Below are 144,179 nucleotides of genomic sequence, written 5' to 3'. Positions count from 1 at the left end.
ACACATGCAATGGGTTATTTAAACCCCCTTTTAAAGATTGTGAAGACTTAGGGTTAGGTATGGATCTATGATCCATATTAAAAATTAGCTTCCTACTCATTCCTTGAATTTTTCTTATTGGTTACATGCCTTCTCCATTTTTCTAATTGGCTACATGCTAATCATATAGGGAATGTAAAAGATTCATCCTTATCCTTTTTTCCCTTCAAAAATCTTCTATGTCAACTCCAAAAATAGTTTACATTTGAATTTGTGAGTGTACAACCTCATATGTTGATTCTGTGTTAATTGGTACATATTAGACTATTGGTGCTCAACACTTATATTATCCTAGCTTGCTCGACACCTATTACACTCTATCTTGCTTGGCATATGAAGCACTCTAATTTTCTCAGCACATGTATAGTTTTGGATTGCTTGATATTAGTTGTGAATCAATACCTATATGTCACTTGGCACTTATATACTGCTCAACACCTAAAGTCACTTGGCACCTATTGAAAATTTGACTTGGCACACATTGTGGCTCGGCATACATAGTGTAGTCAGCTTCAATTTTGTAGCGCCTGCCCTCGTTTACCTTCTTTCTGGACACATTGTTGTTATTATTATCAGGCTATGTTAGAGTAGTTTTATGTTGATGGATTAGTAGTATTTTTTTGAGACTATCAGACATTATGTTATGGATTCAGTGGATATATGATGAGATCATTTAGACTTTACATTTCATGTATGCATGATGATCATTATATTGCTTTCAATTATTAATGATGATTATTAGTTAGATGGTTTATTGTCTCATGTGTTTTATTATGGATACTTACCCCATACTTGCATGTGTATGGTGTGCGTGTTTTCTCTTATTGTATGGTGTTTCTAATATGGTTAAGGAAGGGAGTCGTAGTCACCTCTAGTCGGGATCTACACAATGCACCACTTCCTGCCATTGCCTGTTTAGCTTAGCATTGTATATGTTTTATGTACATGCATGGTTTTTTATGCAGGTTGCAAGTACCAGGTATCAACTTCCTTGAATTTCCAGGATGAGCATACCCTATTACACTATCTCAATGATAAGAGAAGGGAGATAAATTCTCAAGTCCAAATCCCAAACCCTTAAACCATTTTTCCTAGTGAGGTAGGACAAGTATTTGGATATTTTACCCACCGAATGTGTCGAATGACATATTTCATGATTTTTAACCCTTTAGACTAATTTTGTGTGCATTGTTCTATGATGGGTTTTCATATTTTATCTTGGAGGTCTATGGTGAATTTTCTATTAATAAATTAATTATTTGGAGAAAATTAAAATAATATCATGATCCTTGATATTTTGACTATAATTAATTAAATGAGAATTAATTGAGGAAAAAAATTAAATTAAAGGAAATTAGAAATTAAAATTAATAATAATTATAAAATAATAATAAAGTAATAAATAAATAATAATAATAAAAGTAATAAATTTTTTTAATGAAAGTTATAAAAAAAATTAACTTAGAGTTATAAGCTTGCCTAGGAGTTAACCTACCTTTTTCATTTCTCATATGTGAACAACATGGGGGTTAGTGCACCAATTAAGCACATGGTGTCTACAACCTTATGACTCATCTAGAAGGTTGGAAAAGACACATGCTTAGTTCGTGACACCTTCTAGTTGTTTCTAGGGACATTCTAGGTGCTTCCTGAGAACTCTTAATATTCAGGCATTCCTAGAAGCTTAGACACAGCGTTTGGAGAGAATTTTGGAGCATTGGAGGAGTCGGGGACTCTGGAGAAGGGAGGATCTTTCTCTGCGGGTTTTCTGAGGAAGAGCGAATTAGCATCAGAATTTGGGTAGATTCTTGTGATTTTACTTATGCTATTTCCGCATCTTGCACTTCTTGTCTTCATCGTGTCTTCCATATGTTTTCTGAGGATTGCCATATTTTGGTTGTATGCATTTTCAATATGGATAGTTAAAAACTATTTGAAAAAGCCTTATATGCATAGATCTAAAAAAAAACACAGGGCTAGGGTTTAATTTGTAGCCAAATCCATTAAAAAATTAATTGGGTTAATTTGGAGAACAAATGTTTAATAGATTGGAAGCCCTTTAACTATATATATATATGTCTTATATTAAAAATATACTTTTGTGTTTAAATCTGCATACTCGTAAGTAAATAAATAAATATATATATATACATAATTATATATATATACATACATATACTTATATATATGTATTCATTTAAAAATGTCATTGTCATATCACAGTAACATATTGTTTAATGAAATTTGAGATTTAACTATGGGCCGAATGTTTAATTAAAACATTTTAGACAAGTGGGAAAACTCGTACCCACTATCCTTGCGGGCTGGTGGAGTACCTGTCGTCACAGGTACTGCGAGGACAGGGGTATTCTGTACTCACTGTCACCATAGTACTCTGTGACAGCAGAGGATAGAGTGCTCATGGCTCTGCAACGAAGGGAGTAGGCGTATTTGCCTTTTAATAAAAATGGTGCCAAATGTTATTACGAGCATATAATATGTGTCGCGATGTGATTTACAAATCGTAAACAATGTTATGTGATGGAAAATTCAGGTTCATTGGTAATGTTATAACATATGACGTTATCAACGGTAACGTTATATGTTATAATATTATCATATGAATTCAAAGGCATATGTTTCAATAGTTATGAGATAAATTTTTTTATGATATCAATCGAAATTGTTATAATTTGATTTTGTTTTGTCAAAATGTAATATTATTAATTATTTATGTATTTTTATATGTATGTATATATATGTATATAAATATATAAATGTATATATGTGAGTATGTAAATATGTTATTAATAAATTTAAATTATTATATAATTGATAATGATTTGTATTAAAGGTTCTTCTTTTATAATAATAGAATTTAATTATTAAGATTTAATTTATTTATTTAAATTATAAAATAAAGTATATGAAATTTAATTGGTAGTTTGGTGGGAGACGTTTTCAAACAAATATTATAATTGAAAGATGAATTTTAGACTTATAAAGGAAAACTTTATCCATCCAAAACAATACATGTGTTAGGAATAATGTACAAAATGATCCTCCATTCGTTCTCCAAACTTGGAAACGAAAACTGAGATCTCTATATTTAATTCAATGATGTAATTTTTAGCAAAACAAAAACATGTGCTTGCATTATGTATTCTTTATGCTATTGTTTTGGGTTTTGGGTTGACTAGTGTTGACCAGTTATAGGACGTCTACTAGAGGCTTGAGTGTTATGATTGTGATGTCATGATGATGTCTTATTTTCGATCTTCATAAACCCAACCATGGTTATGTAATGGAATTCTCTATGTAATGTTTGTAATTACTAGTTTTTGTAGTTGAGATTCTTATGCATGAGACACTTAACCAATTTTGAGTCATCGATCAGTTATCCTTGTGATATTTTCTAGTCGCCATGAAGGGACTTAAATGTGATTTATGATGTCATGTTGTGACATGTTTTCACTCAACCATTTTGGAGTCTTTGATCAGTATGACTTGAGATATATTTTGGTTATTGAGAACCAATGGATACTTTTGATTATCAATGATACTTCAGTTGCCAATAAAGAGCTATTGTGGTCATGATTTTCTATGGATGCTTGCTCATGGAGATTTGATGCTTTTATGCATATTTGATGTTCTTATTATGGATTATCTTTTATGATTTTGAGATTTATAATTCCATGAGCTTAGGGTAGGTTATCTTCTTGTAGTGTTGGGAAGTGGCTTGCAATGGGGGCCCGGGCCCTAAGAGGCTGCTAGGGTAACTTATTGTAAGTTGGTTAATAAGTGAAAACATTCACACCTAATACTAACTAAATGAACTTAAATAGATAACTATTTTGTTCTCACCCATGCCTCAAGTGCTTTACAGACTAGGATGGGAGTAGAGAGAACACATGGTAGTGACCTTGCATTCCATAGTATGCCTCATCAATATGAGAGGATACTAGTGGCCACATGAGGATCAGTATGGACCCACAGAGTTTAGCTAATTGCTAGGGTAACTTGTACATGATATATGCGATGACACTTTCTTGCTTGCATAGTAGGTTCCTACATGTCTTTGTGTGCCTTTGGGAATTAGATGTCAGTTTTGTGATGGAACCTTTGAGTTAGTATACTTTTAGGATTCTTTGACTTATAGAGATTTATGCTATGTGATTTTGATAGCCTATTTGGGACTTAAGATTATCTCCTCAGCACGGTGGGAGTGGACAACTTAGGTACCACGTAGTTGGGTGGTAGTGTTTTTCCACTCTTATCATTTGAGATCCATTAAAACATCATGGCTGATGCATCATTTGTGATGGTGGATATGTATCCTTTCACTAATGACTAGTATATGTTAGATGATGTTATCTTATGCTTATATTTTCATGTTTGATTACTTTCTACATATGATGTAGTATATGTTAGGAGTGACATTCCTACTATGTTAATACTGATGATCTCTTCAGTTATTTGGAATGTTATGCACGGAGGGATGGCTAGGATCCACAATGGTCTAATGATGCTATTAACGGTTGGGAGGAACCATGCACTTAGTTTATTAGGGTTGATCTTTATGATGGATGTATATATCTTCTATGATGATGTACCATGTGTATCATGTGATTATCTTTACTTTTATGTATCATGGAATACAATAGGATGATGTACTTTATTTCTCATATGTGTATTCTTTTAAGATTTTCATACGCTGTGACATGTACAGTGGATGATTGAGCATTTAGAAATGTAATGTATAAACATTGGACTTATCACTATTATTTCATGTGGATGTTTTACTAGATGGATTCAAGTATGTTAGTTGATTTAGATGTAATTCAACGTTAAGGGATCCTTAAAGAATGTAATTTGTAATGTATGTTATGTTTACTTTTAGATGGACATTGCTATTGCTTCCGTTATGGTGCTTAAGTTATATGTGGTATTTACTTTCATATTTAAAATAAAAAATTAAAAAATGCTACCAAACTTAGTGAAATTCTAGGTTAGTTCTTTGGATCCCTTGGTGGGGCATTACATTTGGTATCAGAGCCCGAGTTTCTACATTGGGAGCTCTGGGTATTTTGGAACAACTAGAACTTTGAACTCTTAAGTGTATCTCGTCAACTTGAAAAATAGGTGAACTGAAATAGAACTTGAACTATTACTTGTATATTTTTCATACTTCAACACTTAGTTTTCAAAACTGAAAATATTACTTAAATTGAACTTAGTCTATTGCAACATGTGTTTGTTGTAGGATGGTATCTGGGACTAGGTCTTCTATTAGAGGCCGTGGTAGAGGCCATGGTCATGGCAGAGCTATCAGTGTCCATGAGTCTACCCATGAGGGATCTGCTCATGAAGAGAGTACAGGAGAGCACGCTAGTAGGCAACAGGAAGATAGCCGTAGAGAGGACCAAGTTGAGCCTAAAGAGGTTGATTTGAGACAGATGATGCAGACTATTCTTCAACATCTACCTCCTATTCAAGATTAGCTCAAAGCACATCAAATAGAACAAAAGCATAGACCCAAATCTAGGAGTCCTCAAAAGGATCATCAGAGGTCCATTGTGTCCACTCAGATGAAGGATCTTTCGAGATCCAAGGTCAAGCCTTTCAATGGGCAAGGTTTTGGTTATGTGGCCGAACAATGGCTTATTTCCCTCGAAAAGATTTTTTCCATGCAAGATTTTGATAGCAACGTTAAGGAAAGATTTGCGATCACCAATTTGAAGAATTTTGGGGCCACTTGGTGGACGATTGAGGAGAAGAAGCTGGGAATTGATATGAGCAATGTCACATGGGAACTATTCTTAGAGATTTTTCGTGAATGATTCCTACCAGAGGAATGGAAACAACAAAGGGCAGATGAGTTTCATAATCTCAGGCAGTACACTATGTCAGTGATCGAGTATGAGCATAAGTTTTATGAGCACATGTCTTTTTCAAGATTCAGTGAAAATTTAGCTCAGTTGATGCAACACTTTATTAGGGGTTTGAACAACTATATAATTGGTGGTGTCAAGGTATTTGAGCCAAAAACCCTTAAGGATGTGGTACGTCGAGCTATCCTTGTTGAGAAAAGTGTCAACCTTGGTCAAGGAGGTTTTGTAGGAGCACCAACAACATCAAGATCTAAAGGCAACTACTATTCAGGTGGTAACAAGAAGTCTTCTTTTTCTAAGGGGAAATAATATCAGCAACAGTCTTAACAGACGTAGCAACAGAAGGGATCAAATTCTCAGGCTCAAGGTGGTGGCAAGGGTTATAATTCCAAGAACAACCGTAATGCTCAATTCAATAAACAAAATTAGCCCAATTAGCCAGCTTAGAGCAGTCAGTCTTTTGTTGGCAGGAACAATCATCAGCAATCAAATGTACCACCTATGGGTAAAGGATCGAAAAAAAATATAGAATGTTTTTCATGTGGTCAAATTGGACATTATGCAGCTCAGTGTCCATAGTGAGCACCTCAGTTTTTAGGACCTAGGCCTACAGCTTCAAAGCCTATAGTTGGTGATGCAGGTAGAGCTCATAGAGTATTTGCAATAGTAGATCACCGTCAGGAAGATTATCAGGGAATAGTGGTTGAGACCACAGGTACTATTTGAGGTATAGCTCTTTTAGTATTATTTGATTCAAGAGCTATAGATTCATTTATTTCACCATCTATAATTTCTAAGTGTAAGCTGGATGTGGTGAAGCAAGATCATGGTTGGAAAGTGGAACTAGCCTCAGGCATTAAGGTCTCCAAAGATTTTGTAGTTCATAAGTGTGGGCTTAGCTTAGGAGGATTTGATACTACAAAGGATCTCCCAATCATACCCCTTGGTTCCTATGATGTGGTTTTGGGTATGGACTGGCTTGGATCTCATAGAGCTAGTATAGATTGTAGGAAGAAGATTATTATGTGCCAAGATGACCAAGGGAATGATGTGAAGATAGATGGGATACCAAGGCCTATATCTCTATAATTGATTTCTGTTATGCAATTGAAGGAGATTTTCTATAAGGGATGTTAGATATTTTTGATTATGGTAAATGATCTTGATGAGGAAGATCCCATGAGGAAGACTTTAGATCACCCAATTTTATAGGAGTACATAGATGTCTTTCCAAGTGAGATTTCAGGCATACCTCCGAAGAGGGACATCAATTTTAGCATTGATTTGATTCCTTGAGCGGAGCCTATCTCTAAAGCTCCTTATCATATGACTACATAGCAATTGGGTGAGTTACGTCTTCAGCTAGAGGAACTTCTAGCCAAAGGGAGCATTCGACCTAGTGTATCACCATGGGGAGCTCCAGTGCTCTTTGTGAAGAAGAAAGATGGTTCTTTGCGCCTTTGTATTGATTATTGATAGTTGAATAAGGTGACTATTAAGAACAGGTATCCTCTACCTAGGATTGATGACTTATTTGATTAGATCAAGGGAGCTACAGTATTCTCCAAGATTGACCTTAAGTTAGGATACCACCAGCTTCGCATTAAGGAAGTCGACATTCAAAAGACCTCTTTTCAAGCTTGCTATGGGCATTATGAGTTCACAGTGGTACCTTTTGGGTTAATGCTCTATCAGTTTTCATGAGTTTGATGAATGGAGTGTTTCGATCTTATCTTGCAAGGTTTTTACTTGTGTTTCTTGATGATATATTGATATATTCTAAGACACAAAAGGAGCATCAGGAACACTTGCGGTTGGTATTGCAGTGTTTAAAAGATAATCAACTTTATGTCAATGCAGCTAAGTGTGAATTCTTCAAATCGAAGATTTAGCATTTAGGGCATGTCATTTTAGGTGATGGTATTTTAGTGGATCTTGCGAAAATTCAGGCAATAATAGATTGGCCTACACTGACTAATGTGTCAGGGATTCATAGTTTCATGGGCCTAGCTGGTTATTATCACAAATTTGTTCAAAACTTCTCTAGGATAGCACATCCTATCACTTCTCTTTACAGGAAAGGAAAGAAGTTTGTGTGGATGGAGAAATATGAGGAAGCCTTTTAGAAGCTCAAGGAGCTTTTGACCAGTGCACTGATCTTAGCAATACTCGATTCAAAAGGTGATTTCATGGTATGTATAGATGCTTCTCTAGAAGGGATTGGGGTAGTGTTGATGCAGAATGGATAGGTGATCGCGTATGAATCACGCAAGCTCAAGGATCATGAGCTAAACTATCCTACGCGTGTTCTTGAGTTAGCAGTAGTAGTTCATGCTTTGACAAGGTGGAGACATTTCTTATTGGGACATAGAGTTGAGCTACACAGTGATCATCACAGTCTTTACTACATTTTCACTCAGCCTAATTTGAATGCTTGCCCAAGGTGATGGATGGAATTTCTATGTGAGTATGATTTTGAGGTAAAGTACATTTAGGGAAAGGAGAATGTGGTGGTAGATGCTTTGAGTCACATGAGACATGTTATATCATCTATGACTCTTAGTTTGGATTTGAGGAGTTAGATTCTTCAGGCACTTTTTATAGATTCGTGGTATTAGGAAGTGTGCAGAGAGATAGATTCAACAATACCTTTGGAAGGTAGGTTTATAGGTTAAGTTTGAGAGTCAGATGGTCTTTTGAGACATTTGGGGAGGATTTATGTGCCATTATCGAATGAGCTTCGCACCTTGATTTTAGCAGAGGCCCATATGCAGACTATCACATGGGAGTTGTTCCTCGCACACTTCCATGAACAATTTTTATCAGAGCAGTGGCAACTTCAAAGGGCAGATGAGTTCCATGACTTGAGACAAGGTACTAAGACTATGGTGGAGTATGAGTGTAAGTTCTTTGAGCTCGTACACCTTACTCGACACATTGAGGTGTCAAGAAGATGCATGCTGATTTGAGATGTTTATTCTTTTGGTCTGGGATGAAGCGAGACATTGCTGATTTTGTGGCTAGGTGTCTTGAGTTTCAGAGAGTCAAGGTAGAACACCAGCATGCGTGACATTGAGAGATTACATGGCATTCCTAGAAAGATCATTTCTGACAGGGATCCTATATTCACATCCGCATCCTGGACATCATTGCAGCATGAGCTTGGAGCTCAAATAAATTTCAGTTCAACATATCATCCAGAGACAGATGGTCAGACAGAGAGGGTGAATCAAGTTTTGGAGGATATGTTACGAATGTACATGATGAATAGGTAGACACATTGGGAGGACTATCTCTACCTATTGGAGTTTTCTTACAACAACGGGTATCACAGTTCTATTGGCATGGCATCATTTCAGGCATTATATGGACGTCCTTGTCATACACCATTGAGTTGGGACAGCCTTGAGGATCGTATCCTGTTGGATCCTGAGATGCTTCATGATATGGAGCAATAGGTAGTGCGTATCCATGAGCACTTGACTACGGCACAAGATAGGAAGAAGAAGTATGCTAATGCTCATAGGACAAATATGTAGTTTGCTATGGGAGATAAAGTTTTCTTGAGAGTGCATCTACGAAAGAGTCTGATCCGATATAGAAAGGGTTCTAAGCTAGCACCTCGTTTTGTGGGACCATTCGAGATTCTAGAGAGGATTGGCCTGGTTGCTTACTGCCTTGCTCTACTGCCTAACCTAGCTCACATTCACGATGTTTTCCATGTTTCAGTACTTAGATAGTATATTCTTGATGTTGTACATGTTCTTGACTAGAATGCATTGTAGGTAGAGGATGGGCAGCTGGCTTTGGAGCCAGTTCATATTCTAGAGCAGTGGGATTTGACCCTCAGGGGTCGAACCATCGAGCAGGTAAGGGTTCAATGGGACCCTACTAATGATTCTTTAGCTACTTGGGAGAATGTAGCTAGATTACGAGAGTTATATCCCTACCTATTTGTAGGGTTCCAGGAGTAAGCCTAATCCAAGAGAGGGTGGATGTAGTGCCTACCCTTGTTTACCTTCTTTCTGGACACATTTTTGTTATTATTATCAGACTATGTTAGACTAGTTTTATGTTGATGGATTAGTAGTATTGTTTTGAGACTATCAGACATTATGTTATGGATTCAGTGGATATATGATGAGATCATTTAGACTTTACATTTCATGTATGCATGATGATCATTATATTGCTTTCAGTTATTAATGATGATGATTAGTTAGATGGTTTATTATCTCATGTGTTTTATTATGGATACTTACCCCATACTTGCATGTGTATGCTGTGCATGTTTGGTCTTATTGTATGGCATTTTTGATATGGTTAAGGAAGGTAGTCGTAGTCACCTGCTAGTCAGGATCTACATGATGCACCACTTCTTGCCATTACCTATTTAGCTTAGCATTATATATGTTTAATGTCCATGCATGGTTTTTTATGCAAGTTGCAAGTACCGGGTATCGACTTCCTTGAATTGCTAGGATGAGTGTACCCTATTACACTATCTCAATGATAAGAGAAGAGAGATAAATTCTCCAGTCCAAATCCCAAACCCTTAAACCATTTTTCCTAGTGAGGTAGGACAAGTATCTAGATATTTTACCCACTGAATGTGTCGGATGACATATTTCGTGATTTTTAACCCTTTAGACTGATTTTGTGTGCATTGTTCTATGATGGGTTTTCATATTTTATCTTGGAGGTCTATGGTGAATTTTCTATTAATTATGTCTTAATAAATAGATTTAATTAATAAATTAATTATTTGGAGAGAATTAATATAATATCATGATCTTTGATATTTTGACTATAATTAATTAAATGAGAATTAATTAAGGAAAAAAATTAAATAAAAGGAAATTAGAAATTAAAATTAATAATAATTATAAAATAATAATAAAGTAATAAATAAATAATAATAATAAAATTTATAAATTTTTTTAATGAAAGTTATAAAAAAATTAACTTAGAGTTATAAGCTTACCTAGGAGTTAATGCACCTTTTTCATTTCTCATATGTGAACAACACGAGGGTTAGTGCACCAACTAAACACATGGTGTCTACAACGTTATGATTCATCTAGAAGGTTGGAAAAGACACATGCTTAGTTGGTGACACCTTCTAGTTGTTTCTAGGGACATTCTAGGTACTTCTTGAGAACTCTTTATATTTAGGCATTCCTAAAAGCTTAGACACAGTGTTTGGAGAGCATTTTGGAGCATTTTTGATCTTTATAAACCCAACCGTGGTTATGTGATGGAATTCTCTATGTAATTTTTGAAATTACTGATTATTATAGTTGAGATTCTTATGTATGAGACACTTGACTTAACTAATTTTGAGTCATCGATCAGTTATCCTTGGGATATTTTCTAGTCGCCATTAAGGGATTGAAATGTGATTTATGATGTCATGTTGTGACATGTTTTGACTCAACCATTTTGGAGTCTTTGATCAGTATGATTTGAGATATATTTTGGTTATTGAGAACCAATGGATACTTTTTATTATCAGTGATACTTCAGTTGCCAATAGAGAGCTATTGTGGTCATGATTTTCTATGAATGCTTGGTCATGGAGATTTGATACTTTTATACATATTTGATGTTCTTATTATGGATAATCTTTTATGATTTTGAGATTTATGATTCCATGAGCTTAGGGTAGGTTATCTACTTATAGTGTCAGGAAGTGGCTTGCAATGGGGGCCGGGGCCCTAAGAGGCTACCAAGGTAACTCATTGTAAGTTGGTTAATAAGTGAAAACATTCACACCTAATACTAACTAAATGAACTTAAAAAGATTATTTTTTTGTTCTTGCCCATGCCTCGAGTGCTTGTATAGACTAGGATGGGAGTAGAGAGAACGCATGGTTGCGACCTTGCATTCCATAGTATACCTCGTCAGTATGAGAGGATACTAGTGGCCTCATGAGGATCAGTATGGACCCGTGGAGTTTAGCTAACTACCAAGGTAACTTGTACATGATATATGTGATGACACTTTCTTGCTTGCATAGTAGGTTCCTACATGTCTTTGTGTGCCCTAGGAATTAGATGTCATTTTTGTGATGGAAGCTTTCAGTTAGTATACCTTTAGGATTCTTGGACTTATAGACATTTATGCTATGTGATTTTGATAGCCTATTTTGAACTTGAGATTATCTCCTCAGCACGGTGGGAGTGGACCACTTAGGTACCATGTAGTCAAGTGGTAGTGTTTTTCCACTCTTATCATTTGAGATCCATTGAGACATCATGGCTGATGCGTTGTTCGTGATGGTGGATATGTATCCTTTCACTGATGACTAGCATATGTTAGATGATGTTATCTTATGCTTATATTTGCATGTTAGATTACTTTCTACATATGATGTAGTATATGTTAGGAGTGACATTTCTACTATGTTAATACCGATGATCTCTTTGATTATTTGGAATTTTATGCACAGAGGGATGGCTAGGATCCACGATGGTCTAATGATGCTATTAACGGTTAGGAGGAACTATGCACTTAGTTTATTATGTTTGATCTTTATGATGGATGTATATATCTTGTAGGATGATGTACCATGTGTGTCATGTGATTATCTTTACTTTGATGTATCATGGAATACAATAGGATGATTACTTTATTTCTCATATTTATATTCTTTTAAGCTTTTCATACCCCGTGATATGTATAGTGGATGATTGAGCATTTAGAAATGTAATGTATAAAAATTGGACTTATCACTATTATTTCATGTGGATGTTTTACTAGATGGATTCAAGTATGTTAGTTGATTTAGATGTAATTCAATGTTAAGGGATCCTTAAAGAATGTAATCTGTAATGTATGTTATGTTTACTTTTAGATAGACATTGCTATTGCTTCCATTATGGTGCTTAATTTATATGTGGTATTTACTTTCATATTGAAAAAAAAATGCTACCAAACTTAGTGAAATTCTAGGTTAATTATTTGGATCCCTTGGTGGGGCATTACAAATGTAGAAAGTGGTTAAGTGTATTTTCACTCAAATATAAAATCCATCTAGGACCAACAACCATCATGGTAGCAATTCCACAATTGATAGACTAGAAAATATGGGGAGGAGTCTTGGACATCAACAAATGCAAATCATATAATACAATTTAGATGCTTTCTATAGAATTTAATATAATCAAACTAATTAAATTAACACGAAACAAATGTACCTCTATGAATCTCTTATATCATGCCTAGGCTCAAAGTCCCTTGTGAATGTTGATAGTCTAGTGGAGAACTAAAGCACATGGATGACCTTTTTTTGCCAATCCTTCATATGATTACTTAATAAATATATGTATTAATTAAAATGATTAAATTTATACATAACTATCAACTCGTCAACATGATGTAAAATAAGGTTGGGGAATCTGTACTAGGGCCATCAACACTATCACCCTAAGTTTTGAATAATGTCAAGTCATGCTAATTAATTAGTTATTCACTATACATACAAAATGTTATCAAATTAGTTTATTACAATTATAATTTACCTTTGTGTCAATGTCAAATGTGTCATTGAGGAACTAATTAGTGACTGGCCCATCATTCATAATATCTCTAACATAACTATCAAACATGCATAAGGATCTACATTAAATGGAAATGTGATTGCGATGCAAAGAAGGCTCCTCCTTAACTAAATGATTAATACAATGAATGAGGGTCTATATCAAAGCATTGATAGTCCCTAGAGTACTGGTCTCTACATGTTCCTTCACAACTAAAGGAATAATTGCATGCTTACATTGTGACTTGAAAATAAGTGCCCTAACTAAATTACGTCCATGACATGCCCCTAACCTCTCAAATGAAGACCCCCCACTTCTACCCTAAGAATCTGACATATCAAAATAATTGGAGATCAACCCAAGGAAAAATTCACAATACAATTTCTATAAGAAATATATTCGGATGCATTAAAGACCATTCACCATCTACTCCAAAAGTTATTTCTAATATCATCATGTATGCACTAATGGATGGAGAACCTTTTAGTTGTATGTTTTACAATTTCTTGTTCTCTAGGCTTTTTAAATAATGCACATATGCTACCTTTCACTATGTCCTTTTTTATTTTCATAATATTTTCTTTGTTTTTCTCTCTTAACATGCTAGATATCTAACTAAATACTAACAAAAGATACATGGGTCATAATGGACTGAAGGGAGGATGCCAATTGTGTTCTTATAGGATTAGTATTCTTGCTAGCTTTCAATCTACCAATTATTTCTTCTAATTTATTTTTTCCTCTATCTATTTCATTCATTATATTGTGTTGGGAGCTAGGAGGAGTTATTTCAATTATTGAAAGTTGTGAAAGTTCTTGCTCTTCTTGCGGAGGGTTTTCATTTTAATTTACTTGATTAGGATTGAGATTTGGTGGTTGATTATTCACATTTCTTGATAAGAAACTAATTTTATTTTAAATAAATAACTAAAATTGAAGCAAAACTAAATAACATACAAAAATATGCCAAAACAAGAATAGAAAACAAACTTGATGATCGTGATCTTGATCTTTGGTGATGAGGAGGCATTTTGAGGAGGAAAATGAGAAAATTCCTCAACTTCTACAAACAGCGTGTGCATTGTTAAGGGGAAAGAATACAACAACAAAAAGAAAGAAGAGAAAATGGAATAAGTCATGGGTTTGCAGTCCATATATAATTTTTTTTAAAAGAACACATGCACTTAGTCTTGGGCTTCACAAGCCCACAAGCCTAAGGCTTGTGGAGTCCAAGCCCAAGTGCATGTGCAATTTTAGAATTTTGATAAATTTAGGTGTGTCACCTTTTGGCACCACAACTTGGTCCATTCACCCTATGTATGTATATTTATATGCATGTATATATGTATCTATATTCATGTATGTATATATATTTATGTATGTATATATGTATGTATGTATATATGTATGTGTATATATATGTCGAGAGTTGTGCACAAAACATGACATTAATCATTCCAATTTGATTGATTTTGAAGCAAAATACAGTGTTGTATCAACCATTACCTATACTAGAGAAGCCATGGGAGGATGTCAACATGGAATTTGTTCTTGGATTACTGAGGACACAATCGGGCATGATTGCATTTTTGTGTTGGTTGATAGATTTTGAAAGATGGTACATTTTGTTCCTTGCAAGAAGGCTAGTTATGATGTTCATGTGGCAGATTTGTTTTCTAGAGAAGTGGTGAGACTATATGGTCTACCAAAGTGTATAGTTTCATATCAAGATACCAAATTTGTTAGGTATTTCTAGAATACATTGTGGAAGAAGTTGAAGACATATTTGAAGTTCAATTTGTCACATCATCCATAGATTGATGGAAAAATAGAAGTGGTGAATAGGAGTTTGGGTAATTTGATGAGATGTTTAGTTGGAAACAAGCCAAAAGGATGGGATATGATTTTACCATAGGCATAATTTACTTATAATAAATTTTTCAATAGGAGTACTGCTAAATCAACATTGTAGATTTTATATGGGAATAGTCCTACAAATGCTTCTATAATGCAGTAGTTAGGTAAATGGGAGATAAGTAGTGCCCAAGAAGAAGAATTTGGTGTACATTTGAAGAACATCCATGAAGAGCCGAGGAAGCACATTATAAAGATGAATACATAGTACAAAGATACAACTGATTTGAAAAGAAGGTATAATGAATTTTGGATTGGAGATAAAGTCATGGTTCATTTGAAGAAGGATCATTTTCAAGTGGGTATATGTAATAAGCTCAAAATGAAAAAATTTGTACCATGCAAGATGGTGAAAAGGTAATATTCTAGAAATGTCTATGAAGTAGAGTTGCCTAATAGATTGAATATTTCAACAATATTTAACATTTTAGATTTGACAGATTTTTATGAAGGAGGTGATAGAGATGCACTTGTAGAAGAATAATGGAGTATGCTAGCAACTACTTTAGATACAAAAGAGATTAAGGAGATATGGATAATCGTACTTATAGAAGTATAAGAAACAAACCCTATGAAGAGTACCTAGTCAAATGGAAAGTGTGACCAATTGAGGATTCATCTTGGCTAGCAAGGGAGGTGTAATGTCCCATTTTCTTTTATTTATTGTTTTTGGGAGGAATTAATTATAAAGTTATCAATTTAAAAAAATATATTGTAAGGTAACTTTATAAATTAAATATAAAAAAAAGCTTCTAGAGGTTGCTGGAAGAAGTGGAGAAACATTAAAAAGGGAGGCTGACCTATCAAGGAAAAAAGAATAAATAGGCATTGAGAGCTCATTGTCTATCATTGAGATTTATTATTGATTTTTGCTTATGTGCATTGTGGAGCCTAGGGTTTTTGCAAATAGTCACAATTGGCCATTGAGATTGAAAACTCTCAATTGGTATGCAATTTTGAGGGTGTGAGAGATCACATGAATTATTACAGCTAGGGGAAGGATATTTCAGTCCTTTCATTTGTGCTTAATTGCTGATTTGGAGTTTCCAATGGAGTTGCACTTTCACCATATCATCTACAACATTCAGTCTCCAGCATTTGATCAATCCAGGTTCTTTATTTCAATCTATAGTTGCAACAAGTTCTCAATTGTATACAGCCAGTTAGGGTTTCTTTGTAATGTGCTATGTCATAATGTTTTGGTGCTGAAATTTTCTATATCATTTGTAGAAACATTTGATTTTCATTGAATGAATACATTGGTACTGCTATTTCTTTTATTTCAGCAATATATTTTAGTAGTGTATTAAATTTAGGGTTTGTTTAGTGGCCTACTAGTACGGGTCATTACAGTGGTATCATAGCGATTTCGTGCCAGCCTAATAGGGTTACCCATCTACCATTTAATTTAGTTTACAAAAGAACTAGCATAACTAAGAATATGGATGAGAGACATTCTCCAAGCCCATCCAGAAGTGTGCGAGATGATGAGACTTTACGGCAACAGGAGAGGCTTCTATAGTCAATAGAGGCAAGTACACAGGCAATGATGGTTATGATGAAACATTTGATTGGGGAAAATAGGAGAAATAATCATGATCAGGATGATAGAAGTATAGCAGGATCACAACATAGGACACGGTCTGGAACAACTGATAGACCCACACGTCCTACATTTAAAGAAGAAACTCCAACACACACAGCTGATGCTATGGTAACAAATATTGTAGATGAACTTTGACAAGCAAGGAATGAGTGGGATTCATTACCAGAATATGTATAGGATGGATGGACATTTGACAGGTACCTGAACTATAGAGCTGCCAAGTAGAAGCAAGTAGACAAACACAGTGAGTTGCAATAGGTCACCAACAAGTTGGTATTACCCACATTTGATGGTAGTGGAAAAATGACTACTCGTGCTTGGATTCATAAGGTGGATACTTTCCTATCTCTGAAAACTATGACAAAAATTGAAGCACTCAAGTATGCCACTTTACACTTAGATGGGGCAGCACATGATTGGTGGACACATGGCATGATCACATTGCAACATAATCAGGTAACCACTTATCAAGATTTTGTGGATAGATTGATAGAAAGGTTTGATAAAAAAAAATCTTGAATTTTATTTCTAAGAGTTAGCCCAATTGAGATAGTCAGGAGGCTTAGAACAATTTATCAATGACTTCCAGAAGGTTGCAGTGATGGTGCTTGACATTTTAGAAAGGAGGCTAGTCATTTTATTCACAGAGGGATTAATTGAACCACTCAAGGGGTGGGTAAAGGCCTTTGATCCTCCTACATTATAGGAAGCCATGAAGAAATCCTGCAGTAAGGAACTTGTAGCTCCAGCAAATCGATTTAGTTCAAAGAGTCCTTCACCATTTAGAGATAACAAAGGGGAATTCAGCAAGGGTAAAGAGAAGGTTAATGACTCAAAAGACAAGCTAACTAAACCTTGGGATAAGGAAACACTTAATGACCTACATAGGAAGAAGCTATGCTTCTTTTGCAAAGATCCCTATGAGTTTGGTCATGATTGTCCTATGAAGCCTAAGGGGAAGGCTAACTGGGTGAAGTGGGCTTATTATGAAGGTTCAGATTCAGACATCTTAGAGCACCCTGATGAGGATCCTAATGAGGTAGAGGGTGGACAAGAGGTAGATAGTGCTGAGAAAAAAGAGGCTCCAAAGATACATTTACAAGAGGCACATCTATCTAGTATTCAAAGAGAGGGATCTTTCAGATTTCGAGGAGTCTTGGTAGGACAAAAGATTATTACTCTGTTAGATATAGGTGCCACACATAATTTCATTGATACACGATTTTTGGAGAGGCATGGACTCATTACTGAAGAGTTCAAGGCACTAAGAGTTAAGGTAGCTGATGGACATACTCTTCATTGTGATAGGATGGTGCAAGATCTACCTTTGCACCTAAACAACTATGAGTTTAAGGTGGACTATCATGTGGTCAACATGGGTGACATGGACATAGTACTTGGGATGCAATGGTTACATTCTTTGAAGGAGGTTACCCTAAGATTGGAGGATATGGAGATACGATTCGTGGTTGATGGAAGGACTCATGTACTGAAGGCTATCTGTAATGGTGATGTTAGGACTATCTCATTTAGGCAGTTGGAGAGATTAGCCAGGCATAATAATATAGAGTGGGCAGCAATATATGCCTTGACACCTACCCAAGGGGAGTAACATAAGACTAAATATCATCCAGATATTCAAAAATTGAGAATCAAGTATGGGAAGTTATTCAGTGAGATTCCACTAGGCAGGCCACCAGACAGAGGTATCGAGCACATTATCGAGTTGGAGGAAGGTGCTAAGCCTGTCATGATCACACCATACCGGCACCCAAAATGACTCAAAGATGAGATCATGAGGACCATCAACAAGTTGGTAGCAATGGGACACATCAGACCAAGTAAATCACCTTTTGCATCTTCTGTTGTTTTGGTAAGAAAGAAGGATGGAACTCTACCAATGTGTATTGGAATAGAAACTTGAAATGTATACACATAATACATCAAAAATAATGTAACTTAGTTTGAAAATAATTAAGACTATTAAAAATTTTAAAATAATTAATTTTTTTGTCAAATAATGAAAATGTTTTTCAACTAATGAAATTCATTTCTTCACACAAAAGACTAGAGATTAAATTATGTTAGAGTAACTATTTATTTACGCTTATTAATTAAAACATGTTGATTTAATTAATTAAGCAATTTATTACTCTAGTCTACTTAAGCTTACTCTTAGGTGCATATAATTAATATTTTATATTATTTTTAATGCACAAACTTAGTTTTCTTTCCCTTTAGGGTTTCATTCACCTATAAGGATGAAATTTTGTAAAAAAATTTTTCATAACTTGGAATACAATTTCTCTCTGACACTGTTGAGATTTTCCAAGCTCTAATTTTTCTTTTTCTAGTTTCTCTTTAGTACAGGTTATTTGCATGCAAGTGTTCTTGGCAATCTTTGAAGTTGGTTTTCACAACTTCTACATGGTATCACAATGTCCCTATTGCTTCTTGGTTTAGAAGACTTTTGAAGCCGTTAGTAGGAGTCAAAAAACCTAGCTTTTTCAAGGTTTTTATCCTTCAATCAAGAGGAGGGCATTTTCTTGGCTCACTTTGGGCCAAAATAGATGCTGCCATTACACTCAAAAGGCCTGTTACAAGCAAAATTCATATAAAATTTTCAAATTTTTCTTATTGTAGGGTCAAGCAAAATTTTTTGGCCTCCCAGAGGGTCGTATGGATGATTTTTGAAAGAAATATAAAAAATAATAAAAAATAGCTATAGCGACTGCTCAGCCTAGCAACCGTTGCTCTACCACCGTGGCACTACCACAACACCTCCCACGCTTGGCCCGAGCTCAGCTTCCACAAGTACTACAAGCAAAACACAACCTCCACCCCAGTGTGATGTCACAAATCTAGGTGCCTACATCAGCTTTCTGATAGTATAGTCATCTTTCTGCAGAACATGTCAATCTTTGGCAGTTTTTTCTAGCCCATGCTAACGTTATTTTCCAATAAGGTGGCATCATTTCCTTGTCACGTACATCAGCATTCTAACAACTAGATTTTTTTCTGGTGAAGGACAGTTAATGGCTATACAACCATCAATTTTTTTGCAGTGACTGTATTTTTCTAGTGAGCATGTCTTTTGGAGTAGCAGTTTGATTTTTGGCCATAACTTGATCATATTGAGGTCTTTTCTCAATCTAAAAGAAGCATCAAAAAATTGGTTTTGAGATAGAGACAATGACGCTAGTTTCATTTCATTCTAAGTCTATTTTGAGCTCTTATTTTTTGTGTTAAAGTTGAGGCTTCTATTTCCTCCTTCCCTGTAGTTGGTGTTGAGGTTTTCTTCTCATTTTTTGTGCTTTCATTAGTTTCTTCTTTTGTTTTTGAGGGATATATTTATACATTATTGGGGGAAGCATTTTCTTTTATGTAATTTGTGTCAAAATTGACCCTTCCACTTCTGTCTTCTTCTCGCAATGGTAGACTCTCATGTCACATGCCTTACACCTCACAACTACCATACTTGGAAAGGGAAGTGAATTAGTTTAGTTATTAAATTAGTGTTCTAAGTTTATATGTTTCAAATTTCTATTTTTATTAGTTCAACTATTAAATTCAATGTTCTAGTCAATATCACTTATAAAAATGTCACATCAACTTATTTTAAATTTTTACTTCAATTTTCATCAAAAATAAATATTAAATAAATAAAGTTCAAATAATACTTGTATGAAAATTTTATAATATAAAAATGCTCTAAAAATCATTTAAAATACTTTAGTAAAAAATAAATATTTCCAAATAACTAACAAAATGGAGATATTTTTGAAACATGCACAAACATTATAATAATATTTCTCTCTCTAATTTAGAAGTATTTTTCTAGTTCTATTTAATTTTTATTATTAAATACAAAATTGATTGAAAGTTGTCATTTATCTAATAATATATTAATTACATAAAAAATATTACTTAGTAAATGTTCCATTTATGTATTTTTTGAATTATACATAGATTGATCTAAAAGAAGAAGCACAAAAGTAGGATTGGGAAAGTGGAGCCTCAACCCACCAAGTTCACAATGAAATAACTAATACAAAGTAGGACAGATCATTACAGTAGAGAAGAGTTGTTGAGAATATAAATACCCAACAGGAGCCAATAACAGTCAGAGTGGAGCATCAGTATAATCTTTAATCCAGGAAGGTCCATCCTTGAGCACCGTCCATCCAAACAACTTTCTTCCTTTCCAAGGTATGAGAAAATAATTCAAGTTTATCAAAATAGGGCCCTCTAGTATTCCTGATTTCCTTAAGCATCTTTTTAACAACATCATCAAAGGCAACCTGATTGTTCGCAATGTCAGCCCATTCAAAGCCATTTTTCATTTCATAGATAAACATAGTGGCATGGCCATCATGGGGAAATCTTTGTAGCTTCTTCTTCTCTAGCCGTATCACACAAAAAACCTGCGAAATAACTTTAAATCATATGAGTTTTCTAAGAAACCTAGTAAGAGCTCTACCATTACCTTGAAAATTTTCCTCATTTCTAAATTTCCAAATAAACTAAAGGATGTAAGAAGAAAGGATATCCTAGAAAAGGCTAGCATCATTTTTGAGACCAAGAATAGATCCATAGATGATATCAAAAGTATAATCATGTTCAGTTAAGGAAATTCCAAATAGCATCCAAACTTCTCTGGCAAAAGAACAATCAATGAAAATATGCCTCATACTCTCAGGCATTTTACAAAAAAGACAAGTATCAGAGCTACTTTGTTGAGTTCTAATAGGAAGTCTATCTAGTATGAGCTAGCATTTGAAGCATTTAATCTTGTGGGGAATCGGGGACTTTCAAAGTTTTTATAAAGTTTTCTGCTAGTTGGAAGGGTGATGACAGGGGGTTGGTGTGTCAATAGAAGCATACCATATGAAATTAAGGTGATCTAGGATCAAGGAGTCATCATTAAGAACCTTATAAATGTCTTTAGCTTTAACTTTAGGGAGGAGTGATCCATTATCCCAATGGAAGGTGAGGTATCCGTGGGAGTCCACATCAATGCTATGGAGAAGATTAAGAGGAGCACAAGAATTCTTAACAATGTTGAATGTTCTTTTGTGAGAGGTAGGGAGATCAAAATTACTACTAAGCATTCGCCATCTTATAAGGTTATCATTATCCAAGATGTCTATAAAACACTTAATCCCTTTACTATGCCATTATCTAGCAGAGCAACCTTGGGTTAAGTCAAGAGGCCTACCATTGTGGTGGAGGTTCCACCAAATTGAACACTCACCATGCAGAGAATTGTTGTTATCAAAACTAGAGTTATAAATGTAGCCACAAACATGTTTCCAAGCCCTCCAAATAGATTTGAAGACCCAAGTACCCTAGATAGAGACAAGAAGGGGTGCAACAACAAGATCACTAAAGGGGAGATTTTTCCAAGTTTTGGCCTATTTGCGGACACCAAATTGAATATTAGTTCTAACTAACACCTTCCAAGGTTCCTAATCATCAAGGGCCTAGAAGATCCATTTAGTAGGAAGGGAGATCCCTTGCGACCTGAGATCCTTTAGTCCCAACCCTCCAAGTTTCTTGTCAACATGGCACTAGCTCCATTTGATAGCATGTGATTTTCTTTTTGCTTTCTCATCAAACCATAAGAATCTTCTGACAACCCTTTAAATTTTCATAAACCTGGTAATTACTAAACATCCAATCGGAGGAGTAATATGTGTTATATGAAGAAAGGATCTTTTGATAGACTTGGATCCTTTTGGCAAGGGAAAGCACTCTATTATCCCATTTATTATGTTTCTTACTAATTTTTTCCTTAATCCAAAGGCACATATCCTTAAGGGAGGAGGAGATGGAGAAGGGAACACCTAAGTATCTAACAATTTTTTGAGGGCCACCCTAGGAGAATCCAGTTTGATGAAGCCAACCTGGGGGTTCCTCATCCTGCCCAAGAAGGATGGATTTAGAGTTGGAGATGCAAGCACCTAAAGCTTTCTCAAAGATATCAAGCTTTTGAGTAAGGTTATGAATATTATGATTAGAGAGCTCAAGAAAGAGTGAAGTGTCATCAACACAATAGATATTAAGAAGGTTAGAATCATCAGGAAGAACAATGCCCTGGACTTTAGGAGATAGAGTCTCATCAATGAGAAGGTAAAACAAGCATCCGAGGCAATCACAAAGAGGGTAGGGGCAAGAGGACATCCTTTCCTAATGGAGTGATTAAGGTAGATAGGTTGAGAGAGATTCCCATTAGCTTCAATAAGGGGAAAGGTGTCTTTAAGGAGGACTTTCACATATCTCCAAAATTCATTAGGGAAGCCAAAAGCATTGAGCATGGTGAGGATAAAATCCCACTCAAATCTGTTGTAAGATTTTTCAAAATCAAGAAGAAACATGGCAGCGTGCTGGTTGGAGGAATTAACCCATTCCATAGCTTCCCAGCTAGTAATGAGGTTTTCCATGATATATCTCCACTTGACAAAGCCAGTTTGTGTTGAGCAGATAAACTTGGGGAGGATATTCATAAGGTGGGAAGCAAGGACTTTAGCAAGAATCTTATATGAGACATTAAGGAGAGTGATAGGGCATAATTTTTTAATGAGGGCTTTATCCCCATCTGTTGGGACAAGTTTAACAATTACCATATTGATGGAATTCTCAAGCATATCTGAGTCAAAGGCTTTAGAGTATAGGTCATAAAGATCTTTAGCAATCCAATCAATATTAGCCTTATAGAATTCAATAGGGCTAGGGGCTTTATTATAATTAAGCACAGTAATGGAATTAGTAATTTCTTGGAGGAAGACCCTAGATTTGAGCAACAAGGCATCCTCATCAGATGCCCCAGAATTATTCCTGTGCATTGTCCCTAATCACTCTAGAGGCATCATTATCATCTGAAATAAACAGAGTTTTATAAAACTTTTTAAAAGCAACAGTAATATCATTAATGCTGAGAAGTTCCTTATCTTTATCTTCAATAACAATCCTATCAATCCTTTCCCTACTCTATTTTTGCTTCAAGAATTTGAAGAAAAGTTTGGATCCTTTATCATCATATTGAAGCCAATGTTTACGAGCTCTAATGCAGGCACCCCTAACTTTGACTTGTTGATGCTTCCTTAGAGAATCCCTGGCTTGAGAATCTTGTTCAATAAGAACAGGGAGGTGGGATTTAATTGGACTTCCCACTCAGCAATGTGAAGCCGATCATTAAGGAGGTTCTCCTGAGCTCTATAATCCTTAGCCTTCTTCTGGCCTAAGGTTTGAAGAACTTTTTGCCAGGAGGTAACATTCATATTCCAGTGAGCAGTATGAGAGAGGAATTGAGTAAACAAGTTGAAAGATCTGACAATTTTGATGGCGGTGAGAGCATCCTGATCCTTCAACAGTGAAGAGTTGAGGATAAACTTTTTTATTACAGGGATTGCAAAATTCAATGAAGTTCCTAAGATTAATATTAAACACGATGGGAAGGTGATTGGAGAGGGTAGAGTGGGTAGCAGAGACAGGAGAGTTTAGATGATTAGGGGAGAAGGAGAAATGATTAGAGTTAACATAAAATTGGTCAAGTCTCGAGTAAATCCACTTATGCCCTTGCTGGAAATTACACCAGGTAAACCAGAGATCAGAAGTCCCAGATTTAAGGCCTTCAAGGGGATAAAAAATATTCATATATATGTTTCATTTATTAATTTCATATATACCTGTATAAATGTATGCATTAAATAGACCCTAATTTAATCTAATTGACTTTCGAGGCATTTTTAACATACGTGTTACACGGCTGCTGTGCAATTACAAGTTTAAATTAAAGAATAAAACTATAAAAAGAAATAAATAGCTAGATGATCTATTTTCTCACCTAAATATTAAGCTGAATCTGCCAACTACGGCACTCCCCAAATACACTTTATATACATAATGGAGAGCAACATATGTGTTTTTAGCAGTGGCAGCCTCGACTGTTCTTCACCTCTTTAACTTACGGTGTTCAATGAGGTGGCTGGGTCTCACTCGTCAACAACACTACTTGCTTGGAAATTGCTATTTTCTTGTACAACTTTCTTCCTCTTATTTCGTCTTTTTCGTGGAGTTATCATATATTTTGTAATTGTTAGTCAACGGAATGTTAAATTCGGTCTTTTTCCTAGGGAGATTGTGGGACACTGGATGACAGATTCAATTTTAACTTTAGTGGAGGCGAAAGGAAAGAGCACTGAAATATTGTGTACTAAGAACAACACTCTTTCGACCACATGCAGTTGGAATATAGTCGTGTGAAACTGAACTAATAATGTGATGAACACTATTATATTTTATATTCTTTAAATTTTAATCAATTATATATTTTGTATATGTGAGTGCGTATGTAGAATCAAACTTGTATGTTTTGACTTGTTTGTATTGTTTATAGCACAACGGGGTTTTTGCATAATCTTGAAGTAAAGTCACTTGCAAATGTTAAGTGGAGTTCTATTTTTAAAATTCTCTATGTTTTTATTATCCTTTTTTAATTCATTCTAAAATTGATGTGATAATTGTGAGAAGATCCACTAATGGTGTAAATATGTATTTATGCAAAGAAAGATATATTTTTCTTCTAGATATACTACAGTTGTGGCTTATCATCAATATTGTTGTGTTACTACTAATTTGAAGGTGATTTTGGGTAGTGGCCTACAAACATTATAAGCTTGATGCTTTTGATAGAGAAGGCAGGGAAGGATCTTGAACCCATAAAACATTTTACAAACAACAAGCAATGCCATGGGCATCGCACTAAAGCAATGAGCTAGAACATCACTGGTTAAAATAGCCAAATGTCAAACCCTCAAACTAAATTATCAAAACAACAATGTTCTTAACAGGTACCACCTAAACTATAAACCACAATAATATAAAGATAACTACTCAAGAAGTTGATGAAATAACTGAAACTAAAACAACAAAATGCATTCATGTCACAAGAATCTAAACCCATAAAATTTAACATAACATTTTTAAACTTAAAAAACTGAAAATAATCAAGTATCTAAAACAATAAAAAAGAGAGAGACTCCCATAGAGCCAAGCCATTGAAATTAGATATTCTTGATGGCTTGTCAGTCCTTGACAAGCTTATTGAGGTCTTCAATTTAGTCAGTGAGATTTTCCAAACCATGTCCCTCACCTTGGTTATCCATGTTCGCCTTCCCATCTTTCTTTAGCTTGTTCTTGCTAGAAAAGACCCCAAAGACAATCTTTTCATAATTTCTCGTTGGATTCTACAAATGCTAGACACCATGAGGAAAAATTTAATGTTGGTTATAACCTCTCCACACATATTATTCAAAGAACTTATTTTTCTTTGAAAGTTGTTTATGTGATTCATATTTAAAGTTATTTTCGATCTCTTTTACCTTAGCATCCACTTGGTTGAGAGTAGATTTCTACACCTCTTTGTCCTCATTTTTGCTAGTGAATATACTATTTTTTTGTTCCCCCAACTGCAAATCGACCTCAATGTGAGTCTCTTGTTCTTCCTCCTAAGCCTCATACATTTTATTGTTTGTATTCTGCATGTCTTTCTCTTTGTAGTTTTCATCCTCACGGTCAAACATCTATAGGCTTCCTTCAGACACTTGCTTTTCCATTTCATAAATCAATTCCTCCTCTTTGGTTTCCTAGGCATCAGACTTGTTATCCTCCATGTAACTAGTTTATTTCTTCTTTCTCAGCTTCTTTACTAACTTTTCCCTAGAACTGGAGTGAAGAGTCTTATCTTTTATCTATCATATTGAGGCTTAACTCTTCATTCCCGTGATTAGAATCCAACACCTAATTTTTAAGATCAATAATTTCCCTTTCTAATTTACTATGCTTGGGGGGAAGAAATAGGGTTTTTTTTTTTGGAATTCACAGTATTTCTTATAGAGAAACTTTTTTTTAGAGAAGGGTTTCTTCCATGGAAATAAACTCTTTTCGTTCACCTTAGGATTTTTAGATTTCATCTCATGTTTCACCAAGGTGAGGATATTTCCAATAAATGTCCCTTAAAATTATGATTTGCTATCTGCTGAAGATTTCCATTATGGGGCCTGACATATCACATAAAATTTTAGATTATGGACTTGAAGAAAAAATAATAAATTTTTTAACTAAAGATGGTATTTGTTGCATATTTATTGGTGTATTTACTTGTGTACATGGGGCTGACCTTATACTTGATGATTGTTTCATCTGACAACTTGATTGAGATTGAATAACTATTAGAGGAGTCACACTTGAAGGAGTGCTTGTTGATACAAAATTTTCATTTCTTTTCTTGCAGGCTTCTATTTTAGTTGTCCTATCCAAAGTTCTGTCACATTATTCAACTTTTGTGAATTGCACATATCTAATGATTATAACTTTCTTGGTTATTAGATTGCATAGTTTGCATGCATTTTATCATTTACTTTAACAAAAAAGCATACAATTTGCATATAGTTTTCTTCTTTGTTGTGTAATTTTTGTCTCAAACCATATGCAACACATCCAATACTTTCATATGATCAACACTATTTTTCTTTTGGTCTATTCTTCTTTGAGAGTCATATCCTTCACACTCGTATTTGGGCATCTATTTATTATATAGTCTTCACATGGCACAAATTCAAACCAAAACATATTTGGAAAACATTTGGCTTTTGACATACTTCTATCCATTTCTACAATTGTTCTATTCTATCTTTCAACTACCCAATTTTATTAAGGTTTGCATCTAGTTATGAATTGCTTGTGATTCCCATAGTCTTTCCAAAAATTCAGAAATTCCTTTGAGATGTATTCACCACCTTTATCCATTCTCAATTCTTTGATATAGTACCCATTAAGCTTCTCAACAAGAACCTTGAATTCATGGAAACATCAAATGCTTCATCCTTATGTTTCAGAAAGTTGATTTATGTTTTCCTCGAAAACTCATTAATAAAATTCATAAAGTAGTAGCTTGCACCAATTGAGAGTGTTTTCATAGATCCACAAAAATATGAATGTGGACTACAATGAAATGAGATATTCATGGAGCTCATTAATCAAAAAATATGAGAGATTATTTGTCTCTTCTAGTCCCAGTACAATAGTGTCAAGTCTTGGAGGACAACATATTAAAATATTTTTGACCACTCTCTCCTTTTTAACTGTCTCAATATGAGATCTAATTTAATTTAATAACTCAATGAGTTGAATGAATAATGAAGCTATTTTTTCTATTTACTTCATGTGAATGGTCTCAAAATCTCTTGTTAGTATTTTTACTTCGGTTACCTTCAACTTTGTGATTCCTTGGAATGCAATTTTAAAAATATCCCACAATTGGTTTGATATATTTTTGCTGGAATTCTTGGAAATGTTCTCTCATGTACTTCTTCAAATATTGAAAACAAAGGTTTTGAATCCTTATTTCTATTTTTTTTCAATAAATCATTAGCTTCTTGAGACAATCCATTATACAATGTTGTATTTGCTGATTTGGATATCCACTTTCAACAAGATCCTATAAGTCTTGTCAGGAAAATAATGCCTTTATTGTGACTATTAAATAATCCTAAATTTTCCCATTAATGCATGGGATATGTGGGTTTGTCACATTCCTACTTGGAGCTTCCATGGTTGACTTTGAAAAACCCTTCAACTCTTTGAAAGATTTTCGAAACAAACTTTGACCAATAACCATTGTCTTTGATATAGAGAGAGACAGGGGATAAGATGAAAACAAAATAATGCAAATCGAGAAAAAAAGAAAATTAGTCCAATGAGAGCTGATTTTAATTTCATATAAATATTTTTAGATGATGCAAACATTAATTTTGAGGATAGTACATCGAACAACTAGTTCTTTATTGTATTCAAAATAAAAACAAAATAGACGTACCTAGTTATGCTAGCACTTGTGTTGCTATTTCTACCAAAAAATATTTCTACCGAAAAATTTAGGTCTTTCTTTTCCATAGATTCATACAAGGGAAAACCTTTACATATAACTTGTTATTATCATATTGTTTCACCAATACCATTTGCAAGATTCTTCTAGGAAAACCTAGAAAACAACATAGTCCATCAAAATCTTATGCACATAGTAAGTACAAATGCATGTATATTTACAAAGTATAATTGCATTTAAAAATTATCCTATATACATTGATTAGAGCTCGTGAAAAAAAAAAGAGAGATGGAAATTAAGAAAATATGAGACAAGACATATTGGGAGCAAGAGAACAAATGTATAGGAATGTGAAATAAATATTGTCCTTAAATTCAACAATAGGAACTTTTCACTAAGCTACTATAAAATGTAAAAATATTTACAACTCCTTATCTTCTCTCCTAATAGATTATCAAAGGAAAAATGTAATGTCCCCATATTTTTAGCAACTAAGTGGAGTTCTTAGCCTTCATGTTCTCCAAAGGCTAAGTGGAGCATAAGAGGAAATTAAATTAATTTCCTATAAAGTCATTAAATAAATTAAAAATTAAAAGGTGACTTTATATTTAATTAATTGTTTTATTACAAGGGAGAAGCTTCTAGAGTGTGTATTAATTATTGGAAAGTGGGAAGCCTCTAGTAATTTAATTTTCTAGAAGCACAATTAATTATTATATTGCAAGGAAGGAGTTTCTAGAGCATGCATTAATTATTGGAAGGGGGAAGCTTCTAGCATTTGCAATTAATTAGTATTTGATTTCCTTCTAGAAGGGTGTAGGGAAAGTATAAATAGAGGTGGGAGCTTCATTGTTTAGCATCGGATGATGGTGAATTGCATTTGATAGGAACTTGGATGTACAATTTTTTTTCGCATTAGAGGATGTTCATCCTCTCTTGAGAGATTCTAGACGTCATTCCCCTGGGGTTTGGCCTTTGGAATCCATTGCTATGTATTTGATTTTATCATTTTAAGAGCTAATATTATTTCAGCAGTGGTTCAATCTTCAATTTACATAAATTCCTTCTTGCTCATGTTATGTGGATTGAATCTATGCAAAGACATTAAAATCACTTTCAATAGTGGGTTTAGTTTTTGGGCATTTCCAAGGTGCCAATTATAGTAGTATCATAGCTATTAGTCCTACCATCCTATGAAGATCTTAAGCATTTATGTTTGAGCATATGACAAGGGGTTTATAATTTTTGTAATACCAAAGCAAGACAAAGTAGGTGTTCAGGCTTGGAGAATGAACATGGTAGTTCATCTATACAGAGGGACATACAATCCATTCATACAGACATAGAGGAGATAATATTTGAACAAGATGGTAGTATGGGTGACTGAGATGATAGGAATACTAGTCTAGATCAAGAAAATGTAGTGTTTAGGTTACTAGGTACATTACAGGAGGGGCAGTGGATGCAAGAGGAGCAAAATAGGTGAATGGATATGATGCAATAGGAGAAGAATAGGTGAATGGATATGATGTTGTAGCTAATGGCTAGATAGATGCACATCAATATTAATCTAGGCGATGTCAACAATGGAAACAAAAATAATATGGAGAATGATAATGGAGGTTGAGACGACATTAATGGTAATAATGGACATGATAACAATGGGAATGAGGATGGCAAATTTAGACATGTTGCACGCCCAGATCAAACAGCTAGCTCGAGATCTCTTCTACCTACCTTCCTACCTAGAGATCCAGTTCAGTTGATTAATGAACCATAGGTTACAAGATTAGTTTAGGAGGGATTGGGAGGCTAGTGGACCAGAGTTTCAAGCGAACATTTCTCTTAGAGATTACTTAGATTTGAGGATGAGACACATGCCCAGATTAGGAGGAAGAAGTCAAAACCTTGAGCTAAGAAAGAAATTTGGAAAACTTTCTCTACCTTAGTGTGATGCTTTAGGGAAGATGATTGCATGATCTTGGGTGCAGAACATGGATACATACTTGCAGCTAAATCATATCCCTAAAGAGGAGGCTATAAAGTATGTGGCTATTCACTTGGATGGACTAGCACATGAGTGGTGGCACCATGGCATGGTATCCTTGGAACATAATTAGATCACATCTTATGAGGATTTTACTAAGAAGCTCATAGAGAGATTTGATACCAGGGATCTCGAATTATAGTTTAAGGAGTTGGCACAACTCAAGTAGTGGGGATTAGTTGAGATGTATATTAGTGAGTTTCAAAGGTTAGCTATATTGGTCATAGATATTTCATAGAGGAGGTTAGTAGTGTTGTTTATGGATGGACTCTAAGAACCCTTGTGATGTTGGGTCAAGGAGCATGACCTAGCTACATTGCAAGAGACCACTAAAAAGGCTCATGGCTTAACACCTTCTTCATTTAGGAGCATATTTCAACATAGGAATTCTTATATAAAAAGGACAAGGAGAAGGACAAAAAGAAATTTAACAATGATGCTTGGCCAAAAAGAGATCAGCTGGATAATGACACCTTGAATGATTTAAGAAAGAAGAAGTTATGCTTTCATTGTAGAAAGCCTTGGGATTTAACTCATAAGTGTCCTCTAAAGGCTAAAGAAAATCAAATGGAGTATTTTTGAGTAGAGGAGTCATAGTTAGAGAGGGAGGATCAACACTCTAATTTAGATGAGGATATCACTATAGAGGAGAGAAAAATTCCTAAGGATGAGAAGTCATTAGTAAAATTAATGGGGGCTTAGAAGGCAATCACATTTAAGGTCAGAGGTACTATCCAAGTGGAGAAAGTGATCTCACTCATTGACACTAGGGCTACACATAATTTTATAGATGCACAACTGGTAGCCAAGAGAGGTCTATAGATCAAGGGTCACGTCAGGTTTAGAGTCATGGTAGCTAATGGTGATAAACTATTATGCACTCAGAAGATATCTAATCTTTACATCAGGTTTGGAGATGGCTATGAGTTGAAAGATAAGTTTTATAGGGTAGACATGGGAGACTATGATGTCATCCTTGGCATGACATGGATGTCCTTGTTAGTAGAGTTCACACTTATCCTAGCAAAATTGAAGATGAGGTTTCAGCATGAGAGAAGAACTATTGTACTTAGAGGAGTTTCAGATGGGAGGTACAGAGTAGTTTCCCTAAGGAGAATGTAGAGACCTTTTTGGCATAATAACATAGAGTGGGCAGAAAAATGTTTCACTATGCCAACTTCACAAGAGTCATAGGTAAAGAGTCATCCACTAGATATCCAAGAGATATTTGACAGGTACACTAAGGTATTTGGCAAGATTTTACATGGGGTTCCTCCTGATAGAGGGATAAAGCATGTTATTGAGTTTGAGGAGGGAGCCAAACCAGTTATGATTACTCCTTATCATCATTCTAAGAAACAAAAGGATGAGATAGAGAGGGAAATTAAGGAGTTGTTGGAGATGAAGCATATCAGTCCTAGTAAGAGCTTCTTTGCTTCAGTAGTAGTGTTGGTAAAGAAGAAGGATGAGATGATGTGCATGTGCATGTTGGCTATTATGCATGGATTGGCTAAGTTTTGGCACTACCTAGTTTGGGGAAAGTTTTTTTTTATCAAAACTAATCACAATAGCATCAAATACTTCATGATCCAAAGTGACCTAAATGATAGATAATAGAAGTAGATTACAAAGTTATAGGCTTGTGATTTTGACATTGAGTTTATCAAAGGTAAGAAGAATATAGTGGTAGATGCTTTATCTAGGAGACCTCATATTTGTGCCCTAGCTAAGATTATAGGGGATTGGAGAAATAAGATCATAGAAGAGTATGCGAGGGACACTTGGGCTTCTAGAGTAATTGCAGGCACCATACATGATGATCATTATGTGGTGATGGATAGATTGATTATGTTCTAGGGTAGGATATATTTGATTCCTTCATCATAGTTTAGGGAAGTAATACTAAAGGAATTTCATGATGCACCTATAGCTAGACATCCAAGGGTCTTTAAGACCTACAGGAGAATCTATGAATGGTTCACATGGAAAGGGCTCAAGGATGATGTTCAAAAGCATGTCAGGGAGTGTGTAGTTTGTTAGTAGAATAAGGGAGAACACACATATCCTGTAGGGTTGTTACCACCTTTGCCCATTCTGGATAGGAAATGGGAAAGCATTTCTATGGACTTCATCACTGGGTTACCAAAAGTATAGGGGAAAGATTGCATCTGTGTGATTGTTGACCGACTGATGAAGTATGCTCACTTCTTTGCTATTCCATCCACTTACACTGCAGCATAGGTGGCCGATCTTTTCTTCAGAGATATATTCAAGTTACATTGACTACCTAGTTTTATTGTCAGTGATCGAGATAGTAAATTTATGAGTGCTTTTTGGCAGGAATTGTTTAGGTTGTATGGTACAGATCTTATACCTAGCACTAGTTATCATCCACAGATAGATGGGTAGGTAGAGATTGTGAATAAATGGGTGGAAGGATATCTAAGGAACTATGTGACTGCACAACAGAGAGCTTGGGTCAAATGGCTACATATGGGAGAGTATTGTTATAACACCACTTATCATATGTCCATCAAAATTACTCTATTCATGGAACTGTAAGCTTATGAAGCACACAGTTTCATGGATTTTGTTTTAGGTGATAGTAGAGTGCCCAAAGAAAAGTACTTCTTGCAGGATAGTCAAGCTATTTTGAGGGTGCTCAAAGAGAATATATAACAATCCAAAAATAAATAAAAATTGTATGCTAACCAGCACCAGATAGAGCGTAACTTCGAGGTTGGGTATATGGTTTACCTGAGGCTACAACCATATAGATAGTCATCACTCGAGAAGAGTGGAGCAGAGAAGTTGAAGCCTAGGTTTTATGGCCCCTACAAAGTGATTTGCAAGGTGGGAAAGGTTGCTTATGAGATTGAGCTTCCAGAGGGTAGTTGGGTGCATAATATGTTTCATGTGTCAAGGCTTAAGAAAGCCATCAGTTAAAGAGTTGTGCCTTCAACAGAATTGACACCACCATTAGATGAGGAAGGAAAGCTCGTATTGATTCCTGAGGCTATTCTAGATATTAGGGAAAGGACTTTTCAAAATAGGTTGATTAAAGAATATTTAGTCAAATAGAGATATCTGCTAGAGGAAGATGCTACTTGGGAGAGTGAGCAGGTGCTATAGAAAATATGACTAAGATTGCTTGAAGACAAGCAATTTCAAAGAGGGCAAATTGTAATGTCCCCATCTTTTTAGCAACTAAGTGGAGTTCTCAGCCTTCATGTTCTCCACAAGCTAAGTGGATCATAAGAGGAAATTAAATAAATTTCCTATAAAGTCATTAAGTAAATTAAAAATTAAATGGTGACTTTATATTTAATCAATTTAATTAATTATTGTACTAAACAAGGAAGAAGCTTCTAGACTGTGTATTAATTATTGGAAAGAGGGAAGCCTCTAGTAATTTAATTTTCTAGAAGCACAATTAATTATTGTATTGCAATGGAGGAGTTTTTAGAGAGTGCATTAATTATTGGAAGGGGGAAGCTTCTAGTACTTGCAATTAATTAATATTTGATTTCCTTCTATAAGGGTGTAGGGAAAGTATAAATAGAGGTGAGAGCCTCATTGTTTAGCATCAAATGATGGTGAATTGCATTTGATAGGAACTTGGATGTATAGTTTGTTCTTGGCATTAGAGGATGTTCATCCTCTCTTGTGACATTCTAGATGTCATTCCCTTGGGGTTTGGCCTTTGGAATCCATTTCTATGAATTTGACTTTATCATTTTGAGAACTAATATTATTTCAGTACCGGTTCAATCTTCAATTTGCATAAATTCCTTCTTGTTCATGTTATGTGGATTGAAATCTATGCAAAGACATTAAAATCACTTTCAATAGTTGGTTTAGTTTTTGGGCATTTCTAGGGTGCCCATTACAACAACAAAAAAAAAGAAACTATATTATCATTTTAAAAATAATAAATATTGTAATATAATATCTTCGAAGTATTGGTTGGCCACTAAAGTCATTTCCCTCCTCTCATTTCTTTTGTATACATTCAAAGCAATTTCATTGAATATCCTATCTCAGTTCATATTTTTTATTTTAATTATTTTCTTCACCTTTTAGCAAAATAATAATATTAATAATAATAATTAATATATAAATATAAAATCATTTAAAAAAAAAAAAATTAAAATAATTTAAAAAATAATAAATAATAATAAATATTGAAATATAATATCTTCAAAGTACTAGTAGGCCTATAAAGTCATTTCCCTCATCTCATTACTTTTGTATACATTCGAAGCAATTTGATTGAATATCATATTTTAGTTCCTTTTTTTTTAAAAATATATATATAAATGATTTTCTTCACCTTTTAGCAATTCTATAAATTACAAAAAGAGACGACGAGTCATTTGATTGGGCTCTGCTAAGGTTTCTTCCTTCATGAGAACTTGCAATTTTCTTGTGTATGACTCTTTGTTTGAGCTTTCCTTCTATAGTCTCCACTTGTCACACCACATTTACTACAGGAGCTTTCAGGCTAGGATTTAATGGCCCTAGCCAATGGTGAACCAGTTGTTTGTAGTGTTCACATTGTTGTTTCGGATTGCTATGGCACTGCCATAGAAAAAATGCCCTCGCAAGTTTGTCCTGAAGGTCTTTCACAAGGTAATCTTGATATTATCCTTCCTTTACAAGATTTTGATGTTGTATGTGACTAGTTAGAATAGCATACTTTGATAGGATATTTTGTGGATAGGACTCCTCCTGAAGCTATGCTTCAAAAATGGGTTAACAAGTGTTGGAATCCTCATGGAGTTCACCTTGACACTATGCAAGACCTTATGAAAGGTTTTTTTTTATTTCATTTCACTAACCCATCATAGGTAGATGCAGTCTTTAACAACGAACCTTGGTCTATGTGTCCATCCCTGTTTGTTTTTCAAAAATGGTCGCAAGACTTTATAGTCTCTAACGATAAAAAGCTTAGGGTTCCTGTGTGGGTAGAGTTCCCAGGTTTACCCTTGCCATGCTGGCCTTTTATTGAGTCCATTGCTAAAACCCTTGGCAAAATTGTCACAAAGGAGTTTGAGAAATTTTTTAATGCTTTCCCATAGAGACGTGTTTGCATTGAGGTTGATCTTTCCAAGGATCTTAAGGATTTTGTGGAAATCCAGATTGGGGCTCAAACCTTCTCTCAGAAGGTGCTCTATTTGAACCTCCCCAACACCTGTTATATGTGCTAGTCTGCAAAACGCAAGATCAGGGATTGCCCTTTGGCTACACCTAGGTTTAAGCCCACACCTAAAGAAGCACCTACCAAGCCAATCGAAGGCAAAAGAAGAAGGAAAAAATGAAGAATGCGTTATTGTTGGGTGCAAGGGCAAGGCTTACTTGAATCCCTTGCCCCCTAAATAGTCCTATGTGGTGGTCGTCATGACTCATTCTCTCCCCACAAGAGCTTCAATTCCTTCCAACGTAGGGATGCAAGTGGTTTCCATAGCACCCATTTTAGGGGTTTTGTAGCTTACAAACCCTATTGGTACGCAAGGGATCAAGGCAATCACTAGGGCTTCTACCTAGGCTATGGTTCGTACCATTCTTGTTACTTCTTCCATATCACCACAAGCGATATAGCATTTTCATAGTCCTCCTGGATGTGCAAAGATACCAGAGGTGAAGTGGTAGGCTATAAGTACAGAAAATTTTCCTGTAATGTCCCCATTTTAGCAGTTGACCATGTGTGTGTGCGTTAGCCTTGTTCTACACGGTCCCGAGGGCTAACGAAGGGTTTAATGGGATCCTCGAGTGTTTTGGCCTAGTCATTTCCAGTTTGGGCCAAAACGAAGTTGATTTACTCAGTTTTAGGCATACTTACTATTTTTAGTAAGTCGGCAGGACACAGTGCAAGTCAATTTTGGTGATTGGATTCGATACTCCTTAGTGAGAGCTTTCCAATGAGCTATCACTCGCATTATTCAGAGTCCGATTGCTAATACATTTTAATGCCTGAAGTTTTATTAAAGTAACATCTAATTTAATTGTAAAATATTAAAGTGTTACTTTAATATTTATTTTATGGTGATGTGTACCCAAGGGAGACATAAGGGGTATTTTAATATATTTTTTATATATTACACATATTTTATCCCACATTGCCCATATGAGTTGAGCGGACCCTTGGAAATAGAATAAAAGGAAGCATTTGTGGCTTCATTAGGCAGGTTGAATATGAGAAGAAATTGGTGTGTGATTTGCAGCTCCGTTCTTGGCATTTGAGGATGTCTATCCTCTCTTGTAACATTCTAGACGTCATTCCCTCGGAGTTTGGCCTTTGGAATTCTTTGTTATTGGCTTCATTATCAAACAACTTAGTTGCATTTCTGGCTACAGGCAGATTTGGTATTTTTCTCATATCTTCTTCACTACTTGTCTGACATTGATGCCACTTTGAGGGAATGGTATTATGAAGGTAGTGGACTGATTGAAGGACAAAGTATTGTAGCAGCAAGTTCGAAAGCATGGGCTGGAGTATTATGTCAATACTGCAGAAGTAATTAGTGAGTTGATAAATCTGCCATGTATTTCGTTTTATGAATTCTGAAAATAATATTTTATTAGCAGTAGTTCATTTCCACTTTGCATATCATTGTAGTTTCTTTCTTGCTTATTTTGTATGATACCAATTCCATGCATGAAACACAACAAAAAAATAAACGTTTGATTTCCGAAGTTATAAGGGATTTAAAACATTAAACGGAGAAATAAGAAGTTGAATGCAAACTATTTGACATAATTCCTTTCAGCAATTTGTTTTAGTTTTTGGGACATCTAAGGGTGCCCATTACAGTGGTATCAGAGCTATAAGTCCTGCCATCCTGTGGAGGTCTTATAAGAAATTTGGAATAACCGGATAGAGGGAAAAAGTGTTTGATGAAATGTCAAAACACTAAAATTAGAAATAAGTAAAAAACAAAGGCTAAGCATTTAGGTTTGAGCATGCGACAGGGGTCTTATAATTTTTGCGATACCAGAGCAAGACAAAATAGGATTTCAGACTGGCAAAGAAAACAATCTAGTACATCCGTGCAGGTGGACATTGAATCCAATCATACGAACACAGAGGAGATATTCTTTGATCAGGACAATAATATGGGTGATCTAGATGATAGGAATACAGGATTAGGCGGAGGCGAAAATGCTGGTCCACATCAGGGGGAGGTACTATTTAGACAGTTACTGGATACATTAGAGTAGGGGCAGCATATGCAGCAGGAGCAGAATAGGCGAACGGACATGATGTTGCAGCTCATAGCTAGACAGATGGGTGTCAATATTAATCCAGGTGATGCCAACAACAGAAACAATAACAACGGGGGAAACAATAACCATGGAGGCCAAGGCAAAAACAATGGTCCTAAGAATAACTTCAATTGTAATAATGGCCACGAAAACAATGGGAATGAGGCTGATAACTTTAGACACGTTGCACGCCTAGCACAGACCGTGAGCTTGAGACCTCTTCTACCCACTCTCCCACCCAGAGATCCGGTTCAACCAATAAATGAACCGCAGATTACTGAGCTACAAGATCAGTTTACAAGGGACTAGGAGGCTAGTGGACCGGAGTTTCAAGCGGATGAGACACATGCCTAAAGCAGGAGGGAGGAATCAAAACTTTGAGCTAAGGAAGAAAGTTGGAAAACTTTCTTTACCTTATTATGATGCTTCAGGAAAGATGACTACATGAGCTTGGGTGCAGAAGGTAGATACATAGTTGCACCTAAATCCTATGCCTGAGGAGGAGGTTATCAAGTATGCGGCTATACACTTGGATGGCGTTGCCCATGAATGGTGGCATCATGGCATGGTGACTTTGTGGCATAATCAGATTACATCCTATGACGAATTCATCAAAACATTGATTGAGAGATTTGACACTAAGGATCTGGAGTTACATTTCAAGGAGCTAGCACAGTTAAAATAGTCAGGTTCTGTGGATGCTTACATTGCCGAGTTTCAGCGCTTGTCTGTACTTGTTACTGATATCTCTCCTAGGAGATTGGTGGTGTTATTTTGTGATGGTCTTGCTGATCCATTACGAGGTTGGGTGAAGGGACATGATCCACTCACCTTAGCTGAAGCAACTAAAAAGGCACGAGATTTAGCCCCTTCGGTATACAAAGGAAAAAACCATTCAATAGATTCTTCCTATCGCAAGGATAAAGACAAAAAACCATTTTAGAAAGAGTGTAGAAAACCCAAAGAAGGACCAAAAGGATTAGACAATGAAACCTTGAATGAAAGTTGAAAGAATAAGCTATGCTTCCATTATAGAGAGCCTTGGGACTTATATCATAAATGTTCTCTCAAGGCTAAGGCAAATCAAATGGAGTATTTTTCAGCAGAAGAGTCAGAGTCAGAAGGGGAGGATCAGTACTCTGATTCAGATGAGGGTAACACTATAGAGGAGAGCAACATTGCTAAGGATGATAGATCGTTGGCATGCTTGACAGGGGCCCAAAAGGCAATCACATTTAAGGTCAGGGGTACTATCCAGGGGCAAAGAGTGATATCTCTTATTGACACTGGGGCTACACATAACCTCATAGATGCACAGTTGGTAGCCAGGAGAGGGTTACAAACAGAGGAACATGATGGGTTTAGAGTCATGGTGGCTAACGGTGATAAGTTATTATGCACTCGAAAGATATCTAATCTTAGAATCAGGTTTGGAGATGGCTACGAGTTGGATGATGAGTTCTATGTTGTGGACATGGGAGATTATGATGTCATCCTTGGCATGACATGGATGGCTTTACTAGTTGAGTTCACACTCAATCTAGTGAAATTGGAAATGAGATTTCAGCATGAAGGCAGAACTGTGGTACTTAGAGGACTTTCAGATGGAGGTTGGAGAGTAGTTTCCTTGAGGAGAATGCAGAGATTTTTTCATCATGATGACATAGAGTGGGCGACAGAGTGCTACATTATGCCAACTTCACCAGAGCCACAAGAAAAGAGTCATCCACCAGATATCCAGAAGATACTTGATAGACACGTTAAAGAATTTAGCGATATTCCTCATGGGGTTCCTCCTGATAGAGGGATGGAACATGTTATTGAGCTCGAGGAGGGAGCCAAACTAGTTATGATTACTCCTTATCGTCATCCTAAGAAACACAAGGATGAGATAGAGAAGATGATTAAGGATTTTTTGGAGATGGGGCATATCAGGCCCAGTAAGAGCCCCTTTGCTTCAACAGTAGTATTGGTAAAGAAGAAGGATTGGACGATGCACATGTGCATCGATTACAGGGCACTGAATAAGAAAACAATTAAAAAAAGGTATCCCATTCCTAGGATTGATGAGCTGATTGATGAGTTGCATGGGGCATGCTTCTTTACCAAAATTGATTTGCGATCCGGATACCATCAGATCAGGATGAGAGCAAAGGACATTGAGAAAACAGCCTTCCGATGTCACTATGGCCACTTTGAGTTCATGGTTATGCCATTTGGTCTAACCAATGCACCTGCTACATTTCAAAGTTGTATGAACCAGGTATTTAAGAAGCAGCTGAGGAGATTTGTCTTGATCTTCTTTGATGACATCTTGGTCTTCAATAAGACCTGGGAGGAGCACTTACATCATCTGGAGGAGGTGTTATCTATTCTAGAGAGAGAGTCATTGTATGCCAAGGAATCTTAATGTGAGTTTGGCATGACTGAGCTCCTTTACCTTGGGCATATCATTAGTGCAGATGGTGTTCTGGTTGATCTTGAAAAGATTAGAGCTATTGTAGAGTGGCCTACTCCCACAAAGCTTACAAAGCTTAAGGGATTCTTTGGTTTATGTGGTTTTTATAGGAGGTTTGTTAAGGGATTCTCACAGATTGCTACATCCTTGACAGATCTTACCAGGAAAGGATCCTTCGTGTGGACAGGGGCAACACAGAGGTGTTTTGAGCATTTCGAGTAGGTAATGTCTTCATGTCCAGTTCTAGCCCCACTAGATTTCACGAAGCCTTTTTGAGCTTCATTGTGGTGCATCAGGTGATGGGATTGGAGCAATATTGATGCAGGAGAAGCATCCCATTGCATTCGAGAGTAGGAAGCTCCGGGGAGTTGAGAAAATTTATTTTGTCTATGACCAGGAGATGTTGGCCATAATGCATGCATTGGCCAAATTTCAATCATATTTGGTAGGTGGACGTTTTGTGATCAAGACTGATCACAACAGTATTAAATACTTCATGAGCCAGCGCGATCTTAATGACTGAAAACAAAAATGGGTGACTAAATTGTAGGCTTATGACTTTGACATAGAGTTTGTCAAAGGTAAGAAAAATGTGGTGGCTAATGCCTTATCTCGGAGACCTCACTTATGTGCTCTGGCAGAGATTTCAAGAGAGTGGAGAGATCGGATTATAGTAGAGTATGTCAGAGATGCTTGGGCTTCTGGATTGATTTCAGGTACCATGCAGGATGATCGCTATGAGGTGATAGATGGATTGATCAGAGTTCAGGATAGGGTTTATTTGATTCCGTCATCACATTTGAGAGAGGCGATACTGAAGGCATTTCATGATGCACCCACAGCTGGACATCTGGGGGTCTTCAAGACCTATAGGCAGATTCGAGAGTAGTTTTCATGGCAATGGCTCAAGCATGATGTTCATAGGTATGTCAGGGAGTGTGTGGTTTGTCAACAGAATAAGGGAGAGCACACATTTCCTGTAGGTTTATTACAGCCCTTGCCCATTCCTGATAGGAAATGGGAAAGTATTTTGATGGACTTCATCAATGGTTTGCCACGAGTGCAAGGAAGGGATTGCATCTATGTGGTGGTGGACCGCTTGATGAAGTTTGCTCACTTGTTTGCTATTCCGTCCACCTACACAGCAGTACAGGTGGCAGATCTTTTCTTTAGAGAGATATTCAGGTTACATGGGCTGCCCAAATTCATTGTCAGCGACCGGGATAGTAAGTTTATGAGTGTTTTTTGGCAAGAGTTGTTTAGGTTGTGTGGTACAGATCTTACACCTAGCACTAGCTATCATCCGCAAACAGATGGGAAAACAATGATTGTGAATAAATGGGTGGAAGGATATTTCAGGAACTATGTAACTACACAACAAAAGGCTTGGATCAGAAGGTTGCATATGGGAGAGTATTATTATAACACCACTTATCATATGTCCATCAAGATGACTCCTTTCATGGCACTTTATGGTTATGAAGCACCTAGCTTCATGGATTTAGTTTTGGGGGATAGTAGAGTGCCCAAAGCCAAAAACTTATTACAGGATAGTCAGGACATCCTGAAAGTGCTCAAAGAGAATATGCAATAGGCCCAAAATCAACAAAAATTGTATGCTGATCAGCACCGAATAGAGCATAGCTTTGAGGTAGGGGATATGGTTTACTTGAGGCTACAACCATATAGACAGTCATTGCTCAAGAAGAGCGGAGCTGAAAAGTTGAAACCTAGATTTTATGGTCCCTACAAGGTGATTTGCAAAGTGGGCAAAGTCACCTATGAGCTTGAGCTTCCAGAGGCCAATCAAGTGCACAATGTGTTTCATGTGTCTAGGCTTAAGAAAGCCATTGGTCAGAGTGTAGTGCCTTCTGCAGATTTACCCCCTTTGGATGAGGAGGGGAAGCTTGTGTTAGTACCCGAGGCTATTCTAGACACCAGAGAGAGGAAGCTTAGAAAAAGGATAGTGAAGGAGTATTTGGTTAGATGGAAAGACCTGCCGGAGGAAGATTCTACATGGGAGAGTGAGAAGGTTATTCAGCAGGCTGGACTAAGATTGCTTGAGGACAAGCAATTTCAAGGGGGGCAGACTGTAATGTCCCCATTTTAGTAGTTGACCAAGTGTGTATGCATTAGCCTTGTTCTACATGGTCCCGAGGGCTAACAAAGGGTTTAATGGGATCCTCGAGTGTTTTGGCCTAGTCATTTCTAGTTTGGGCCAAAATGAAGTTGATTTACTCAGTTTTAGGCATACTTACTATTTTTAGTAAGTCGACAGGACACATTGTAGGTCAATTTTGGTCATTGGATTCGATACTCCTCAGTGAGAGCTTTCCAATGAGCTATCACTCGCATTATTCAGAGTCCTATTGCTAATACATTTTAATGCCTGAAGTTTTATTAAAGTAACATCTAATTTAATTGTAAAATATTAAAGTGTTACTTTAATATTTATTTTATGGTGATGTGTACCCAAGGGAGACATAAGGGGTATTTTAATAAATGTTTTATATATTACACATCTTTTATCCCACATTGCCCATATGAGTTGAGCGGACCCTTGGAAATAGAATAAAAGGAAGCATTTGTGGCTTCATTAGGCAGGTTGAATATGAGAAGAAATTGGTGAGTGAGTTGCAGCTCCATTCTTGGAATTTGAGGATGTCTATCCTCTCTTGTAACATTCTAGATGTCACTCCCTTGGGGTTTGGCCTTTGGAATTCTTTGTTATTGGCTTCATTATCAAGCAGTTTAGTTGCATTTCCTGTTACAGGCAGATTTGGTATTTTGCTCATATCTTCTTCACTACTTGTCCAACGCTTATGCCGCTTTGAGGGAATGGTATTATGAAGGTAGTGGACTGATTGAAGGAAAAAGTATTGTAGCAGCAAGTTCGAAAGCATGGGCTGGAGTATTATGTCAATACTGCTGAAGTAATTAGTGAGTTGATAAATCTGCCATGTATTTGGTTTTATGAATTCTGAAAATAACATTTTATTAGCAGTAGTTCATTTCCACTTTGCATATTATTGTAGTTTCTTTCTTGCTTATGTTGTATGATACCAATTCCATGCATGAAACACAACAAAAAAATAAATGTTTGATTTTCGGAGTTATAAGGGGTTTAAAACATTAAACGGAGAAATAAGAAGTTGAATGCAAACTGTTTGACATAATTCCTTTTAGCAATTTGGTTTAGTTTTTGGGACATCCAAGGGTGCCCATTACATTTCCTTTTGACTTCCATCCGATTTCTACCATCTTCCAGAATAGATACTTCTCTCTTGAGAACAAGGATGATATGGAAGAATTTTCATGAATTGTTTATCATGGAATGTTAGAGGTCTCACAGACCTCACTAGAAAGTACTATGTTTGGGAAACCCATCATAGACTTGGTAACTTACATTTTTTCTATTTGCAAGAAGTTAAGATTTCTATTTTCATGGTCTCTTTTGCATGTCATGTCATTTGGTAGGATGGAGTTATGTTTTCCTCTCAACATGAAGTTGGCTGAGGTTATGTAGTTACTCTCTTCTCACCTTGTCTTCATTATGCTATTATTTTGCATGGTTTTGACTCCATGCATAGAATTAGTTGGCTTTTGCTTTCCATTAACAATCATTCTTTGAAATTCATTAATATTTATGTGTCTAATGATGCTATGGAAAGATCATAGAGGTAGGTAGGCTAACAACTTGCCTCTAGCAACTTGGGTTATGTGTGGTAACTTCAATATGGTTGAGGTGGCCTATGACAAAGATGTAATTCTACCCTTTCACTAGACAATTGAGGAAATGGAAGCCTGGTACTACATGCGCAACAAATTGGGCCTTTTTGATCCCAATATTAACCATCGCTAGGATAGTGGGGTTTCACACACTTGGTTCAACTTTTGAGCTAGCTTTGACTACATATTAAGGTGTCTCGATTGTGCCATGATTACTACACAATCTTCTTTCTCCTTTTTTGAGGATCAAGATTTACCTATCATTTCTCTACCAGATGTGACATTATCTGACCACTATCCCATTTATTTGTCATTTCATGGCAAATAGCTGTCCCAAAAGTTGCCAAGTCTTAGTTCTTCCTCAACATGTCTATGTTGATGCATGCCTCCTCCATCACACATATCCTACATGTCTGGAATGTGGAGCCATGTTTGCATTCTTAGATAGGTTGGATTCAATGGTGGAATGATGTCATTACTAGAACTGCTCAATTTCTATGCATCTATGGGCGCCAATTGCTAGTTTTTAGAAAATGATCATATGAAGCCAACACTTCTACAGTCAAAAAGCTTCTGAGGCTCTCACCCTTAATCTATTTGATGTGGATTTGCAAATTCAGTCGGCCAAACATTGCCATGACAAACAAGTTGCTGATAACTATGCTTCTTGAGGAGCCCAAATCAAAGCCCGTCTCCACTGGCTAGAGGTCGGCGATAAAGCCTCAAAGGAGTTCTTCTAGGCTCTTCATGCCCGTCATACCAATGTTGGGATTAAAAAGATCAAACAAAGAATTGTTGTTCTTTCTAGTCTCCCTGACATCCTACAAGAATTTGTTCATCACTATGAGAATGTTTTTTACTTTGCAAAGAAATTTGGTTGCTTAGGAAGAAGCTCTCAGAACCTATATCTTTGTTACTCCAAAATGCCTAGCAGTTGAGCAATGTGCTTTCTGTAAGCAACTTCTTTCCCTCTGAGACCTTAAATAGGCAGGCCACTCCATGGCTAATGAAAAATCGCCTAGGCATGATGGGTTTCCTTGTGAATTGTACAAACACCTCTGGGAGTATAGAGGTCCTAATTTGCAAAAAGTTTATCTTGAAGCATATCATTTTAAAAGCTTAGGAGCAATTATAAATCAAAGAAATATCAAATTTATACCTAAAGCCAATGATCTAGAGGATATTTGGAATTGGAGGCGCATTACCCTTTTGAATATGTCTTATAAGATTATTTCCAAGGCACTCTCTCTTAAAATCCAACACATGTTGCCTTTAATTGTGTGCCTGGAGAAAACTAGATTTATTAAGTCTAGATACATTCTTGACAACATTATTGTTGTCTGGAAAGGCATGGAATGGGCTACCAGGTCCAACTAGAAGGCCATCATTCTAAAGATTGATTTTGCTAAAGCATATGATCTCATTGAATGGCCCTTTATTTTGGCTATGCTCCAGGCTTTGGGTTTCAGTCCCAAGTTTTTATAGTCTATGGAGATGCTCTTTGGCAATGCTAATGCTTGCATTATCATCAATAATTCACAATCAGAGGCTTTTGGTATTTTTCATTCAATTAGGCAAGGTTTCCCTTTGGATCTAGTGCTGTATGTCCTTGCTACTACAGGTTTTGGCTATTTGCTAGCACATTCTATGTCTTTTAGACTGGTTCATGGCATTTCTTTGCCTGAATCATCTTCTTAGTTAGCCAATGGCCACTTTGCGAATGATTCCTTTGTCACTCTTCTTGAGGATAAAGAAAACATCCACAATGTTTTAAGTTGCTTGGACACCTTTTGTCAAGGCTCTGGATCTTCTATTCCATGGCATAAAACACTCTTCTTTCACCAGTCATTCTAGCTAGCTCCACCTTGGCTCAGCTAGTTTGTATGGAAATGGGTTATGCATGGGGAGATTTTCCACTTTCTAGGTATTCTTTTTGCTTTCCAGACTTCACCTATTGAACTTTGGAATGTTGTGCTTGCCAAGATCAGCAAGAAGCTTGATTATTGGATTATGAAATTGCTTTCCCTGGCTAGCAAATTCTAGATTTTCTCAAAGGTTCTTGTAGCTAATCATGTTTATTATTGATCTTGCTAGGCTCCCTCCAAAGGTTCTTATCAAAAATTGGAAAGATTGCTCAAGGATTTTCTCTAGGCTTCTGGTTTGGATCACCATGGGTTTCATAGAGTTGCCTGGGATTTTGGTTGTCTCCCAAAAAAATCTGGTGGTCTTGGCTTGCTTTCCACTCAAAGACAAGGCCTTAAAATTTGTGCTAAATGGATTATTCATGCAATCACTGGAGATGAAGCCTGGAAGATTTTGGTTTGACATTGCATATCTTCCAACTTTCCTATCAACGGATCTTCTTGGAAGGGAATTGGTTTTCACACCCTTATCATCATGCATGAGCCAGTGACCATACAGGGCTCATTTGTCATCAAGAGCATATGAAAAGCTTGGGAGGCTATTAGGCCTTCGCTTCGATGGGTTGGTGATGAGTTTCGCAATGGCCTCTCCTTGAATTAGTAGAACATTTGGTGGTCTCCCCTATTTTCCATTCAAGGTACTCCCCTTGCCAAGACTCAAGGTGTTAGTGTTCTGCGTTTATCCAAATGGGGCATCAGAACTCCCAAGGACCTCTTCTCAAGGGTTTCCATGAGTTTCAGGTCCTAGGAAGATATGCAAGAATAGTACCGCCTTCTCTGTTCAGATCAACAAACTTTTTACCTATTGCTCTCTTCAATTCCAATCCACTTAATTCATAAAGTGGATATTGAGTTTGTTCAACCTTGGTGGCATGATTGGAAGTGGTATACTACCACTGCACTTTCTAGTTATAAGCAAAGTCTAGGATATTGATGGCTTTCGCCCCATCTTTTGATGGCGGAGACACTCAACCATAGATGGCTTTTGCAATCTTCTCCTTATCAATGGAGAAAATTCTTTGATACCATTTGGAGTGCTATAACAGAATCCAAGATTGTACATTTTGCTTGGTGCCTTGCCTTCCAAGGTCTTCCCCTAGGGTCTTGGCTTAAACATATTAGGGTTCTAGATCCCAGATGCACTTTTTGTGGACAACCAGAGTGTTTCTTGCATATCTTCTAGATTTACAGGCATGCCCAAAATTACTGGCATTGGATTCATGATGTTTTCAAACCATTTAGGCTTGAATCTTTTTCTTGGCACATGATTTTGCTGAGTGATTCTCCCAGAATCCCTTAGAAATTCACCCAGATTTGGTATACTTTCAAGATGAAAATTTTGTTTACTCTATGGAAAGATAGGAATGTTGTTCTTTTCACACACAGCTTTTTGTATATTAATATTGCAATATACACTAAGGCATGCATTTGTAATAATGTAATTATGTAGATTCAAGTGCAAGCTAACAAAGTTGCCCTTGAGGTAGCTCACCTGCAAGAGCTGCTAAACCACTGGGGCAATGCCCCTTGCACTATTGCTAGAGTTCCTCTTGATGCCTTGGTAAAAACGTTGATGCCTCATGCCCGTTGCTCGCGGCATAATTCCTTAGGTCACCACTTGCTCACCCCACGCTCCCAAGTATCCTATCACCGCTCTCCCAGCAGTGGCAATGGTGGATGGAGGTGCCGCTTGGCTTCCTTGCCCCATGATGATTTTGGTTGGTCCCTGACTCCTTCTCCTGGTGCTCGTTGGGCATTTTATGGCCTCTCCTGGATTTGGAAATTTCTCCTCTATGGCTAGAGCTCAAAGATGTAGAGGCTACCATTCATTCTCTTGTTGGTGCTATTGAAGACAGCTGGATTGTTCTTATCCCACCTCACAATCCCAAAGATGATTGGGGCTTTCATGACAAAGATGAACCACCACCCTCGGCTAGCATTGCTTGTCCACCTGAGGTTGCCTTTGATGAATAGTGTATAATTCCAACTACGGCTGTGTGTTTTTGCTTTGGCTAGAACTGTGTGAACTCATTCACAGGGTGATCATGTATCCCCTAACCTCTTTTTGTGAATTGTATTCTTAGTTTATTTTTTAATAGAAAAGAACTATTCATCAAAAAAAAAATTCTATAAATTACTTCCCAACGCATTACTTTTCCACACTCCTCTATTTTCAATCATAATGTACTCCTCATTAAAGCAATGAGTCTATATTTGTTGACCCACTGTTGACCCAAACCTGCAATTCCATCTCCAACACTGTTCTTAGGGAGATTCCAACTCGACATTCACAACTTCAATTGTAGTACAACAAATTCGCTCATAATAGATTTAAATTATTTAATTAATAAAAAATACTTCATTAGTGGAAGGAAAAATAGTAATATATCTCTCTTCATTTTTTGACTTCCTATTTTCGCGTTCTTTCTTCACTCACTATTTCTCCTTCCTTGCTTCATACGACTGCATTTGGTCAAGTGAGACTGTATTTCTGTACTGTTCCTTCCTTCCTTGACTCACTATTTCTGCCTGCCTCCCTTTTCTTCTTCTACAAATCTCAGACCAGGAGATCTGAGATTCATAACTTGCTTTTGCAGCAGAAGTATTCGTATTACTTACTTTTCATGGGTTTCTCATGTAATCTCTTCCGCGTTCTTCTTATATGCTCTGCTGCGTTGTTCCCTCATCATGTCTTCGCATATCCTTCGTATCAGAAATGTTCTCCTTATTCATGCAATCATTCCCTCATCAAATACCCATTCAACGCTTGCGGCTCTGCTGCAGTTGAGTGCAGAAGGAATCAAAGCACTGTATTATATGTTTTTCCTTCTTCGCTGTTATGTCCAGGACATGGGTATAGGGTAGTTGGAGATATCACTTAGTCAAGTTATACAAACAAAACCATTTGGATTTCATGTGACAGCTTTTCCGATTATTGCTACGCCCCAACCAGACAGTACCCAAATTATGGTTATGTTGAGGACAATTACGACTGGTCAGATTTGGAGTTTTCTCTTTCTGATAAATATAAAGCGGGAAGCGTTCTTATTTGTGAGAAGGAACCTTCGTACAGTAACATTCTCCAACACGTCAAGTGTTTGGAATGCAAAAGCAGAGACACTTTGTGCTACTTCTTCCTTATCAATTGTCCCCCTCAACAAGTGATGAGAGTTGCATAGATCGATATGGTGTTGTTATTCCGAACAACAAGAGTTACAACATCAGTGATAAGAAGAATCTGAGTGAGCTACTCCGCACAGGATTCGATGTCAAATGGAATAAGAGCGCAGAGTGCTCATCCTGCGAAGCCTCTGGCGGGAATTGTTATGATCACCGCGGCTACTCTGAATACTACATAACATGCATTTGTTCCGATGGTCCCCACGAACAGAACTGCTCCGGCGGTAAGTTTCATACTTCTGAGTTTAATAATTAATAGTTAAGGCATCATGAAAAGGTTTTGGCTATACATGGACCAAAATGCACCTGCATAACTAATTTGTTTCTTGATAAGTAGGAGATGATTTCCACAGCTAGTCAAATTGTGATGTGAATATCAAGATTTAACTGTGTGATTTTGAGTCAAACTTGATGACCCATGTTTCATGAGTAGTGATTCAACATGAATCCATCTCTCATGAGAATAAATGGAACACTTAGCACTCATTGGATCTAGGTGATGCTCACAGGGGTGAAGCACCGGGACTTCTCGAGAGGTCACCCATCCCAGTACTACTCCAGCCTGAGCGCGCTTAACTACGGAGTTTCCTCCATAGTTAAACACAAAGCTTGCAACCCCATTTGCAAAACCTTCACCAAGTGTTGTGCCTTATGAACCATTCATTAGAAAGCCCCTTAAGCTCATCAATTGATAAGTAGGAGATGATTTCCACAGCTAGTCAAATTGTGATGTGAATATCAGGATTTAACTGTGTGATTTTGAGTCAAACTCGATGACCCATGTTTCATGAGTAGTGATTCAACATGAATCCATCTGTCATGAGAATAAATGGAACACTTAGCACTCATTGGATCTAGGTGATGCTCACAGGGGTGAAGCACCGGGACTTCCCGGGGGGTCACCCATCCCAGTACTACTCCAGCCTGAGCGCGCTTAATTTGTTTCTATTTTTTAATAAATTAACATTCATATAAAAATTTATAGTTAATTAATATAAGGCCAAATTTTATAATAAGAAAATAAAGAAAAACTCAGGAAAACAGTAGAACATTATCATGGAAATAAAATTGGCTTAGGACATTGAATTTGGAAGGGAAATTACAAAATAGAGAAAGAAGTATTATTTAGTTTTTAACTGCTTCTACTTTTTGTTGTAGAAAAAAATAGTCTACCCGATCCAAAAACAGTCATGGTGGACTAGAACATGGATAGGTAAATTACTTTAGATTGGCGGCTTTTTACATTCAAAATTAATTGTCTATTTTAAAATTTCCATAAAAGGATAAAATTCCCATAGAAGGATAATGGGGTCATGGCTTGTTCATTAGAGTTTGCCATGTATTTCATTTCAGTTGTATGTGCTATATTGGTGTCATCATTATATCCATCATCATCTTCATTTAGGGAAGAATTAGTAGAAAGAAAAGAGAGCAGCAAGAGGAGAAAGACATCAGAGGATATATGAATCCCCCTGATTTCGCACCTCCCTCAGTTGAGAACTTCTGACAAGCAGGAATTCCAACAAGATATTCTTATCGTTAGATTAAAAGATACACCAAGAATTTTGTAATTAAACTTGTTCAAGGAGGTTTCGGAATAGTACTGAAAGGTGAGCTTCCCAATGGATGTATGATAGCTGTTGAAACACTTGATAAATCGAAATGTAGTCAAATGCAATTTTTGAATGAAGTGGCTACCATTGGAAGGATCCACCACTTACATCTTGTCCGACTCCAAGGGTAGTGCTTCGAAGGGTCTAAAAAAAATTGATTTATGAGTTCATGATCAATGGTTCTATTGAAAAATATATCCATGGAGATGATCAAAATGTATTGAACTAGAAACAGCTGTAGTCCATTGCAATGGGTACAGCTCGTGGAATTGCATATCTACATGATGAATGTCGAAATAGGATATTGCACTGCGACATAAAACCTCATAATGTGTTGTTGGATGTCAATTTCTCTCCAAAGGTTGCAGATTTTGGTCTAGCAAATTGAACAGATAAAGAAGAAAGCCATGTTTCTCTGACAGGTGCTAGAGGAACCCCTGGCTACGTGGCTCCAGAGGTGTGGTCCAGAAGCAATGAACCTGTGACTGATAGATCAGATGTCTATAGTTATGGCATGTTGCTGATGGAAATGGTGGGTGGAAGAAAGAACTTTGATATGAGAGGAAGCATATCCAACAAATTTTACTATCTAGAATGGGCATTCAAACAGGTGGAAATGAGAGAATTTGTTGGCGGTATTAATTTCTTGCAATTGTCCACCGTCAGCAGCCCACACTCTAGCCGACTACAATAATTGTTCACCTGCCACTCTCAGTCGGTAGCAAACAATGAGCCGTCTCAGCCGTTCCAGCCGCAACATAGCCAATTATATGCAATATTATAATATATTATAACATGTGTAATAAGTTTGGTTTGTATTCTAGAGAGTTCTCAGACCTCTATAAATAGAGGCTTATGTAATGTATTTTAGCAAGGCAATAAGGCAATGAAATCAATTTTATTTCTATATATTTGTCTCTCTTTGCCTACAAATTGGTATTAAAATATGAAGCACTGGGCTAGGAAAAGGAGAAATATTTGTATATATGTATAGCTGTTGTAGCAGTCAATGAAGCTTCTAACATTTTCTTTATTATAGATCATAAGCTTTTAAAGTTGACGATTAGTGGCTGTGAAGATCTAGAGAAGAAAAGACGTCAGTTTAATTTTTGAGAAAAGGTATGAGCTGATTTCATAGAGTGAAGTTGAGCAAAAAAAACTATTAAAAGGGAAAAATAAATATTATGTTGTTTGTTTAAGCTATGTGACATTGGCTTAGACTTGTTTGGTGGATTTTCTCTATAAAGCAAAGTTTAAAAATTGTCAATTGCAGTTGTAACTATGAGTATTAATATGGCTTCAGGAAGTAGTATCACTCAACCACAAATTCTAATATTTTTTGGTAAAAATTATGAATTTTGGGCTATAAAAATGAAAATATTATTTTGTTCTCAAGTCATATGGGACCTTATTGAAAAGGGTTTTATTGAACTACAAGATAAGTCTACATTATCACAAGATTAAAAAGATAAATTACAAGATAATAGGAAAAAGGATACTAAAGTGTTGTTTCTAATTTAACAATCTTTAGATGAATCAATTTTGCCTAAGGTTTTTGCAATTAAAAAGTCTAAAATTGCATGAGATATTTTAGAAATAGCATATCAATGGACATCAAAAGTTAAGATTGCTAAATTCAAACTTTAAGGCATGATTTTGAAAATTTGTGTATGAAGGATTCAGACTTAGTTGATCAATTTTTAAATCAAGTAATTAATATGGTTAATCAGATTAGATGATATGATGATGATTTGACAGATCAAAAAGTTGTTGAAAAGATACTTCATTGTTTGCCTAGAAAATTTGATGCCATTGTTGTTGCCATTGAACAATCTAAGGATTTGACAATACTCTCTATTGATGAGTTAATGGGTTTACTTTTATCTCATGAATCAAGAATGAACAAAAATAACCATGTGAATGGGAATAAAGATTTGTTTGTTAGCTTGGATGATTCTATAAAATATAAAGTAAAGCTAGGAAATGACAGTAAAGTCTCTATAATGGGAAAAGGTGTTATAAATGTCTTGAAAAAAAATGGAGGAAAAAGATATATTCTTGATGTGTATTTTGTGCTTGGATTAAAACACAATCTCATGAGTGTTGGTCAACTAGTACAAAAAGGTTACAAAGTTTCATTTGATAATGATTTTTGCACAATCTTGGTGGCAGGTTAATTGCAAGGGTCAACATGACACAAAATGGAATGTTCTCCCTCCAGATTCATTGCATTCAAGAAGGAAAAGAAGTTAGTTTCAAGACATCATTCTCAAATCAGTCATGGCTATGGCATTTGGGGTATGGTCATCTTCATTTTGATGCTTTGAGCCTATTACAAAAGAAAAATATGTTGAAAGGATTGCCTCAAATAGTGCAACCACCAAGTTCATGTGAAAGTTGTATATTGGAAAAAAAACATAGAGAAAGGTTCCCAGTAGGAGGTTCATATAGAGCAAGAGGACCATTGGAATTAGTTCTCACTAATATATGTGGACCTATGCAAACTCCATCTTTAGGAGGAAGTATATATTTCCTAACATTTATTGGTGATTTTCACAGGAAGCCTTGGATATACTTTCTCAAATAAAAGAGTGAAGCTTTTGAAAAGATCAAAGAGTTTAAAACTTTGGTTGAAAAATAAAGTGGTCTCTATATCAAGGTATTGCTATCTAATAGACGTGGTGAATTTAGTTCTAATAAGTTTCTAGAATTTTGCAGATTTCATGGAATTAAGAAGGAATTTACCACAAGGTACACACCACAACAAAATGGTGTAGTGGAGAGGAAGAACATAACCACAATGGAAATGGAAAAAAGTATGTTGAAGGCCAAAAATCTATCCAATGAGTTTTGGGCAGAAGTAGTAGCATGTGATGTATACATCTTGAACAAGAGTCCTACAAAGAGTTCTAAGAATACAATTCCACAAGAAGCATGGAATGGTAAGAAATATAATGTATACCATTTTAGAGTTTTTGGATGTGTTGCTTATTCACTAGTGCCATCTAAATTGAGAAAGAAATTAGATGATAAAAGTGAAAAATGTATCTTTATTGGTTATAGTGAAGAATCAAAGACTTATAGTTTGTATAACCTTATTTAAAAGAAATTGATCATTAATAGGAATGTTAAATTTAAAGAAGAAGATTCATGGCATGGAAGTGATAACAAACATGTAACAAGAGGAGAACCACTATTACAAAATAATAATGAATTGAAGGAACAAGGGGCTCAATCACCACCCAATACTTCACCAAGGAACTTTGTGCAAGGAGTCTCACCTCTAAGGTCAAATGTAAGTGATAAATTGGATTCTACATTCTCAAGACCAAGTTACAAATGTAAGAAGACAAGAAGCTTAAAAGAGATATATGATCAAGAAGAAGAGAATGTAGACATTTACTCAAATTTTGTTTTATATTCTTGTGATCCATTGTATTTTGATGAAGCAATTAAAGAAGATAAATGGATCAAGGTAATGGATGAACAAATTGATTCTATTGAAAGAAATAAAACATGAGAATTAATGGATTTACCTAAAGGAAAATAATGTATAGGAGTCAAATGGGTCTACAAAACTAAATTTGATACAAAAGGTGAAATTGTTAAGCCTAAGGCAAGACTAGTTGCTAAAAGTTTTTCACAACAATATGGAGTTGATTATAATGAAACATTTCCTCTTATTGCTAGACTTGACATAGTTCGAACTATTTTAGCAATAGCTACACAAAATGATTGGAAAGTGTATCAAATGAATGTAAAATCAGCTTTTTTGAATGGTTCTCTTGAGGAAGAGGTATATGTTAAGCAACCACTTGGTTATGAGGTTTGTGGGCATGAAAACAAGGTATATAAACTAAACAAGGCACTTTATGGTTTGGAACAAGCTCCTAGGGCTTGGTATAAGTGGATTAATTCATACATGATAAGTAATCAATTAAATAGAAGTAACAATGAGCCCATGTTGTATGTCAAGATTAATAAGCAAGGTCAGATTTTGATTGTATGTTTGTATGTTGATGACTTGATATTCACTGGAAATCTATCAATAGATATGTTTAAGTTAGAAATGATGAAAAAATTTGAAATGACAAATTTGAGGTTGATAAGATAATCTTAGGTATTGAAGTTATTCAATGTGACAAAGGTATCTTCATTTGTCAATCCAAGTTTATAAAGGATGTTTTGAAGAGATTTAAAATGATGAATTGAAATCCAACATTAACTCCAGTTGAAACAGGAAAAAAACTTAGCAAGGAAGAGAAGAAATCAAATGTTGATCCAACTATGTTTAAAAGACTTGTTGGAAGTTTAATGTATATGACAGCTAGAAGGCCAGATACCATGTATAGTGTTAGTTTTATCTCAAGGTTCATGGAGTCACCACAAAATTCTCACTGACAAGTTGGAAAAAGGACCAAAAACAAAGAAAAACAAGATAATGCTTTTGAGTTCTGTCATTATTATAATATACAAAATTGTTGTCTTCTTTTGGATGAAGACATGAAAACCACTGAGGGTAAGCGTATGCATTTAGTTCTGAAGATTCTTGCATACTATTCATTTTATGTTTTAGTTTCCTACTTCTATAATGCCATTGTTTTCTTTTCTTTTATGTTTTAGAGTTTCATGGAAATACACCTCTTAATATAGATGTACCCTTCTTTCCATTTTTTATGGAAATGAATGATAGGCAATTTAGGGGGAAAAGTCAGTTTTAAAACAACAATAACAAGTACCTTGTTATCTAAATTCTATACCTAAATTTAATGTTAACACTATTTTTATTTCATTTATGTTGTACTCTTTCACTACATTTGCAAGATAACTATATGATGAATAAAGTGCTTTCTATAAAATCTGTCAGATGAATGTGAAAAAATATCATATATTATATTTATTTATATTACTATAAGGAATCATTCTTATAGAATGTATTAAAAATTTAGTTTCATTACTTTTATTTTTAATTAAATAAAGTGCATATATATTTTTCATGTGAAAAATTATTTTCTATTTAAAATGATTAATCATATATTTATATTTATTAATCATCCAATTTAGAAAGCTACACGTGTAAATTATATTGTTGATTCAATATTTTAAGATGAAGAATATTCCTATTCTAGTAGATACATTGGAGTGTTAAAAAATTGGGAAGATTTGAAATTCTTAAAACTTCACAAATCCTAAGAAACAAAATAAGAAAAGAAAGCTCTAACAACTTTGGACAATTAAAAACAAGGATTGAAGAATTATAGACATTTAATTTTTTTAATATAATTTTTGAGATGATTTTATAAAAATCAAAATTTAAAGAACCATATCCTATGAATAAGACAATAAAAAAGGATTGTGTTTCAAGAAAAATATCTATTAGTTCTTAGTAGCTTAATTAGAAAAAACTAAAACATCCACTAATGATATGAATGGAGAAAAGAAAATTTAATAACTTTGAACACATGACAATAAAGGAAAGATAACCATATACTAAACATCAAACAACAATATACTAAGACTAATAGATAGTCATTTGAACATTTTATATATTTTCTATCAAGAAAATGATGAGTTTAGATTAGTCAAACTTAAGAAAGAAAATTCATAAATAAGTTGAACAAAGAACGGAATTAAGAAGGAAGATGCTAACTTAGAACCCAACAATTATGATAGGATAATTATTCCCAGTTTAAACATCATTCTAATAGCTGATTTATATACTTAAAGTATTAAATTGTCTAATTAAGCTGATAAACTTTTTTATTAAGCCAATAGGCTCTTTTATGGTGGTACACAATGGCCTGAGAATTCTCTAGCATTTGAAAATTGTCAGATGTTGGCTGCGTAAAAGCAATAAAATAATAACGTTTGATGAATAGCCAATTAAATTCTTACGCATGTCAAATTTCTATCGCCATGCTGGCATCCAAGGCTCCCTGAAAGATAATTGCGTTGACTAGGAATGTTTGCACTAAATAACTATCACACTTGTGAGTGATGTATAGAGTCCAATTTTAGCGAGTATTCTGGAGGCAAATAGAACTTAGCAAGGTTTCGTAGGAAAATAGCTCGCATATCTCTGAGTTGTGTAATAATGGTTCCATAAAAAGTGTAAGAACAGTTCCATCCACCTCCTCCTAGAATGCGAATGTGTAGGGATGAACTAGAATGCATGCAAGTGGTTTCTTTGTTCTTGTTGAATGGACAAACTAATTCTGGGCAATCTTCTAATTTAGCCTTTTGCCTCTCTCAAAATTATTTACATATCTATGTTAAGCATTTTCTTAACAAACTTCTGCCCAATGATTTCAATTTATATTCTCCACATATTTGTTCCTTCCTCACAACACACTGAGGTATTTCATATTTTCCAATAAAGATTTCATAAACAATTTATCTGGTCTTTTTGAATCATTATTTTTATTAGTCATTGTTTTCCTTACCTATGTGAATTTGTGATAGAGAACATTTTTCTTCGTAAAGAATTTGAAAGACCCTTCATGATTGCACCAACTTCTCAAATTTGAAGTTATTTGCATAGAGGGAAGCCACACACAAGAGTACTCTGCAATACCATCTTCCAAATCAGGTTTTTTTTAAGCTATTGAAATTACCTTCTAAACAAGCCATCTATTTTATTTATTTTGATTCTACTTCTCCTTCTACTCTTTTGATTTGTAACATTTTCTCTACCTTTTCTTTTTCATTTGTTGCTACTCTTATTCTTGTAGCTAATATAAAACATGAAAATGAATGATCACAAACTCGAAACAATATTTACGTAGCTAGATAAACAAAAACAAACTATGAACAAAGTCGAGGATAAAAAATATTTTGTCTTCTGCTAAATGTATAATTTTATTTGGATTTGTATTTCAAATAGGGAGCTTGGTGCTATGGAAAAAAAAAAAAATCTTACTGAGCCATGCTCTTCTCCTTCGCTTAGCCCTACAATGGAGTTGTACTATTGTATCATATATGATAGAAATAGTTATCTTCTATTGTTGTAACTTGTTTATTAGTGCATTAGTTTCAATACACAATTTTGTGGAATTGGCATTATGTCCATAAATATATTCAAAGAAATTTGGGCATTTGCTGAAGGAGCATAAAAAACTAAAGGGTGATTCATCATAGAGTTTGAAGAGGTTGATGTCTATGCCAGCATCAAAACAATTTTTTTAAATAAACTTAAATTCAAGACACAGTTTTAAAATGATTTTTAATTTAATTTTTAATATTAGCAAATTGTCGATTTGATGCCGGCATAGACATTGGCTTTGAAGAGTGTGTCTATTTAAGAAAAATTTTGAGGTAGTAAAGTAAAGTAAAGATAAGTTAAAATAATAAAACTAGGGATAAAAGGTAATAAATTGAACTTTTTATTAAGGAAATTTTTGAGGTAGTAAATTAAAGATAAGTTTAAAAAATAAAACTAGGGATAAAAGGTAATAAATTGAACTTTTTATTATTACTAGTGTGGAACAACATGGCTATATGCTTACTGGCAATATAGTTCAATGCTTTTTTTTTAGAGAGATTTATTTTGACTACTAGGGCTGGTTTTCATCGGTATGTTTAGTTTAGTGCTTGGTATTGATCAATTAAGAGGCTATGAGTATGGTTAAGGAAATGCCTTCGGTGTGATTGATAATTTTCAATTTCAAACACAAAATTTAGTTTTAATTAAAGAAGCAACCTAGGAAACATACCTATTAAAATTCATAACTGATTGAGAACTGAAAAGAAACTATTTTCTTGACATCCTTTATTAGAGCCTGTAAAGATCAAAGATGAAATACCCTAACTCCAATGTGCTTATCTATAAATTCCCTTGCTTCTTATTCTTAACTTTTTAAATATTGTGTAATATTTTTCTAATATTCTACACAATTGTATTTTTAAAATTTTGTAATATTTTTCTAATATATTGTAATTTTTTTCTAATGTATATTTTTAAAATATTTTCTAGACTAATGTTTTTAAAAATATTTTCTAATGTTTTTCTAATAAAACTAATATTTTTCTAAATTTGTTTCCTAATGTTATACTAATATTTTTCTGATATTCTAGAGCAACAGTTTTATAATATTCTATACTATTGTTTTTCTAATCATTTCTAATATTTATCTAAATTAACACTAATTTTTTACTAAATTTATTTCCTAATGCTAAATTAATATTTTTCTATTATTCTATACTAATGTTTTTGAATTATTTCTATTGTATTTTCTAATAACACTCATATATAACTAATAAATACAAAAAAATAATAAACGATAAATTAATAGAATTAACTAACATAGATAAACAATAAAAATATTAAATTAACATGAAAATATTCTTTAAAAGAAAGAAAAAAAAACATTAAAAAATTCCAAGAATAACATATAAACATACCTGGAATAGCGCAATGACCAAAATCTAGAGGAGAGTGATGCAAAGTGATGCAGATCGCTTACCAATCTGATATGTTCGCTCCAACATCTACATCAAATTCACTTGCTGTAAAAATGAATAGGAAAAATGGAAAAATGAGGGTTTTAATCTCGAAATTTCCATAATGATATGTTTGTGTAGACATATTGATTAGGTATGTTCACACAAACATACCCTATTTAAACCAAATATGTTCATGCGAACATGCAATAACTTTATGTTTGCACAAACATATTTATTATGTTCATGCAAACATACGTAAAATGGAATTTGGAAAATTTCCATCATTTCATGATTTTCTTCATGCCATAAAAGTCGTACTCAGCATTGTAGGTTCACCCTTTTCTATTGATCTATTCTTCTTTGAGAGTCACATTTCTCACACTCATAGTTAAACATTTATTTATTATATATTTATTACATAGGTTGCACATGATACAACTTCAACCCAATATTCATTTGGAAAATATTTGGGTTTCAACATATTGTTAGCCATTTCTATAATTGCTCTATTCTTTCTTTCTAATACCCAATTTTGTTGCTTAGTTTTTATCCAATTGTGAATTTCTTATGATTCCCAAGGTCTTTAGAAGAGTTCAGAAAGTTATTTGAGATGTATTCACTACATCTACCCACTATGAATGCTTTGATATAGTGCCCATTATGCTTCTCAACAAGAGACTTGAATTAAACAAAAAAATCAAATTCTTCATCCTTATTCATAAGAAAGTTGATATGTATTTTCCTTGACTAGTTATCAATAAAAGTCATAAAGTAGTAACTTGCACCAATTGATGGTCTTTGCATAGGTCAACACAAATATGAATGCTCACTCCAATGAAATGATATATGTAATTGAAAACTATGAGAGATTCTTTGTCTCTTTTATGACTATTGGAATACTGCCAAATCTTGGACAAAAACATATTCAAATATTTTCAATCACTCTCTTTTCCTCAAGCATCACAATATGATATCTAATTTAATTTAATAACCACATGAGTTGAATGAAGAATGAATCTATTGTATCTGATTTGTTCATGTAAATTATCTCTAAATTTCTTCTTAGTATTTGTAGTTTAGTCATCTTGGCCTTTCCCATTCTTTGGTAGGCAGTTTAAAAAATATCCAATGCTTTGTTGGACTTGATTTTTGTTGAAATATTTGGAAATATGCTCTCATGAACCTCTGGTAAGATATAAGACAAAGCTCTTTAATCTTTCTTTTTACTATCTAGCAAAAAATCTCTATATTCTTGAGACTATTCATTATGTGATGTTGCATTTATTGATTTAGGTTATCCATTTTCAACAAGACCCTATAAGTCTTGTCAAGAAAATAATGTCTTTATTGTGACTATCCACTAATCTTATTTGTTCCCATTGAAGTGTGGAATTTGTGGTATTTTCAAGCTCATGACTCAAGCTTCCATGGTTGATTGTGAAAAATACTTCAACTCTTTGGAATATTTTCTAAAAATACAATTTCACCTAATAAAATTTGGCTATGATATAGAGAGAGATAGAGAAAAAATGAAATTAAAACAATACAAATCAAGACAAAGATAAAAATAGTGCAATAAAAAATGATTTTTATTTTATATAACTATTTTGAGTCAATACAAATATTCATTTGAAGGACAATATCTAAAACATCCACTTCTTCATTACATTCAAAAATAGAATAGAGTAGAGGTGACCATTTAAACTAGTGTGACACTATCTATATATATATATATATATATATATATATATATTCCATTGTCTTTCTTCTTCAAAAATTCATAGTAGGAAAAAATAGCCCATTCAATTTGCTATTATCATATTGTTTCAGCAATACCAATTCTAGACTCTTCTACACTAACCTAGAAAACATATCAATGAATCCCAATCTTATGTATGTGGTAAGGACAAAGATATGTAGAGTTAGAAAGCATATTTAAATTTAAGAATTGTCTTATACATCTTGAATGGAGATAGAGACAAAATGAAGCAAGATTGAAAATTTGTCTTCAAGCTGCCATTTAATTTTTTATAAGGATTAGTTGTGGCATATTGGGAATAGTATCAAAAGGTTTCCTCTTAAAATACTCTATAAATAGCTTATTCCTGCAATAAATCTTTCAAGTTGGCTTAATCTTGTTTGGAGTTGTAACTTGCATAAATCTATTTGGAACAAGATTAGTGTACAAATTTGGAAGGGTAAGGATAACTTGCAATCCCAACAAACTGCTTTGAGTTGTAACTTTGTAGATATTTTTGGAACAAGCTTAGCTTGCAAATTTAGAAGGGTGGGACTAACTTGTAATCCCAACAAACTAGTTAGGGTTTCTCCATGCAAGACTCCCTATGGGATCTTGTCTTAAATTCTTGATGATGCCTCCTTTTAGCAATTTTTGTTGTAAGATTGGGATGTTCCAACATTGCTTCTAGTTTCGTCCCCATAGTATTTTTTTTTATGGAAAGGACTTTTTTCTACTATTCACACTCTTTTGCATTTCTCTAGGACATGAAATGATGCTCTTCTAGGGACCTTAGAATGCCATATCATGTTGTCTATCTCTTGTAGGCTTACTATAATAAAAAACATTTGGAGAATCTGGTGTTAGGTTGCCTTGTCTCTCTCTATCACACCACTTGAGATTGAAAATTATACTATATGTTATTGTTTGTATGTACAAGTGTTGGACATTTCTTCTTTTGCTATTGATAATCCTACCTCTAATGATGTTTACTAAGACATGTTTCTCTTGAAATCTCATCCTCAAGCTAAAATCATACCCATTGCTTGAACAAACAACATGAGATATACTTGCTTTGCTCTATAATAGGTGATGTGCCTTCCACTTTGCAAGGGAGGTATCCTTCAAATGATGATTTTGAAGGTCTCCAGTGTAAGGATAATAATATTTTCTACCATGGTTGAGGTTTGGGATTTTGATGATAATAGGTTTTGTACGGATAATATGTCCATTTGGTAAAGTGTATTTTGTACTTGGAAAATTATCTTTGTTGTTGCTTAAATGTTGCTAGTTGAATGATCAGTTTAAAGAGACATCAATTTGGTATTCTTCTTATTATTCCGTTGTTATGTTCTAAATTTTATTTCTCATTTATTTTTCTTAATCTATTAAAAAAATAGAAGTCATACTTGAAATGGTAGACATAATATTTTTGTAGAAAGATTACAAAAGTAAAGTGAGGAGAAATAAATATAATTAAATTCATCAAGAAGAACTTGCCAAATTTCTCCTAATATACTATTTTGAAAGCAAACATATAAAAATAAAAATATTAAAATATAATATCTTTGATGAAATGGTTGGCCTTTAAAGTCATTTCCTTCCTATCATTTCTTTCATGTATTGACCATACATTTGCAGCTATTTCATGAAATGTTCCATCTCACTTCCTACTTTATAATTTTAGTCTATCTTGGCCTCTCAGCAATTCTATAAATTACTTCCTAACACTTTACTTTTCCCCACTCCTCTATTCACAATGATAATTTATTCCTCAATAAAGTAGCAAGTCTCCATTTCATTCACTCATTGTTGACCCGAACCTACAACTACATCTGCAACACTACTCCAAAGCTCCTTCGTAGCCATATTCCAACTTGACACTTCAATTGTAGTACATAAAATTTGGTAAAAATTGATTTGAATAATTTAATTAACAAGTGTTGCACGAGCAGCTCTAATCCCTGCCATTGGTGGTTTAGGGGGGAGGGAAGTGTGGATGGGGAAATGATAGTGGTCGTAGTTCTAGAATGTAGGAGGAGGAAGATTTTAGTGTTTGTTTCTTTTTATAGAGTGTTTTTCAGCAACAATCTGTTGATAATGATATTCAATGCTACAAAAGAAAATCCCATCACTAGAAAAGGCAACAAAAGTAGAAATCGTTTATTAAGAGGTCAATGTGCTTCTAAAAAGTGCAAGATAACAGAAAGAAGTGGTATTTCCTCAATCCATAAAGCAGGTCTAATATAAAATAGCATCAGAATAATAGTTTTCTCAAGGGAGACAAATGTAGAAGTGAAAATGAAGATCTTAGAAAATTTGCATTTAAACAATTTGTATATGATCATTCATATCAATGTTTCTAACTATAATAGAATTGTAGGCATCAAGAAAGAAACAATGGACAATATAAATTTTTAATCTAGTATCATATGGCCATGTGGATTTAATATTGATAGGTGTGCATGTTCTACCAATCTAAGGTAGTGGCTAAATGGTAACCTAAAATGTAACATATTCAAAAGAAGTTTGAAAAAGTTTGGAAAAAAAACAAAGTGTCCTTCTTGATAAGATACACATATTAATTTACTATTTAAATGTTGCTGCAATATAATGGTTTGAAAAAAGGAGAATGTAGTGTTCATATTTTACACATCAGAGTATGTGTAGGATCATGGTGTGCCAAAAAGTGGTGATATGAAAAATTTATAATTTTGAAATATCTCAAACCATTTCAAAATCTATTCCAACATTTTCCCCACCCACCCTAATACTAAATGAAAATAATTAATATCTTTATAAGGTCTACTATATTTTTTGATACCAAACCTATATGGTCAACTTTAAAAACATCCTAAAAATAAGCTTTTGGCCTGTTTTTATGTGATTTTTACTTCAAACATGTAGCTGATGACTTTGTTTTCACCAAAATTTGATAAAATGAAAATGGTTTCTTAAGAATGTTCTTATTTTTCCATAAATGTAAGGTTTGTCAAATTATGAGTTTAGTAAGTAATTATTACTTATTTTCTAATGGATTTACATATAAATTGCTGACTGACACACTACTTGAAAAACAACTATAACTTTCAATTGGTACAACATTTTTTAAATCCAAAAGATGCATCACATTCTATGTTTCTTCTACTATAAGGGAAAAAAATAAAAATAAAAAATTTTACAGAGTTTTGAATTAATTAAGGTGGTTAGACATGAGATTTTTTTTATTCCAAAAATACTAAAGTCAAAAATTAATTTTTAATTATTTATTTAGAATAAAAATACCCAAAAATATGTGTCACATCTAGGCACAAGTCTACTACTTATATCTAGAATATTATTAAAAAATATTATCATTTGATTTTGATTAAGGTGGTCAGACATACATCTAGTTCTTATTTTTGTTCTGAATTTTTTGTAATACTCCATTAAAATTCAAAATTTTGACCAATCAATTTTTATTGTTTTGAGATAAGTCCTAGTAGTTTAGAAACTAGATTCAATTTCCTAGAGATTATTTTCTCTCAACTTTTTGCTATGAAGTTAATAACAAGTAGAAAATTGCATGTCAAGTTGACATAAACTTGATTTTCTAATTGTTTATTGCCACTTAAGTACATAGTTTGGTTGACCATGATCTTGCACATACCCATCACTATAAGCATAAATGCCTTCAATTGCAAAGAGCTATGTTGAGATTAAAGGACATGTACAAACTCTATGGATGCTTTATTCCTTTACTGAAACAATCATATGTAAAGACCATATGAACATTCATTTCTAATCTTTCATAGAGGAAATATGACAGACAAAGAGATCTAAGAGAAAAAAAGCTCAATATATTAGAGTCTTCATTGGACAATTGAGAAGAGATTCATGGCTGCTGCCATATAATCAGTTGAACAGTTTGGGGAGAACATATAGATTTGCATAACGACTCATAGCCAACACTTCATTTGTGAGAAATATAAATTAAAATCAAACTTAAACTCACAACCCTAAACCTAAAATTTTACTCCGCACTTAAAAAATGCTCGGCACATAAAGGTGCCGAGTGCCAGTTTTGCTCGGCACTTGCTGAACACATAAAGGTGTCGAGTGCCAGTTTTGCTCAGCACACAAAGGAGAAAGCTCAACACCAATGGATTCTGAGTGAGCTCGGCTCACAAAGGAAATGCTCGGCACTTGAAGATCTCGGCACACAAAAAATGCAATAGGTGCTGAGTGTTTTATTTCAATTGAAATATTATAACTTAGAGAAAATCAACATGAATGCTTTCACCATTAAAACCAGAAAGCCAAAGCTCTAACCTTTCAAAAAAACTTGTCAAATGCAATGAATAGAAGAGGAAGATAGATTCAAGTATGCTTTCTTGGTTTCTATTCAATCTTTCATTAAACTATTACAAAATCTAGGAGCATTCGGCTTCAACCAAAATTTTTTAAAATAACCCTAAACTAGTAAAACCTCAAATAACTTTAATACCTCAAAACTTTAAACTTGCAACTCTAATGGCTGCATACAATGGTGCTTGAAGAAATCACTGATTTAACAGGAAAAGTTCAACAATAATTAACTTATAGAGAGAATAGGGGAAACACATGCAACTGCAGGCACAAACTTCTTTTCTTCTTCCTTCTTATGCTCTGCTCTGCAACCACTGATCTGCTGAATATGCTTGAACTTTCTGAATAATTTGACTAAATGAATGAATGAATAAACATTCCTTTTGTCACATTCCATTTTCTCCCTCTTTTTTGATTTGAAAGTCTCACCTACCTATATTAATGTTTCTATCTATTCTGGACGTCAAGGGGGTAGGTAAGTGTTTGGCTCCAGGGAGAAAACATATGCTGCATTTGAATATTCCAACACTCCCCCTTTGTCTCGAGCCAAACAAACAAGGATCAGTGCTGATCCAAATCAATTACACCAAGACAATCTCTTAGATGTACAAAAGGTCTAATGCCTAAAGGCTTAGTAAAGATGTCTGCTAGCTACTGCTTAGACTTGCAAAAATCCATCTTGATATCCCCATTCTCCGCCAGCTCTCTGATGAAGTGATATCTGATCTCTATGTGTTTGCTTCTCCCATGGAAGACTGGATTCTTAAACAATGCAATTCATGAGATATTGTCACAATAAATTTTCGTTCCATCCTCTTGTCTTTCATTCAAATCATTCAAGATCCTTCTTAACCAAATAGCTTGACATGTTGTTGCATTTGCTGCTATGTATTCAACCTCTTTTGTAGATTGAGCAGCAATAGATTGCTTCTTGGATGCCCATAAAATTGCACCCGATCCCATATGAAACATGTATTAGAAAGTGCTCTTCCTATCATCTATACTTCCAACCCAATCACTATCTGTGTATCCCACCAACTTGAAATCATCATTTGCAATATACAAAATTCTAAATCCCTTGGTTCCTTTCACATACCTTAGGATCCTCTTTACCACTTGCCAATGGGAATCCTTTGGTGTTTCCATAAATTTGAAAATTAGACTTACTGCATGCATTAGGTCTGGTCGAGTTGTAGTCAAATACATTAAACTTCCAACCATACTCTTGTATAATGTTGGATCTACTCTTTTCCTGATGTCTTCATTGCTCAACTTTAGACCTACTGCTGTTGATGTGGGGGCTTCTTTACTATTCTGCATTTTAAATCTCTCCAAGATCTGCCCTGCATATTTTTCTTGAGAGATGAAAATGCCATCATGCATTTGTTTTACTTCTATGGCTAGAAAGTACTTGAAGAGACCTAGGTCTATCATTTCAAATTCACTTTTCATGGCCTCTTTGAACTCACCAATTAGAGCCTTGTCATTTTTAGTAAAAATCAAATCATCTACATACAAAACAACAATCAACACATTACTATTTGTTGCCTTGATGTACAGAGTAGGCTCACCATTTCTTTTGCTAAAGCCATTTCTTATTAAATATGAGTCAATCCTACTGTACCATGCCCTTGGAGCTTGCTTGAGCCCTAAAAGAGCTCTCTTCAATCTATATACTTTCTTCTCTTCACCTGTAACTTCATAACCAGGTGGCTGCTCCACATACAGTTCTTCTTTCAATACACCATTTAGGAAGGCGTACTTCACATCCATTTGATATACCTTCCATTTGTGCTAGGCTGCAATTGCTATGACAACACACACAGTTTCCATTCTTGCAACAAGGGCATAGGTCTCATCATAGTCTCTTCCATACTCTTGTTTGTAGCCCTTAACTACCAAACTTGCCTTATGCCTATCAATCTTGCCTTCAGCATTGCATTTGGTCTTATAGACCCATTTCACTCCAATCACTTGCTTCTTTGGAGGCAATTCAGTTAGCTCCCATGTCTCATTCCTTTCTATAGCATTTATTTCTTCATCCATGGCATTACACCATTTCTTCTCCTTAATAGCTTCCTCAAAATACACTGATCACTATGAGAAACTAATGCAAAATTAATACTCTCATCATAATCTTCATACATTTCATCTTGGTATAACTCCCTACGACTCTTAGTCTTTCTTGGTAATAGGGAAGAGAGTGTGGGATAAGAGTCTTCACTGCTGCTGCATTACTGACTAGCTCGGTCTTCACCGATACTCGACACTGACACTCGATCATGCCTAGAGGAGCTCAGTAGTGACTGAACCTACTTTCCTTTTCTTCTATTTGCTCATTCTTCTTGTTGTTCATCAGCATCTTCTTCACTCATAATTGGCACTTTACTTGATGTGCTCGATGACTCATTAGTTGAACCATACCAAGACTGATTTTCAAGAAATTCCACATCTCTTGAAAGAGTCATCTTGTTGTTCAATGGGTCATACAATCTGTATGCCTTTGATTTTGAGTTGTACTCTATGAAGATGCACTTCACACCTTTGTCATCCAATTTTTTTATTTTCTCTTTAGGCACATGTGCATATGCAACACATCCAAACACCCTTAGGTGTTCAACTGTCCATCTTCCTCATGACCATGCTTCCATTGGAATTTTGTCATGAACTGCCTTTGTAGGACACCTATTAATTAGATAAACTTCTATTGCCATAGCCTCTCACCAAAATTTAGTTAGGAGACCTTTCTTTTTCATCATTCTCCTTGCCATTTCAACAATGGTCGTGTTCTTTCTTTTAACCACTCGATTCTGCTGTGGTGTGTAGCTGGCTGTGACCTCTTTCTTTATGCCATGTTTCCTACAAAAATTTACAAAAGAATTGGAGGTATACTCACCTCCTCTATTTGATCTGAGGACCTTGATATAGTGTCCACATTCTCTTTCAGCCTAGGCTTTAAATTCGACAAATTTATCAAATGCTTCTGATTTATTCTTTAAAAAATACACCCATGTCCTATGACTGAAATCATCAATAAATGTCATGAAATAAGTACTCCCCCAAATGGAAGTAACTTGCATAGGACCGACTAGATTAGTATGCACTAACTCTAATAGATATCTAGCGCTCCTAGAATTTCTAGAATTAAAGGGAAGCCTATGTTACTTACCCAAAATACAAGCCCAACACTTGTCACATGAATTTCCTACACATGGAAAACCATCTACCATTCTTTTATTTGATAATAAATTTAAACCAGCATAGCCAAGATGACCATACCTGAGGTGCCATAGCCATGAGGGATCTTCAATCACACTCTTTAGAGCTGATTGTGTGTGAGGTGCAACACAAACTTGAGATGAGAAACATGTCTCTATCCTCAAGGGAAACATTCTATTCTTTTTCATTTGAACTGCTGCAAGTAAGTTCTTGCTCCCATCCTTTTCATGAATGACACATGTGTCATTCTCTATCAACACTTTGTATCCATTTTGAATGAGCTGACCAATGCTCATCAAATTATGCTTCATACTAGGGGCAAAATACATATTTTGTATTTCTCTTTTCTCACCTTTCTTGGTGCAGACCATAATAGATCCTTTGCCCAGAACTGGTAGGGTTCCATTGTTACCCATCTTAATTTCTAATTTGAAACTCTTGTCAATGAATGAAAACAAGATTTCATTACCACTCATGTGGTTGCTATATCCACTGTCGAGGTACCAAACCTCAGGGCTTCCTTGTTCACCAAAACTACACATGATGAAGGCAGCAACATTGGGTCCACTTCCCATGTTCACATCAGCCACATTTGCTTGTCCTGACTGATCATTCTGCTTCTTCCAGCATTCATTTGCATAATGCCCATATTTATGACAGTAGTAGCATTCTACATTACTCTTATTTGAGCTTAAGTTTTTCTTACCTCCTCTTGAAGTATTTTGTGAGCTACTTGCTCCATCTGCTCTTCCTGAGCTTTCTGCTACAACATTTTTTTGTCCTCCATTTCCTCAGCCTCTACCTCTGGAGTTTCTGCCTGAGCCATTTCTTCCTCTCCCCCTTCCTCTTGGATTTGACTGAGCCTTGAATGCTTGCTCTTGGGAAGTAGAAGATGTAGATCTATTGATCCTATGCTCATGGGTTTGAAGAGAACCCATCAACTCATCCATTGTCAAAAAAGTGAGGTATTTTTCCTCTTCTATGGTCATGACCAAATTGTCATATTTATGAGGTAAACTCTTCAATATCTTCTTCACTATCCTCTGCTCTTGATAGTCTTCTCCATTTGACTTCAATCGATTAATTACATTGGAGGTCCTTGAACTGAAGTTTGCAACTGATTCATTTTCCTTCATCTGAAGGTTCTCAAATTCCCTCCTTATATTCTTTAGCTTTACTGTATGGACTTTATTAGTCCCCCTGAAGTTCGTCTCAAGGATATCCCATGCTTCCTTTGCATAGTTTGCTGCTGCAATCTTTGGAAAAATTGTCTCTGTCATTGCTGCTTCAATAAGACTTAATGCCTTTGAATCTTTCCTCCTTGAGTCTTTCAAATGAGTCTTTTGTGCGTTTGTGAGGGCAACATAGTGAGTTGGATCAGTCACATCATTGAATCCATTAACTACAAACTCTCACAAATTATTTACAACCATTATGGTCTTCATCTTCTTTGCCCATATATCACAATTTTGCCCATTAAAGGATGGTGGCTGCTGCCATATCTTTCTTGCATCTCCTGCCATGTCAAATAACCCAAGAAAATAAATGCCCTGACTCACTGTGGATGTGGGGCATCAAATCTCTGATACCATGTGAGAAATATAAATTAAAATCAAACTTAAACTCACAACCCTAAACCTAAAATTTTACTCGGCACTTAAAAATTGCTCAGCACATAAAGATGCCGAGTGCCAGTTTTGCTCGGCACTTGAAGGTACTGAGTCACAGGTTGCTTGACACTTGATGGTGCCCAGTGATAGGTAACAAGTGCCGAGTAAGCTCGGCACACAAAGGAGAAAGCTCAACACCAATGGATGCCGAGTGAGCTCGGCTCACAAAGGAAATGCTCGACACTTGAAGAGCTCGGCACACAAAAAATGTAGTAGGTGCCAAGTGTTCTATTTCAACTGAAATATTATAATTTAGAGAAAATCAACGTGAATGCTTTCACCATTAAAACCAAAAAGCCAAAGTTTTAACTTTTCAAACAAACTTGTCAAATGCAATGAATAGAAGAGGAAGATAGATTCAAGTATGCTTTTTTTCTTTCTATTCAATCTTTCATTAAACTATAACAAAATTTGGGAGCATTCGGCTTCAACCAGAAAACCCTAAAATAACTCTAAACTGGTAAAACTTCAAACAACTTTAATACCTCAAAACTTTAAATCTGCAACTCTAATAGCTACATGCAATGGTGCTTGGAGCAATCACTACTTCAACAGGACAAGTTCAACAATAATGAACTTACAGAGAGAACAGGGGAAACACGTGTAGCTGCAGGCACAAACTTCTTTTCTTCTTCCTTCTTCTACTCTGCTCTGCAACTACTGATCTGCTGAATATGCTTGAACTTTCTGAATAATCTGACTAAATGAATGAATGAATAAACATTCTTTTTGTCACATTCCATTTTCCCCCTCTTTTCTGATTTGAAAATCTCACCTACCTGTATTAATGTTTCTATCTGTTCTAGATGTTAGGAGGTAGGTGAGCATTTGGCTCTAGGGAGAAAACGTACGCTGCATTTGAATATTCCAACATCATTTGCCATGTCCAACTGATAAGCTAAATGAAAGGGAAGATAGAAGGTGCTTTAGTTAAGCATGTAGAAGAGAAATCCAAATCCACCATTTTCCTACCATGGTCAAATGGAGGCAATGCAATTTAACTACTAAATAAAACGAAATGAAAAGGAATCTCTACCTATAATAGAGATTTTAGTGGAAAGTTATTTTATATTTAAATAAATAACTATTCAAATATTTAATAGGATGGATCTATCTTTATATGAGCATGTGAAGAAATTTGTAATGGCATAAAAAAAATACTAGTGTTGTTTATGATATGAATGTAGCAGTCTGACAGACACAATACGAGTTGGCTCTAATCAAATCTCAGCACCTCAGCCGTATAAGGAAAGTCATTATTTGGGGCTTTTGGGACCATCTATTATAGAAATGTTCAGGCATATTCTAGAACAAGTAATTAATGACCCCAAATCAGATACATTCTAGGGTGTTGGCAACCCCAAAACAAAATAATAGAAATTAATCTGACTACTTATTAAAAGGACTGTGGGAGAAGCCAGATGAAATTTATGGAAATATATAAAACATTTTAACACAAAAAGATCTACATTGAATTGTACAAGTGTAATAAACAAAAAAACACCCGACAGGTAATCTATTCGCTAACTGAACCTGCTCTGTAGAAGACGAATATAAGGCAACCTAAATTGAAATCAAGCTAACTGCAAGATCTTCACTTAATAAATTATAAAAATAGTTGGAAAAAAACAAATTAACAAATTTACTCACCTGAACTATACAAAAGCACCAACTCTAGTAGAATGAAAATTCTGCTACAACCCTTAAATTGTGTCTTGTGAGCATAAGCACATAAAGAAATGATACACATGATAAATATTGCTGCACTTTGGAAGAAAAAATATGTTAAAATGACATATTGGAATAAATGATGACAAGAACGCCGATCCATAACAAGGATTACCGGCAAATGGAGGTGAGAATACAGACGTCTGTCTACAAGTAGCAGCCAACAATAACTCTGCTTTGAATGGAAGCCATTGATGTAAAACTGTAGAGATCTGAGTAAATTTATAACTAATTGCAAGGTCAAAAGATAAAATAAATAATTTTAGCGCAGTTTTTTTTGGCATTTTAGTATGGGATTTCACTGTCCAATGTAAGTGCTGAAAATAAATTGCATTGGAAAGAATAGAACGGTTATTCAAAAAGCCTTCTCTTTATTAAGATTAATGAAACCTCTCAGTAATTTAAGATTTCATCAAATTCTCAACCTAAAATAAATGAAAGCACCCTACAATAAACTAATTGTATTTTGCATAGTTCACCAAAATTCCATTCTCATGTGTAAATTGTTGCAAAAATCATTAGAAAGAAGTTAAGCATGTAGTGCCTCATTGATAAATATTTATAAGCACTCAAAACAAAAGCATAGATAACAAGGAGTCTACATTGGTTGGAACATTATGCTCTGAGCATGTTCAGCCAAACCTATCCCACTTTATCTATACAAAATTTAATCTATTCACAACTTAAATGCCATAGACAAACATGGCTGAAACCAATAAGGGATTGTACAAATATAAATAAATATTCTCCATTAATTAAAATTGATAACATCTCTATGACTACGATCTTAGCCGAAAAAATTAAACAGAGTTCCCTATTTAATGTTGGAATGAATTTCATTTTCTAACATCTTCAAGCAAAATATCAGTATTGTATGTGCAGCGACCAAGGCAAGTTCTAGGTCATAGCTTTATCCAATATAGGTCGCCTCCAGGGCATATAGAGGCCTTAAACAAGCATGGGTATAAATTCAGAGATACCGTAAAGCAAAATATGGATCCAAAATCCCATTTTATAGATAGAATTATTGGAATCTCTAGATAACCAAATAGATGACTATGCACTAAATAATATTAAACTGGACACTAAAATGGTTGGAATTATATTTTCGACAACATTATTATGTAACACGCTATATAGAAAACAAAAAAACCCAGCTATGAATTTAACGAAAATATGAAAACTCCTCTGCATTGAAATAAATTTATTAAAATTAGTCCAATCACAATCTGGACAATAGATTAATGAGATCAGGCTCTCAGCTAGAACAACTTGAATGGTGTCTAGCGCAATTCCATTCAATAATTTTTCCTTTTTTTATCGACATCTCTCTAGTAAATTGTTAAATGTTTGTTTTAAAAATGCCAATGAATCCCATGGAGATCTGTACATTCATATATAAGTGAGTTTAATAGAGATTCATCTAGAGCCTAACACTTAAGCCCAATGTCATCCACCAAATATCAAAAGGCAATTGACGTTTGTGTGCTGTCAGAGGTTGAAATTTTTTGAGATCTAAGAAAATATGAAGTATGAGATAGCAATGCAAAAATTAATCTTGCATTGAGGGGCTGCAAGATACATTGCCGAAAGCTACAGAGGCACGCCAAGTCATTCATTTCACTGATTACAAGCTACATAGCCACACAAAAATATCAAATCCGTGTACATTACCTTCTGAAAAATATTAAATTAAATAAATGAAACCTTAACTCATAGAAACCTAATTGAAAACGATCTAAAACAAAAATCTGTTAAACAAAAAGATCATATGTAGTGTAATTAGAAGGAATACGTGGTAGCTCGAGGGACCAATAATACATCTTTCAGTAACTCTGCTTTGACTAGAAGTCATTGATTGTAGTCTGACAAATCATGGCACTCTTAAAGTTGAAAACCCCATGAAATTTTGCTATGTATACCTGCAAAATACAACATAGCATTAGAGAATCTCTTTAGCAAGACACAAATCTTTAGCAAGACACAAAAAAAAATGACTTTACATAAAAAGGGAATTGAACAATCTCCAAAGCACATTCAGCTGGACAGAGATTTTCTTCTTTAAGATGCAACAATTTGAGAAACTATAAACACACAATGAAATTCATTGCAGGATCCAACCTCCCTTTCCTAGGAGAGAATTTGAAAGCAAACTCAAAAGCAAACAAATATAGATATGCATTCAAAATGTGGAAGCATTAACATGGCACGTGAATCCCTGCATGTATGAAATGTAGAGGCAAAGATCTTTCACGTGAATTGTTTTCATAACAACATTTGATACGACATGCAATTTTCAGGAAAAATTATTGATTCATTTAAAAAGACCACGGGCTAAAATAGCTCCAACCAATTAGAAAATAGAAATAATACAATGAAAATTAGCTAATATAATTGAACCAAGAAAACCTTAGATAAAATGTTTGTTAGGGACAATTTTTGAAATAGATTAATAGAAAAGAAGCACCTGATAACTTTTTTATTTTAATTTTATAAATAGTCCTTTTTACCTGATAACTTTAGTCTCCTGCCTTACGGCAGGGACTAATAAAAACTATTTCATTATTGGAAGGACAAATAGTAATATATCTGTTCATTTTTTGACTCACCGTTTTCCGCGTTCTTTCTTAACTTGCTATTTCTCATTCCTTGCTTCATGAATCACAATGCCACATTGCCAGTCTTTGCTTTTCTTCAATACTATAATTAAACGTCTTTCCTTGTGCCAAAAAATATCGTCATGATCAGTGAAATTGTGCGATCCCCGATAAATAGAAATATGATGGGTGTCTCTACTCCGATAAATAGATATATGCTCGAAAGTGGTAGCAATTAGCAGAACAGATTTTGCAGGCGTAATTAGTTCATCCAAATTTCATTTTGTTTTGACTTCTTGAATTTAGTTTAATTTTTGTACGAACTAACTCAATATTCTTGAAATTAATTTGAACTATTTGTTGGGTGATGCGACGCGCTTCCCTGCCCACAGGTGGTTAATTATGTGGTGTTCCATGTTCATGGAACACCACATAATTAATCACCTGTGGACAAGGGAGCGCATCGCATCACCCAACACTATTATTATATAACGAACATTTCCACGTGAAAGTCAACCAAGTTAAATATCTATTGGGAGTTATAGCCTCTTTGGCGGCTTGCCGCAAAATTAAACCATGTTTTTGTATAGTACTTAATAGATAGTTTCTGCAGCTACGTTCATGCTTTACAGTACCATTTGAGTAAGATGAAGCAAAGATTGTAAAGCAGAATATAGTGTCTTGACTAATTTGTTTTTAGATTAGCAATATTTTGGCAAAAAAATTGTTATTTTGTAAACACTTAAAATTTTGCTGATTGTAATTTTCTGTTATTTGTAATTTAATTATTTTATAGTTATTTACATAATGGTTTTATTTCATTATATTTATTTTGTTTGATTTATTTTATATTTTTTCAAAGATACGATGAAAATTTTAAAATTAATAGTCATAATTTCTAGTGTTCACAAAATTGCTTTTAAAAAATACTGTGATATTTTTTTTTTGTTAGTTTTTGAATTGTTCTTTTAGCATCATTTTCTTTCTTGGGAATGAAACAAGATGAAAAAATCATCTCATAAACTATAGTGTCTATGAAATTAAGAATAAAATATATTTAAAAGATATAGAGATTCATCTTTTATTATTAGCTATTGTCATTTTTCCTAACAGTTTTTTCCATTTCGTGTGAAACGTTTCAGGAAAATAAAGACTAGAAATGATGGTGTGGTAGTTTACAGAGGCAATAAAGTGTCATTCACAAAAGACTAGTAATGTTAGTCATAGGAGTGTTCTTTAATGACTGCTCAACGCAACTTTCTGGCCCTCTATGCATGCAAATCAAAATCACCCACACAGCAAGAAGGAAACCTTAGGCCCCAGTGATGAATCAAGAATATCAAGCAAAAGAGAAAATGGGCACTCAATTGTATCAGAGTACCGTCCATTGAAATATTTTGTATATTTGTTCTTTTCCAAATGTTTGGAGTGGATCAAATCTATATTCTGTAGGGTTGTAGATTGATCGTACAAAATAACTCTTGTCAACTAACATTCTATATCTATTTTAAATTTGCTTCAATTTAGCAAGATGTTTTAGCACTAGGAGTGAGCATATTGGCAGCATGGTCACCTGTACCAATAATGACAATCGTGCTTAATCACTAGATATCAACATAATATTTGGCATGATAACATAAGCTTCACTGCTTTGGAATGATACGGAAAGTGTTCATTATTGGGCCCTTAAAAGAAAATCCTCTTTATACATTTTGTTACTCACTATTAATTTAATTATAATGTTTCTCTTGTTGTTGCTGTGCATTGAGCTATAAAACAACATGAACCATTTCTTAGAAAAATTAGATTCCTTTTTATCTTTCACATTTCTTTTGTTCAGTTATACTTGAAGCCTCATTTTTTTCTACTTGTTTATCTTAGTTATATGAATGATTCGTCTTGTTATCTCAGTCCCATGAATGATCTGTCTTCTTCCGAAACATAACAGAGAGAGGTTTACTTATAGGCATTTCTTTTTAAAATTGGGACTTTTAAATATAATTGTTGGTAGGGTTGGAATTTAGAAACTAAATTTGATTGTCTGAAGCCTCCATCTGATTCTATTCTTGAGCATCTCATTTACTTCCTATTAGCTTGAAGGAGCTTGAGCAGGTGAACAATGTCAATAGCTCAAAAATAATCGACGCTAAAAAATCTTATTCTTTGTTCCTCCATAACTTAGCAATTAAGTTTTTGAAGTGGCTCTATCAATTACTTAGTGGTAAAGTTTCTTGACTTATAAATAAGGGAGAAGCCAACGTTTGAGCAGAAGAGCAGATGAGCAGAGAAGCATAAAGAAGATAGCATACAACAGAGAGAAAACAAAGTAGCCTTCTTCTATTTCTCATTGAGTGTTTACAACAACACTATAGCTTAATGTTTTTTCTATGCCTATAGAGTAGTGGTTGCTCTAGACTATTGTAAAGCTCATAGAAGCTTTTTTGAACTTAGTATGCAAGCATTGAGTGCTGAAGATTTTGTTTTTGCTAATAGTAGTAGTTATTTTTTGTAGAAGTTTATTTCTAGATTACTAGTTGTAATCTATTTTGAGTATACATGCAAGCAAGAAATTGCACATCTCCTCTCATGATTTGATTGTCTCCATTTGAATCCTTATTCCACTATGCATTTCTTTGTTGGAAAAGATAGAGCAAAAATCTTTGTTCTTGTATTGTGAATTATTTTTGTAGTTTACATGGTGGGTTAACACAACTAGATTGTCGTGTTAACATTTACTTGATGTTAACTATTATGTTTTTTTTTTTTCCGAGTAACTCAGCTTCCTATTTTGTCGAGTAAGCTTAATTCCTTCTATTGCTGAGTATCTTGGTTATGCTTTGAGAAAGTTAACCCCTTATCCTTTCATATATTATTCTTCACATGGTATCAAAGCTATTAAGCCCTTCATCCTAGTGAGTTTGGATATTTGTGTTCTTTGGACATTTGAAGCTATTGTGCAGGAGACATGGCTAGAGATGATAGAAAAGTTTGGTAGCTATCACCATCCTTTAATGGATAGAACTATCATATTTGCATGAGGAAAATGAAGACCATCATGACAACTAATGATTTGTAGGATCTTTTGATAAGTGTTTTGACAGATACCACAAACCTTGTTTAGCTTATGGCCCCCACAAACAATTAGAAGACTCAGTTGAGAGAGATGATAAGGAAAGATGCAAAGGCAATGAGCATGATTGAAGTAGCCTTGACAGAGGCCTTATTTTTGAGAATAGCAACAACTAGTTATTCCAAAGAAGCTTGGAATATTGTTGAGACTACATTTAAAGGAGTTGATCAAGTTCATGTTGTGAAGTTGCAGATGCTTTGAGGAGAGCTTGAGTCTCTTCTTATGAAAAAGAATGAATTTCTTTCAAAGTTTAGCACTAGAAGCTCCACTTTGATAAACTACTTGAAAGTTAATGAAGAAGAGATTGGATAACAAAGAGTAGTGTAGAAAAATCTTGAGGAGATTATCTCAAAGTTTTGATATGCTTATGATTATAATTAAAGAGTCAAGAGACTTGTCTAAGTTGATAGTTGTTGAGTTGATGGGATCTTTCCATACTCATAAGCACCATATTAATAGATCAAAAAATTCTTCTCAAGAGCTCATTTTCAGAGCCCAAGCCAATACAAGAGGCAAGAGGAGAGGAAGAAACAACTCTAGACACGTGGTTCTAAAGTAAGAGGATGTGGTAACTCTAGACAAAGAAATATTGGAGGAGAAAGCTTGTCAAGTAGCTCTCAAAATAGCCTCCAAGGAGAAAGAAGAAATAACAACTCTAATAAGAGCAATGTTGAATGCTATTATTCCCACAAGTTTGGGCATTACGAAAATGAATGCTAGAAGACATAAAATGACCAGCAATAATAACATGTTAATGTTGCTAATGAAAACATTAGAGAAAGAAAAACCAATAAAATCTTCATTGTTAGTTTGTTGTGACTAATCGAGATTTTGGGCCAACATGTAATTATTAATTATAACCCTAAAGTGGTAAAATACTTGTATAAAAGGGCTTAGGGTTAGGGATTGTTTTATAAGGTGATGCAAAAATTGGTTCTTGCAGCGATATTAAGCTGTAAGGGATTACGGATTGTAATTAGGTTGTTATCACTAGATTGTAATAATATTGGACTTGTTGTTTGGTTGCCATAGCCCAGGGATTAGGTAAACCACGTTAAATCTTAGTGTCTTGTTTATTTTTCTGTGTGATCTATTATTTTCTGATATTAGTTATATTTGGATGTAATTGTTATTTCTATCTAGGATTTATTCCTAACATTCATCATGTGCAATATTGGTGAAGAAGGCAACCCTGAAGTTTGGTATTTGGATAGTGATTATGGTAACCACATGAGTGGTAATGAAAGTATGTTTTCTTTCATTGATAAAAATTATAAGTCTAAAATTAAGATGGGGAACAATGGAACTATTCTAGTGGTAGGTAAAGGATTACGATCTGCACCAAGAAAGAAATTTAGAATGTTTACTTTGCCCCTAGTATAAAGCATAATCTAATGTCTAGTTGACAACTCATTCAAAAAGGTTACATTGTTTTGTTATAAAATGACTAGTGTGGCATTCATGAGAAATATGGGAGCAAGAAAGTTGTTGCAGAAATATAAATGGCAAAGAACCAAATGTTTTTGTTGAATATTGAGACATGTTTCAGCTCTCAATCTTCTATTGCACCTCTCAAGCAAGTATGTACAATAGTGCAAAAACAATCAACTTTTAGAATTATGATTGAAGACCCTTCCAAGTTATGGCATCTAAGGTATGGACATCTTGGCTATGTTATTTTGAATGTGTTATCCAAGAAAGGAATGGTGGATGGTTTTCCAAGTGTTGGAGAGTCTAGTAGAAACTATGAAGCTTACATTTTGAGTAAGAAACATAGGTTGTCCTTTTTTTTTGGTAATTCCACAAGGGATAGAGCACCATTAGAGTTGGTGCATACTTATTTGGTAGGCCATGTGAAAGTTACTTCCATAGGAGGGAGTACTTATTTTATGATCTTTATTGATGATTTCAGTAGTAGAACATGGGTGTATTTGCTAAAAAATAAATCTGAAGCTTTTGATAAGTATTAAGAGTTCAAGGTCCAAGCCAAAAAGGAAGAGGACATTGCATTAAAGTCCTATGGTCGGATAGAGGAGGAGAGTATACCTCCAATTTTTTTTTGAAATTTTCTAGGAAAAATGGTAAAAGGAAAGAGCTAACATCTAGTTATACTCCACAACAAAATGAAGTGGCTGAAAGAAAGAATAAAACTATTATTGAGATAGAAAGAAGTATGTTGAAAGAAAAAGGTCTTCCAACTGAATATTAGGGAGAGGGTATAGAAATAGTAATTTAATTGATTAATAGAAGTCCTACAAAATTAGCTCATAATAAGATACCTCCCGAGACATGGGCAAGGCATAGATGGATAGTTGAACACTGGAGACTATTTGGGTATGTGGCATACACACACATACCAAAGAAGAAAAGATAAAAGTTTGATGATAAAAGTGAGAAGTGTATTTTTATGGGTTATAGTTCAGAATCTAAGGCATATAGATTGCATTTAACCCTCTTACCAAGAAGATCATCATTAAAAGAGATGTCGAGTTATTAGAGAATGAGTCATGGGATGACCTAGTGGATACATCATCTAGCACTTAAAAGTAAAGTGCCCAACAATAATAAAGATGATGAGGTAGATGATTAACAAGATGAAGCAATAGTAGAAACTAATGGCTTTAGATAGCTCTCAATTGCTCTTGATAGAAATAGGCAAAAAAGGAAATAGCTAGACAGTAAGCTCCAGAAAATATAGCCTACAAAACTTAGCAACAATACTAAGAGTTTAGATCCTACCATCACCTCCCTTCTACCAAGAAATAATAAAATTATTAAGGAGACATACCAAGAAAAGGTATATTTATTTTGATGAGAATAGTAATTTTGTATTATTTTCTCATAGTAAGCAAGTTTACTTTTAAAAAGCTATGTAAGAAGAAAATGGTGTGAGGCCCTATATGAGGAGATAGATGTAATACAAAGAAATGAAACTTCGGAGTTAACTAATTTTCCTCCCAACAAGCAAGTCATTGGTGTGAAATGGGTGTATAAAACTATTTAGTGTAATTCTGATGGAAAAATAGATAAGCATATAAAGAACATCAATGTGTGATGTCATAACAATTTCAACCCAAAAAAAGCGGAAGGTATTTAAAATGGATGTGCAATCTACCTTGTTTAATGGTGGTTGAGAGAAGAAGTCTATGTGGATCAACCACCTGGTTATGAAATTTTGAGTAATAAAGATAAATTATATAGATTGAAGAGAGTTATTTATGTGCTAACGCATGCACCAAGAGTGTGGTATAGTTGGATTGACTCAAATTTGTTGAGCAACGGTTTCAGAAAAAGTGATGGTGAGCCTACTCTTTACATTAAGGAAATAGATGGTAATATTTTAATTGTTTTCTTATATGTTGATGATATGATTTTTACAAGGGATGATGATTTCCTTATTGCTGATTTCAAACAAGCTATGAAGAATGAGTTCGAAATGATAGATTTATGAATTTTGAGATACTTTCTAGGCATAGAAGTTAAATAAATAGATGATGAAATTTTTATTTCTTAAGTGAAGTATGCACATTAGAGTTTAGAAATGTTTAAAATGTTGAACAAAGTAGCCCCAATACCAATAGTGGTATTTAAGTTGAGTATTGAAGATTGTAGAGGCAGTGTGAATTCAATTATGTATAACTGTTTGGTTGGAAGTTTGATGTACTTAACAAAAACTAGGCCTAACATTATGCATGTAGTGAGTTTGATTTCCAGGTTTATAGAAACACCAAAGGACACTCATTGAAAAGTGGATAAAAGAATCGCAAGTTATGTGAAAGAAACCAAAGAATACAGCATTTTATATACTACTCAAAGTGATTCTAGTGTAATTGATTATACAAATAGCCATTGGGCTAAAAGTCAAGATGATAGAAAGACCATTTTCAGTTATACTTTTCATATGGGTTTTGGAGTAATTTCTTGGTCTTCCAAGAAGCAACCCATAGTTTACCAATCTATAGCTGAGGCTAAGTATATTGCAGAAAATGTAGCAACATGTCAAGAAGTTTGGCTAAGAAGGATCTTAGTTGTTTTGAAGGAAGAACAAGTGGATGAAACCACCATATTTTGTGACAACATTTATTCCAATGGCTTTAACAAAAAATCATGTGTTTCATTGTAGAAGTAAACATATAGAAGTTAGATATCATTTTATTTATGAACATGTTGAAAATGGTGAAATACATATGGAGTTTTGTAGGTCTAAGCAATAGCTAGTATACATCTTCACCAAATCTTTAAGCATTGGAAATTTTCAGCAACTAAGGAAGTTTTTAGGTGTAGTTGATTTGGATCAAAGATGATTTTATGTGAGTTTTTTTTAACAACTCAGACAAAGGGGTAGTGTTGGGTTTTAGAAACTAAATTTGATTATCTTAAGCCTCCATCTGATTCTATTCCTAAACAACTCATATACTTCTGAGTAGCTTGAAGGAGGTTGAGTAGCTAAACCATTTCATTAGGTCAAAATTAATTGATGCTAAAAAATTGTATTCTTTGTTCCACCATAACTTAGCAATCGAGTTTTTGAAGAAGCTCTATCAATTACTTAGTGGTGAAGTTTCCTGACTTATAAGGGAGAAGACAATGTTCTAGCAAGAGTAGATGAGAAGAGAAGTATATAGAAGATAGCATATAACAAAGAGTAAACAAAGCAACTTTCCTCTGTTTCTTATTAAGTTTTTACAACATCAACTATAGCTTAATATTCTTTCTATGTCTATCAATAAGTGATTGCTCTAGACTATTCTAAAGCTCATAAAATCTTTGGTGAACTTAGTATGCAACCATTGTGTGCTAAAGATTTTGTTTTTTGTAATAGTAGTAGTTATTTTATGTAGAAGTTTGTTTCCATATTACTAGTTGTAATCCATTTTGAATATACATGCAAGCAAGAAATTGCACATCTCCTCTCATGATTTAATTGTCTTTATTTGAATCTTTATTCCACAATGCATTTGTTTGTTGGAAAAGATAGAGCATCAATCTCTATTCTTGTTCTATGATTTCGGATTCACTTTCATAGTTTACACTATGGATTAACGCAATTGGTTTGTGGTGTTAGCATTTACTTGACATTAACTATTATGTTTGTTTTTTATTGTGTAACCCGATCCTCTTTTACAGTTCCTTCTATTACTGAGTAAGTTACTTATGTATAGAGAAAGTTTACCCATTATCCACTCATATATTATTCTTCACAGATAGATACCTCTATATGATGTGTTTTCCCTTATTATTGTGAAAAAGTAAATTAAAAACTGTGATCATTAGCAAAGACCATAGACTAGAACATCCATCTTTTTCTGTCCAAGTTCATGATAAATATGTTATTACTATTTAAACTATCCACCATTGATATTGTAGCTGACTTCTACTACATATTTACAATATATTTGCTTATAAATATGATGGACTAGGTGATGTAGGAGCATGCTGGGTCTCCTTGTAATCCTACACCTTTTTGTTCATTCTGCCAATTATTTTTGAGTGCTAGTTTCTAGTTGCTGGTGAGTGCCATCGTCTAGTTAATTCCAAGTGCTAGTTTCTAGTGTGTGTCGAGTTCTAGTGTGTGCCAAGTTATCCAATGTGTTCTGAGTTATCTAGTGTGTGCTGAGTCTATGCTAAGTGACCCTTCATGTGTCAAGTTACCCAGTGTATGCTAAGTGATTCTTCATGTGCCAAGTTACCCAGTGTATGCTGATGGCAACATTTGGACATAATTTTCTGTGAGCCAACTTACAAGATTTATTTCATTTGCGATATTTATGTTAAGATCTTTTCTTGGGATATGTCCAAACCATTGTTAGGTTAGCCTTTCTCTTATGTAATGTTCTAGAATAATCTGTAAGCCATTTTGGAAAGTATATATAGATTTTTTAGGTTTAGAGTTACAGATGTATCAAGGGGAAAGTATTTGGAAAGAGGTATTCTAGAGAACAGAACTAAAAGTGAAAAAAATTTATTGGATCTTTGAATGTGAATGTATTTGTATTTGGCCATAACCCAAAAGGCCTTACAATTAGGCATGTATTAAAATATCTTGATGAATCAATAAAACTCTTTCACTCTTCTTCCTCCTATGGTTTTTATTCCTTGTGTTTGCTTCCATTGTGTTAACTCTTGTAGGGTGGTTTGGATAGTTAGGTGAGCCTTTGGCCCTAGTAATTCACCCTTGCCTATAACAGTTGGTATAAGACCCTAATGTTCATCCTTGTGGAAATTGGATCATGTAGAACACTGATTTGGATTTGGTTGTAGGGTGGCAGATCTGCAAATTTGACCTATAACTTGTAGAGGGTTATGATCTTGCTAGAACCTGATTTGTAAAAATGGTCTAATGGGGAAACAACCCAAGAATAGAATGGACACAATAGAAAAAGGGAAATTGTATTAACTTAAAAAATAAGCTAGTACATTTAGTATAGAGAAAATAAACTTCAAAACATGCCCTAAGGGCTTACAATAGCATAAATGTGGAGATAATTTCTCCTTTCAGTACCTCCTCTCAAACTCCACTCAAAACTGCCTTTTACAATACTAGAAATCTCCTTAAATAGACCTCGGAGGGTTAAGGTCTAGGAGTACATTCTAGAAAGTGCTAGTAGGCATCCGCTGACCAAATAGAAGGCTCCATAAGCTGCGTTAGAAGTAGACACAAATCTAGAAGAATCCAGAAATGGTAACCAAACTTTCGGGAGGCATAACTTTTGAACCGTAGCTCTGATTGATGAACCGTTTACTTTTTCGAAAATCTCTCGAAGCGCTCCATAGCCCTATGGACCAGCTTTGCTCGTCCTCCATTTTTCAGCCTTTTTAGAGGTCATTTAATGCCCCTAACTTGAATTTGAAGCATTCTTAGGAGGTCTCCAAAACTCGAAAAACTGCAATAACTTTGAAACCGTGGGGCCTTTTGACCTGATTCTTTTTATGGAATGCTCTAAATTACAATTACATTCATCTAGCCAATTTACACCTCCTAGTTCACCAAAATGATGGCCCAATTACATACTCCTATTTTTTTGGGATTTTCTAGCACACTGATAGTGGAACTGTGAGAGTTGGAACCTTTATTTGACCCAAATGGGTATCCAAAAATGAAAACACATGAAACAAAAACTAAGTCTAACTATATTTTTTTGGGTGACATAGGATTGCCCTTATACCTCTGGATGCTCCTACATCAGACACCTAGGGTAGATTGAAAAGTGACCCTGTCACTTTATGAATGGTAGAGGAAATCCCAAATGGGAAACCTCAACTACTAAAATCCAAGTTGATTCTGCGATCGGTCGTCCTTTCCATTTGACCAAATACTCTTCATACTGCCTGTTTCTAGTACTCCTACCCACATGATGATCTAGAATGTCTTCTATCTCCTCCTTCTTAGAAGCAAGAATTGGACATGGCTCTAACACCAGCTCCTCATCTGTACCATCATCATGATACTCTGTTAAATCTACAATGTTGAAAATGGGAGAAATGTAAATACCATCTGGCAGCTCCACTTCATATGCATTTCCTGAGTTATGTTTCTTCAAAATTTTGCAGGGGCCAAATTTTTTCATTTTCAGCTTGTTGTAAGTACTGGTTGAAATTTTTTTTTCGTAAGTGCACCATGACTAGATCCCCTACTCGGAATTCCTTATGTCTTCTCTTTTGATCAGCCCTAGCTTTATACTCTTGATTCATCTTGGTAATGTGTGCTTGAACCTCCTCATGTAGATGCTTGATATGTTCATCAAATTCCTCAGCTTCAGCACTTGTCCTCTCCCCTTGTTCTATCTTCCTCAATTTGGTGCAGTCCTTGGGCTATTCCCATATACAATTTGGAATGGTGATTTTCCAGTACTCCTATTTATAGAGTTATTGTAAGCAAACTCTGCTTGTGGTAGAATCAAATCCCATCCCTTGGGCTTATCCCCAACTAAACATCTCAGCAAATTGCCCAGACTTCTATTTACCATTTCTGTTTGGCTGTTAGTCTGCGGGTGATGCGTGGAACTGAATTTTAGGTCTGTTCTCAACTTCTTCCACAATGTCCTCCAGAAATACCCCAAAAATTTAGTATCTCGGTCAGAAACTATACTCCTTGGAAGACCATGTAGTCTTACCACCTCTTTGAAAAACAAGTCTACAATATGGACAACATCATGAGTTTTGTGGCATGGAATGAAATGTGCCATTTTGGAGAACCTATCAACCACCATGAATATTGAGTCATTACCCCTTTGTGTCCTTGGAAATCCAAGAACAAAATCCATACTTATGTCCTCCCATGGCCTTGATGGAACAGGCAATGGCTGATATAGGCCAGTATTGTGACTAAACCCATTGGCAACTTGACAAACTTGGCAACTCTCTACAAACTTCTTCACGTCCTATGAAATTTGAGGCCAAAAATAATGTTCTCTAAGAATGGCAATGGTCTTATCTCGACCAAAATGTCCTGCCATCCCTCCATTGTGTTTCTTCTTAATCAAATTTTCCCTCATGGAATTCCTTGGAATGCGCAATTGACTACCCTTGAACAACATGCCATCCTGAATCAAATAGTCTAACCACTTGGTTCTATCTACAGCAGCAGGTTCTTTACAAGCTTTCCATGCTTCAGCAAAATCAAGATCCTCAAGGTACAAATTCTTGAGTTCATCAAACCCAACTACTTCAACCTGCATTACTGTAAGAAACAACTGTCTCCTACTTAGTGCATCTGCAACCCTGTTAGATTTTCCACTTCTATGCTTCAACAATAATGTATAACTCTGCAAGAACTCTACCCACTTCATATGCCTCTGATTCAATTTACCTTGGCTATTTAGGTACTGTAATGCCTGATGATCAGTATACAAAAAAAATTCCTTTGGCAATAAATAATGCCTCGATTTCTTTAAGGCTTGAACTATTGCATAGAACTCTTGATCATAAACAAAATACTTCTTCTTTGCATCATTCAATTTTTCACTAAAATATGCAATAGGCTTACCTTCTTGGCTTAATACAGCCCCAATAGCACTGCCACTGGCATCACAATCCACCTGGAAAACTTTTCAAAAATTTGGAAGTGCCAACACAGGCTGTTCTGTCACCTTCTTCTTCAACAATTCAAAACTTCTCGCAGCTACTGCAATCCATTTGAAGTCTTTTCTATCCCCTCTTATTGTATCAGTTAGGGGTGCACATATGCCACTGAAATTCTTAATAAACTTCCTATAAAAACTAACCAGACCATGAAATGATCTTACCTGAGTAGCAGACCTTGGATTAGGTCATTCCAAGATGGCTTTTACCTTCTCTAGATCCATTTGAGACCTTCGGGTGATATAACAAACCCCAAATAGACTAACTTCCTTTTTGCAAAGATACACTTCTTCAGATTAATTAACAGTTTCTCTTCCCTTAGCCTTTCAAGGACACTATGAATATGCAATAAATCTTCTTCCAAAGTCTTGCTTAAAATTAAAATATCATCCAAACAAACAATAACAAATTTTCCCAAGAACTTCTTAAGTACCTCATTCATGAGCCGCATGAAGGTGCTTGGCGCGTTCATCAATCCAAAGGGCATGACTAACCACTCATAAAGACCCTCCTTGGTCTTGAAAGTTTTTTTTCACTCATCTCCTTCTCGAATCTGTATCTGATGATAACCACTCTTTAGATCTAACTTTGTGAAGTATTGAGCCCCACTCAAGCAGTCCATAAGATCATCCATCCTTGGAAAAGGAAACCGGTACTTGATGGTTATCCTATTTATAGCTCGAGAATCTATACACATCCTCCACTCTCCATCTTTCTTTGGTGTGAGTACTGTAGGTACTGCACATGGACTTAGGCTCTCTCGAATCAAGCCCTTCCTCAACAGCTCCTAAACCTATCTATTTAGGTCCTCTGTTTCAGTAGGAGTCATCCTATGAGCAACCTTGTTAGGAAAACTAGCTCCTGGAATCAGATCTATCTGATGACTGATTTTCCTTACTAGTGGCAATCCATCTGGAACATTATCAAAGATAATATCTCCAAATTCCCCTAGTAAATCTGAAACTTCAAGTGGAATTTCACTACTACCTTCTTTATCTTTCCTAGGAACCAAAGCATAGCACATATGCTGATGTTTCATGCCATCTAAAAAAATCCTTCTATTAACAAAACAAATCCTAGCACTACTACATACCTTTTCACCTTGCTTTTTCATGGGTTTCAATTTGTGGCGAACTCCATCCTTTGTCAGAGAGTATGTGTTTGCATGCCCATCATGTACTTCATGTCTATCAAACTGCCATGGTCTACCCAACAATAGATGGCAAACATCCATCATAATAACATCATAGAGAACTTCATCATGGTAACGCCCAATTTTGAATTTCACTAAACATTGTTCACTTACTAGGACCTTATGATCATCTTTTACCCAAGCAATCCGATAGGGATGGGGATGTTTCTCCCTCTTGAGCTTCAGCTTAGAGACCATCTCTTCTGATACCAAGTTATCAGTGCCACCACCATCAATGATCATGTCACAACATTTATCCTCACACTTGCATCTGGTATGGAACAAAATCCTTTGTTGTCCTAGTTCAATCTCACCACTTAGTAGGACTCTTTCATTTACCAAGGTCTCTCCTCTTTCTACATCCTCTGAATGTGATGATTGTGCATCCTCATCCACATGAGCAACCCTAGCTTGGCCCTCAGCTCTCCTATCTGTCCTTCCTTGTCATTGAGGGCATTCAAAGGCACGATGACCTTCTTCATTGCAATGGAAATAGGTACCACAGAAGCCTCCTCTTCCTTGTCCACTTCCTCTACCTCTTCCTCTTTGATTTCCAAAGTCTTGGTCATGGGAGTGGTTGAAACCCTCATTCCTCTAGTTCCTGCTAGTACCCACATCTTCATTTTTCTTTTGGATCTCATTGCGGACTCCAAATTATCTACCACTTCCCCTTCTTCCTTGATTGTTCCCTCTTTGTCTTTTTTCAAACCTTTTATTTAGCTTCTCTTCAACTCATAGGGAAAACTGGTATGCCTCTTCAATGCTGGTCATTCTTACTAGACTTAATTCCTCCTGGATGCTAGGTTGCAACCCACTCATATAATGAGAAACCTTCTCCTTATTTGCTTCTGCATGCCCCGCTCTAATCAAGAGTCGATAAAATTCCTCTATATATTCCTAGACTGATCTTCCTGCTTGCTTTAACCCATGCATCTTCATAAATAAATCAAGCTCATAGTCCATGGGAATGAACTGCTTCTTCAATTTGTCCACCATGAGATCTCATCTTGTGATCTTCTCCTTTCCTCTTCTATTTCTTTCCAATTGAACCTCTTGCCACCAGATTTTTGCATGCCCTTTGCAAACTTAACCCTATCTAGGTCCCTGATATCCTCATACTCAAAGTATTCTTCCAATTCATTGATCCAATCGATCAACTCATCTGGTTTCAGATTTCCTGAAAATACACCCACTTCAATTGTAGGTCTTTTCCCAAACTTAGTAATGGCCCTAAAAAGCCTTTCCTCTGCATGATTCAAAAATTCCTCGTCAAATTTCCCTTCTGGTCCAATTTCATCTTCTTTGTTGTCATCTTCACTTTCATCACCTGGGGCCACAGTTGCTCCTCTACGAAGCTCCTCCTGCAATGCTTGTACTTGCCTTTGGAGGGCTCTAACCTCCTCAAGATTAATAGCTTTGGCCCTTCCACCACACTTTCTTCATGGAGGCATCTTCTTAACTCAAACCCACAACCACACAGTCCTAGTGCAAACTGCCTCACAGTCGACACTCTGTCTACACACTCAGGAAAACTAGCTCTGATACCACTTGATGGGGACACAACCCAAGAACAGAATGGACACAACAGAAAAAGGGAAATTGTATTAACTTAAAAAACAAGCTAGTACATTTAGTTTAGAGAAAATAAACTTCAAAACATGCCCTAAGCACTTACAATAGCATAAATGTGGAGATAATTTCTCCTTTCAGTACCTCCTCTCAAACTCCACTCCGAACTACCTTTTACAATGCAAGCAATCTCCTTAAATAGACTTTGAAGGGTTAAGGTCTAGGAGTACATTTTAGAAAGTGCTAGTAGGAATCCACCAACCAAATAGAAGTTTCTAGAAGCTACGTTAGAAGTCAACACAAATCTAGAAGAATCCAGAAATGGTAACCAAACTTTCGGGAGGCCTAACTTTTGAACCGTAGCTCCGATTGATGAATTGTTTACTTTTTTGGAAAGCTCTCAAAGCGCTCTATAGCCCTATGGACCAGCTTTGCTTGTCCCCCATTTTTCAGCCCTTTTAGAGGTCATTTAATGCCCCTAACTTGACTTTGAAGAATTCTTAGGAGGTCTCCAAAACCTGAAAAACTGTAATAACATTCAAACCGTGGGGCCTTTTGACCTGGTTCTTTTTTTGGAATGCTCTAAATTACAATTACATTCATCTAGCCAATTTGCACCTCCTAGTTTACCAAAATGATGGCCGAATTACATACTCCTATTTTTTCAAGATTTTCTATCACACTAATAGTGGAACTGTGAGAGTTGGAACCTTTAATTGACCCAAATGGGTATCCAAAAATGAAAACACTTGAAATAGAAACTAAGTCTACGTATATATTTTTGGGTGACACAGGATTGCCCTTATACCTCTAGATGCTCCTACATCATGGTCTGTGGTAGAAGAAATCTTGATGATACTATATTGGATTAATTGAGAAAAATTACAGCCTGATTAGATATCATGGAGACAACCCAGAGGAGAGGAGCACATCTTGATGATGTAAGTGATGATGAAGTAGCAACACCAAACCATAATAAAAAACCTGAAGAAGACCAAGATGAAGCTAGATTAATGAGAGTATTGTCTAGGGAACATTCAAAGCCTATAGTAGAAGTTGTTCCTAATGATGGAAAATTGGATAGCAATGTTGTGTTGGATTAGATCTCAGATATGGAGAAGTTGTATGAAAACAAACTTGATAATAAAAAGGTGAAGATTGTAGTTACTAGGTTGAAAGGTGATGCATCACTATGGTGGGAGCACTTGCAAATTGATTGACAAAGGAGAGGAAAGGAGAAGATCAAAAATTGGCCAAAGATGGTGAACAAGGCAACGAACAAATTCCTCCCTGCTGATTACCTAGTTAGCTTGTTGAGAAAGATGCAAAATTCAAAACAAAAGGAGATAACTATGAAAGAATATACCAGGAAATTCTATAGATCGGACATCGGAAATGAATATGTACATAATCATGTTGAGGAAATTGCAAGGTTCATTAATGGAATGAGATCTAGAATACAAGAAGAAATAAGTTTTGTGAAATTGAGAAAGATGCAAAATTTGAAAAAAAAGGACATGATTGTGAAAGAATATACCAAGGAATTCTATATATTGGACATCAAATCTAGATATGTGCATAATGATGTTGAGTAAATTGAAAGGTTCATTAATGGAATGAGATCTACAATACAAGATGAAATAAGTTTTGCAAAATTGGAAAGTGTAGAAGAGGCATATCAATATGCCTTGAAAGCTAAGGAGATATTGACAAAGAAGCATGAACAAAGACAAAGAGGTAGAGGTGGTAGATTCTAGAGAGGCAGAGGTAGATCTTATGGTGAAGATGGAAAATATGATAATTTTGTATAGGATAAAGGAAAATTTGAATGGAAGAATGATGAAAAAGGCAAGACCAAATGGAAAAGTGGTAATTCTTACCGAGGAGGCACTAATTCTTACAAAGGAAGTCGTAACTCTTATTCTAGAGGTGGATTTCATGGTAATTGTTTCAGATGTGGTAAAGAGGGACATAGATCTTTTGAATGTAGATCCTCTAAAAGTGGGCAAGGTAATAGAAATGTTGTGATTCAAGGAGATGATGAGGGTTCACCAAGTGGACTTGAGACTAGAGAAAATTTGATGGTGAGAAGAACCTTTTGTAATAAGGAAAGTGATGAGGAACCTATTTTAAGGAGAATTTTTTTCAAGACAAGATGTAAGATGACTAGAAAATGCTACAAAGTGATCATTGACAGTGAAAGTTCTACAAATTTGGCATCGGAGGAGTTGGTTACAAAGTTCCAATTACAAAGGCTAAAGCATCCTAAACCCTATCATGTTTCATGGATCAAAGATGAGCATAAGATATTGGTAAGTGAGCAATGCCTTATGAAGTTCAAGATTGGACATTAATTTGATGAGGTTTTGTGTGATATTATGCCTATGGATTTTTGTCATATCTGTTAGGTAGACCTTGGCAATATGATAGATATGTTGTATATGATGGAAGATTGAATCAATATACTCTTTGGATAAATGGGAAGATACAAACATCGTTGCCTTTGATTGAAAGTCTAGATGAGGTCATTTGTACTACAATAAAATTTTGCATGGTTAATGGGAAAAATGTGAAAAGGAAGTAAAGAAGAATCAAGTTTTGTTTTGCTATAGGTCCTAGACAACCAAGTGTTGGTAGTAAGGACCGAGCAATAGAAGCTAGTAATGACCAAGTGATAGCATATAGTGATAGTCAAGTACTAGTAGAAATTATAGAATTGTTGAATGAGTATAAAGACATTATTTCTAATGATATTACTAATGGTTTACCTCTAGTGAGAAGTAGAAGTCATTGTATGGATCCGATTCCTAGAGCTAGTTTGCCAAATAAAGCACCATATAGATTGACACCTATAGAGAATGAAGAACTTAATAGAAAAGTGCATGAGTTGTTGTAGAAAGATTTAATTAGAGAAAACTTGAGTCCATGTGTTGTACCTACTATATTAGCACCTAAAAATAATGGAGAATGGAGAATGTGTATTGATTCTAAAGCTATTAACAAGATCGCAGTGAAATATAGGTTTACTATGCCAAGGATGGATGACATAATGGATTGTTTGAGTCGAGAAAAGTATTTTACCAAGATTGATTTGAAGAGTTGCTATCATTAGATCAAAATCAAAGAAGGTGATGAATGGAAGACTACTTTCGAGACAAAAGATGGTTTGTATGAATGGTTGGTTATGCCTTTTGGTTTAACTAATGCTTGTAGTACTTTCATGAGGTTGATGAATGAAGTTTTGAAAAGATTCTTGGGTAAGTTTGTGATTTTTTATTTGGATGATATTATGATATTTAGCAAGACTAAGGAAGAACATTTTGAGCATATTAGACAAGTATTGCAGAGGTTAAAAGAGGAAAAGTTGTTGATTAATCTAAAAAAGTGTTCTTTCATGCAAGAGAAAATTGTGTGTTTAGGATTTGTGAAATTAGTTGATGGATTGAAGATGGATCCTAAGAAGGTTAAAGAAATTTTGGAGTGGCCTACACCTAATAATGTGGATGAGGTAAGATCATTTCATGGTTTGGCTAGTTTTTACAAAAAGGTTATTAAGAATTTTAGTGTTGTTTGTAATGCTATAACTAAGACAATGAGGCAAGATAAAAAGGACTTCAAGTGGACACATGGAGTTGATAAGAGTGTTGAGACTTTGAAACAAAAGGTTGTTGAATTACCTATATTTTCTTTACCTAATTTCAAAAAACTATTTCATGTTGAATGTGATGCAAGTGGTAATGCCATAGGAGCTGTATTAAGTCAAGAAGGTGAACCTATTGTTTTCTTTAGTGAAAAGTTGAATGATGCTAAATAGAAGTATTCTATGTATGATCAAGATTTTTATGCTATTGTTCAAGCATTGAAGAAGTGGAGACATTATTTGATTCCTAAGGATTTTGTTGTGTATACTGATCATAAAGCTTTATAATACTTGTAAAGTCAACATAAATTAAATTAGAGACATATGAAGTGGGTTGAGTACTTGGAGAGTTTCACATTTGTTATTAAGTATAAGAGTGGAGTTACTAATAGAGTTGTTGATGCATTGAGTAGAAGATGTTCCTTTTTTACTAAAATGAATGTTGAAATTCTTGGTTTTGATGAAATGAAAGAGTTGCATGATGCTGATTCTGACTTTTCTAAGGCATGGAGAGAGTGTAGAGCACCAAATCTGATAGATCACATAAGTAAGTATGATGAGTATTTCATTCAAGCAAGTATATTTTTCAAAGGTATTAAATTTTACATTCTTAAAAGTTCTATGAGGTTGAATCTAATTAAGGAAAAGCATAGTGGTGGATTACCTAGACATTTTGGAATTGATAAGACGTTGAGTTTGTTGAAAGAGAAGTATTATTGGCCACAAATGTATAAGTATGTTTATAAATTTATAAAGAGTTGTGGATTTTGTCAAGTTTCAAAAGGAGTGAGTAAAAATATTGGTTTGTATACACATATCACTGTTCCTGAAAAACCTTGGATTGACATCAATATGGATTTTGTTCTTGGATTGCCTAAGACAGTGAAAGGGTATGATTCCATATTTTTTGTAGTGGACAATTTTTCTAAGATGACTCATTTCATACCATGTGAGAAGACATCAGATGCTGAGCATGTTGCTAAGCTTTTCTTTAAAGAGATTGTGAGATTGCATGCATTACCAAGAAGCATTATTTTTGACAGATTTAGTAAGTTTGTAAGCTATTTTTGGAAGACTTTGTGGAAGAAGATGGGTGTTGAGCTCAAGTTTAGTTCTACATTCCATCCATAGACAGATGTATAGATAGAGGTTGTGAATAGAAGCTTGGGTAATCTACCAAGACGTTTAGTTGGGTATAAGCCAATTAATTGGGAGATGGTATTGGCACAAGCTGAATTCACATATAATAATTCTGTGAATAGGAGTATAGGGAAGACACCTTTTGAGATTATTACTAGAATGCATCCTAGATGTATATCAAATTTGATAGATGTTGCTACTGAAGAAAAGAGAAGCATTGTAGGAGAAGAATTTGCTGATTTTATAGAGTCTTTGCATAAGAAAGTAAAATTGAGGTTCGAACAAAGTAATTAAAGGTATAAGGAGAATGCTGATTGGTCTAGAAAACACCATGAGTTTCAAGTTGGTGATGAGGTGAAGGTTCATCTAAAGAAAGGAAGATTCCCAATTGGAGCATACAATAAGCTAAAGATGAAGAAATTTCGACCTTGTAAGTTTTTGAAGAAGTTTGATAGTGGTAATGCTTATGAAGTTGAGTTACTTGATGACATGGATATATCTCCTATATTAAATATTTCTGATTTATACAAGTATCATGAGTTGAATGATGAAGTTTTTGTACCTAATGGTCACCCTAAGAAATAGATTGAAGAAGTTGAATAGATATTGAGTCAGAGAACCTGTAAGAGCACAAGACAAAAATATTACTACGAGTATTTGGTGAAGTGGAAGAACAGACCTATTGAAGATGCTTCATGGATTTCACAATCTAAGTTGGATTTAACTTAGGTTGTGACATCTTAACGATTTAGGAGAATCATATCCCCCAACCCTGGTTGTCTAATGTAGGAGCATCCTAGGTTTTCTTGTAATCTTGCACCTTTTTGTTCATAATGCCAGTTACTGCCGAGTGCCAATTTCTAGTTGTTGTTGAGTGCCAATTTCTAGTTATTGCCAAGTGCCAATTTCTAGTGTCTGTCAAGTTCCAGTGTGTGTCGAGTTGTCCAATGTGTGCCAAGTTACCTTTCATGTGCTAGGTTACCCAGTGTATGCCAAGTGACCCTTCATATGCTGAGTTATCGAGTGTATGCTAAGTGACTCTTCTATTAGGATAAAATCATAGAAAGAAATAGAAATTACATGCAAATATAACCAATAATAGAAAATAATAGATCACACAGAAAATAAACACAAGGCACCAAGATTTAACGTGGCTCACCCAATCCCTAGGCTATGTCCACCAAATAGCCAATCCAATATTATTACAATCTAGTGAATACAACCTGATACAATCTGTAATCCCTTACAACTCAATACATAATGAAGAATACCTAATCCTAAACCCTTTTATACAAGTATTTTATGCTATTTTAGAGTTACAACATGTCGGCCATATGTTAGCTACAACATTGGCCATAGCCCAAATTTTTTTTTTGGGGCAATGCCCTAAAACCCAAGGAATTTATGAAGTATGCGCAGTAATTTCTTGATTAGTCACCACAATCTAACAATTTCTCCCACTTGGTGACTAAGCAAGCTCCAAACTAAACAAAAATCTCCTACTTGGAGACTGATCCTATAGCAATACCACTACCAAATGGGACTCCCACTAGATCAAACCACCCTGGACTCTACTATTCTTTTATTCATGTTTAGTTGAGAAGACCAACTGAAACTAAAGAGAATTTTAGCTTCTCCCTTGTTACAACCTTTGCCAACATATCTGCCAGATTGTAATTTATATGTATCTTCTCCAACTTTAACTGTCCATCCTCCAAAATTGACTAAATGAAATGGTACTGCAACTGTATGCGTTTGGTCTTAGAATGCAGAGCTAAATTCTTTGCAAGATGAATGGAACTCTTACTACTCGTGAAAAAATAATTATCCTTCTAAGGATGTCCAAATTCTTCCAAGAAGAACTGAAGCCACATCATCTCCTTGGCTCCCTCTATAGTGGTAGCATACTTTGCCTCTGTAGTGGATAAAGCATTAATCTTCTGTAACCTAGAAACCTAGCTCACGGTTGCCTCACCAACAGTAAAGACATAACCTATAGTACTCCACCTAGTATAAACACTTATTAGATGTGCCTCTCAAATATTTGAGAATCCATTTGACTGCATTCCAATGCTCAATCACTAGATGACTCATATACCTACTAATGACTCCCACTGCATGTATAATATCTATCATGGTGCATACCATAGTATACATCAAACTTCCTACAGCTAAAGCATAGGGTACCTTAGAAATCTTATCCTCCTCTTTCTATGTCTTAGGACACATCTCCTTAGTCAACTTCAAATGACTAGGTAAAGGTGTGCTGACAGCTTTAGCATTCTCCATAGAGAAATGTTGCAAAACTTTCTCAACATAATCAACCCGAGATAGCATCAATTTTCTATTCATCCTATCTCTACAAATCTTCATACCAAGGATTTGTTTTGCTGACCTCAAATCCTTCATAGAAAATACATGTGCTAACTAGCATTTTTGCCCCTTAATATGATCCATGTTAGACCCAACTACAAGCATATCATCAACTTATAAACATAAAATAATGTAGCTATCACCATTCAAGTTCTTAAAATAAACATAGTAATGACACCTATTATATCCATGCTCATGCATAAAACTATCAAATTTTGGATACCATTGCCAAGGTGCTTGCTTCAAGCCATATAAACTTTTCTTCAATATGCACACTAAGTTCTCCTTACCTTTGACCACAAATCCCTGTGGCTAAGCCATTTATATCTGTTCATCCAAATCACCATGAAGGAAGGCTATTTTAACATCAAGCTACTCTAAATGCAAATCTTTAGTAGCCACAAGACTTAAAATAGTACATATAGAAGTCATTTTAACAAGAGGAAAAAATATCTCATCAAAATCAATTCTATTTTTCTATGCCAATCCTTTTACAACTAACCTGGCTTTAAATCCTTTCTTACCTCCATCCTCTTCTTTTAATCTATAAACCCACTTATTTTGTAAAGCCTTTTTACCTATAGGAAACTTGCATAAATCCCATGTCTTATTCTTCACCAAAGAGTCTATTTCACGTTTCATTGTAGACTCCCATTGAATCTTAGTATCCACCTGCACAGCTTCATCATAACATTCAGGTTCACCAGCATCAGTAAGTAAAATTGAATACAAAAAGGAAGAAAATCTTTGTGGAGGTTTAATTTTCCTTGTTGATCATCTAACATTCACCGATGTTTGTGGTATTTGTTATTGCGGTTGTTGCACATCATGAGGAATGGCTGGAATATCAGCTTTTAGAGTATCATCCAACAGTACATAATCATCTTCTTTCTTCTCATGTTGCTACAATATATCTTTGTACAACAGTTTCTCATTAAATATGACATCCCTGCTTCTTACAATTTTTTGATTTTCAAAATCCCAAAGCCTATAACCAAATTCATTAATGCCATATCCAACAAATACACATTTCTTTGACATAGCTTCTAGCTTGGTTCTATTTTCAGAATCTATGTGAGCAAATGCTTCACAACCAAAGGTTTTGAGAAAAGAATAACTCACCTTCTTACAAGTCCATGTTTTCTCTAGAATACCACAACCCAAAGGAGTAGAAGAACCTCTATTATTCAAATATACAGTAGTATTGATAGCCTCTATCCACATGTGTAAGGGCAACCTAGCATGCAACCTCATACTCCTTGTACACTCCATTATAGTCCTATTCATGCATTCAGCCACTCCATTTTCTTGTGGAGTCCTTGGAAAAATTTTCTATCTATGATTACCATTAGTGGAGCAATAATCTTCAAATTCATGACTGCAATACTCACCACCATTATCAGATCTAAGACATTTTAGTTTCTTACCAGTCTCATTTTCAACCAAGAATTTTCATTTCTTAAAATTTTGAAATACATCAAATTTCTATCTAAGGAAATAAATCCATACCTTTCTAGTTGCATCATCAATAAATGTAGCATAATAATGAGAGCCTCCAAGGGAAGATACCTGAGCTAGTCCCCATACATCAGTATGCACAAGCTTTAATTTCTCCTTTTTGTTTTCCTTCCCAGTCTTTACAAAACTCACTCTCTTTTATTTTCCATACACAAAACTTTCATAGAAATCCATATTAACACATTTTAGACCTAGTAAAACTTTCTTTGAATGAAGTACTTTCATACCTTTCTCACTCATGTGCCCAAGTCTATTGTGCCACAATGTTATATCATAATCTACATCAGCTATTTGTTCTCCCTACTCAACTACAACAATTTTTCCTAAACATTCATTTTTCCCTAAAACAATCAAAGTAGAAGGAACAATATGACCTATACAAAGATATAAGGTTCCTACTTTCACACCTTTTGCTACTAGAAGGGAACCTTTTGAAACCTTCCAATTTTTATCATTAAAAGTTACTACACAACCCTCATCACTGAGTTGCCCTACTGAAATTAAATTCCTACTCAGCCTTGGAACATGTCTTACCTCATGTAGTAGCCAATGATTCCTATTCTGCAACTTAATCTTAATTTTTCCCTTTAGAACAATCTGACAGGGTTCATTATCCCTCATATAAGCAAGCCTAAAATCCCCTTGGACATAATCAATAAAATAACCTCTATGAGGTGTAGCATGAAATGAAGCACCAGAATCTAAAACCCATGAATCATCAACACTTTCTAAAGACAAAATCAAAGGATCCTCTTCGGATTTGTTACACACCACATTTTCCTCCTTGTCTCCATGTGATTTATCTCCTTCATTTTTCTTTTGATTCCAATAATCTTTCTTTTTATAACCTAGTTTCTCTTAGTACCAGCAGTTGTTTAGTCCTCTTGATTGAGACCTCTTCCCCTTTGACTTTCCTCTTGATTTCCCATGATTTCCAAAGTTACTCCCTCTCTCATTCGTTCTGCCCCTACTTTGTGCATTCAAAGAACTTCCTGAGGTAGATCCACCTAAGGATTTCTTACGAGTTTTCTCTCTTAAAACAACACTGATCACATCATCATATTTAGGATACTATATCTAGATAAAAAATTACTCACCACCATTAACAAGCCATTCCAACTTTTAGGAAAAGAACACAAAATCAAGAGAGCCCTAATCTCTTCATCAAAATTGATACCCATAGAAGATAACTAACTAGTAATAGTATTAATCTCATTTAACTAATTTTCAATAGATCCACTTTCTGCCATTTTCATATTAAATAAACACTTCACGAGAAATACTTTGTTTGAAGTGGAGGGCTTTTCATCAACTCTTCTGTTGTCTTTTCTTTTGTAATATTAAATGCCACCAATGGTGCCAGGCATAATTGAATGCTTCCAAGTGCCTTTCTATCCAAAAGATCCCATTCATCATTTGACATAGATCCTTGATTCTTGGCTTTGCCTTCTAATGACTTCCATAAATCCTTATGATAAAGATAGTCCTCCATTACATCTTTCATAACTAGAAGTTCTGCCCATTAAACTTGTCAACCCTTAGCTTACCCTTGTCTACTTTTGCTCCCACTCAACCATGAGACTTTCCTGTATAGGATAACTAAAAAAATAACCTTGCTCTGATACCACTTGTTAGGATAAAACCATGGATAGAAATGACAATTACATGTAAATATAACCAATAATATAAAATAATAGATCACATAGAAAAAGAACACAAGGCACCAAGATTTAATGTGGTTCACCCAATCCCTGGACTACATCCACCAAATAGCTAGTCCGATATTATTATGATCTAGTGAATACAACCTGATTACAATCTGTAATCCCTTATAGCTCAATCCCACTGCAAGAACTAATTTCACATCACAAAATAATGAAAAATACCTAACCCTAAACCCTTTTATACAAGTATTTTATGTTGTTTTAGGGTTACAACATGTCGGCCATATGTCGGCTACAACATCGGCCATAGCCCAAACAAAAATTTGGGCCGATGCCCTGAACCCCAAAGAATTTATGAACTATGTATAGTACTTTCTTGATTAGTCACCACAATCTAACATGTTCATGTGCCGAGTTACCCAGTGTATGCAAAGTGCCAACATTTGGATGTCATTTTCTATGACCTGACTTATGAGATTTATTTTTTCGTGATATTTATGTTAAGGTCCAAATACTTTCAAATGAGAAACATTAGACTTGTTTCCACTCCATGCTTCCTCTAGAACCTTATTCATAAATCTTTTAGTTGGGCATCTATTCATTATGTATATTGTGCATGGCACAACATATGCCAAATACTCATTTGACATATTCTTAGCCTTCAACATACTCCTGGCCATGCCCATAATAGTTTTATTCTTTCTATTTACAATGCCATCCTATTGCGGAGTGTACCTGGTATTTTCTTTTGTATTCCACAATCCTTGCAAAACTTGGGAAACAAATTTGAGATGTATTCACCACCTCTTTTAGTTATTAAGACTTTGATATAATATCCACTTTGCTTCTCAACTAGAGACTTGTGCTTTAAGAAATAAATCCATGTCTTTCTAGAATAGTCATAAATAAATGTCAAGAAATAAACACTTCCACCAATTGAGGGTTTCTACATTGGTCCATAAAATCAAAGTGAACTATCTCTAAGGCTTCCTTTACTCTAATTGACTTTCCAATTGGAAATGTCTCTCTATGTTGGTTTCCCATACAAACCTCACATACTTTATCTAGTTTTTCTATCAATGGCAAACCTTTTACCATATTCTTTTTATGTAACAAAAACTTAAGTGTCCAAATCTTAAATGCCAAAGCCAGTTCTCATCTTTTATTTTTGATTGAAAAGCTACTTGTGATAAATCTTGAGTGATTTCTTGTGCAATTTTAACACTTAAATCTGGTGTTTGCCTTAAAGGAAATATTCTATTATTCATCATTTGAACTTTTTCTATTAGCCAATTTCTTGGGAGTTGATCCAAGACTATACATTCATTATTTTCGAAAGAAATTCTATATCCCTTTTGAACAAGTTGTCTAATGCTCGTCAAATAATATTTTAATCTAGGAACAAAGTAAACATAAAAAATAATCTTTTTCTTCCTCTGTTTAGTTAGAGTGTTGATATTTCCTTTTCCCATTACTAACACTTGATTATCATTTCCTAGAGTTACATATGATTTTATAAACTTATCGAAACTTGAAAACATTTGTAAATTCCTTGTCATATGATGACTACAACTTGAATCTAGAAACCATACATGTTTTGCACTCTCCTATGCAACATTACATGCTAAAAACATATAGTCTTGATTTTTGTTTTCTCTAGAAAAATTTGCACTTTGTTTGTTGGAATCAAATTGTCTTTTTCTACATTCACTTGCATAATGACCATATCTTTTACAATAGTGACATTGAAGTTCAGATTTGTCATACCTTTGACTTAAGATTGATTTTGACTCAAAATTTGATTGTTGCCTCTTTCACTTGGATTGGTTGGGCTGGTTCTTCCATTTCTATATGAATTTCTTCCTCTACTTTGAAGTTAGATTTGCCTCTACTTCTACCATGAGAAATTGTGACTTGTGACTTAAAATAATGCTCCAAGGAAAAGTTAGAAGAATGAATAAGTCTATGATCATGAGAAATTAGAGAAGCATGAAGCTCATCAATTGAGTATTGAGATAGATTTTTTGTTTCTTCTATAGTCATAACAATATATTCAAACTTTGTAGGTAAACTTCTTAAAATCTTTTTGAGTATTCTTCTATCTTCAAGAGTATCACCATGAGATCTAATTTGATTGACTAGACCAATAACATGTGTAAAAAAAGAATCTATAGATCTAGATTCTTCAATATACATTGTTTCAAAGTCTATTCTTGACATTTGTAGTTTTCACTTTATCCATACCTTGGTATGCAGTTTGAAGAATATCCCATGCTTTTTTTTATTTTTTTGCTGCCACAACTCTTGAGAAAATGCTCTAATGTATTGTTTGGAAAATGTAGAAAAGAGCTTTAGAATCCTTCTTCATATTATCCTTCAGTGAATCCTTATTTTCCTAGGAAAATGCTCCATATGCAATTGCATCTACAGGTTCAACATATCCATTCTCTATAGCACTCCATATATCTTTAGACGTAAACAAAACTCTCATTCTAATTGATCAATATTCATAATTATTTCCATTAAACTATGGAATCTAGGGATTTGACAAACTTGTACTAGAAGAAGACACCATTAACTTGGTTGGGATACTGGATGAAGGAAATTATAGTGAAATGGATATAGAAAATATAAAAGAAAAATGAACAACACAGATCCAAACTAAGTTGATTAATATGGAAATTGAGTTCTTTTCATTCTATGAGACACATACATTAGTCAATTCAAACAAGTAGATTTAGAAAGAACATCTTAACTATTTCTATCACATAAGAAAATTACTCAACCATAAGCTTCAATACTTATTAATAATGTAGAGCTCTTTCTCTTACGTATTAAACTACACTTCTAGAAATGTCATTCCTATGATAAGAGCACTGAAAGTTTGATGAAAAATAAGAATTAGAAATGTGCAAACATTTGTATATTGTTAGAATTTCCAGCAATTCTATCCAAATTATTAAGTTTCATTTGCATGTAGCATACTCCATTGATTCATGGGAACTAATGGCAAGTGTGTCAAAGGTGGAAGTGGTGGTAGATCTGTGCAAGAAGTAAACACATGTAACATTGATGGAATTGACATGTGCTTTGGTATCTTGTAGGCTGGGGAAGCAATTCTAATAGTAGGAAAGAGTAGCATTTATCACTTCATCTCCCTTGTTGACTTTGGCATTTCGTAGTTCAGTCTATTTGCAAGCATGGAAGCTAGTTGTGTCATGCAAGCTAGATACACGGATCATGTGAGCTTGACGCTAGTATATATGAAATCTAGCACTCTTCCTTGTCCTCCTCCTCTAGTATTTCTTTTTTCATTTCCCTAGTTTACAAATATTTGGAGCATTTAGGTGTTTGTTTCTAGACATTTTCATGCTTCTCTTAACAGTGATTATAGGTGCAAGATTGAGCAGTTTGGAATTCCTCTAGCTTTTTCAGTTGTGCTCATTCAAACTTTATGCTTCAAGAGTTATGAAATGATATTATATTTTTAAATTTTTTAAATTTAGCAATCACAATAATAGTCCTTGGTTTTCTAGAAAATCATCAAGCATTAAAAATAATACAATATGTATGGATGCTAGGGAAGATAAATGAATATTCTCTACACTTCTTTTGTTAGACTCGACTACCTATTGATATGATTTACTACATCCATTTTGTAGATTGAATACCTCCTACCTAGTAGTTTACTCATCTCATGAATTTAAATAAATTTTTGAAATTGAATCATATTTTGTAGAATGATGAATAGTAGGAGTTACATATTTTAGTTTTAAATTGATAAAATTGTTCAAATAGTCAACTACGTGATCATATATTGTACAAATAATCGGTTGAAATATTTTATATAATAGAATTATCTACAAATGTAATTTTTTAGTTTTTTCTTTTATTCTATTTACAGTAACCATTGTTGGTTTGTATGAGTCTCTATTTAGAGGAGTAATATTCTCACATTGAGTTGGGTCATTCTAAAATCAGCACTACTATAATGCATAGACTCTTGATTTCATATTTTCTATTTAGTTTTAAATGACATTTTTATCTAAATCCAATTTATCCTATGGTTGCTCTCATTTTATCTATTGAAAGCAAATTTTATTTTTTTCTGTTCTTATTTTTTATTGGTTGTTTTGATTTTTCTAGTAGTCTTTTCAAAGGGAAATAAATTAGGAGAATGTAGTAGTGCTAGAAATATCTTGTGTCACATGCATTGAATAGTTGGAATTCTTTAAATAAATAGTCTTTTGCATCCAAGACATGACAAAAGTAGGCATGCAAACATGATAACAATTTTAAAAGGCTTAATTATGCTTTTTCCACAATTATCATATCATCACCTTATTCTTTTCAAACAACAAAAAAAACATAGCTTCAACTTATTCTCATCTTATAGAGGGCTTCAATGTCATTCCTTTTCTGATTCAAATACACTCAACTAAGGCCCATGTTCTTAGTTGCTCATTTACATTTCTTCATCATTTGCAAATCTTATGTGTAGAGATGTAGTAAATGGATGAGTAAACACATCTGAGGATGAAGAAAAATATACAAAATTGTTCTTTCAAAAAATAGAAAACTAAGTTAAAATGACATGGAGAGACTATTGAGTGGTTGTTGAAGTTCTTGAAATGCATATTATTTAGCTTTAAGATTTTCACTACTTTTTAATTAGGGTTTAAATGATTGAGGAGTACTCTTTAAAACTGTGTTAATGAGCTTGTGTTGGATTCATTTTTAAATATGAGTACTTATAGTCATGTGACACACTTGTAGTTTTTAATCAGTGATCAGAATTGGTGGTTTTTTTAATCAGTGATTAGAATTGCGAGGATATTTGTTGTTATAGAATGCCATTTAATTTAATTTTTTTTTATAGAATGTTGTTTATTCTATAGATAAAGGTTTTACAAAATTTTGAATGGCTTTGTATCAAGTGACCTTTCATTGGTTAGGAAATCTATTCATGTTTAATATTAGTAGCCTATAATTAGAAATTAATCTCGAATGTAATTTGAGATTTAATTTTTACAATTAACTTCAGAATGTTACAAATTTGTTTGTTATTAGCTTTATATTATGTAGGTTTGTGTGATATTGTGGTTGTCTTTCATGTTATTTTGGAGCTTTTCTAATTGTTCTTTAGCCCTGCACCATTTTCATCTATTTAATATACATATATTTGCTAATACACATATTATTTTCCTATAATATTTGGTGTAATTTTTCTTTTGAATTGAAAATGTATTAGCAACATTTTTTTGGTAGATTTATTTTTCTCTTAAAATCCTACAAGTAGAGAGAGCGTAATTTATTAACTAAGGTAATTTTGGTCAAATATTTGTAAAATGATAAATTTATTCTCTCATCCATTATTTGTTTCTATATCTTTCATGACAAAATTAAATCAGTCATTGTGTATCCAATAATGCCATATAGGAAATATATGTGAAATATGTGATACATCAAATATAATAGACAAAAAAAAGATCAAATATATATCAAGTTATTTATGTCCAATAAATGTCAAAACTAATATACATCAAATAAAATATATACAAAACATGCATCCAATAATGTCGTATAGGTGTAAAATGTGGACCCCTATATCTACTCCTTTCTACTAGGGGAAGAAAAAAAATTCCTCTCTATCTTTGATTTTCACAAAGAGGGAGATGTTATGGATGGGGGGTCATATTAATATGTTCACTAATCCATCCATTTAAACTCTTTTGTAACTTGATTTGTTACAATCAAAAGTATATTTGAATAAATAACTATTATAAATCAAACAAAACTGTGTATACATAAAATTAAATATTCTTACATCACTATCTAATAATCGCTCTCTATGTCCCCATTAGGGCCACGTCGATGATTGGGAGTAATAAGACCCTACAAGAATGATCAAAATAATCACTTGATCCTACTTATATCATATCTAACTTTAATACTAATTGTTGTAAATAATAAATAAAATCATGAAAACTCTTTCATACCTTTGTCAATGGCTTTGAAATAGCGATTGAAACAATGATTCCCTACTCAATAGATTGACAAAGATGTGGAGGAGTCTTTTTTGTCAATAGCTGAAAATGAGACAACATGATTTCTAATTATTTGTAGTGTTTGTAGTGTGTGTGTGTGTGTGTGTGTGTGTGCATGCTCATGTGCGCATGTGTGTGTAGCACGTCATCAATTAAAAAATTTGGGTACATCATTAAATATAGCATTGCATCCTTCATTTAGTGGTGTCGATGTCAACGGTGCAAAATTTACCCATAACATGTGTGTAAATCTATTACAGAAGCATTATAGTGCAAGAGCACCAAGAGAGAATGATGGTACAGAGAGAGAGTATCAAGGTACACCTAGGTGACCTAAGTGATCCTTACAATTGGAGGATAAATAAAAACTAAATAAATACATATTTTATGCAATAAGGCCTATGTAATAATTTGTAAAGTTTACATGGTGATTTTTAATGTAATGGGAACAGGAACAATGCTATGTAAGCCATTGTGGTACCTATACCTAAAGTACCACTTTAGAGGGTTGATAAGGTTAAATTTTGTTAAAATTTGATTTAATAAAAAATATTTTATGTAATAAAGTCATTTTTATCTTACCATGATGTAACATGGGACATTTGGGGTAGTAGTGCAATATTAAGTGAAAAAAATTTAAAATTTCAAAACTTTGCAATCATGGCCTAAAGAGCTAAACTAGTAGTTTATTTCATGAAATAGGAGTTTAATGGTTTTAAATATGTTATAAGGTCATCAAAAGAGCATTACATGTGATACTAGCTTCATTAGATTAGTGGTTATAAAAGTTGACAACTTGTAATCTTGACAACATTTCCAAATTACAAAAAATGCATGAGCAATTAGTTAAAATTGATCATGCTTAGTTTAGCTTCGGATATTTTTTCTATTTTGATTTTAGGAAATGTAATAGAGTCTATTTATAATGTATATTAAAATAAAATGCAGAGTGGAACATTGATTTGATCAAATATGTAATGATGGTTGGGAACAACTTTAAGGTACATGGTGAAATACAGTTTGGTGAGCAACAATAGGTATAGAATTGAGAGTGTTTTCTCAATAAGGGCTACACTTTATGTTGGGTAGTATTGGTAAAAGTTTCTTATAATAGTTTTAAACCAGTGGTTTGGCATTATGGGGTCTAGAGAGTTAATTTTAAGAAAGTCCTAAGTTAGAGTCCTAAACAGAAGGGTTTTATGAATGGGAATGAAGATGAGAATGGGTACTCATATAAGATTTAAAATTTTTCAATTTAACCCATAAATAATATTGTTTCATATTCTAAAGGCCTAGTAGTAATCTAAAATATAGGTTGATTAGGCCTAATTTAATGGGTGGAAAGTATTGGAACTATTCACTAGTCCAAAATAACATATATGAAGTTTAGGATATGTTTTATAACTTTGAAAAGGGTATCTGAAAGCCTATTTATTTTTAACAACTTTTGGGAAACACTTGTGAAAATTGTTGATTATGCCATTTGGAGGGCTATTGAGAATGAGCCTAGAAAGAGGAATTGGGTCTTGGGAGTTGAAAAAATATCAAATGTAGCTTGGGAGCTTATAATAATGTTAGTTGAAGTGTATTGGAAGACTTAGAATTATTAGAATCATCCATATGAGTAGGGATAAACTATTGGACCAATCAAGCAAGTCAAGACTATGCACAAGGTTAAGAGTGAACATTCAAATTAAGATTTTTGTCATGTGAGTCTTGGTAGATGGCTGAAATGGGTTAAATTTTTCATAAAACATTTGCCTATGTGTTCCTCATCAACTAAATGTTAGAGTTCTCTATTTAGATCCTTACGATGCACCTACTTCCTTGTGGGTGTGCTAAGAAATTATAAACCCAATGAGTTTAATTAGGATTCCTTGGAGATGTACTAGAGGGATATGCATAATATTCATACAAAATAATATACTATAGAGATACCAGTTAAATGCATTTATACATGCATATAGCTGTAGGGAAAATAAAGTCATGGAAAAGCTATGTGAGCCTAAGTCAACATCACAAGGATTACTATAACTCTTCATATGATCAAAATAAGTTAAATTAATTAATTATTTTATCATTTCTAAAATAAACATATTTAATTGATCCAAATTAATATGTAAAAAAATGTAGCCCTACAGGAGTGGTATTACGACCATGCTTTAAGTCCAATGTGAAAATTGATGGTCGACTACATAACTAATGCACATGGATAATTTTTTTAAATCAACCTTTCATATGACTTAATTATAAATAGGTGCATTAATTTAAATAATAAAATCAATAAATATATGTAGATTTGTTGATGTGGTGTAAAATAAGGTCAAGGGATCAATACTAAAGTAAAAAGCACTCTAGCCCTACAATTTTAAAAAATATCAATATATACTAATTTATAATTCATTCATGTAAAAATGAGATGTGATCAAGTTAGTTTAATATAATTATTAATACTTACCTATGTATCAATAAAAAATGGTGCATTGAGTAAGTCGTCTATTATCACCCCATAATCTTTATTGTCTCTGCCCAAAGTGCCATGTGTGCATAGAGTTCCATGTGATGCACACATATGACCTCTTTTAGTCTAATGTTGATAATGAAAAAGAAAAGGAGTGGCAAACTGAATGAGGCTCTGAGTCAAAGCACTAATAGTGTCTAGTGTGTCATCTTCTATAAGCTCCTTAACAATAGGAGGAAAATCACATGTTCCACCTATGACTTTCTAGTAAGTGTGCTAACTACATTAGGGTCATAATGTGCCCTTGACCTCTCAAATGAAGACACTCACCTCCAAACTAAGAAGCTAGCATAACAAAATAATAAGGGATCTACAAAAGGATAAGCTCACAATACAACTCTATTACAAAGTACTTTGACATCTCGTGATTATTACAAGGAGGGAATCACACACCTTCCACAATCTATCCCAAAAGTTATTTTTTATATCTTCATTACTGCACCAATAGATGGGGAACCTCTTAGCACTAGTTCTTAGGGTGTTTTGTTCTCATGGTTTTCTAGAAATAGAATATATGTCATGTTTTATGATTTTTTTTCTTTTAAACATCTTCATCGGATATATTTTCAGCATAATATCTTTTTTTCATCTCTTTTGTTATGTCATAGATTTATCTAGCCACTTACTGATGCTACCCAAGTCACAATAGTCTCAAGAGATTGCGTTAGTTGTGCCCTTCTAGAATTGCTTTGAGACAACTTATTTAGGCTCCTAATAATTAATTCTATTAATGTTTCACTCTTTTAATCTCATTTAGTTCTATTATGTGGAGGGTTTTGTGGTCAATCTTCATGGATTTGTGAATTATTTCTAAGAGGATTAGGTTTTGCATTTTCTATATTACCTAATAGTCAAACAATAGTATTTAAAAAACTAGACAATGTTAAATAAATTTGATTAAAAAACATTAAAAAAGATAAGATATAGAAAAAACAATGGTTAAAATGCATAACTCTTCAACAAATTTGTGATTTTTGATGATATACAGGCATTTTTGGCATCATTATGTATTGACAATAATTTTAAATTATTATTTTTGCAATCTTCAAGCAAGAATGAAGATACCAAAATGGAAAGAATGGAGATAATTGAGGGATAACCCTCATGATTTTGGATTTATAAACTTTTTTCACATTGTCATTATAGTATAGTGTGATTGCACTATGTTTTTAATTATGTGATCACACTATTGTGTGATCATGCTATCAATTATGTAACAAAAAATTGTTGCACCTTTTTGGTAAATCTTTTCCCATACACCCTATTTTAGTGTGTGATGTTTAAGCAATCCACATCAAATCATCATGAGTCTTTGATCTTTTTTGTCAATTTTATGTTTTTTTTTTAATTTCATTATTTTCTAGGAACACTATATTTTATGATATTTATGTCCATATTTTTGTAGATATAGTCATTCAATAATATTTTCAAATTTTCACTTCTAAAGTTACACGAGTTCATCTCATAATGTAGGTTCTTCTATGTTTTTTATATTAAGTTGCAACCAAAACTAGGGGTTGACCTAGAATAACAAGTAGAAAAATAATAAAAAGTTACTTGTGGCACATAATCATGCTACTCCCTTTCATAATATCAAGAAACCCCACTTCAATGCGTTCCAATTTCTCCAACTACTACAACCTATAGCCTAGATAACATACAAATATAAACATTATACATAAACATAATAGAGTCCAAAATCATAAAATAATTGAGCCAAACTATGATAATAAAAAAATCTCATCTTGGAAGAGCATAGGAAATTAAAAACATCAAAAAAGAAATATAAGAACAAAGAGATAGATCTCTTTCTTCTCTTTGTCAAGTCTTTTGAGAAGCACATGAAGCAAATCATCCACAAAGAACTGGTACAAGGGGTTCATGTTGTGCACACCAATAGAGGCGACAAGTCCATCCTTCTCATCATGAAGGATATCAAGATTGGTGTTCACCAAGTGCATCAATTTGCTAGTAAAATCGACCATCTCATCAAACCTCTAATCTAGGTTTTTATGTCTTTTCATGAGTTTCTTGATAGTCTCCTCTAGCACATCCCTATCCTTAGAATATTCTTGAGCACCAATATTGGGAGATACCTAAGGGTTAATCCCATCACCTTTAGTATTTCTCTTTCCTTTATCATTTTTAAGGGTAGGTGAAGTAATGGTATTAAGGTCCCTATATATTTGCCCCTAGTATTGGCAATCTCTAAGGTGTTGGTTTTGCCTTTGAGAGTGTCACAAACATCGGGGTGCATAAGGATCAAATGGCTATCCAAAAGGCTACATTGACCCCTCACCTAGGGACCTTCACTTGTAATCTCATCTATATATGATGCAGGAGCATCCAGAGGTATAAGGGCAATCCTGTGTCACCCAAAAAAATGTACTTAGACTTAGTTTCTGTTTCATGTCTTTACATTTTTGGATACCCATTTGGGTCAAATAAAGGTTCCAACTCTCATAGTTCAACTATCAGTGTGCTAGAAAATCCTAAAAAAATAGGAGCATGCAATTTGGCCATCATTTTGGTGACCTAGAAGGTGTGAATTGGCCAAATGAATGTAATTGTGATTTAGAGCATTCCAGAAAAAGAATCAGGTCAAAAGGCCCCACGGTTTGAAAGTTATTGCAGTTTTTTGGGTTTTGGAGACCTCCTAAGAATGCTTCAAAGTTAGGTTAGGGGCATTTAATGACCTCGAAAAGGGCTGAAAAATGGGGGATGAGCAAAGCTGGTCCATAGGGCTATAGAGCGCTTCGAGATCTTTCTAGAAATATAAACGATTCATCAATCAGAGTTACAGTTCAAAAGTTATGCCTCTCGAAAGTTCAGTTACCGTTTCTAGATTCTTCTAGATTTATGCCAACTTCTATCGTAGCTTCCAAAACCTTCTATTTGGTCAGTGGATGCCTACTAGCTCTTTCTAGAATGTACTCCTAGTCCTTAACCCTTTGGGGTCTATTTAAGGAGATTTCTGGCATTGTAAAAGGCAGTTCGGAGTGGAGTTTGAGAGGAGGTACTGTAAGGAGAAATTATCTCCAGATTTATGCTATTATAAGCCCTTAGGGCATGTTTTGAATTTTATTTTTCTGTACTGTTGTACTAGCTTATTTTCTCAGTTAATATAATTTTCCCTTTTCTATTGTGTGCATTTTGTTCTTGGGTTGTGTCCCCATCACTATAATTTCCATGATCCACCTCCCACTTCCACCTCTTAGTAAGATTCTTACTCTATCCACTACTTATATATTTTTAACTAATGGTGCACTCCTACTAGTCCTTAGGGTTTCTCTACTTCAAATTATTCCTAGGTTTGAGTTATCTTGTCTTATCCACTTCAATATCAATATAAAAGCTAATAATATTCACATTCTTCTCCTTGATTATCTATTGAAGAATATAAGAGGGGATGGAATTAGGGCATTTGGACTCAATTGTTAAGCCAGTGTCTACCAAGATTCTGTATGCCTAAAACACACTTCTATTAGTCATTAAATCCAATATTTCTCAAGAATGAGGTCTCAAATGATGGCTCATAGCTCTCTATTCATGTAGTGCAAGGGTTTGTAATGGAGGCCCTAAATTTGACCTAGTTTGTGCTCACGTAAGTACACCATAAAATGAGAGATTCAAGGATCAAAATATGCGTGCAAAATGAAGGTGCAAGCTAATCTATATGATATCAATACAAAACAATGCAAGATTTAATCTATGAAAGAAAGATCTAAGATACTATGAAAATGAAAGGATGAAACTTCATGATGATGGAAGCCATGGATACATGAGAGAAGAAGACAAGAAGATAGAAGTTCTCCACAAAAAGCTTTAGTATTCAAACTCCTCCTTCAAAAATTGCTCTCCAAACTTGCAACATAACAATAGGCTAGAGTGTATGTATGTAAAATGAGGAGAGGGCTCTCCCTTATAAAAAAGATTGGATGATCAAGATTAGGAGGAAAAAAGATTTAATCAAGGATGGAGAAAGAATGATCCATGTGGAATAAATATCCACCAATGAGAAAATAGGAAAAGAATTAAATGTAATCCCAGTTAGAAATATGTGCATTTAAGTGTAGGAGAATTTTTTAATTTCTATTTATTTTATTTCCTCTTTAGGTGTGGATTTATTTAATTAAAAGGGAGAAAGTTCTTTTATTTAAATAGGAAATATTTAATTAAATTAAAAGAGGGGTTTTCCTCTTAATTAATTAAAAATGGATGAATTATTTAATTAAAAGAGAGGTTTTCTTTTAATTAAATGGGGACATATTTTATTTAATTAAAAGGGAGATTTTCTTTTAATTAAATAAGACTTAGGAAAAAATGATCAACCTTAGAAGAATAAATAATCAAATTTGATCAAGGGAATTTATTTGAATTGATTTAATAAAATATTGCAAACCATTGATTCAAGAAAATGATAAATTGAATAATAGGGGCCCATAGTCTAGGAAACCATTTTAGGGAGCATACATTTGCCACATTTTGACTAATGTGTGATCGATTTGGGAACACATGTATTCAAAGAAAGAAATTGAAGTGTGAGATCGATTTGGGATCACAAAACAACCCAGATGTGTGGTCGATTCAAGAACACATAAGGACAAAGAATAAAAATAAATTTTGACTTAAATAATGTTGAGGATAAAATTGATAAAACTAAATCAAGGATTGAAGTTGATAGGTACTGGCCTGTCATGATCAAAATCAAAATTAGATAGAGGAGAAACAACAAATTGATAAATTTGATCAAATCAAACAAAAGATAAAGTTCTTGATGTAAGATGAAAGATATAAGAATCACAGAACCAAGGTAGACCATCAAGCATGAAATTTTATGCCCCAAATGGGAATTAGATGAAAATATTTGGGGTAAAAGCAAATGGAAGGTAGAAATTATGAAGATACGGAAGGAAACAAAAAGAAGAAAATGTAATGCCCCAAAATCAATCAACTATTTAAGATAGAAACTTTGATTGAGATCATGAAAGAAGATAAGGAAATGAAGATCAAAACATGACCATGGTTGATTAAAAGTCCACAAGAAAGATGAAGGGAAAACCCTCTCAAACTCATAATGTAACCTAAAAATACAAACTAACATGAAGTCTAATAATGCAAGCTACATGAAAATGCAACGGTGTACTTGCAACAAAGAAACTGTAACATTGGGTTTTATGTTCATCATTCATTAGAGAATGTAAAGGAACTTATTTTCATCACTGGGCCATTATTAATGGGTATTGGAAAGTAACACAATCATCACCAGTCACAAGTGAAACTATGAAGATATGAATGTGATTTATATTAGGTTGGAATGTGGAAAGATTCTAACATAAGCATCAAATACATAAAAGGTCAAGATGATTTTGATGTTAGCTTACCCAATTTAATGTAGCAAATAAAACATATGCCTCATCAAGGCATAGATGCCAGGATGACCATAAGAATGGTTATGCAAAAATAGTCAAGGATGATGCCTCAAATCTGTGAAGTGTTCCAAGGGGACAACAAGAGACACTCTAGAGTTTCAAGACCATAACCACAAGTAGAAAGAAAATAAAAATATGCCCTATGACCCAAGTCTTCTAGCTATGCATCCTTGACAGACTTAGGAACAATGACGCTCAATTTAAATCAATAATAGTTAGCACACAAAAAAAAGATTATGACATAGCTCAACATTAAGTGTTTATGTTTAAAAATTTAATTCTATTAATTGATACTGAGTTCTAAGGATAAGGATCAAATGCTTGCAGGTAGGTAAGATCACATGATGAAACTAGGTAAGACAAAACTGATAAGTGTTGAAAAACACTCAATATCAGGGGTTGTATTGAAAAATACAATTAAGGTAGTTTTGAAAAACACCACTTGTGAGGTGTCCTAAAGACTAATGCATCTAGGAGATCAAAGCTAACATAGTTATGCCCCATAGAAAAAGATCAATTCCAAATCAAGACAACAAGGACAAGGCATGATGGAGAAAGGCTAAGTGTTGAGGACATGCGCTAAGAAACAGGGGTGCAAAGGGCTCAAGTAGCGCCCATTTTCAAGTTTTCACCACTTGGATTTTTTTATTTTTTTTAAAAATTTGGAATATATAATTTTTTTGAAGATAAATCAAAGCACTTATCCCTAAGATGATCATTTTTTTCAGGACATTTTTCATTTTTTTGAATTTTCACAATATATCATTTTTATGGATTTTTTGAAATATATGATTTTTTTTTGTATTTTGTCAAGATCAATAAATACATAAAAAGATTCCCCCAAAAGGAATGAGCATTACTTCCAAGCAAGACAACATCATTAGTCCCAATGTCTAGCAAGGTAGATGACGTGATGGAGCAACAAGCTGGTGGATATGATGGATAAGCAAGGAGTGTATGAAGCAAGTCAAAGTGATCTTCAAGGACTGAATCCTCAAGAGTACCCAAGCTAGGGAAAAATTGTCATGTAAAGCACATGTGGATAAGAAATGAAAGGCCAACATAGGATAATTCATGAAAGCATAATGTAAAAGTTGGAAAGATGCAATCCAAAGGAGTAGACATGTCAAGAGGCTTCATAGCATCACTTTTTATTCTTTTTTATTAGATGAAGACCAAAGGGGTAAATGGGAAAAGGATAGAGAAAGACTAGAATGAATGGAGGAAAATAGATATGAAGGCTAAATATGAAAGAAATGAAAAAAAGATCATCATAAGATAGCTCAGAAGATAACCAAATGTTTGTGTATAGGTCAACATTTTCAAGAGCAAAGAGGACATATGTGATAGATGGATTAGGGAATATCTACACATGATGCTTGTTTTCCAGGTTTTCATCATGGTACTTATCCAAGGTGCCACAAGAAGTGGTTTTCACAATAGGATGAATTTACTTCTCTTTACTCTTGCACCAAGGCATTTATTTACCAAGTTTTCATCGAGGTACATTTTCATTTTTTTAAAAAAAATTCTTCTTTTTTTTGTTTCAAATTTTGTTTTTCTATTTTTTTTGAAATTTTTGGAAGAATTCAAGCTTTATTCAATTTATATAGTGTTCCTATAGGAAAGATGAGTCATGATAAGCTAAGACCATAGAAAGGTATGCTCAAATATACTAATAGGGTGATGGAAAGGAGATGGTAGATAATGTATATGGAGGACAAATTTTTATTCTTTGGAAAGATAAAAGGAATATGGATATGGATAATAGGTATGTATAGGCTTGAAATTATTGCATAAGGGTAGGTGTGAAAGTAGGCAAGATCAACATCGACACATAACTTTTAGAGTTCTGAAATGATGGAGTAATCATGGAGATATTTTGAGGTTTGGATGTATGAGGGAGTAAGAGAATTTTGGGAGGAGATGGATTGGAAGTCTTTGGAAGCTTCGTAGGAAATTTTTTAGAAGAAGATCGAGTTGAAGCCTTTGGAAGCTTGAATGCAAACTTTGAAGTATTTTCAATATTCAAGTCTTTCAAAAGAGACTTGGGAATCCATATAGCTTTAGATTTTTCTTTTCCTTTGGATGCTTTAGAACACATTTCTTCAATGATAGATTTAGGAGCCCATATTTACTTTGATTTAGCTCTTTAGATAGTACACCTTTGTGGTCTCTTGAATAATTGTTCTTTTTTTTCATTCACATGTCGATTAGATGGGACATAGTGATATTCATTTTTAAACGGATTCTTCTGTTTGTTCTTAAATTGATCATCCAAATTGCTTCCAAAATACTTGGGATTTGTGGATAAATAAGGATTATATGCTTGGTTCATATAGATAGATGAATGATGATTCATCAAGGATGAGTGTCTTTGTTGATCTCAAGGTATAATAAGAGAGCTAGGAGATGAGATAGGAGTGAAAGTACAATATGGAGGAACATAAGGTCCCAATATAGATGGAATGTTTGAAGGCTTTATCTTTGATGTATAAGGACCATAAATAGATTTAGGAGATGCAAAGGGATAGTGAATAGGGATATTAGCACCTTTAGAGTGAGAAATGTGACCAAGGCCATCAATAGACTCATGAGTATCTTTGATAGGAGAAACACATTTAATAGGAGTATTTGAAGCTCGAGCATAGTTTTGAAGTGAATATGGAGAAGTAGAAGAAGAAGGTGGAAGACTCTAATCTTGAAAAGTTTCTTTGGATAAACTAGGCATAGAACTTTGTTCACAATTTTCAGTAAGCTCAAGGGAAATAGTGGAAGTAGTATCTTCATTATACTTACAAGGTGGATAAGACATAGAATATGAAGGGATGACATTTGGAAGAAGATGAAGGGGTGCTTGATCTTGATCTTTCTTGATATTTTTTTAAAAATCTTTTTAAGAGTCCTCTTGACATGGATCAACTTCTAAGGACAAGGGGGTATATGAGGTTTGCATGATAGGATCTTGAAGGGGTAATGACGGACTAGCTGAAGTGGGCATAGTAGACATAGTGTAGCATAAAGGTTGAGGACATTTAGTATTAGAAGCATCTTCATTACATAGGTCCTTAGGAATTTCAACATCAATAATTATGTCATCAATAAGATATTGAATTATATGTTCAAAGGCAATATAATCTTCAGTTTGATGACCTTTGCATGTATGGTAGCCACAATAATGATCATCTCTCCACCAATAAGGTTTTACCTCAGGTTCATAAGGTGTAGAAAATTTGTATGGTAAAGTAATGATTTTTTTGCAACTAACATCTGAAAAACCATGTCATATAAAAAACCCAAAGGAGTAAAAGTTCTCTCAAAAGTATGTCTAGGTCCATTTTTTTCATTCTCATCTTGATCAAAGATAGGCCCATCCTAAAATATTAACATATTCTCAAAGGTGTTATTACTCACTTTCTCTCTCAATGGGTCTTTGGATCTATAAGATGAAGACAATTGATGTCTTGGAGTAGAAGATGTAGACCTTGAAAAAGAGAAACTAGTAGGTAAGTCTAGATATTTTTTAATGGCAGAGGAGAACTCATGATCACCTAGACTTGATTGAGGTTTGGTAGCACAGGGTTTGAAGCCCATAGTGGTTTTGAAAGAATATAAAAGAAAATAATCCTTTAAGGCTCAATTTGAATGATGTGTCCCCTTTTGTTCAAAGTGGGAAAGGTTATAAACATTCAAGCACATCAAACACACCAATAATCTATTCAAGTTTCTATAAGGATGCACAAGCTCAACTAGGGGATGTCCTCGATATACACAAGGTACGTGAGGCCCAAATCCATAGATGAAAGAGAATACTACAAAATAGCCAGGAGGAAATGGTAACCCAATCTCTACCTTCACTACCCAAAGGTATAAAGTTCTTTGGGGCTTACCCAAGATTGACAATATTGCTACTTCCAAGAGACTTGTCTTTAGATTCAAGTCACACTATTTATACTCCATCGGAACATGGGAGTTGAAGTCATCCCCTAGAGTGATCACTTCTCTAGATAGACCCGCTAAAAGAATAAAAAATTCAAGATCCCTTATTTATGTTCCCCTCAAACTCCTTAATAAGGATGAAAGAAGAAAACATCAATAAGAAAATTCTTGGGGATTAAAATGCAAAAGTGGTCTCTTATTTTAAGCTCAAATCCAAATGTGAATGACTCATTTTAAGCCCTTTTTTCAATTTTAGGAAGGCACAACAAAAAATTTGACAAAAGAAAAAAATATATTTTACAATGAAAAGAACACAATGATCACTTTTTATAATTCAAATGGGAGGGTTTAGAATGTGTGCACCTTGATTTCATGCTTTCCAAAATTTTCCATTTTTTGCTCTTTAGACCTCCAAGTTGCCTTGGAAAACTTTGATAATTGTAGTGCTGCTTGTCTAATATGTTGCCACCTTGCAAAAAGAAATTTAGATCAAAATACCTAGCCATTTGGGAAATATGATCAAATCTTTCAGATGTAGGGGTTTTTGTCTCCAAACAAATCCATACAAGGGGGTTAGAAAACTAGCAAGTAAAGGTGGGTTACCCAATGGTGGGTGCAAAAAATGTGTGCCTAAAATGTCAACACACTTCCATGAGTCATTATATTCAAGATTGCTAAAGAATCAGGTCTTGAATGGTAGCTCATAGCTCTCTATTCATGGAGTGCAAGGGTTTGTGATGGAGGCCCTTAGTTTGACCTAGTTTGTGCCCATGCAAGTACACCATAAAATGAGAGATTCAAGAATAAAAATATGCATCCAAAATGAAGGTGCAAGCTAATTTATATGATATCCATACAAAACAATGCAAGATCTAATCTATCAATGCAAGATCTAATCTATGAAATCAAGATCTAAGCTAATATGAAAATGAAAAGGTGAAACCTCATGATGATGGAATCCATGGATGCATGAGAGAAGAAGACAAAAAGATAGAAGTTCTCTACAAAAAAAATTAATATTCAAACTCCTTCAAAAATCACTCTCCAAGCCTAGAACATAACAATAGCCTAGAGTGTGTTTGTGTAAAATGAGGAGAGGGCTCTCCCTTATATGGAAGATTGGATGATCAAGATTAAGAGGCAAAAAGATTTAATCAATGGTGGAGAAAGAATGATCTATGTGAAATAAAGATCCACCAATGAGAAAATAGGAAAATAATTAAATAGAATCTCACTTAGAAATATATGTATTTAAGTGTAGAGGAATTTTTCATTTTAATTTATTTTATTTCCTCTTTAAGTGTGGATTTTTTTTTTCATAGATAAACAGCCGAAGCATAGATTAATTATTAATTAATTATTTTTATGTGTTAAAAAAATTCAAACCCAAGACCCCCACAGGAGAGGCTCACAAACTACCATTCTATTGTAGGTTCTTGCCTAAGTGTGGATTTATTTAATTAAAAGGGAGAATATTATTTTAATTAAATAGGAAATATTTAATTAAATTAAAAGAGGGGTTTTTCTCTTAATTAATTAAATGTGGATGAATTATTTAATTCAAAGATAGGTATTCTTTTAATTAAATGGGGACTTATTTTATTTAATTAAAAGGGAGATTTTCTTTTAATTAAATAAGACTTAGGACAAAATGATCAACCTTAGAAAAATAAATAATTGAATTTGATCAAGGAAATATATTTGAATTAATTAAATGAAATATTGCAGACCATTGATTCAAGAAAATGATAAATTTAATAATGGGGCCCATAGTCTAGGCAACCATTTTAGGGTGCATACAGATTCAACCCTTGTGAGTTACCATGACACATAGGCTTTGTATGAAGCCTTAGCCTTTGTGGAAAGCCTATGTTTTTTCATGTGAAGCTAAAAACCACATGGATTCACATGAAGGCATGTTGAGGCTTCATTCAAACCCTAGGCTTTGAACGAATCCTTTAATAATCATTGTGCCCACTTTTCATTTGATTTATTCATGATGAAAAGTGGGAAGCATTACTATGGTCCAACCTATGGGAGAAGTAGAAATTGAGGGCAACAAGTTGGAAGGGATGACCTAAACATGAATGAGTTGGCAGGGACAAAGATCCCTATTAAATTATAGATGTGGGACATGAAGGATTGGTGCAACACAATATAGAACTTTCCCTCCTTCCTTCTCCTCCTAGCTTTTAGAATATCATCCTACATAGGATGTAGGAGAAGGCAGTGTCCTAATTCCTAAGGTGATTCAAGATAGGGAAACAATTGTAATATAAAATTTTTAATTTACCTTACAAAATAAAGTAACACATTATAGAATAACATACCTCATCCCATGGAGCTAGAAGAGATTCTCCTTCATCAACACCACACATATGAATTGACTCTTCATCAAGGTGAAAGAATTTACTCGGGTTGGCTTTGTTTGAAACCCTCATTTTCTTATGTAATTCCATGCCTTCATGGGAGATCCAACTAGTTCTAGAAATAACTTCTTTATTAATCTCAAACAAAATTCCATTAATAAACTAGTCTTTCTAGGAGTTGACAAATGACATCAATACACTCTCATCATATCATTCAAGACATATTATGGAAGAAACAAGAACCCTCTTACATAGATAAGTCTAAGATGGTTCAATATTTTTTATGGAATCCACCATATTGCTTGGATTATTACACATAAGATTAGCACCCATATTTACACTTCCTCTAATTCAATAACCAAACCCTCTAAGTATTCTAACTTAACCCCATGTTCAACAATGAAAAAACTGTAGAGGTTGATGGAGTACTTTTTTATCCATTATTTAAAAATAAAATAGACCATTACAAAATAAAATTTAGTGGGAATAATTCCCACATTAGAAGTTTCTTTTACATGGGAAAAATACACAATCAACTATGAGTAAATACTCCATTTGGTGTGCCACCATAGTAAGAAATTATGACGGCTAATCATTATTAAATAAGCTCATCCTCTTTTTACTTCCATAATTCCTTTGTATCATTTCTTGGATATTGTATTGATGTTTTAATAGAAATTTTTTAATAAAAAATACACTATAAATATGATAGAGGGTTATCATAAATTTTTAACCACCACTTTCAAATTTAAAAACTTCCCTCATCGCACCTGAAAGGTGACCATCCTAAAGAGTCCATTATAATATTGCAACATACATGTTAAGTTTACTAATCCCACTTAATTGTCTTTTATCACTTATGATAAGGGTTTGAATATAAGATAGGAAGCCCTCTATATTTCTTCAAATTTGTTAATCCAAGGTGTCATGTTTGTATGCAACAAGAGTGTTGTCCACTTAGTTCCCTTTATGATAGATATGTTGAATGACAACATCTTGTAATATTTGAATTAAATTCTTAATGTAATTAATCATTGTAGCCACCTTCCAACTAATTTTCTTTCAACTTCTGACCATCTAAATGATGAGATGTGAGTCACCATCTACCACCATTTAAGTAAACCCATTGAATTGACACTTTTAATTACCTAAACAAGGCCCATAGCCTCAACAACATTTCTAAAATTCAGTCCACATCTTCCCACATACACCATTATAGGTTTACCATGATCATTTCTTGTGATTCCCATAACATCCATAGAGTATCCACAGGATCGTCCTCCAAAGTGGAGTTTGAACCAAGATGTTGGAGGGGGTTTCAATTTAACATTATTTCTAGCAACAATTTAAGAAATGTCAACTTGGAGACCAAAGAGGGTAGGCCCTAATTATTCTCTACAATGTGATAACATCTAGAGGGATGCATAGGATGAGATTTGTATTTCCAAATGGGACAACACTCCTTTATGATATTCAATAAATCTATAGATTGGTCATAAGCGATAGTATTTTTCTCTAAAGATGTGATTGTTTCTTTCCTTCCATAGGTACCAACACACATAAATAGATAAAATGTTGCACATGATTCTTAGGAGAGGGTGATCAAATAGTAATTTCCATTTAGAAATAAATTGTTGGGGGTCATAATTAAAGAATGAGGAAAGACCAAGTCTTTGCAGGATTCTTTCCCACACTATCTTGAAATAAGGATAGTGAATAAGGAGGTGAAAGATATTTTCCTCATTGCTACAAAGAGAAAAACAATTGACAAATTAGAATCCTTTATATTCATTAATGGAAAATATACTTCCATAAATAACTAAGAGCAAGATAAATTATCTTTCAAGAGAATATGTGGATTGCAAATATATTTATAAACATCAACATTGTCCTCTCACCCTATAATGATGTGATAGTTTCATTTAATAGTAAACTTTCTAGAATAATTCAAACCCCAAATGGTACTATCCTTTCTAGGAAAGTGAGGGATATGAAACCTCTTGGTAATACCTTGAATCTCTAACACAAATCTATTAAATTTTTCATCATACACATTCAAGGATAACTTATGCTATTTTCCATTATTATGCACATAATTCTTAAGTCTCCAACCATATAAGGAGGTACACATATTTTTGGTTGGGCTGAAGGAGGAATGAATAAGAGGGTTACATCCTATCCAATTGTCTTTCCAAAATATAATACTGTAATTATTCCCCATGATCTATCCCACCCCCTTCCTTAGAAGTTTTTGACTTTGGTCCACATTAGTCTAAATATTTGATCTGTTAGGGAGGTGATTATTGTAGAAATCATAATCAAAGGAAGGATCCTTTAATTATTTAATTCATAAGATTTTTGCATGATCTAGTATCATTTTAAATCATCCTTAATCTTACCTTATCCATGAGAGACCTATTCATGTCACTGATTCTATTTAGATTTCATTCCCTAGGGCTTTGGGTTTTTAGACTTTGTCCCTGCTAACCAAGCTCATCTAAGACTTCTCATTAGTACCCAACCATAAGAAGTTGTATTGAATTTTATCTATGAAATTCCTAAGTATATAAAATATTTTACACAAATATATGAAATAGACATGTATACCATTGAGAGAGGATAAGCTCCCCTCATTACTTAGAGAATTTCCTTTCCAACTTGCAAGTGTTCTCTCTATGTGCTCCAAAATTGTGTTCTAGAACTAGGAGGAAACATCCTTAATGGTATGAATGAAGCCAATATATGTGTCATGTATAAATTATACCACATGATTAAGCTCTTAGGTTAGCTTTCTTTTCAAGTCCATTTCCATGTTAAAAATAAATTTAAGTTTATCTTTTGCTAAGTGATGTGTTTACCGAAGACTTCAACACATTAGTTCAAGAGCTCTTTTAAAATCCTAACCTCTCTTATTGATGACAAGCCATAAAGGAAGGTCTAATTAAAAAACTATTATAGAGATTCAAGGGCAAAAGTATGGGCTGGCTTGATCTCCTTGATCCTTCCCTACTATGCTAAAGCAATAAAGTTTGGGCTGGCTTGATCTCCTTGATCCTTCCCTACTATGCTAAAGCAATAAAGTATGGGCTGGCTTGATCTCCTTGATCCTTCCCTACTATGCTAAAGAAATAAAATTTTCCCCACTATAACCACCTTAGAGAGAATCTTAAATTGACCATCTTACAAAGATTAATAGGTATAAAGTCTTGCATTTTAGTGGGCTCTTAAAATTTAGATACAAGAATATTATAGGTCTAGTTTACTTCTCTCGAGATTCACCCTCTCATTACAAAATCTTCGGTACCATGCACTAGGTCATACTTAATGATCTACTTAATGATTTTTGAGAGCTCCTAAAAGAAATACAAGGGGAAGTCATCCAATCCTAGAGATTTAAAAGCTCAGGTATAGAAAAGATAATATTTTAAATTTCTTCCTTGTTGACTTTCTTAATAATATTCTAATTCATGTCATCATCAATAATAGAGTAATGGCCCACAATAATGTCTCCTTAGTATTGGGATCAAGAATTTGGGGCTAGGCATTCTAAATATCCTAAAAGTAATTAGTTTCCCACATTCCTAAATCATATTCCTCCACCAACTCCCTATTATTTCTATCAAGTAATTTAGTTATAGACTTGTTTATTTTGTTATGATTGGAAGAAGATCTATGGAATAAAGTCATTTTGCTATCACCTTCTGTGAACCATTAAATATGGGATCTTAGTTTCCAATAAATGTCTTCTCTTTCTACAAAAAACCTCTATTTGGCATGTGATTCTTGTTCTTCTCCTTGTGTGATTTCAAAGTTATCCATATTGGCCATAGCACTCTAAAGGATATCCAATTTATCTTTGATATCCTTCTTTTGTATAAAAATATCTCCAAAGGAAGATTTACTCCATCCCAAAAATTATTTTTTGATATTATCCAATTCTCTCACAATAATAAATATGGAATTTCCTTAAACCTTTTGATTTGACCACCTACGATCATAGTCTTTGAGTTGAGGGTGAGAATTCCACATTATCTCAAATCTAAAGGGCCTCCTCCTTGATGGCCAATTAGATGACCAACCAAAAAAAGCATGGAGTGATAAAAAAATTATTCTAGGGAACACTCAAAGGGTGGTGAATGTGAGAACCTCCAATTTTAGCATTATGAGCACTATGTCAAGTCTCGTTTGGATAAGATTATGGCCTAACCTATTATTGGAAAAAGTAAAAGGAGCTCCATGGAGGTCAATGCCCATGAGATCATTTTCTCTCAAAACATTTACAAGGTCATACATGTTATCCAAGTAGTCTTCTAAGCCACCCAATTTTTTTGAGGGAAAAAGAGGGTGCTAAAATCCCCACCACATATGATGTTTTCTTTTCCATGAAATCTTATAGCATGAGAATATTCTCCCATAAATGAAGCTTAACTTCCGAAGTGTTGGAATTATAAAAATCCAAGAGAATCCAACTACCATCATTATCAGTAAACTCCACAATTAGGAAATTGGTGTTTAAAAATATTTCCTTACCTATAACTTTTCTAGGATCACACAACCTTGTAATTCTCTCAGAGGCACCTACTCTATCATTATAATAGAAAGGATCTTAAAATTCAGTCTAGTCATTTTAACCTCTTGAATGAGAATAATATCCACCTTATTTTCAAAAATAGTTTTCTTCAAGGAAATTATTTCTTATGGCTATTGAATCCCCTCAAACTCCATAAAATAAATTTCATTTCCTTTATTTCTAAGTATCTTCCTAGGTGAGTTTCCTCCCTTGAGAAATTTCTCATGTTGTCACTTTTGTACTAGTTGTTTTCCTAGGAGGTTTCCCAATTTTAGATTCTAACTCAATATCACCCTTCATTTATCCTTAGGGTTCCCTTTTAGACATTTACCAAACTTATGTTAGCATCAAAGGGGAAATGAGAGCTAAACAAATAACCACCAGAGACTTTTGAGATAAAAAATTTAGCACACATCTTCAATGATCAAAAGAGGCACCGTCAAAGAGCCATTGTGAGAGGTATAGTCACCCTAGTGTGGCAAAATACTCTCTTTTCTACTAGGACAAGAATCTCCTAACCTGAGCCCCTTTACTATAGGTTATTCATTAACCTAAGATAATCTATTCACTATGTCATCCATTTATCCCAGTGCCAAAATAATAATAGAGGGTATGTGTTGGATCATGGTGGGCCAAAAAATGGAAATGTGGAATAAAAAATATTCCAAAAACATCCAAAAGAGATTTGAAATTTGATTTGACTTTTTTCCCCACACTTAATACCATAGAAAAAAAGCCTACCATAATATATCAGGTATTTGATATATTGCCTACCGAAAGTCTACACATAGATTTTTGAAAAATCCAAACACTTATTTTGTCATTTACTATATTAATATAAAAATATTAATAATCTAAATATATAAAATAAATATATTATAAGTAGAAATATTGATATTAAAATATTTCATATAATCTATATTAGTGTAATATATGTTATTAATACATAATTATTAATATAATTATATTGTAAACATAATATAATTATCAAAAAATAAATATTATAATATAATTATATTATCAAATATAATATAATTATTATTTATGTAAAGTCATACTTGTTAGAATGTAAGAGTATATATATGGGATTAAAAACTTTGAGAAATCATCATGCAGATATAAAGAAGTATAAATCTTTGGTTGTTCTAATAAGGGACATGTTACAATTCACAATAAATGTGCATGTTGATTTGGGGAAGAGTATTTGTGGTGTAGAATCTAAATTACAACAAGAAAGAAGGTTTTGTTTTTTTAATCTAAATTATACATTTTATATTTTTTCCATATATTATAGTTAGACATTGGAATGTGTGGTATCATTTGAGTGACTACCCTTCCACTTGGCATCGTTGGATCACTGAGGCTAGCTTTTGCCCTTACTCAATGGGTCAGTCTTGTAGTCAAGCTCCCTTCTTCTTTTGGACTCAAGGACCAATTTTTGGCTTTCTTGAGGAAACATTTGCACACATCCATTACCTTTTGGGAGTCATACGCCCCATAGAAACTCTCTACTTTAGACTATCACTTGGATAATAGATTCAATCACAAGGTAAGAATTTTGGATTTTCTAGAGTGGTATCTCATTGATGGCTCATGCCCCCCTAGAAGAGAGTCTTCCTTGCCTTCCACCTAAGTTGGGAAACAAGAGCCCAAAGTCAATCCCAAGGAATAGTAAAGCTTCATAAGGTCTTTCTATCTAGATGTAGGTAGTCCTCATAATCATTGACATGTCTATTTCATAGAGTCTCTCTCTGAGATAGTGCCCATATCATTATGCCTTTTATGCAAGTTGAAACTTACCCTACAAGGAATTTTGATACCTTAGGACCATTATAGTTATGACCATCATTCATTGGGGCTTCAGTTGTTGGCTTCCCTATCATCAGTTAACAAACTTCTCAACCTTTCGGCACTAGGTAGGTGTCAACCCCCATACAACATCTTACAACTTTTTGAAGACCTGCTTTTTTGGTAAATAGTCACCCAGACCTAGTCATTATGACCTCCTTTGAGGACACACTCCTACTCCATAAGTTATAGAGCTATTTTTCTAGGTTCCTTAGAAAGAGTTATCTTGTACCCCTAGGTATTCTCTATCTACCTACATATGTCAATTTTTGTACAATTACCCATTTAAAAAAGTTTTTTCAAGCTTTTCCTTAGAGTATGTTGTGGGTTACCCAATGTGTTGTCTATCTTTTTACTTTTCTCACACCACATTGGAATTCAAACATTGGCTTGAGATATTTTCTCTACCCCATTCAGACCCCACTTTTTTGGGGACACCCTCTAAATTTAAACAGTAAAATCATAATTAAGATGGCTAACTTAGCCTATTCCATCCCTTTAGGACCAAAAAAGGGTAATACACAAATATTAACCTGTTGTCCATCAAATATGGCTTTCGGCCTAATCTTAGGCCCTGACTCACCCTCTGTGGATGAACGTTGTGGAGGAATTTGTAGGTTTTTTGGGCACTGGATTCTCACCAATATTTCCATTAATCAAGCCGACATTCTTGCTTCCACTTCAACCAAGATTGGATATCAAGTTAAGATGCATGGTCATGGGGTTGGCATCTACTCAGGTCAAGCTAAATATTTGCAAGAGTTATCATAGAATCAAGAGAGACTATACAAAAAATAGGATGAGTATTTTCGTTTGATTGATCATTTGCCCAATCTTATGGTTTATATCATTTAAATTTTTTACTGAACTATGATTTGAACCAATCCAAAAGATTTCAAGAAAAAAAAATTCACAATCAATGCAAATATTTGGTTAGTAGGCCAACCTAATTTAAGACCATGGATAAATATATTACCAACCTTAAAAGATTTATTATATATTAATCAAGAAATCAGGTTTTTGCTTGGCAAATGAAGCTGTGATATTGAAGTTTTCTTGTTTGATGTAGATATTGGTTAGTGATGAATGTTGAAGTTAATACTTCATGTGTGAAGTGTCATAATCATATCATTTGCATCTTGTGTCCATGTCAACTCAAGTTGTAATAGGTATGCAAGTTAAATCTATTAGTGAGGTCATTCTTAATAGGTTGAGAGGGATCTTTAATAGAATTTGAAGTCCAAATCTTCTAACTAGATAATTCTTAGAAAGATTTTGAAATCCCTTAAGAGGTTTTTCTTAATAGAACTTTAATTATATCTTTTAGCTAGGCTATTGATATTCTTAACTAGGTATCCCTTAAAAGATGTTTGTAATTGCTCCTAACATGAAGGATTTTATCACTATGCTAGTGGAGGATTATGTGAATGTAAAGGAAAATGAGAAGTCTAATATGCACTTATTTTACCATTGTCTTTTTCATAGATGTACATTAAATTATGATCTCATGTTTCCTCAAGCTTTCTATTGTGTGGTTTGACATACCACATAAACATGTACATTACAAACTTGACAGAATAGCACCACGAGTTTGAATTGAAGATGGTGTTTGTTGCATATTTGTTGTTGTATTTGCTTGCGCACATGGGCTTGACCTTGTACTTCATGATTGTGTCATTTGACAACTTCATTGAGCTTGAATAGATATAGGAGGAATCACACTTGAAGGAGTACTTGTTGATACAAAATGTTCATTTTTCCTCTTGTGGTGAGTTGGCTTCCATTTTAATTATCTCATCCAAAATTCATCACATGCTTCATCTTGTATGGGTGAACATCTCTGTTTCTTATAACTTTTTTGGTTATTAGATTCCATAGTTTGTATACCTTTAAATCATAATTATAACCAGAAAATATACACTTTTCTCCAAGTTATTGTATGATTTTATTCCCAAACCATCTGACACAAGTGCATATGCAACACATCCAAATACTTTCATATGATAGACACTATGTTTTCTATTGATCTATTCTTCTTTGAGAGTAATATTTCTCACACTCATAGTTGAACACTTTTTTGTTATCTATTTATTATATAGATTGAACATGATACAACTTCAACCCAATACTGATTTGGAAAACATTTGGCTTTCAACATACTTCTAGCCATTTCTATAATTGCTCTATTCTTTGTTTCTAATACCCAGTTTTGTTAAGGTTTCTATCAAGGTCTTTACAAGAATTTAGAAATTTATTTGAGATGTATTCACCACATTTACCCACTATGAATGTCTACATGATGAATGCTGAAATAGGATATTGCACTGTAACATAAAACCTCATAATGTGTTGTTGGATGCCAATTTCTACCCGAAGGTTGCAGATTTTGGTCTGGCAAAATTAACGGATAGGGAAGATAGCCATGTTTCTCTCCAGTGGTGTGGTCTATGAGAGCAAGCAGATCCAGCAAATTCTACCATCCAGAATAGGCGTCCAAACAGGTGGAAATGGGAGAATTCAGAAAGCTGAGAGGACTAGAAGATATAACAGATGACGAAGAGCATTCAATACAACCTTTCTCACCGGTCTTCCATGAGCAAAGTGATTCAAATGTTACAAGGCACTGTTGATATCGTTATACCCCCTCAACCTTTTCCATTTGATACACCAGTCCAATCAGTAGCCTCATAATCATCTTCTAGCTTGTGATGTCTGATCAGAGGTTGTAAAAATCTTTAAAACAAACAAAAACAAGACAATGCCATTCCTGTAAAGACCTCATAACAGAGGCAATTTAAGGTTCAGATTTGCAATATCAACGATGAATCCGTATTTGAGTCCACAAATTTTGTGCCCTGTTTACTCTGTTTTTCACTGTTTTTAAGTATCTACAAAGGTCACATTCGCAACATATCGTCTATGTCGCCTTTCTTAACTGTCACCATTGAAAGCGTATTAGCTTGTTATTTAAAGTATCATGTTAACGCTGCCAGAATATTTCTTGCTTTGAAATTGTGAAACTTCTACCATCAAGAAATGTATTAATATATACAGAATTGTTCTCTACTTTTGGCTGCAAACAGGGAAAGCACTGTTTAAGGAAGCATATGTGTTCATTTTATGTTTTATTGTTCTACTTCTATAATGCCACTGTCTTTGCTTTGCCAAAAAATATCGTCACGATCACTGAAATTGTGCGATGCCAGAAAAATAGAAATATGATGGGTGTCTCTAAATTGTAGGACATGCTCGAAAGGGGTAGCGAAACAGATTTTGCAGGGGTAATTACTTCATCCAAATTTCATTTTGTTTTGACTTCTTCAATTTAGTTAAATATTTTTACGAACTCATTCAATGTTCTTGAAATTAATTTAAACTATTATTATATAACGAACATTTCCACGTGGAAGTCAACCAAGTTAAATATCTGTTGGGAGTTACAGCCTCTTTGACGGCTTGCCACAAAATGAAAACAGGATGTTTTTGTATAATACGTAATAGATAATTTCTGCAGCTACGTTCATGCTTTACAGTGCCATTTGAGTAAGATGAAGCAAAGATTGTAAAGGAGAATATAGTGTCTTAACTGGTTTTGCTGATGAAAACACTCTTATAATTTTGCTGATCGTAATTTTCTGCTATTTGTAATTTAATCATTTTCAGTTATTTAAAAAATTATTCTTATTAAAATTTGAAGGATTTATTATTTTATATAATGGTTTTATTTCACTATTTTGTTTGATTTATTTTATATTGTTTCAAAGATAATATGAAAATTTAAAAATTAATAGTCACCATTTTTAGTGTTCACAAAATTGCTTTTAGAGAATAGTGTGATATTTTTTTTGTTAGTTTTTGAATTGTTCTTTTAGCATTATTTTCTTTATTGGGAATGAAACAAGATGAAAAAATCATGTCACAAACCATAGTATCTATGAAATTTAAGAATAAAATGTATTTAAAAAATATAGATTCATTTTTTTTTATTAGGTGTTGTCATTTTTCGTAATAGTATTTTCCATATCGTCTGAAACATTTCAAGAAAAATAAGACAAGAAATGATGGTGTGGCAGTTTATAGAGGCAATAGAGTGTCATTCACAAAAGACTAGTAATGTCAATCACATGAGAGGTCATTAATGACCACCCTGCTTAGTGTCAAATTTTTAACTAGATTTTAACATAAAATATGAAAGGCTTTAGATATTTTCACCTTAGGGCTATTGCACGCAACTTTACTGGCCCTCTATGCATGCAAATCAAAATTGCCCACACACAAGAAGGAAACCTTAGGCCCCAGTGATGAATAAGAATATCAAGCCAAAGAGGAAAATGACACTCAATTGTATTAGAGAATTGTCCATTGAAATATTTTGTACTTTTCTTTTCCAAATGTTTGCAGTGGATCAAATCTATATTCTATAGGGTTTTAGATTGATAGTAGAAAATAACTTGTGTCAACTAATTTTCTACATCAATTTTAAATTTGCTTCAATTTTGCAGGATGTTTTAGCACAAGGAGAGAGCATATTGGCAGCACAGTCACTTGTAGCAATAATGACAGTGTTGCACAATCACTAGATCTCAACATAATATTTGGCATGATAACATAAGCTTCAGTGCTTTGGAATGATATGGCAAGTGTTCATTGTTTGGTACTTAAAAGAAAACCCTCCTGATACATTTTGTTACTCACTATGAATTTAATTCTAATGTTTCTCTTGTTGCTGCTATATATTGAGCTATAAAACAACATGCATCACAAAGCAACATGAACCATTTCTTACATAAATCAGATTCATTTTTATATTTCATATTTCTTTTGCTCTGCTATACTCTAAGCCTCAGTTTTTTCTACTTGTTTATCTTAGTCATATGAATTATTTGTCTTGTTTATCTCATTCATATAAATTATTTGTCTTCTTCCAAAGGATAACAGAGAAAGATTTACTTATAGACGTTCCTTTTTCAAAGTGGGACTTTTAAATATAATTGTTGGTAGTGTTGGAATTTAGAAAGTAAATCTAATTGTCTGAAGCCTCCTTCTGATTGTACTCCTGGGCATCTCATTTACTTCCCAGCAGCTTGAAGGATGTAAGGAAACTCAGGTGCGAAAACAGCTTCCTACACTAATCTCTTAAGAGAAGTATGGTGCAAATCCTATTAAAATCTTTTACACTTACATATTCAATATCATGTAAACAACAATATTTCAACCAAGCAAGCATAAAGAAAATAGATAGGGAAAGAAACACATAACACAAAGATTTTATGGTAGGGAAAAACCTTTCGATAAAACAACCCCACCCCTCCACAACCTGCACAATGTATTATCTTCAACACAAGGTTACAATACACTTGCAATGCAAGTTCAATAGAGACAACAGAAGACACCAGTAGCAACTTGTAGTACCAACGATACACTTTCTCGCATCCCTAGTCTTTGCAACCCTAAAAATTCTTATAACATGCTCTTCACTTTTAGGGCTACTCCCAAAGGTAAACCGTACTAGGGTTTTATCATTTGAGTGTAGAGTACTCAAAATTATCAGTTGCCACATGTCCTCACCTATCATTGAATCTTCCTAACATAGCTCTTACATGTCATAGGAATCCATCATAACTGTTTTAGCCATGATCTCCTTATACACAATTCAAGATGCCGACACATCAACATTATTTGCAAAAAATACATTTTAAAAAACAAATAATAAGAATAGGAATTATCCAAGGTTGAGACCTCTTATTCCTAACAAAGGAGCTTGAGCATCTTGAGGATGTCAATAGGTCAAAATTAGTTGATGCTTAGAAATCTTATTCTTTGTTAAACCATAACTTAGCAATTAAGTTTTTGAAGCAGCTCTATCAACCACTTAGCAGTGACATTTCCTGACTTATAAATAAGGGAGAAGGCAATGTTCTAGTAGATGAGTAGACGAGTAGAGAAGCATATAGAAGATAGCATATAGTAGAGAGAAAATAAAACAACCTTCTTTTATTTCTGATTGAGTGTTTACAACAGTAGTTGTAGCTTAATTTTTTTTCTATCTATAGAGTAGTGATTTCTCTAGATTATTATAAAGCTCATAGAAGCTTGGTTGAACTTAGTATGTAGCCATTGAGTACTAAAGACTTTTTTTTTAGTAAAAGTAGTAGTTATTTTTTGTAGAATTTTATTTTTGTATTGCTAGTTGTAATCCATTTTGAATATACATGCAAGCAAGAAATTGCACATCTCTTCTCATGATTTGAATGTCTACATTTGAATATTAATTCCAATGTGCATTTGTTTGTTGGCAAAGATAGAGCAGCAATCTCTATTCTTATTTTGTGATTTGGGGTTTATTTTTATAGATTATGGGGGGGCTGGGGGGGGGGGGGGGGGGGGGCGGGTTAACATGACTAGTTTGTGGTGTTAACATTTTCCTGGCATTAACTGTTATGTTTTTTCTTTTTTCGAGTAACTTAGTTTCCTCTTTTGCCTATTAAGCTTAGTTCCTTCTATTGTTGAGTAGCTAGGTTATGCTTTTAGAAAGTTAACCCATTATCCTTTCATATATTATTTATCACATGGTATCATAGCTATTAAGCCCTTCATCCTAGTGAGTTCATGCATTTGTTTTCATTGGGTGTTTGAAGCTATTGTGCAAGAGACATGGCTAGAGACGAGAGAAAAGTTTGGTAGAAATCATCATCCTTTAATGGATAGAACTATCATGTTTGGGCTAGAAAAATGAAGACAATCATGATAGCTAATAATTTGTGGGATCTTGTGATAAGTGGTTTCATAGATACCACATACCATATTCAATTCATTGCCCTCACAAACAATCAGAAAACTCAGTTGAGAGAGACAAGAAGGAACCATGCTAAGGCAATGAGCATGATTGAAGCAGCCTTGATAGAGGCCTTGTTTTCAAGAGTACTAGTAGCTAGTTATTCCAAAGAATCTTGGGATATTCTTGAGACTACATTTAAAGGAGCTAATTAAGTTTGTGTTGTGAAGTTGCAAATGGTTTGAAGAGATTTTGAGTTCTTATCAAAGAGAGTGAATCTATTTCTAAGTTCAACACTAGAGTCTCTAGTTTGTTAAACCAATTGAAAGGTAATTGAGAAAATATTGGAGAACAAATAGTAGCACGAAGAAAATTTTGACGAGTTTACCTCAAAATTTTGATATGCTTGTGATTATCATTAAAGAGTCAAAAGACTTTTCTAAGTTGATAGTTGATGATTTGATGAGATCTTTCCATACTCATGAGCACCTTATTAATATATCATCAAATTCTTCTTAAGAGGTCACTTTTTGAGCTCAAACCAATGCAAAAGGTAGGGGGAGATGAAGAAACAACTCTAGATTTGGTTCTAGAGGAAGAGGACATGGTAACTTTAGACAAACAAATGTTGGAGGAGAAAACTCAGCAAGTAGCTCTCAAAATAGACCCTAAGGAAGAAGAAGAAATAATAGCTCTAATAAGAAAAATGTTGAATGCTATTATTCTGACAAGTTTGGGCATTATGAAAATGAATGCTAGAAGAAATTGAGTGACCAGCCACAACAACATGTTAATGTTGCAAATGAAAACATTGGAGAAAAAAAGATCAATACAACCTTCATCATGTGCAATATTGGTGAAAAAGGCAGCCCTAAAGTTTGGTATTTGGACATCTATTGAACTAATCACATGAGTGGTAATGAAAGTATTTTTTCTTTCATTGATAAAAATGATAGGTCTAAAATTAAGATGAGGAATAATGGAACTGTTCCAGTGGTGAGAAATGATTATGATCCACACCAACCAAGGTGAGAAGAAAGAAATTCAAAATGTTTACTTTGCCCCTTGTATAAAGCATAATCTAATGAGTGTTTGACAACTCATTCAAAATGTTTACAAAGTGTTGCTAGAAAATGAATAGTGTATCATTCATGTGAAATATGGGAGCAAGAAAGTTGTTGCAGAAATCCAAATGAGATATAACTAGATGTTTTGATTGAAGATTGAGACATGATTCAACTCCCAATCTATTGTTGCACCTCCCAAGAAAGTATGTACAATAGTGCAAAAGCAATCAACTTTTAGAACTATGATTGAATACCCTTCCAAGTTATGACATCTAAGGTATGGACCTCTTGGCTATGCTGGTTTGAATTTATTATCCAACAAAAGAATACTGGATGGTTTTCCAAGTGCTGGACTATCTAGTACCAACTATGAGGCATGCATTTTGGGTAAGCAACATAGATTGCCCTTTAATTTTGGTAATTCCAAAAGGGATAGAGCACCATTAGAGTTGATGCATACTAATTTGGCAAGCCATGTGCAAGTTATTTGGGGTTTATTTTCATAGTTTATGTGGTGGGTTAAAACAATTGGTTCACGATTTTAACATTTACTTAGTGTTTACTATATGTTTGATCTTTTATCAAGTAACTCAGTTTCCTCTTTTATTGAGCAAGCTCAGCTCCTTCTATTGTTGAGTAACTTAGTTATGCATTGAGAAAGTTTACTCCTTATCCTTTCATATATTATTCTTCATAGGTAGAGACCTCTATAGGATGTGCTCTCCCTTCTCATTATAAAAAAGGTAAATTAATAATTGTGAATGTGGCTAGCATATACCATAGACTAGACCAGCCATCTTTTTCCATCCAAGCTCATGATAAACATGTTCTTATTATTTCAGCTATCCACCATTGACATTGTATATGACTTCTTATACATTTATAATATATTTTTTTGTAAAAAGAATGGACTAGGCCTGTATCTACATAGCCCATATTGGTGTGTCTCCTCGGGCTTCTCTCTTCTTCTGTGTTATAGTTTTTAACTTGATATTAGAGACAAAGGGAGAGATCAAGGACAAGATTAAATTACTTTGATGGATGTACTTTTTAGTATTTATTAAATGTCCAACAGTGTTTACTAGTAAAATTTTGGCAAATAAATGACTACATTACCAAAAAAATCTATTCAGAAGGCTAAAAATTCTAGTCATGAGACTAAAAGTGATCAATTCTAGTAATGTTTTATAATTTATATTTATAACTGACTAAATAAATGACTAGGTTGGTCATCAAGTAAAATTACAAGGCTAGACAAAGATAGCTAACTAAATAAATGATCAAATAAATGACTAATACTTTGTCACTAAAAATTAGTCACCCAAACAAATGAGTAAATGAATGATCAATGTTTTTTTTATCATACTAACACATTCGTTAACCATTTTAAAACACATATTACTCACCAATGATTTTTTTATTCTAGCAATACATAGTTATTAGTTAACTTTCTCAAATCTCCTCTCAACTAATATTGAACTAGAAATGAATTCAAAAGCACCCCAATTTGCAATCAAAGTCCTCAAAATCTATTTATAAACTTGTAAAGAAAATAAAAACATCATGTACTCAAAAGAAAACTCGAAGTCTATCATTGCATATAAAAAAAGAATTATTATTTTTTATCTCAAAATATACTCTCTATTAATCAAATTAACATTATATAATAAAAATCTTTATAAAATATAACATTATTTTATTATTGTTACGTTTAACATATTTTAGTATTTAGTAAATAGTGAGAAACATTGTTTAATAAATATTAAACCTTGATATAAAAGTATTTCATAAAAAATAAAATTTATGTATCTAATAAATAGTGAGAACTAGTATTTTATAAATTTTATATTTAAAATAAAATAAAATAATAATAAAAATAATAATTCTTTACATGTTTCTAGATTGAATTGTGTTCTCTTTTGCATCAACATTTCATATCACACTCTGTAATCCATCATGAGGATGAATAATAGAGAACAAAACAAGTAAATGATAACAATAACATACTTTTCATATAAAAAGGGGCATGAGAGATGCAAGGAAAGAGAGAGAAATAGGAATAGAAGGCCAAGTGACAAAGGGGGAAGAAGGCCCAATGCAGAGGAGAAAATAAGATTGCATTTAAAATAAGAGAGTGAATAGAGGACCAAACCAAAGAAACAAAGACTCAAAAGCTAACTCGTGAAATAATTAAGACCCAACAAAAGGACAATATAGCTCTAATGAATTATAAATAAAAAATCATCAAAATAATAGTAAAAGTAATAATAATAGCACAAAATATAAAAATGGAACTGATAAACATAATAAAATAAAAAATAATAATGACACATGAGGAGAAGGAACAATCTCTATAAACAAGCTTATAGATTAAGATAAAAGATAATAAAATAAAATAAAAAAAACTAATTATAATAATAAAGAAGAATAAAATAATAGTATTGGTAGTAATAATAAGGTTAATAAACTAAAAGTAAAAAATAAATATAGTAAGAACTAAAATGAATCAAATAATGAAATAATGAAATATAGATAGATAGATAGATAGATAAATAGATAGATAGATAGATATATACATGGATAGATAGATATACACACATAGATAAACCATGATCTCAAAATTGCAATGTAAGTTTAGTTTCAACTTATATAAACCAAGAAACACATGGCAATATATACAGATACATGTTTCTTGGTTTATATGCATGCATGCATACATACATACATACATTTCATTGCTCCTATAGCTTAGTTGTTTACTTTTAGGAAAATTTAATTGGCCTACATAAAACTAAATTCAATAACACCTATCAGAATCCTTCTCATCAATTTTGAAATGGGATTCTTACATCATGGTATGAACATCCATCAAAGCATAATAGAAATGGATTTTCTATTGGATTGTAGAAAAATGTGGATGGATGAACAAGGTAAGTTACATTTTTGACAAAATTCCTCTATAAGATGTTAATGCAAAACTATAATGGTTGTCAAAGATTTAAAAAATGATCTATTGACCCTTTCTAGCATGGATCTATGTGACTTCAATGAAGAAAGGTATTGAAAATTTAGACATGGATCATGCTTTAGAAAGAACCACCTAATTTTGTTTGACTGTCACCTTTTGAACCTGATCATTGCTTGTCACTTGATGAGGTTTGGAAAGTTTAACTCCATCGATTATGTGCTTTTATATGCTAAGTAGGATTAAGGTGCCTACCTATCTTGACTTTAATGATCTATCTTTGATGCCTAGACCTCCTACCATAACATTTTATGCCCTATTTTATGATACCTATGCTTGGTTTACTTTAATTGCCTCATCAACATATCTGCTTGACTACCCTGTATCCACCTCAGCCTAACATCCTTATTGTGATGTGGAGTTCCTTAGTGCGAGTATGTAAATTTGAGACTTAGGCCCATTTTAATGTAATAATGTAGTTTTAAAATTGATTCATGTTTTTTTATAAATCACAATACAATAGAAATGAGTAGAAACATCAATAGTAAGATGAAAAATAGCTACATACAATAACAGGGGTTGAAGAAATTGATGAAAGAATACAAAAGAAAGGACAAATCAACTAAGAGAAGAGGGAGAATAATTGATATTGAAATAATGATGGAAATGTTTTTTTACTAAACCATCAAGAGTGGTCTATCAATAAGATAGTACAATGCATGAAAACATATGTAGCAGTCCATGTTGTATTAATGAATGCCATCATAGACCTAAAGAGTAGTAATAAACACATTGTGATGGCAACTTCACCTATGTGCAATATAGATGTAAGAGGATTCTTGGCTCCATGGGTCATAATGTATGCATGATCAATGTTGATATAAACATCTCCTATAGAGCTTATGACTTTTAAGGCTTCCTGTGATAGCCTTTGGAAAGGCCTACATAAAATATGTGCTAATAATGAAGCTCAGAAATGTACACAAATCTCAGAGTATTTGTTAATTGAATATGGATAGATCTGATTCAAAATTACATGATAAAAGTCACTATAATAGAGAGGACATTTGCAACAGTCTTGAGAAGCATGATAGAGAAAAGAATAATGTGATATTTATAATAAAATTTAACAATAGTTCAATGAGCTTTAATAAGAACCATCATTGAGACATATCCAAATGACAAGGTCTTTAAGGATTGATTAAAAGATAAAATTTTAGATTCAAAACTAAGTGGAAAGGCATAGTCACTTGCCTTAAGTGTGAAGAGACACAAGTAGACCACAAAAATAGTGAGAAATAACAAAGTTAGGCAACCATTAAATATTGGAATATTGGAAAGCACAATTGGAGTAGAAATAGCAAAAGGTATATTAATGAACTATACAAAAATGTGGAAGACAATTTAGTACTACATAAGACAATGATATACCTTTTCTTACTTATTGTTGATGTTGCTACTTATTTCTATTGGATTATGGTTTGAGATGATAATTCCCCTTTTACTTCCCTTGTCAAACTACTTGACTATTTTTTTTTTCATATCGTTTGGGACTTGTCATTAACTCTATTTCTTATGACTATTTTATAGTTTTTGATACAAGTCTTTATGAAAGTATTCACTCTTTATGTTTATAGACTACATAGTCATCTAATTTGTGAATTTATACTTGCAAATTACATTCAATGATATGCCAGTGTGTTACCTTATTAACTTGGTGTTCGCACATTCTAAAGATGGTTCTTATTGAACCCAAAGAATCTTTCTATACTCTCAAACCATACTATTATACAAATCATTGATTTCTCTTAAGATTCATCTTTAATGCAGTGTTGAATCAGCTAGAAATCAAAATGCCTTAAGGAGGAATAGAGAAAAGTGATGAAGATGCTTTCATAATAGAAGGAAACATTAGATACCATGTGGTTGTCAAACCATCTTATGTTCTAGGTGGCCGCATAGTGGAAATTATCTATAGTAATGACAAATTGAAGCAATATTTAGAGACTATTGTTCAGAACACTCAAAAGAGATGGTACTTATTGACAAGTATCTCATTGATGTGTGTGAAATTGATATAGATTATTTTTCAGATTTTGAAGGTAGTGTGGTTGTTGTTGGTATTATGAAACACATCAAACAAACTGACATACACTTTGGAGATTCATCCTATTTTCTTCCAACAAAAACTCTCAACTACATGCTTATCAACCATTATAACTTGGATATATAAGCTATAAAATCAATGTGAGGTTTGTTGATTAGTGAATTTTCAAGATGCAATAACTCATACTACTGAATTTTACCTCATTGAAGAAAATACTAGGGCATTCTGAATAGTCCCTTTTGTCAACAAGTTTATTGGTCATCCGTTATCAAAGGATATTGTACTTGTAATATGAGAAAAGTCTTTATAAGACATTGGTTTTAGACATAAAATTATTACACATCATGTGTTCATCAAAGAAGTGGTAATTCCATTTGAAAAGTTTCAAGGTTGTGATGCAATGCTCATCCCTAAAATGAGAAGTATAAGAGAGGTGATGGGAATAGTCTTTGAATTTGTGATGGAATTTGCAAAGGTAAAAATTGTCTTTAATCAAATATTGCCCCTTCCATGAACTGTGTTCCTAAGTTTTGACAATTCAACAAAATCAAGTCTTCCCATAGTTGTAAATGGTTTAATCAATCTTGGATTCAAGGTACTTTCAACTAGTGGCACAATAAAATTCTTGGAAATGCAAAAGAATCCATAGGAGTGAGTTTTGAAACTCTATGAAGGGTGTCCCCATGCAAGTGACATGATCATCAATGGTCAGGTCTAATTAGTAATTATTACTACTTTGGGGGGAATGCACTAGATCAAATTGATTACCAAAAATTAGAAGAATGATATTGTCATACAAAATATCCATCATAACAATAGTTTTTGGGTCATCAAATACTTCTGAGGCTATTAAGAGAATGAAGAAAACTCAAATAAATATGAATCCATTGAAATATTTCTTCAATGCTCATAAATCAAAGGACTCAAGAATGACAAACAACTTCAATTCTCTGATGTTTTGTTTGCAAGGCAAGTGAATGTTGTTGGCTTCTACTATCCATTCAAGGGAATATTTCTCTTTGGTTGTGGCTATCAAATCCTAAGACTAGAGTTTGATAGGGACTAGTAAAATGATTAAGTTCCTTATCTTTTGTCATTTTATAGCCTGCATATCTATTAAGCAACATGTTTATGAAATTGAAAAATTAGAGCAAGTATTCTATGTTTTTTTTTGGATTTTACTATGTTGCATGTTTCTTTTATTTGCATGTTCTACTCATCTTTTAAGTCATGCCAGTAATTCAAGATTTCATTTATGAAGGAGGTAGTAGTAAAGTATTTTACATTCTAAAATCAAACATTGAGACTATCATCAAAAAATATTTTAAGATTTATGTTCTAAATCTCTTGTTTTTAGAGATATATGGATGATAAATGGATAAATGGATGATTCATTGCGGTGATATCATTACATTTAATGTTAATGAAGGATAGTCACTTTAAAGGAGATTTAATCTTCAACTAGTCAGGCTATAATTATTCTACAAGTTGAGTTAGGGAAATGGATATTAAATCATCTTCTAAGTCTTTGATATGTAGATGGACCTTTGGAAATCTATGATATTGTTATCAAGATTTAACTGTGTGATTTTTAGCCCAAACTCAATAATTCATGAGCAGTGGTGTAGAAGAACCCATCTATCATGATAATCAGTGTTCCTTTTAGCACTCATTGCATATAGGTGAAGCTTACTGAGGTGACCGTTTAAACAATGTTTCACATCTTTAAACACATAGTGCTAAGTGGGCCATTCATTATCATGAGAGATTGGTTTTGATGAGTTTGATCTAAAAACTACACAGTTAAATCCTGATAGCAATGCCATAATTTGATCTACCATGGAAAATGTCTCATACTTATCATGTGATGATCTATGAAATAATATACAATATATAACAAATAATTAATTTTCTAATGCAATTTCACATCAATATGTTTGCTCTCATGTGGTAGCTAGAGCTTTTTATGTGCACACTAAGGTGCTTTATCTCTAGGTTATTATTTTCTTTGTGACTGTAACTTTTTGTTGGGCTTTAGGTGTGGCTCTTTTTCCAGTATCCTTCCTTAGCTGCAATTAGTACTCAAAGCTCCACTAGTACAATTCTAGCAATTTGACTATTATGAATTGTGTAGAATAGAAAAATATTGTAGGGAAGGATAAATAAATTTTATGTATCAGACAAGTTTTATTAGATTGGTCATGTATCCTATGGTTTCTAATAAAAATAAGTGTAAAGTTTTGTTAGCATTAGACCAATTCTACTCATAAAGCAAGCAAAATACACTTTCAAGCTTTGCATACATGAACGATTTTTTTTTTTTTTTTTTGTATTAGGATATTATTGATGCATTATTATTTTTATTTAATAGCATTCATTGGTGTCATTGGCCTTCATTCTTATTTAATGATATTAGTCTAGTTTTATTCATTCTTTCCATGACAATGGCCTTCATTGGTGCAATATATATATAATCTTCATATTTGGGTTGAATAAAATAAAAAAAATGAACATCCTCCTCAAATTTTGTATCTAATGATGAGTTCCATATTTGGCAGTAAATGTTTTTGTAAGTTTGACTATTAATATTTTGTAGGAGATTATTTTAAGGTAACAAATTTGATAGTGAAACCTTTCGCACCAAATTTGTGACTATACAGTTATTTTAGAAAGAAACTAGTACTCAAATACTTTATTTAGAATATTACAATTTTGCACTAGACTTTGGCTAGCTACATTGGAAGTATTGTTTTTTGTATAAATTCTTTTCTTTATTATATTGCTTCAAGATAAGCTACCTTTGAACTAGATGCCTTCAATGTTTAATGACCTATGCTCAATGCTTCTAAACACACATCTTTATTGCTTTAAAAGTGCCTCAGCTTTACCCATATCACAACCAACAAATTTTGTATAACTATGGGAAGCAACACTTTGTCCAGCATAGGTTTTTATCTATCTTGATTCTGGACCTTCATATCATCCTACTTATATCATGTTTCTCATAGATATATCCTTCATTCTATTTAATATGAAACACAAGGTGCCATGTGTGATAATAGACATAGATGCTTACTCCATTTAATTTTTAGAAAATTGGTTGCTTCTTATTTCTTTTACGGAATTGATTGCATTGGAGCTTCATACTTCTTCATTCCTTTGAATCTTCTTCTGAATCCATAGAAGATCTATCTAATAGAACTGATATAATAAACAAGTTAATAATAAATCTTACCCCCTTTGTATATGCATGTATTGATGATATTGATATTGATTGTAACTACTATAAATTGATTGTTAGGGAAACTTTTCTCACATAGTGTGTTGCTACTCATTAAAATTTTATCAAACCATGTTAAGTGTTGTTAGAACTATAATTGTTGTAGCACATTTGTTGGTATAAATTATTTAAATCTCCAAGTTCATAATTGATTTCACACATCTAGTTGGATGAATGATTTTAATGAAGTCGAAATAACAATGCTATCAAATCTTCTACATTATTTCTCAAATGGATGCCATGATTTTTGCAAAAATTAGGGCTCCATCACTTTCAACCTTCTCACTTACTAGCAGTTAAATTTTCTTTATAAAACCACTTTATGTTGGATTTAACACAAGAACACTCAATGAACTTCACACATAAATAAAAAAAGATAAGGTAAAAAAAATTAGAACATAAAGTCTAGCTTTAAATTTTTAAAACTTCAGCACACAATATGATGTTTACACTAGAGTTCTAAATTGAATGAATTCATCAACAAACATGGAAAATATATTGCAACATTCAATTTCAAAAATAGCATGTTTTTTAGTTGTGAATATTCATAATTTTGCGAATTTTAGAAAAAAATTGGTGGTCATTTGGCTAATTTAATATTTAATGCAACCTAAATCAACACATTTTTATTAAATTTAGTTCTAACATTATTAAAATCACTCAATAATTTATTTTATTTGAAAAGTAAACTCAAAGATTTGCCACAATATTCGATACATGATTAGATTTGATTCACCTAAATATTATATATTATCAAAGACTTTTTTCTTTTTTTTTATCAATAAATGGTTGAAGCCTAGATTAATTATTATTATCTGTTAGAATTAATTATTATTATTATATGTTAAGCGAAGGTAGATTCGAACCCAAGACCTCCCACATGAGAGGCTCCAAAATCACCGTTGCATTGTAAGCTTTTATCTCAAAGAAATTAAAATTAATTAACTAATAATTATCATAATTATTCATTACTTTACGAATATATTACCAATATTTAGTTTTCACTATTGCTTTAAAATATAATATAATTATTCTCCTAATTTCCATGAGATAAAACATGTTCAATATTGATTTGCAATATTCTATGATGATTAGCAAACTTCCCATTATTATTGAG

The 144,179-nt window shown here is 33.9% G+C and overlaps 2 pseudogenes; both read left to right on the top strand.

The window, feature by feature from the left end:
* Nucleotides 1-47,874: 47,874 nt before the first annotated feature.
* Nucleotides 47,875-49,737, top strand: LOC149558813 (uncharacterized; annotated as a pseudogene).
* Nucleotides 49,738-50,838: 1,101 nt separating this feature from the next.
* LOC149558812 (rust resistance kinase Lr10-like) lies at nucleotides 50,839-129,559 on the top strand (annotated as a pseudogene).
* The last annotated feature ends 14,620 nt before the right edge of the window (nucleotides 129,560-144,179 follow it).

This window comes from Cupressus sempervirens, chromosome 5 (genome assembly GCF_028749045.1).
Source record: "Cupressus sempervirens isolate cs-2001-9-10 chromosome 5, ASM2874904v1, whole genome shotgun sequence".
Lineage (NCBI taxonomy): Eukaryota > Viridiplantae > Streptophyta > Pinopsida > Cupressales > Cupressaceae > Cupressus > Cupressus sempervirens.
Note: the sequence above shows the minus strand (reverse complement) of the source record. Positions and strands in the feature narration are given on the sequence as shown.